Raw genomic sequence first — 144,179 nt, forward strand, 5'->3', positions numbered from 1 at the left:
GTCAACACCAGTTACATAAGCCTTATCATCGCTCTGATTCCAGTGAAGGATTTAACTTTTAATGGTTTTCTAGAGTAGGAGAAAGTATTCATGCAGGTTTTTTTCTTATCCCACAGATGTATTGGCAATATTTACACTTAAAATAAAACATCATTAAAGTCACTGGTTATTCACAGAAATTTTCTTACCTGGATTACTTTAAGCTGTTTTGACTTTTTACAGCTGGAGTGCTTGCATGACCCATGGTAGGCGATTGAGTAAGTGAGAGAGAGAGAGTGTGTGTCTGTGTGTACACACACACATAGATTCAGAAACGGCCTTGAGCAATGTTCTCTCTGAAAGTATGAGTAATGCTTAAAAACGTATTTTGCTCCCATTTGGATAGGTTGTTACTTTGATTTTGTGCTTGTTTGAGAATTTGAAAGGCACTCAAAAAGGCTACAGTATAAAATTTTTAGTAGCTTAACTTTCAGATAGCTTCCTGATGTACCACCAGCAAACTTTTTTGGATGACAGATGTCACTATCCTAATTCAATAAGGAAGCAAACAGAATATTTTTACAGTTATTTAAATTAATGAACTGACTCTGGACATTCCCAGATTTGGAATAGCAAAACCACTACACATCAGATCCACTATATCAGGAGGTTGTCTCAGAGTGCTTCTTTTATTTTCTTCAGCTTTTCAGACATTTGCAAATGCACAGCAATATCTTAGCACATACCAATTTCCCTTAGTAAATGGCTTATCTTGACATTAAGGTGGTATGTTTTATGTCACAAGAGTTTAAAAATACCCTACTTACCCAGAAAATTATTTAAAAATCTGTCTTTATAACTCTTTGTTATGTACTGAATCAAAAAAAAAGGGAATGCAGATAACCATGTAAGTGATAAGCAGTGGGAAACAGAAATCAATAGGATCTAAAAAGGAAGGGAAATGGGAATTTCTAGACAGCCAACAAACTAGTGCTACTATATTTTTTTCTGAAGTAAAGAAAGAAGATTAAATATAAATACAAGGGGAAGAGACTTGATTCTCATCTTACACCTGACTTAAAGGTTTAAGGTAAGCACTTAAGGGTTTAAGGTAAGCACTTAAAGAGAATTTAACTGTGATCAGGTGAAATATTCCATTAATGCATTATTAAATAGACAAGCCATGTGATTAGAATTAGCACATACTTAAATAATGTGTGAATTAAGCTTTAAGTCTTGAATACACAGTAATTTAATTTAATAGTCACATTCAAAAGCAGAAAGCTTTGTTTGAAGACAACATGAAGGAAAACTAGAAGACACATTTCCTAATGGAAACCAGGCAAAATTATATGGATGCCGGAAGCATAGTTCTACTTTCTAATTAAGGCCCTTAATTAGTCAAACTGTTCTGCACAGTCATTTTCCTTCCCTTCCTATAGTTCTGGGAAGTCACAGGGGGATCTGCTTGCATCCATCAGCTTGCTGCGTTCATGTCTAAAATATTGCGTGGCCTACAAAGAAAGACAATTCTTTCTGGTTTCTAATTAGCATCACAATTGGAGACATTAGATTTTTGCTCTTTTCCAACCCTACTTCTGGCCTCAGACCATATTGCTAAAGCCAGCAATTGCAGCCAGAAAGCAATGCCAGAAGGTGTAAAAACAAGTATTCAGTAGCTAATGCAAGAATAGAATAGCTGCTTTTCCCAGGAAGATTAAGGTTGCTGCCATGCAACAGCACTAAATAAAAAAGGACCCCTTTTGATAAAGGGGTTAAGAGAAATTAAAGGAGGAACTGCTCATTCAGCAAGGTGAAGAAGTGACAGAAAGGACCTGGAAGTGGTAGGCCAAAGGCTCCCTGTTGCTCATTACAAGGGCTGCAGCAAAGGGCAAATCTTCAGACCTCTTCTGTACGTGTTTTACTCAGAGCTTGTAGGTAAGTACATGGTTTTGGTTGCTCTTGAAAGTTAGAATTTAGAGCCTCTTTTGCAGGTGACCCCTTGCAGAACAGTGTCAGAAAATAATGCAACTTTCAGCAACGTGCTTAGCTAGCTTTAAGTCACCCCTGCAACCTTAGAACGAGTTTGGAGACGGTGTAGGTGCTCAGTTGACAGCTTGAGTTTGTTGTGACTTTGTGACCCCTATGTGTCTTGGGGATACCTGCAGTTGTGCAACCTGAGTTTACTGACAGTCCTTAACAAGAGAGTATCTCCAGAGACTGATCAGAAGATGATCAGGGCTGCACTTGTGTGAGTACCTGGAGGAATTGTTGACAGGGCTATGTGATGGCAGGTTCCTGCCACTATAGTGGCTGTATGCTCATGTGTTATGGGTTGACTGGCTTTTATGGGGTAGTAACTGTAGAGGTGGGGTGGCGATGAGGGAGAAAGCAGTGGGTTGGGAAGTGCCACAGCAGAGATCTAATGTTTTAAGGAAGAGATTCCAGATGCAGGAGTTCTTAATTTTATGTAGAAGAGAGGCTGTTACATGCCTTGGGAAACTTTCAGAAGAGCAAATTATTCAAGGCGTGCTGTGGCCTTATTTTTTGTCATCACTTACGAACCAGGCATAAGCCCTTTAATAACAACCATATGGAGTTTGTGGTTCTGAGCAACAATATTTTTGCTTTATGTGCCCCAGTCAAGAGAACTATAATTGCATAGGTTTTGAAGTGGAAATAGTACTGATGTGTATATAGCATATAGATGCTGATGGCATAGAGCAAAGGTTGCATGCATAGACAGCATTTTATCTGTCTGGGAAGCAGCTGGTTTGGTGATTCCCACTTATGGGAAGATCTCCAGCAAACAGCGCCTTATTCCTGGAAGGACTGACAATGGTGCACATGGATTTGTACGCAGACAGTATCCAACATTCTTTTTTGGTGAAAATAATAATTAATTCAAGTCATACTCTAACCTGATTTGTGTCCGGTTTAATACAATTATTGCATATCAGAGACAGTGGATCATTTCCAGTATATTCCTGACAGAAATACATTGACTTATATTTCTGTAGCTGACGATTGTTAAACTGGTGTGGATATGAAAATCCTGAGAAAATGTCTGCTTTACTTTTCACTCTTAAATTTCTTCCTCCCTTAGAAATGATGCATAACCTTGTTACTGCTTCCATTTTAATTCAGACTCCCACCAAAACCAACCTTCTCTCTCAGGAAGTTGTGAAGATGGGTTTTTTATTGTTGATGTTGCTGCTGTTTTTTCTGAGATATAATGAATGCTGAACAAAACTGACACATAACAGGATAGGAACAAATTCAAACTTATAGATCAAGTATAATAGATTACATGTTTTTATCTTACTGACTGCTAGTGATGTTTTTAAATTCATGTCAATTACTAGAAGTTTCTGTAAATGAACACTACATTTTATTGTTGCCCTCCTTTTTTAATGACAATTTGTACACTAAAGTGAAAATCTTTTTGAGTATCACCTCTAATTAAAGTGGCAAATCTGCAAAAGATTCAGCTCTAATTATTTTTTTTAAATGGTTCTCCCATTCTGCACAACATCTCATGCACATTCAGTGAAAAAAAGAGTAGGCTGCTTCCATTGCACCTATGGCTGCTGAGATGGCACCTCAGAAGAATTACCACTGGCATGCTACAATAATTGATGCAACAGATTTTACTGGAGTAATGGGTTTTGGTGTTTTTGAAGTCATGAAACAATTACTCTCAGCTATATTTTGTCAGTGTTTCTCTCTGGCAGGTCAATAAAGCAGCAGCAGGAGCAGCAGCAATAGCATGTCCAACTTTCATCAGGTAACTCAGTGAGGTACATGGCAACTGCCTCGCTCCCAGGATGCCAGAAATGGCAAATCACTTTTGTGCTGGAGAGTCAGGATGGGTGATCTGCTCCAGATGGGCGGTTCCTACTTCCTGTGTCAGAAACAGAGACAACCTGGAGGCCTATCTGAAGGGTCTCTTTTTACTAGATATGTTAGTGAGAGTTCAAAGAGTCTTCGCCTATGATTACGATGTGACTAGGAAGTGAATCTTAGGGGCTCCAAAAGGAATAGCAAGAAGAATGAGGGAATAATTCAACCAAAGAGAGAAGGTAGCTGAATGTGTTAACTAACATGTTAAAAAAAATGGAGATCTGGTCAATTTCTTTGTAAGTTTTAATAAAGAGAGGCAGTATCATGTTCACCTCAGAATGAATTATTTTCAGAGTTGACAATTAGTTTTTAACACACCATTGTACACACTTTTGATTTCTTACTCTTAATATACTTTAAATCGGTTTTATAAAGCATTGGCATATAATCTTTCCCTACAGTGCTAGGAAAGCGATCCAAAGTTGACAGTAGCAGAGCAGATGGGGAAATCAAGGAGGCAGACGGCTCATATTAATGAAGACCAAATTCACCCTGGGTGGGTAGATTATGGGAGGAGAACTACAAACTACCATACGTTAACATTATCAGCAAGTGTCTGGTAGTCAAAATTCAGGAACAGGGTTTGTACAATGATACTTTACTGCTTTGGTAGCAGTCATTAGCTGCCAGTAATGGGCAGCTCATTAAAAGAGGATATGATGATGGGTATATAGACAACCAGACCACATCTTATAAACAGTGGCATGCAAATAGACTAAAAGATAGTGTTTGCTTTTGCAGTGTTCTCTCCAGTTGCTTATCTGAATTGTCATTTTTCTGTCCAAGACTATTTTTGCACTTAAATTAAGCTTTTAAAAGTTTGTGCCCTTTAGGTCTAGTGCTTAATGCAGCAACAGGAGGAAAATGACTTACTAGATTTCACTGTTGAAGCACAACTAGTAATATTCCATTTTCAAGACAGTTGTCTTTGAGCTTTAGAAACTAATATATAAGGAAACACAGAAGGTAAATAGAAGTGTCTAAAGGCCCTTTTTGTTTTTTCAAGAGTGATTCCATGTCCAGACTATCAAACTATGTCTCCTGTCCCCTTCAAAAAAAACAAAAAGCAGTTTCATGTGCTAGCAATCTCTGAATTTGCGTGTGACATGCTCATTGGAAAGGATAATGCGCAATTGGCTAGTGAATAATTTTATTTTTTCCTAAAGAAAAAAAAGACATTCAGCTGCCATAGTAAGTGGCTGAAGATTACATAACTGCATGTTAATACCTGCATTGTACTTTCAGCCACTCACTAGTGAATACTTTGTAGGTAAATGTAGTAAAAAAAAATTTAGGAATACTTGAAATAATGTCAGTTTTAACTCAGTTTTGAAGCCCTAACTAATGGGACAAGTTCTTGGAGAATAAACTTGAAGATGTGTAGCATTCTTTGTGAAGGTGGGATAGCCCACAAGCCTTGGTTTCACCTCTGTCTGGGGCTACAGCATCCCAGCTGGCCTCGGCTTGCTTGGAGGTGCCCCCTGCCAGCATAGCCTGGAGTTGAGACACAATCAAGAGTCTGCTCCCTGGGAATATAATTGGACTGAAGTGTGGTTACGTGCTGTGCAGCTTAATCTTTCATGATGGTTGCTGAAGCGCAGGACAAAGTGCTTGCTTCATTGATTTGACACAGGACATACTATTCTCATCACTGTATGACATGTTCTATAAAATAAAGGATGGATGATTGGTCCTGGCAGGAGAGATGTTCACGAAGTGCCTTTCTTCCAGCCCCCTGCCTCAGCCCTGCTTTTGAACTGAGTTTTCTCAGTGGCAACTGCATCACAGCAGCTCCTGCTAAAGTGAGATTAAAGACAGAAGGGCCTCTTTCTGCTGTATAAGTGGGTGCTGTATTCTACCTGTACACAATCATTTGATACATGCAGAATGGCTTCTCAAGTTCAAGTTGAATTTGGGAAACCATATTTTCCACTGCACTCTGAACGATACTTTTGTCAATCTTATTTCTTTAAATCTGGTGCTTCCCAAAAGTCCATTGCAACTACACTTGGGCAGATGTTTCTTTGCACCCTATATAGTAATTTTCAGCAGTGTAAAACTGCTGATTATGACAACATTGGTAAATACTAGGGGAGGGGAAGAAAAATATTCTTGTCAGGGAAGACTTAGCAAAAAAGGAATTTTCTCTTAGTTAACACTAGAAGTCATCAGGAATTTGTACCTTGTAAAAAACTACATCTGTGTTTTTCTTGTATTTGCTCATTTTAAGTTTATTTTTAAAAGTTCTTACCGAAAACATTTAGATTATTTTACCTATAGAGACCTGGGAAACACAAGATCTAAACAAATATAACAAATCGCAAAGTAGTCACAGAGGCTAACTTTAGCTTAATGAACTAATCTTGTGTGTGTTCAATAGAGAAGGAGTCAGAAAGGGAATCTCTGTGTTGAGGGTGATAGGGAAAAAATTATATTTGTGTTGGGGTTTTATTTGGTGGTTTTTTTTTAGCTGCACCTAGACTACAAAAAAAAAAACAACAAAACCAACCCAAACACCCACCAAAAAAAAAAACCCAAACCCAAACAAAAACCCCAACAAAACAAACCCCAAACAACCTTTTGTGTGAACTGTAGGGAAGTCAGAACATCTTTGAGTCCTCGTCGTATCGCTTTTTTCCAAGACCAAGTTAGTATGAAAGTAGTTATGATACTGACTGTAAATTCACTTACACAAGCATGACTGAACTTGAATGTATGTTAGTTTGAAGAGTGTTTCTAGGGAAGCTTGGTCTCTGCAACATTACCCACTTGTTACCCTTGAGTCTTTACTAAAAAAATAAAATAAAATGATTGAATACTTTTGTGTTGAAAGATGTTTAAAATGGGTTTTGTAACTGTCATGTTGAGATTTCTTATTGTACATGACTGATTTGAGATTTAATAATATTTCCAACAGCATAGCCAACAGGGAAGTAAAAATGGCTTTGCGCATAAACTGAAAAATTGTTTTTTGCTTCAAAGTGCTAAGTGTCTCTGTAATTGTATCAAAATGAAATACTGCTGCAGCTACAGTAAGATTGTGTAATGAAGCACAACTGATTATGCTATAGTTTTCCTAGTGTTAACATTATTATTCAAATGTAAATACTTGTGTATCTTGTGGGGTATATAGTAATGAAATTAATTTCTTTTTTCTTCTGAGTGTTGTGCCTTTTAATTCAACATTTGGTATTAGATCATATTTTCAGATACCAGAGAGAGAAGTGCCTGCTTTAGAGTAATAGATTTTAAGGTCAGAGAGGGACCAGGGACTATTAACCAGCAGCTCCTGCATTCAAGCACAGAGGCTCAGAGAGGGGGATTATTTTCAATAGCTAGTCCTTACAGATCCCGTCTAATAGAGAATGGAATAACTTCCTACCAGTTTTCATGCTAATTGCCTATGTGGCCACTTTTTCTAGTTTTCTTGCTTCAGTGTGTTTGAGGCCTTTTACCTAGACAGAGTTGTATAGCTGAATAATTCTCAGTTGTGAGGCTGGTCTCTCATTTTCCTTCCTTTCTTACCGATGAGCTGTACTAATACCTGCATCTGGAAGGGAAGGAAGGCTTCTACAGGGTACATTTGTCAGTACTTGGGAATCTAAGACATGATAGAAACCTAGTTATCTAAACAGTCAAATGAGTAAAAACTACCTTAATACTAAGACCAGAGAAATGTGTTCATTCTGAGAAGACTTTACACGGTGCCTGAAAGACTTGGGTAACTAGTAAATGCCATGTATGCCTTAGTGTCAAATATTCTTTTTGATGGCTGGCTCCCAGAGAAAAGCAATGAAACCTGTGTGAAGCCACTGGTGTCTCTGTTGTGGGGGTGGGCTTTGGGGCAGGCAAGAGTTCAGAGCTTTGGAGCAGGTGGGTCAGCTGGATGCTGACAATGAGTCAGAGTTCATGTGTGGGTGTGAAGTGCCCAGGACAAGCCACTGGGGATACAGCATGGCTGAGCCTGAGCCACCTTGAGGTCAGAGTTTAATACAATCTCTCAAAATGGAGCAGTGAATGAAACCAAATAAGGTCTGCATTTTTCTTAACAACTTTTTCCACTGACATTACTTGAAGGATTGGGATTTTTAATTAGAATTTTTTTTTCTATTCTTTGGTGGAAAAGAAGGAAAATAAATTTCTGTTGTGGTAATATAAATATTTGCTTTTCTTCCTAGTCACTGTTGTGCTTCTTTTCTTGCACTTCTGCTTTCACATTCTGGCTACCTCACATGAAATATCATCAACAGGATGACAACAATTTTCGTGCTGAATTATTGGACTGTAGCACTGAAAAAGTCCCTTTTGCCCATCTTTTCCTTGCTGATGGGATGAAGGGCTGGGGCAATGTGGGCACCGCTTGAAGGGAGAATCAATTATGGACAAAGATTTCTTAATAGAAAAGGCAGCTGTCTGAAGAACCTTCATAGAAGAGTACAGAAGGTAAGTTTTTCTCTCAAATAGCTTTATAAGTCTAGAAATGCATTTTGCAGATAATATTGAGGACCATGTGTCAGGTCTCTGGATTTGGAACTAACATTTTAATAATCATAGAATCATTAAGGTTGGAAAACACCTCTAGGATCATCATGTCCAACCATCAGCCCAACACTACCATGTCTCCTAAACCATGCCCTGAAGTGCAGCGTCAATACGTCTTTTGAATACCTCCAGGGATGGTGACACCACCACCTCCCTGGGCAGCCTTTTCCAATGCATGACCACTCTTTCAGGAAAGACATTTTTCCTAATATCCAATCTCAACCACCCCTGATGCAGCTTGAAGCCATTTCCTCTCATCCTATCACTAGTGACCTTGGAGAAGAGACCAACACCCACCTCACTACAACCTCCTTTCAGGTAGTTGTAAAGAGCAATAAGGTCTTCCCTCAGCCTCCTCTTCTCCAGATTAAACAATCCCAGTTCCCTCAACCTCTCCTCATAAAACCTGCTCTCCAGACCCTTCACCAACTTCATTGACCTTCTTTGGACACGCTCCGGCACGTCAATGTCTTTCTTGTAGTGAGGGGCCCAAAACTGAACACAGTATTTGAGGTGTGGCCTCACCACTACTGAGTACAGGGGCAAGATCGCTTCCTTAGTCCTGCTGGCCACACTATTCCTGATACAAGCCAGGGTGTTGTTGGCCTTCTTGGCCACATGGGCACACTGCTGGCTCACGTTCAGCCTGCTGTCAACCAGCACCCCCAGGTCCTTCTCTGCTGGGCAGCTCTCCAGCCACTCTTCCCCAAGCCTGTAGCGTTGCATGGGGTTGTTGTGACCCAAGTGAAGTACCTGGCACTTGGCCTTGTTAAACCTCATAGAATTGGCCTCAGCCCATTGATCCAGCCTGTCCAGATCCCTCTGCAGAGCTTTCCTACCCTCAAGCAGATTGACCCTCCCACCCAGCTTGGTGTCATCTGCAAACTTGCTGAGGGTGCACTCAACCCCCTCATCCAGATCATTGATAAAGATACTAAACAAGACTGGCCCCAAAACTGAACACTGCTCATGACTGGCCGCCAACTGGATGTACCTCTGTTCACCACAACTCTCTGGGCTTGGCCATCCAGCCAATTTTTTAACCATTGAAAAGTACACCCATCCAAGCCATGAGCCACCAGCTTCTCTAGGAGGATACTGTGGGAGACAGTCTCAAAGGCTTTGCTAATATCCAGGTAGACAATATCCACAGCCTTTCCGTCATCCACTAGGTGGGTCATCCTGTCATTTTCTGTACTTGAACAACGAAGGAAAGAGTGATTTAGCAAACTAGTGTCATTTGACTTTAAATCAGCGGTTCCAGGTACTTAATCCCATGACCCTGCTTGCATAATCTTATGATCTTTCTTCACTGATTAAAGTTACTCATGCTTTCAAATGCAATACCAACCTTGGGCCTTCTTTGATGTTCGTTTTTATAATGTGCTGCTCCAAGATTAATCTCTGTCTGTTTCTGTTGATATCCAGTGTGGTGGAGACTACCCTGTGATTTTCAGGATAAGCCTTTAATAAGCAAAGGAGCACTAGTGCTATCAACAGAGTCATACAATAGTCCTCACTAGAATAGGAGAAGAACTCTTCATACAGCCATTTCTAACAAGGAGTGGGACACATTTGGGAAGCAAAGCGAGTGGAAGATTTTGGCACAGGATTTCTGAGCTCTCACCTGACATTGATATAAGGACATAAGTAATAGCTCTTAACTGAAGAGTAACTTAGCATCTTTCCCTAGAGTGAAAGGGTGTTAACTACATTAACCAGAAAGCCTGAAAAAGGCACTACTTAATAATAAGAAAAAGATTTTGCAGAAATGCAAAATCTCTTTAAACAATTACTTTAAGATACTTATTGACACATCAGGAAGAAGTTGGCTTGATATGCAGAAGACAAGCACAACACCAAGATCACTTACTTGCTAATGAAACACTTGTTCTGAATGAGAATCCAGTTCTTGAAGGCTTTGTTCTGGCTGAGCGAGGTGGATTTCACTTACAGTTTCTGATATGCAGGCCTCATTCACACTTCTGTGCTTCACTATATAAATGTAGCATCAGATCTGGACTAGTGACAGGGAGTCATTTGCTCTACCCAACACAAACCAACTAAACCTGTGTCCTGGCTCTCCCTGTTGGTAGTGGAGATCAGCCTGTCCAGGGCACCTCAGTCAGATTACTTCTACAATGATGAGCGAATGAATCTTAGGAGACTACACAGGTATCTTGGCCAAGTTAGGCACCTCACATAAAATGTTAGTTGGTGTGAATATGCATCTTAATGGTTCATCATTAATATAATAAGCATATGATTTCCTGGCACTGCAGAGATTTTGTGCAGTATGATAAAATACAGCTTGCTGCTGGGTTTGAGCCCAGGGATAATTGATACCTGTGAATCATAACTAAATTTTATAGCTAATTTATTTGGTCAGGACAGTGCTCATTCAGCGTAACATCTAAGACTATGAGGAGATCAGGAAAAAGTATTCTGAAAAATGAGTATGACAAAGAACTAGACACCAATTCATTAAACTGTCTCACAAATTCTACATTTAATTTGCCCTAATATAGAAATAGCATTTAAATTCATTGCTTCTAAATATTTCATATGCTTCTAATAACCTAATCTACAAATACATACTGTGCTGTGCCACCTCCCTCACCAAGATATATTCACAGAAATGTGAGCCTTTGGTCTTTCCTATTTTTACAGCATATGCTGTTATTTTCTTTTCCTAAAGCAAAACCGCCTAGGGCTGTTCTATGGACATTGTTGCAAACTTTTTATTTAAGTTGAAACATTTATTTTTTTAAACTACAGAGTATTCGTCATTTGTACTTACATTTCATCCTCTATGTCCAGTTAGCTTTGTGTGGTGGTGGTCTCCATAGATGCTGCTAGATGAAGGGTTTGGCCTCATTCTGATCTGCTCCAAAGGCCACCAAAACCATAGAGGAAAGCTGCCAGTGACGTGACTTGGCTTTGGATCAGTCACTTTGACTGACGAGTATTTTTTTTGTGTCAGATATTTTTCTGATCAATAAAATATTATTTTCTCCACTGTTTGGGATCTCAGAACCTGAGAATTATTTAAACATTTGAAGACTTTCTTCTTCTGTATTGATAATTTTTATTGCAGAATTCTTTTTGCTCTCATTAAATGAGAGTCTTTTTTTCACATTGTTATCGTAACAGGTAAATTAAACCTCTCTATCTTCTAGACCTTTGGTAATGTTAATTTCAAACTTCTTGGGCTTTTAAGTTGTCCTTAATGGTGAAATTTGAAAGCAAATGTGTATTGATTAGCATCAAATGTGTGCCTCTTAGCATTCTCTCTGTCAAGCTTTACTTGCCAAAACCCATGTGGAGCTCCTAGTTTGGGAATTCAGCAGCCACATTTATTCTACTCTAATGAGGAAAGTTATAGTCATTAGGGTGGCTATTGTTTTTAATATTTAAACAAAATGTTGAAGGGATTATTCTTGCAGTATTATTCTTTCTGACAGAACCCACTGCTTAACTAGTTAATTGCTTCCTGTTTATTCCTCCATGTTTATTGATACAAATTGCTTTAAATATTCAAACAAAAGCTTGGTTGCAAACTTCTATTAACACTGTTTAAATCTACATGTAATGCAGACACAGCATTATTTAAAAGTTTGACTTTCTATTTTCAGACTTGTGTTGTAAAATACTTGGTTTTGTACTAAGTGGTTTACCAAAACAATGGAAACTAATGGGCATTTTCAGAAAATTTAGGAAATTTACAGAAAAAAACATACCTTGGAAGAACTGACCATTTGTGATTTAGTTTCTTTCAGCAAGCATGTATGTACTTTATCTAAAACTGTACCTAGCTGAAACTTTCTGATCTGCTGAATAGTTCCTGAGCTGAAGAACTGTTTCATACAGATATTCAACAATATCTATGCATTATGTCCAATGAAAATATATTAACTTTATCTAAATATTATTGTAACTTAACGTACCATAACCGTAACATAACTTACTGTCATTAAAATACATCTTTGCTAGGTGTAGCTGTACGCTTCTACGGGAGAACTTATCTTGGGCCGCATACCTCCAGGACACAGGGCTCTACCCACCCTGGGGACAGCGATGCACAGACATCAATATGATGGATGCAAAATGTCCGTCTATTTGGCTGCGTCACACGCTTATATAGCTCTTGCGGTTCCTGTTCCTGCCACTCCTATGGGGAGGAGTCTATCTTTCCGTCACATCCCGTAATCTTCCGGTCGCCGATCCCTGTCTATTCTCCTACATCTAGGGTATCACTGGTAGTGCGAATCTAATTTTCTTTAAGACACTATTCCAGTGTAAACATTTGGGGTTTTTTGTGGTTTTTTTTTGTTTGTTTGTTTGTTGTTTTTTTTTAAAATCCCATTTCAAAGTAAGCCAAAGATATAGTTATATTTTGGAAAGCTAAATGGGGAGCAAAGCACACACAGAAAATCCTGAATCCTCTGTTTTTTACTTACTAAGAAATGATAAATTTGTCTGTCTTCACAGTAGTCTTACAGCAATGAAGGAAAACCCTACGTACCTCATCAGTAGGCCTGACCAGATTCATTGTGACATTGTGATTGAGTTGAGATGAAAGTATATTATCTTGAGTAATTCCATGGACCTGGTTTTGCTTTACAAATGTTAATGTTTGTCTGCTTTGGAAATAGACTGGTATTACTCTGCAACTGCAGTTATAGCCTTAAAGCTGTTGCATGGGCAATTTGATCTGGAAGAGTTTGTAGCATCTTGACAAATTAGCTTAATTTAAGATCTGCTGATTTAAGAATAAGAATGTTGATATAGATATGGAGATTTACACTAATATATGGCCTATAAAAGCAACTATATCAATTAAGTACAATAGCATTACACTTTTCTAAGAAAATTATCGGTTTATGCGAGAACCCACATCTGATAAACACATCACACAGATTTTGCTTATAAGTTCCTATTCTAAAAGCCAGTTTTTGCAGTTATTATTAACTCGCAGGTCTCTACATATTCTGAAGACTGACTAGGGATCTGTTATGACCAAACAAGAATCCACTTAATTGTTCTATTCAGTATTTTATTTCAATGTCCTTCAGGTCTAGGGGAGTGAAAGGGGGAATTCTTCTGAGAATCTCATGATAAAACATGATAAAATTTCCAGTTACCCATTAAAAAAAAAATCTTAAATCCTTAAATTGAGTACTTACTATGATCCTGCTAAAAATAAGTGTTTCTGTATGTCTTCTGAAGAACTTATGCAATACCATCTACTTTTTTCTTTATTTGCTGTTCCCTATATTTCTTTTACAGTTTTTCTTTTTCTTCCTATTTTACTCCTGTTGAAAGTTAAGATTTTGGTTTTGATCCTGTATTATACCACTGCTTAAAATATTTGACTAGTTGCTACAACCCCTTAATGATATTTCCATGTGGTTTCTCACCTGTACGTTTGTACCCAATTGTCTCAAAGACTTATAAGCACTTCTACAATTCATATATATCAGTGATAAATGCTGTATATAATTAAGATAGACAAAAATTAGAAATGCTCCAAAAACTTTTTAAAAAATTACACAGTTATGGAACCAACAATGGGTTTGAACACCTAGCAATGAACATAGGTGGATGGGAATGGTCTCTACTTTGGGCATAGAGGAGGATGAAATATCTTTCCAAATCAGTCATGTGTAAGAGGGCATAGATGTCTTATTTAGCCTGAGGTTGGATACTAGTGCATCCCTGAAGAAACCATTGATATCATATAATAATATAATGTTAACCACAAGTAGACTCATTCAGGTATTTTTTAATTTGTGCCTAAAGTCACAGTTCTATTTCCAGGAAACCCATGTTTCTGGACAAATATCAGGCCAAGTCCAGGTATTTTATTTCCAACTGACAAATATTTTGGGTTTTTTTTGGAATTTTTTCATACATTGTATATCTGAAAATGGATGGAAAACTTTTGTATGAGCCTTCACACTTCCTCCTCTTTACATATTAGCAAAGGTGTACATGGCTGACCATGCTCAGTATTTCACAATACTCAGTATTGTGAAATTTGTATTCAGTCTTTGTCTCTTCAAGCTAAGCTGAATTCTAGCCACTAGAATACAGTGGCTTTGGCTTCCAGACAGCAATTTTTTCCAGGCAGGAATTTAGAGCATTGCAATGTAGTTTGTTTACCTTCAGGGTAGAATCAATGTAGGGCAGTTTTAACTCTGTTGTGCTTGTTAGTCATGGAGTATGGGTATACATTTGTTACAGCAGGACTCCTTTAATCCTGAACATTAGCAATCTGTAGTACCTCCCCCTTTGACTACGACTGTATTTAATGGCAAACTTGATAATATTGCAAAGGGCACAGTTATTTATAATTATTCAGACATCTAAAACAGGATAATGCCTTGAGGTCAGTTTTTTTGTTTTAAGTCATATGTTCTTATGTTGTGGAACAACTAAAATTATTCTGTTAAATTGATTAGAGTGTGAAATCAACACCTAGCAGTAAAGCATATATGCCCATATACTCAGTAGCCCCAGGTGTCTGGCATTTCTTAATTAAGGTATAGCAAGGATTTTCAGTGCATCAAAATACTTTATTATGTGGAGCATATTTTTGTTCAGCCAGAAACAGCCTCATTTAACTTTGTTTTAAGCAGAAGTAACTCCAGATTTCAGTAGCACCGACTTGTTTATCCTAGGGTTGAAGGATTCAGAAGGAAACAAAAAATAGTGAGGTGAATGTGACTTGCCTCCTGAGGAGAAATTATAATATCTTTATTTATATTCTTAGCTGTGTGATTTCAGAATTTGTGCTTACAGAATTCCCAAATGGTTTTCAGGATGTTATCCAATAAAAGTTAAGGCTTTTATGTAAAGGAGCTTACAAAAAGGCTTAACTTGGTCATCCTTAGCTGCCTACAAGTAATTCTTTCAAGAGTTTCTGGCAAGACAAAAGCCAGATGTAGGTGGGAAGTTGTAGTGATAACTCTGATGAGGAGTTTGGGGTTTGTTTCCTCACCCCCTTCAAGTTCTTGTTCAGTTCAAAGGGGTAGAAAAAAAAAGATTAGCTATATTAGGCTACCTCAGTAGATTCACTAAGGAGAAAATAATTATTAAAAGCTAGCAAGAGAGTACATGAGAAAGAAGTAGAAGTATGTGCATCAATCCTGACAAAGGACACAGACAATATCAAAGAACATCATTTTGGGACATCATTTAAATTTAAATTTAACCCCATGGTTTGAATTCATCAATAATGTTAGAACATCAAAAGATATGTTTGATAAATACAAACACAAAACTAAAGGCAATTGTTATGCCTCAGCAGTAACAGCAAATGTCTTGCTCAAACCTTGTAATTAATGCAGTTATGGGGAAAAGAAAAAAAAAGCCCACCACCTATCATACTACATACTGTTTAAAGTGGATTGAATTAATGGAGATGTCTATTTATATGGTCTGATTCTACCATCCCACTCCCCTTATTTGAGATGTGTGAAATCTCGCTTGCTTTCTTTGATAGATACATAAAGTAACACAAGTGGCTTATAAAGTAGTTGGAGTTATTTGTCCGTTAACCTGTTCCTGAACCATTATTCTGAACCTGTCAGAAGTTATAACTTAAATATTTATAAAGTGCAATCTATGAAAGATTAAGTTATATTTATTAGTGTCATGCCACAACTGTTCAAAATATTTTGATGCATGTGGTAACTTTTACCTTATTTTACTTGCCAGTATTCATATGCACAACATCTGTTCTAAAGAGTTTGCCCTTCAATTGCAAAAGGAAACCTATTTCCAGGTGTTCCACAGGCCTTCATCCATTTGTGTGTCATGTAAACATTATGACTGTGGTCACATAAGATTTGATTCATAGTCTTTAATAATTATAATGTCAAATAAAATACGTAAGGTATAGAATTTGATAACTTAAGGCTCTTTCATTCTTGTTTAGAGATTAGTATTACTTGTTGGTTATATTAATGCATATTGGACCTGTTTCACAAGGTGTTTTCTGAATCTCATGAAAACAAAGCAAAGTTTTATCTAGATAACAGTTGCAAATTATCAATGTGCGGCCTAGCATACCAGCTACAAATAGCATAACTGCATTTGTTCTTGTTTTCATTGACTGTTACATGAGATTTGCCTTTGGTGTCATTGTGAAAGGGTTCTTGGAAATCTTGTTAGTTTCTAGTTGAAAAGGAATGAAATACAAAGATCTTTATTCAATATACTGTGTTTTCACTGAAACTTCAGATTTTCAGCATGTTACTTAAAAGGGTGTTTATGATATCTCTCATGCTATGGCTCTGCTTAATCACATACTTGCTGCGTTACCTCTTTCTACAATAAACAACCTTCAGAATAGTCTTTTAGTTAGAGTTTAGGGTAAATGACACTGTAGATGGCACAAACTCCATGGGACGTAACCACTTCCTGCGTATGTACGAACTTGATATGGAACAGGTTTTTTTCTTCTGTCTAAGGGCAACTGGAGATTGTTATGCTTATTTATTTATCTGCAAAAGAACACTCACCTAATCCACTTATAATGCCATGTTTATGCTGGAATGACTTGAAAAAAAAGATCCTCAGAAGAGCTCCCCAAAGAATCTCTAGTAACTTAATTGTATTTCAAGGACTGATTTAAAAACTGAAGAATTTCCTTCTGATATGTTCACAACTTCTTTCATTGTAAGCCTTCCAGTCCACTTCCCTTTGAAAGTAATATTTTTCAAAAGATATCTCAGTACTCTTTAATAAAAGAGCATTTAACATTCCCAAAGTAGATCTATTTAATCTAAGCTACACTGTAAAATGATTCAATGGCACTGCTAATCCCCTGTTGATTTAGGTGACAGAACTCTCCATTCTCCGTGTTTCTTCTTGTTTTCCATGTAGATCATCCATGTCACAGATTACTGGGATGGCTACCTTAGCTATGAATATTTCAACAAAACTATATGGCTCATATTTCAAGAAATGTACAAAATCTGAAGGTGAATAGAAACAAAGATAAAGAGTTCATAAATGAATTAGGATAAAAATAAAGAAAAGGCTTCTCTATTAGGAGGAACCAGCCTTCTATTAGGAGACAAAATAAAATATATAGATGATTCATGCGGTACAGTGCCTAAGGAATTATAGTAAATGCTCCTTAAACAATAAGCCATTGAATGGAATATTTGTTTCTTACTAGAGTGTTGACCACAATTACATTTCAGGCTGTCTGGGTGTAAATTACCATGTGGTGATGACTAAGGCTTTTCTTTGGGTTACCACTACATTTCAAGATTTAGCAAAAGAGCTTCTCAGAGATTCATGGGCTCCGAGTTCAGTTTTATCTTTAATAAGATCTGTGGTGTAATATGCTCATGAAAACAACTACAGGGGAAAAAAAATCTGAAACTTCAGCAGGTTTGGTGTTTTTTTTGTTGTTGTTATTGCTGGTTTGGTTTTTTTTTAATCTTTTGCCTTGTACCTGTGCTGATGCTGGCAGCAAGGGAATTCTTAACTAGTGGGTTTATGGCATTGGCCTTAAACCTAGTCAGGTCAAATTGGTATCTAAGTTTCAAGTTGGCAAATCACATAATGGTTTTATATGATGTCATAAATGTGTATTTGCTGTTTAGTGACTATTTATTTCTCCTAAGTTTTCACAAGAGAGTAAATTAAAAGTCAGAAGGATGACAGCAGCATCCATAAGTTAGGGTTGCAAAGATGATATGCATGACATTTCTATTCTGCTTTTGAGTGGTCTTACTGCTTGGGAGAAGAGACAGCAGGGCTAGGGGGTTGTAGAATAGAAAACAGTGTGGCTACAAACTGGATTTTTAGTGTTAAGCTTCGCCTTTGCTTCTGTGGTAGAGCAACAATCTGCATTTGTAGATTTAGATCTCCACTGCTTTTTCTCGAGACTTCAGGTAACCCCCAATGATATGTACTAAAGCATACATATGGCTCCCAGAGACATCTGCAGGAAATATATGTCTAACTCTAGAGGAAATTTCACTCAATTCAGGAGGAGAATTCACTGAATAGATAAATTAATGTTTTGCAAAGTGAGGTATTTTTTAGTTTAAAAGCAAACAAATTAAGAGACCTTAGAAACCCTGGAAATGCAAATGATGAGATCACAGAATCACAGAATGGTAGAAGTTTGAAGGGGCCTCTGGAGATCATCTTGTCCAACCCCCCTGCTTGAGCAGGCACACCTAGAGCAGGGGGCACAGGAACACATCCAGGGTGGTTTTGAATGTCTCCAGGGAAGGAGACTCCACAACCTCCAGGCTGAACAAACCCAAGTCTCTCAGCCTTTCCTCATAAGGGAGATGCTCCAGCCCCCTGATCATCTTGGGAGATCTCTGTTGGACTTGCTCAAGCAGTTCCCTCTCCTTCTTAAACTAGGGATCTCAGAACTGGACACAGTACTCCAAATATGGTCTCACTAGGGCAGAGTAGAGGGGGAGGATAACCTCCCTCAACCTGCTGGCCACACTCTTTTTAATGCAGCCCAGAACACCATTGGCCTTCTTGGCCACAAGGGCACAGTGCTGGCTCAGGGTCAGCTTGCTGTCCACCAGCATTCCAAGGTCCTTCTCAACAGAGCTGCTTTCCAGTAGGTCAGCCCCCAGCCTGTACTGGTGCATGGGTTTTTTCCTCCCCAGGTGCAGGACCTTGCACTTGCTTTTGTTGAATTTCAAGAGGTTCCCCTCGGCCCAGCTCTGCAGCCTGTCCAGGTCTCGCTGGATGGCAGCACAGCCTTCTGGTGTATCAGCCCCTCCTCCCAGCTTGGTATCATCAGCAAACTTGCTGAGGTTACACTCTGTCCCTTCTGGACTTTGATGAATATACTGAATATATGAATCTCAATATATGAATATATTGAGATTAGCATGTAAAGTCTGTATTGCTGTCTATGTCTATTTTGAAACCTTTTATGCAAAATATTCCTGTTTTGTTGTGGTTCATAGGCTCACCTACTTGGGATTCAACCCAGAATGTTGTTTAAAAACCTAAATTTTCCTGAAATGACAAGGATGCAAGAGTGCCCTGTGCAATGTCACTTTGAGCCCATACATTTTTTTTCATACACTGAGCATTGCACTGAAATACTTATTCTTACATTACCATACATAGTGCTCCCTGAGTATCTTCCCAGTCGCTTCTTCCATAAAACATTACAACTAATGAATTATGCTTCTGACTGTTTATTATGGGTGATGTTATGACATGTCCCTTTGGGTTTTGCATAGCTCTTTAACTTTTACATGAATTGGCTTTGCACAGAACATCTGCACTTCTAGGCAATCTATCAGTCTGTGAGGATAACTGCCATGTTGCAAAGAGACTTCATGTTTCAGTTTTTATTCTGAAATACTCCTTGTGTGTGTATATGTGGACATGAGCACATACTCCTTGCTATCTTGGAGAATACTCAACAGAGTAGGAGAGAACAAGAACAATTTGTAGGTAACCTGTTGGAAGAAAATGTGGCCTATAACCTTAAAAGGCATGAGACATTCAGGACAAATCTGTTTTTTGCCTTCCTGTTTCTTCCACTGTCCAGCCAGTTTCTTGTGCCTCTTAGTTCTTCTATTCTGGTTCTTGTTGCTTTTGGCTCTTATACTCTTCAGGAAAAACATGCCTCTTGCAGCAAATTCATCTTGCCAGCCTGACTCCAGGGGAATAGAAGATGAGCACCAAAAGCTGTGAGTTGTTGGGGGTGTCAGCTGGAGTGACGTCTGGCTGGGAAACGGTGTCTTCCAGCTATTCAGTTGGAGCCAAACTGTGCATTCATCTTGGTAGTGACACCAGCATCTTTGGCAGAGCAATGCTTTGTCTCTTCCTTAGAGAAGTCTAGGTGAGCCAGTTATGCAAGGCAGCTGCGGGTAGCTGGGATTTGGAAGACAAGCTTGTCCAGGGAAGTCCCAGTCTCTACAGTCTCCGTCTACACGGAAGATGTGAAAAAAACATACCAGGGGAGCACTTGGTGTGCAAGGACAGTGTTGCATTTCTGCCTTGGTGCAAGAAGCTTGCTAGGTAATGAAGAATAAAAAACTTGGATTGGTTTAGGATGGATGGATGGATGCATGCAGGCAAGGAAGAACTGTATAATGCCTGGGAGGCTTGCAACAGAAAGTATGAACTTTTACACCTGAGAGACCCAGAGGAGCATCTTAAGGTTGATATAAAAAGTCTTTAATGGCAATTCAGGAACTGGGTGTGTATGTACAAATTGGATAAGTAAAAGGGAAAGATATGTTGCTGGAAAAAACTTGTTGGGAAGGGAGTGGGAACAGCAATTTAATATTATTTACCATTCCTGATATTTAACATGACATACATGTAAATGTGTTGTGACTCGTTTGGAGTCTGTGTAGAGGAAGGGATGTGGAGGCATCCCTTTCTTCCTCCACATATCTTTTTATCTAATTCTCTATCCCTAATAACTATATTAATGTCCCACACCCTTTTGGAGGTTGTGCAAGTATGTTTTCAGGTTTGACAACTTGGATGAAAACAACCTATAAATCACTTTTGCTACCAAAAGCAAAGTCGCTTTGATCATTTGGAAATATGAGTAGAGCTGGTGCACCAGATGCTTGCTGAAGGCTATTTCTTTATCAGACCAGCTCTTAAAGCATTTTCATCTGAGCTGGACCAGGTGATTAGATGTGCTAGAGGTGATCTTATCTCATTGGTTTGTTGCATGCTATTTTGTAGATCCAATGAGCCATTTAGGCTTGATTTGGAACTTTATGGTTGGGTACTGTAACAAAGTTAGCTCTGTGCTCCTTCAAATAGAGTTTCATAGGTTAAAAATCTATGCAGATTGTTAGCTTGGTTTCTGGACAAGGGGAAGAATTGAGAATAACAGTGTAGCACATAAAATACTGTAAATAGATTTATTTGTAATAGACTGCTCTGAAACAGTCTTTATTTAGACTGTGTTATTACAGCTAATTTGGGGTAAATATTTAAACGTTTTATTTTCTCTCAGCGGACAAAAAACAAATTGCAAAAAGAATAAAACTTTATTGCTTTATCTTGAGAAACACTTAAAGCACTGAAATAAAAGAGGGGAGGAATACAGGCCTCATATTTTTAGTGTACTTAATGATACTTTATCTGAAATGCAAAAGAATGACCTGTTGGTATCTTTTAAGATTTACACTTGGAGCAAGCAGGTTTTGCGTCTCTAAGTAGGGGAAGTATTGTAGAACAAAAGGAAGGAGAAATACTGTATGTATTTTATTAGTCTTTCATAACTGCAAGTTGATTCTTTTTCCTGTCATGAAGGTCATTGCCTGTGGTTTTCTCTGTCTCTCACTGTCAACAAAGAGTTAAGAAGAACACACAATTATTTAAATGTCCAAGGGGCAGCAAGGGGAGGAGGAAGGATGAAAAGAAGGTACCAGAGGACCTGTTGCCCCAAAAGTGATGGAGTCTGATTTCTGTGGATGCTGAGAGCTTTTAATAACAAGATAGCAAGGCCTTAAGGGGGGGGGGGGGGGGGGGAGGGGGCAGGGGGGGGATACGGAGCCAAGTAATTGAATTGCACAATGTGTATATGGTGCAGCTTTCTGTCTTGAGCAATCCTAATTAAATAGATTTAGCAAGAGCTCTACAAATCTGCATTTCCCCTTGATTTTCTGCTTACTGAAATGGATTTGTCTTGCTTTGAATGACTGACAATAGCTTCTGGCCTAAGCATTACAGTTCTCGGCACCTCCCATATTCCTGAATAAGAAATATTGGTAATATTTGGTAAAGTTTTTGTCTGGTAGAATATGTTTATGGAATATAAAAAATATCAGAGAAGGTGGCCAAGTGTGTGTGGGTTGTTTTGGTGATTTTGTTTTTTTCCCCTCTTATGGTATGTCTGAAAGATGTGACAACTTCAGATGTGAAAAGACCCTTTTGAATTAATGACTTTTGTTACAATTCTCCAAGTATATAGCCTCTTGCCTTATCATGAATGCTCATGTATATTGTAATTGAAAAACTGAGTGTATTTCCAGCAGTCCAAAATATAAAAGAAATTCTCAAGTAATGCTACTGCTGTACATACAAAAGCTGCTAGTTTTTGATGGTAATGAAACTGAGTTTTCAACCTCATTGTTCTCGATACAGATATATTTAACCCAGTTTACATTAGGAAGCATCACAGCTGGATAGGTACAAATAAAAACTAATTTATTATTACACTTTCTATCTTCTTTCTTTAAAATGTTTTACTGTGTTCAAAACAGATCTTCAGAGTTTAAGCATACAGAGTAATAATTATAATCTGATACAACAAGTAATTAGTTAATTATTACCTAATAGGTAATTATGAGATACTGGATAACTATTAATATGCTTGCCACCCTCCAATAGCCACCTGACTAGTCTGGTTAGCCTGGCAGTTTTCCAATTTCCTGCTTTTTTCCTTAGCATTTTGTACCATTAGTGTTATTTTTCCTCTGGAATCCTTGAGCTACTGACCACCTCTGTCTCAGCACTCTTGTATCTGTCTTCAATTTTACCTTTCTTACCTGGTGTGGCTCTACTGTATTTGTTTTCTCACCACTCTTGCTTGCAACTTAGAAGCTTTTCACGGAAGTCTGAACTGAGGTTACACAGCTGCGTTGCACTGAAACTAGGCTTCGGATCACAGAGACTGGAGCTACTGGGAGGAGAGTTGCATTATTTCCTGCAAGCCTGGGGTCAGATGTCCTGTTGTAGTTGCAGCTGAGAGATGGTGGGTTACTGCCCGCTCTCTACCTTGATATGTCAAGATACCTGGATACATAATCCTTTCCTGTCAGTCCAGTGATCACCTTACTAAGTGTGTATGTTCAGCAATGTCAGATCACTTGGTGGAGCAGTAAGGGACAACTGCACCAGTGCTCATGTTACGCTACTGGGGTGAAGTGGTAATCTGAAAGGGAAGTAGTGGCAAGTTGATAAGTGAAAACAGTAATGTCTGAACCCTGTTAAACTACAGACAGAACAACACCGAAACCTTGCCTCAGCCAGTGTTCATTACCTTTCCAATTTCCTAATGTTTTTTTACACTCCAGATATTGCTGAAAGGATTTCTTTTGTAGAACTGTCACGAGACAATTTAATAATATTCTTGTATGCATTGTCTTTTAAATAAGCATGTGGTTTCAGGAGGTTATCCCAGTAAATTTCAAATTTATTTTTATATAGCTAATATCTGCAATGTGCCTAAAATCTTAGGAGATTTGAGGAGAAAATCTTATTTTATCTCATTTTTGCCTACAGTTGCGTAGCCTGCTAGAGGTTTGTGCTTCTGGAGGTGAGAGAAACTCTTTTGGTCTGGAATGTGTCTATGCTTATGTAGAAAGAAATTACCTAAACAGAAATTTTGGCTGGCAAATACCCCCTACTTGTACCTAGCCTCACTCACCTAATGCACAGTAATTGTGCTGTTCTGTGTAGGCCTGCTGATGTCAGTGAGAAATCATGAAATTTTCCCCCTCATTCTGTTTCTTCAGAAGTATTTGCATTTCATTTTCTAATCACAGTTGCTGGCTAGATCTTTGAACAGGAGAAACGGACACACGTGGTTTGATGCTAGGAATAATTTTGCTCTCAAATCCAAACAAAACCTCCTGAGAAAGTGCATGAAAACATGTCTGTGGACTAATCAGCATCAGGTTGACTGGCCTGGCCTTACCCTACTTCCTTGATGAGTTCCTTGATTAAAAGTTACTAACGTAATGAATAATGTAGAATCTTTTAAGACTTCACTCTACAGGCACCTAAATATCCATAATATTTGGGACTTGAAATTAGTTGTTGGGCTAGCCTAGATGCAGGCTTCTGTGGGATGCACAGTATACTTGCTGCACAGTGGGTGGAATGTAAAATAGAGAATTACTTGTTTTTTAGGGAATCACAGTTCTGGTTGTGATTCACTGTGTGTTAGAGTTAAGGTGCCATTTTTTGTCCCCTTTTAAGGGGTTGAAAAAATATTATTTTTCTTTGAGAGTGGAGAAAATAATTCTTCTTTTTATAATTTTCCTAGGAAAGGGAAAACATCAGTAAAACAGTTAATACCAACGAATTTGGGAGACTATGCAAGACTGATCTAGCTGTTATTTGATAGAAGGAGAGCTACAGAACTTGTACATTTTTGCTTTTCTCATTTGCTTCTCCCAGCCTCTCCATTACATAGATGTGATTGTTGTACTCTGTAAATGAATAAGAAGTCTAAAACTTGCGCAGCTGTTGTATGGAGAAGAATGTATCAAACAGAAGACTTCTTTTGTAATACAATTAAAGGGAAAGAAGCCTAATATGAAGGCTGGGATGCATGGCATATAAACTAGTGTCAAATTCTACTTTACTGCTTATTTTACTACTTCAGAATTAGATAAAGAAAGTTCCTACAGTAATATAGCGGATTATAAAAATTTAAATTTTGTTCTATTATTCTCTCTTCTTTAGCCTTCCCATCCCTGAACTGCACCTCTTTTCAGCAGCAAAATATAAAGGGGGAGGGAAAGAAGAGTTAGGGGAGCAAAGTGTTACAAAAGCACAAGACGTCTTTCAGAAAAAGCTTAGTCCAAAAATGTATGAAAATATTTCAAATCCTCCTCAATTTTTTTTATCAGCTGTAATGAATGTCAGAATCACTGGTTTGACTTTAAATTTTCAATTTGTGTGCCTGTGCAGTGTGGTTTTTTAAAAAAAATAATAGTGTGTGTGTACCCTTTTGAGAGCTTGATATAGGTAGGTTTCTATAGCATTCGTGAGATTACTGTTCATGGGCACTTCCAATAGAGGAATGATGAAGACTCCCAGGGGCTGGCGGACCCAATATTGAAAACATTTTTGGCACTGGTAGCTGTATGAGCTCAGCTCTGGTATGTGGGGGCTGTGTTCATATGTATCCAAGCCTTTCTTCACGCTCAGACCGAAATACACAGCTTTGCTTCTCAGATGCCTCTCTGTGGGGAGCAAGTCTGTTGCTCTGATCAGGTAATGCATGGAGCTGGCTATTGATTTTCCATTTAGTGAAAGATTATGTGCAGAAAGGATAGGCTTTTGGACCTCCACTGTTAAAAAAAAAAAAAAAAAAGGTAGATCCATACAAAGTATGAACTGTCTTAATGAAGTTGAAGATTTTGGTACTGAAATTAAGGACTCCTTGCAGTTGTTCAACTTATTTTGAGCTATGCATTATTTTAATTATTTGAAAGACTTCTTTACTTAACAAAGAAGTAAATAGATGAGCTAGCAACCAAAATATCGGAAAACCCCACTTCTTTATAAATCATGTTTTCCACACGTTATAAATTCTGAAAGACTATTCTCACCCCATTAATTAGGTGAAGAAAACAACCAATGAAGTTAATGATTCTTCTTTAAAAATAGCAGCTTTGTCTTAGGTACTTTCTTCATGAAATGTAGGTTTATGAGCTAAGAATGAAATATATAGTATTATTACCTGTTTTTAAAAAAATAACATCAGGAAAATTAAAAACAAACACACAATTTAGATCATATTACAGTTAACGTATAATATACATCGAAGGACATGCTTAGTAAATGGTGTACGCTCAGCTGAAAGAGCTCCCTTGGTAGCGAAAAGTAAATTGAGACTGCAAGACCTGGATCCAGATTTATTAAGAATAATCAGTTGATTTAATGGTTATAAAAGTAATATTAAAGGCAAGATAAAGATAATATTTAGTGGATTTTTTCTCCCAACAGAACTGTAATATAAAGCAAATGACAGTACTTCAGAGGACATAGGAAAAGTCTGTCTTCTGGAAGCAGTAAAGAGTTTTTTTGTTGCTCTTCTTTTTCCTCAGGTGTCATCCTCAATGCATATTTTGCATCACTTTTACAGGTACAATGAAATGTTTATTCTTTGTTAATGAAGGATTTCTACCATGGAGAGCATAGAGCCCCAATTCATCGCCAGCTAGACTTCATGCAGAACTGATGGAGATTTTTGACCTTGTTGAAAAATAAGTGCTGGCTGTGTAAGTGTTCTGTCATGCAAATGACTGTTGCTGGGTTTTCAGATGTCAGTTGCCTAATTTATTATTGAATTCTAATAAAAAAAAATCACTTCTGCCGAAGTCTTTGCTAAATCAGAGAAATAGGAAAGGAACAGAACAATATCCAGGGGCATGTTCTCTTTAATGGTTGTGACAGATTAATCTTACTGCGCATTCATAGAGCAACATTGGTTTGAGTTCAGATATGAAAATAAAGCATACGCAGACCTATTGTGTGTCCATAGAGAATTTCAGTTGCATTGTCACACAAATAGTTGTTGCTTTCAGAGACAAGAAAAGAAAAAATATTTAGTACTGACATTTTGTGATCTGAATGTATGTGATGGTTTAACCCGGCAGGCAGCTAAACACCACGTATTGGGGTGGGAGAGAGAAACAGAAAGAAGGTAAAGTTGAGATAAAGACAATTTAATAGGACCTAAAAGGAGGGGAAAAACATTAGAATGTTAAAAAAATATGCAAAACAAGTTATATACAATTCAATTGCTCACCGCCTACTAACTGATGCCCAGCCAGTTCCTAAGCAGTGTCCCCACATCCCAACAAAACCTCCCCAGTTTTGTTTTTTTTTCAGTATGACATCATAAGATATGGAATATCCCTTTAGCCAGTCTGGGTCAGCTGTCATGGCTGTGCCCCCTCCCAGCTTCTTGTGCACCTCATCTCCTTGCTGGCAGGGCAGTATGAGAAGCTGAAAAGTCCTTGACTTAGTGTAAGAACTGCTCAGCAACAACTAAACATTAGTGTGTTATCAACATTATTTTCATCCTAAATCCAAAACACAGCACCGTACCAGCCAATAGGAAGAAAATTAATTCAGTCCCAACTGAAACCAGGAAAACATATTAGCTAGCTATCTAACATCACCTTGTCAGGGACTTTATGCTCTACTTGCTCTCAGAAATGACATCAGTGGATGTGACCAGGTAAGAGTCTAAAGAAATCAGATGGGCACCCCTTCAAAAATTCTGCACTTCTGCAACAAGAGGAGAATTTCTGTTGGCAAGTGCAAAGAGGGATAGTTTAGTTTAGCTGTGTTTGTAGAGTCTCTGAATTGCAAGTGCTAATTTGGAAAGATCTAAACTTCTTCACCCTGGACTTTCCATGTCTTACCCACCACATAATACGGTATGTTTGTAACTTTTCTTAACAGACACTAAGAACAGGAGTTAAGAAAAGAAACTTACTATTTGTGTGTGTTTTCAAGAGTGTTTTCTGGTTTTGGGGGTTTGATTTTTTTAGAGGGGAGTGTTCTAAAGATTTGTTCTGCAACACTTTCTAAAATGTTGTTTTGTTTTTTGAATTACTGTTCATCTGAAATGCAAAGAATAGAATGAGTTGCTCAGTGCTTACACATGATTAGCAGAACATTTTGGAAGCACAGTGTTGGACAGAGATGGATATTTCTGCTCATTTGCTGTCCTGAATTCAGTTATTAGTAGGAATGCTTTAAAATGTTTATTACTTGATGCTGATGTCTGTGTGTTATTTTATGTCAAAGCATGCAGCTACTTTTCATCATCAGCCAAGTGTAAAGTTGAATTAAAGGTGTTTTTGACCTTGTCAGAAATAAGTAGGTGGAAACAATCCAACAAACAAAAGCTTGCCATCTTCCCAATCACTGTTTGTATAATGCACTGCTCATCTGTCTAGAAGTCATATTACTGGTGTCAGTAAGAAAACACATCCTAAGTGAAGGAAGATAAAAAAAAAGTGAAGTGTATTAAAAGTTCTGCTATGCACTTTCCCTCCTGTGTATTGCTGCTGAAATATGTTTTGCCAGCATTGAATTTTCACGTCTAATCTTACCCCTTTGATGACAAATGATCTCTGCCATCCATATAATCCCATAAATAGTTTAAGGAAATGATAGATTTTAACAATGATGGTAGGCTATCCAACATTTTGAATAAGGCATTTGGAAAACTAATCAAACATAAATAAGAAACTGGCAACACTTATCTCAATGGTTTTAAAAATTGTTTTCTCAGTTTTTTAGTCTTTATCATGACTGCATCCCTCTTCCCTGGGTCTCTGAAAAATAAAAGGTCCATATTTAATTAGAGATGACTGTTAACAGACTTCATCATCTCCAGTAAAACCCATCAATATGCCTCATAAGAGGATTTTCTGCTATTTTATTATTTCTATAATAAATTATATTTACTAGTGGTTATTAAAAAAAAAGTTATTATGCATTTTGGTAGGGATAAGGGAAAATCTGCCTAGTGGTAGATAATAGGCGTAACAATGATGGGAGGCTGTGTGTGTTCTGCTTTGAATTCATTAACCATTTAAGAAGTACTAGATCACCACTATTTCTAATTTACAACTTACTTTAGTCTCTAGAATACCTCTAGATTTATTATGAAAGATTTTGTTTAGATACATGGCATCACATTCAAAATCACAAAGTATAGAAATAAAGCCTCTCATATTTTTGCAATCAGAAATTTAGTTGTATCAAAAATTCAAATACTTACTAAACTTCAGATTTTATTATTTTGTGATGTACACTTTCAGTTTTCTCTCCTTGAATTGAACCTTAGCTTCATTTAAAATAGGTGCATGATTTTTAAGAGTCTAGTAAAAACCTATGGATACTTTTTTGCTTTCTGTGCTGAAATGAAACATTTTGAGGACTCACAGTTTACTTTTAAATTTCACTCTACAGGAAGTGTTTTATAACTATTTTTGCATTTTGGAAAAGAGGAATCAAATTTATGAAGTGTTTAGAGAATTTAAAAAAAAATGTCCTCAAACACTACTTTTGCATACTTTTTTGGGGCTGTGCAAGGACTTGGAGAACTGTAACATCTCCTTTCATTAGACATCTGAGATACTCAGCTGCTGCATGTTAGTAGATTGTCCAGACAGAGAGTTCTCAAGAAGTACTTTGCAACTGAATTTCGTCACAAAGCAGTGTTGTGCTTTGGACTGAGAGTGTACAACTTCTTAACTGTTGAGTATCATATGACTTAAACACTACAGTCGTTGTTTTCCTTCTGTCATATTTTGGGGAAAAAATTAATAAACTCATGCTTTGACCTCACTAGTAGTGTAATGTGGTTCTAAATGCACCTGCAGTTCCTGTTAAACTTTGTCTCCTACTTTACCTCCAATAGAAAAGTAATTTGAAACATAAGAGCAGGAACTGCTTTTGGAGAAAAAGTAGCTGCACACATTGTAGAGGATGTCATGCTTCTCCATCTTCCATTCTACATATTCTTAATCAAAGTCTAATTGTTCTTCACCCATATTTACTGTTTTATTTTCTTCTTTTCCTCCCATTATAGCTGGCAAATTAATTTCTGGAGTAAAAACTGCAGGATTATTTGTGCCCAGGCAACATATTTAGAACCTGTTTATTAGAAGCAGTAGGTAAAGGTGTGTTTGGATTTTTTGTTGTGTTGTGAAGTAAAAAAGATTGTTAAGCTTCAGAAAAATCTTCACAGGATGAAGTAAAATCTTGCACATTTTTGTCTAGACAGTCTTAAGCAGTCATGTCCTAGCTGATAACTTTGTATAAGTGGGTACATAAAGCTGGGCTGAAAGGGAAACCTCTGTTTATCTGTTACTGTGTCAGGGCACAGTGAGGGTAGCACCTCTGTAGGGACAGCTGGGGCTGTGCTGGGACACCAGCCTATGGTGGGGGTCAGGATCCGGCCCAATGAGGGGAACTGGTGTCAGGGACAGCCCCAGGACAGCTGGGCAGGGCCACTGTGCCAGCCCATGGGCCTGGCTCGGTGGGGCCTATGGCAGGCAGAGCTGTGGGGAGCTGGAGACCAGCACTGCTGCAGAGCTGCTGAGGCAGGGACTGACTCAGTGCCACGAGGGTGCATTGCTGGCTCATGTTCAGCTTGTCCGCCAGTACCTCTAGGCACTTTTCTACAAAGCCATTTTCTAGGCAGTTGGCACCTCTCCTCGTCTGGTGCATGGAGGTTGCTCCTTTCCAGTTGCAAGACTTTGCATGATGTTCCTTTCAGCCCATTTCTTCTGCTTCTTGAGGTCCCTCTGGATGGCAGCACACTCGTGTGGGGTATCAGCCACTCTTCCCAGTTTTGTATAATTTGTAAACTTACTGAGGGTGTGTTCTGTCCCATCATCAAGGTCATTAATTAAATCTTCAACAGCAATGGACTCTTTGAACTCTGAGACACACAGCTGGTGAGTGGCCTCCAGCTGAATTTTGTGCAGCTGATCACAATGCTTTGATCCTGACTGTTCAGCTCATTTCAATACATCTCACTGTCCACCTTGGTTCATCAGTTAGTCCATGAGAGTGTTATGGGAAACAGTGTCTAAAACATTACTAAAGCCTTCTTTTTGCTCCAGAAAATGTCAGGAAGTATTTTGTAGGGCATGCACCATTTAAAATTGTCATGACAGTGTAAGTTCATTAGAAATTGATAGGACCTGTTCCTGAGCCAAGCATCTAAATTTTATATATCCTGGTCTACATAATGAATACTACTGCTCAAGGTTTTGCTTGTTGTGAGTGCTGTGCCACTCTGAATAGTGCCTTGGAAATTAAGATACAGCTTTTTAAAACACTATAGATCTGACCTTTGGGAACCAGATATGGCAGTTTCTTCTTAGAAGGATGAACCTTTCTTCCTGGTTTGGTTGTTTGTTTTTTTTTTGCAACTGTTATGTGGCTTTGTACTGGCAGAATCAACTATACTGAACCCATCTATTGCCTCAGGACTCCAGTGATTTAACCTGTTTGTCCACTCACCTCTGCAACACCGCTATGCAACTGAAGGTGCATTTTGATGTTTGCCCTCCTGTGGATTTTCAAACAGTCCCTGAGTGTAACAGCCTCATGATCTTGTGATTCAGCACAGTTACAGCAATCATAGCTTGCTACCAAAAAAATGTCATCTAATCTGGTTTCACACAGAATAAAATCTTTTCGTATTAAGGTTTTTCACTGTACATTTCAGAATGTTCTCATCTTTTAGGGTTGATGGGAAAAGAGAAGTTAAATTAATCAACTTGTTAGCATTTTAACTTCCTAAAGAAACATGCACCACTGAGTGGATTTTCACATTACACTCCCAGTAGGGACTTTATATCTTGTAAATGCTTCAGTTCAACAGATATGAAAAAGAGAACTCTATTCTTCTTTGCAGAACAAAACTGTTGCTCAGGTGTTTTAGAAGTAGGTTTGATCTCTTTATTCTGCACATAAAATGAAAGATTAAGGAGTACTTGCCATTCCCAGATGCAGCTGCTTCTCTGACCTGGCTTTGGGCAAGAGAACATCTTTGCATAGCAGTCTTTTTAAAAATATGGATTCTGGATGGTTTTTTTTTCCCCCTGCAAAGTTAAAATCCACCTCTTCTTTTCTGAAATGCATCCCAATCTCTTTCCTAAAAGAAAAAGAAAAAAACTGTAAATAGGCTCACAGGCATTATCCTGTAGTGTAAATTGGGTTTGTTTTTTTTGTTTGGTTGTTTTTTGTTTTGTTTTGGTTGTTGTTTTTTAGGGTTGGTTTGTTTGTTTGTTTGTTTGTTTTTAATGCTGATACATTTGTACATGGGTGCTCCACTTGACTGCTCTTCAGATAGTGCCACAGAATAGCACAATACTCATAAGATCATGTATAGCAGATCATGGAACAGAGCTGAGACTTGTCACAAAAGTCTTTATTACTTCAACTTCAAATGGCTGTTAGGGATGTATCCTGTGCTGTCCTAACCTAAGCAAAGCCACTGTATGTGAGATGACATATATAAAGTAAAAATAGAAAGGTGGGGCAAATGGAGGAATTATGCTTTAGAAATAGTCTAGAATTTCTTAAGCATTTTTATTCATTGTAAACGAATGAAGAAGTAAGAGGTAAATTATTTAAAATCATTTTCAGGTCACCTTTAACAGTAACAGTAATATTACAATATATGAGCTGAAACATAAGAGAGAAAGATCATTTAAAAAGCTAAAATAGAGCAATTAGCTGGAAAGGATGTGTCATGCTGTACAATAAAAGTTAAATTACAGTAAAATACTTGCTCACAAAAATGGTTACCATGTGCCAAAGCCCACACATCAAACCATTCTTTCTCCAGTCTGCAACACTGTAGTTCCCCCACCTGCCCGACTGTAAGAATGCGAGGGACAGTAAAGGGCCTGACCCTCTACTGTGCTATGACAGCTTGATACCTGTTAGAAATCATTGACTTTGCTGGAGTTGCTTTGTAAAACTGGACTAATGGAGTATGAGGATTTATGACTTTGAATTAATCTCTGGTCACTTAATGATTCAGATAAGCTCTGGATGCTGCTGCCCAGCTTTAGTTGATGGCCATACCAGTAGCTCTACATGACCAGTGAAAATGGTAGCGGGACTTTGTCTTCTCCTAGCTTGGTCACAGTTTTAATTTCAACTTTCCTATATTGTAATCTGTCCTACACATGCCTCCAATAGCCCATCTGATTCTTCACCTGGTGAAATCTCCCAGAAACTCTCTTATTTAACCAAAGACATAGAGATCTATGTATGGTCTACTTTGGTTTATGTTCTTTTTATGTTCCTGCAATTTTATATTTTACTTTAACTCCTATTCAACTCCCTAAAAAGAGCACTGTGTTCCCTATATTATAGATGTCACTGTATCAGGGCAGGAGCCATCACACAGCTTTTGGGTCTGTTCCTAGTTCTTAATCTGCTGCCATCCGAATTGATCTCCATCTTGAAATTCTATCTACAGGGACATGATGGACATGCAAATACTGGCTGGGGAAGGTCAATTGGAGATAGCCAACAACTCTTTACTTATTTATTTTTATTTATTTTCTTAGGTAATGTACTCAAAATATAATCAAAAAGAAAAAGATAAAAGCCCACAGAAATACCCAACACCACTAACTCAAACTTCCCTGAAGTTCACTTTCTTGTTCTATTACTACTAGAATTTGCACTTAGTCAACAAATATGTTAAGTTTGTTTTTAATAGAATTATGTACTGCAATATATAGATATATATTTGAAAATCAAAAGGATGTAGTAGGAAGTTTCCTTTTGTAGTAGCTGTAATGAATTATCTCTCACTTTGTAAAGGATGACTTCTCAGAATGAATTTCATTGAAAAAGCAAATTGCAAGGTGCTTTTTCCCTGTTATGTGTATTAAAGGAAACAATGGTTTGATACAGCCATCAAAACTTGATTTCAGAATGAGATTTTCAGGCATTCAAGAAGCTGCATCACTTCACATGGTGAATATCATGAACCAGTCTGAGCCTGAGGAAGAGATTAATTGGGGGGGATGACTCCAACAGGCATCTGTGTTTCTAGAGGCCAAGAAGTCATGAAAATAAAAGACAAGACAGATTATTCTGCAATTAATTCTTAAATTAATTCTTAAAAGAGAAAAAAAAAAAAAAGCCTCTCAAACATCTAGATGCCAATAGTAGCAATATATGAGAATAAATGGACCTTTTCTCCATGAAATTGACTTTTTATTCTTCATTCACTCATTCATATACTCCTTTAAACTTAATTTTTATTTTTAATCTTTAATTTTAAGATAATCATGTCAGTGTCTATGGAAGGAAAGTGGGATTTCTCCTTCTGTTGAAGCAATTGTGAGGGAAGACAGAGAGGTTTTCACAGGCTGTAGAGGACAACCTCCTCAGAGGGCTCTGGAAACCTATGGACTGAGAAATTTCTCAAATTGAGAAAAAGGGATTGCTGAGAGTTAGGGAGCCAGTTTTCACAAAAAAGGAAAATAACCTTTCTAGGGACAAGAGAGAACTGTGTAGTATTTGCTGCAACTTGAAGTCATTGACTCATCTGACATCAAGCCAGGAAGCAAGGACCTATGGGCAAGGACGCAATGAGCAAAAGCAGGGACAGTTATCCTCCATGTAGTTCTATTCTGTCTGATCAAGTCACTTAACATTTCTTAGTTGAGAAAATTTATTCTTATTTCACATTACTCTTTAAATAAAACTTTTTTCTTTTGGAATTTAAAAGCTTTTTGGCTGTCTTTACAGATGTTATTGTAGAGGTCTTTTAAGTGATGGTGGGAAATTATAGATAGATCTACATCAAAGCTTTAGCTGATTTGGTTCCTGTCATGAAGAAAAATTATTTATTCTCTGTATTCTGTGTGGGCATATCAAGCCTACAGAAATTGTGTGTGGTTACAATGTGTAGTGGGTACACTTCTGTGCTATCTTTCCCAAAATAAAAAAAGTAACTCCTCTGAGCTGTCTGCAAGGGGTCAGGCTTTGATGAGATTTGGGGCAACATAAACAGCTAGACATTTGACTTCTGCTCTAAAATTAATCCGGCTCTAAAGTTAGAGAGCATTCAGGAGGTTTCTCTGTGTCTGAAATACTGAAAAATATTGCTAATTGTAACTATGTAGTTCTACTGTGAGATCTCAGTGGCAGTATTGTTTTAAAAAAAATCAATTTAGGATTTAGACAGTAAGGAAGAATGAGTGAGAGTGGTTGATATGACCACAGCTCTTACATTAACAGAACAGCCAGCAGTTTATATAAGGATGAGGGCGGCAAAGCAAGTACCTGCATATTGCCTGTGGCTGGGAAGGACTTTGAAGATGCACCAATTCTTCTTATTTTGTAAGGTTAGACCACAGATCCCTTTTAGAGAAGGTGTTATCAACAATATTATCTGCATTTCTCTGGGTGTGAGTCCTTCTTGGAGCACGGCAGTACAGGAAGAAGAGGAAATGAAATCTCTGAATCTTCTTTCAGAGTCTTGCAAACAATCCAATTACTGATATTGGAAACTTTATTTCCTATCTGAATGTGTTGTAGGAGAACTGTAATGAAAGAAATGTAATTCATCATCCCTCCATATTCCGTGGGTAGCATTTAAGAGTGATTTCCCTTACTTTGTCTTACAATGTACTTTCTTCCCTTGTCAATTTCTTGATATTGCACAGCTTATTCTACAGCATACCTGGCTCCTGTGACTCCCATGTAACACATTAATCTAGCGTTTTATGATGGAATGGGAAAAACACATTCTTTAACTATTTGCCATTTGTGTGGGGTTTTTTTTTTCTTATGTTGGAAAATTATACAAGGTTAAGTTCATGCAAGTAATTCTGAAGGCAGCCATAGAAGACAACACCTGAGTTTTTATTTCCATTCTTAAAACAGACAAGCTCATGCCTTTCTGCAGACTGCGGTGAAGAGCAGGCACATTCTTTTTGGTGTCTTGGGCAAATTATCAACCTATTTTCTGCTACACATATCTGGAGAGCACCGAGCCATTTCCTCACCAGAACTTTGTCATGTGCCTCAGATACTCTTACGCAGAAGGCATATTGTCTGTACCCACAATACTCTTCCAGATTGTAGTTGTTTCATAGCACAGCTGGCACTGAGGTTCTGGGATTGTGGGATGGAAAACCTTTCTGGAAGAGTTTAAAGAAAAAAATTTATATCAAAAAATACCAAAAATTGGAAGGGAGGGTTTTGTTCAGCTTTAACATCTGTAGGCAGCACTGCCTAAATTCAGCAGCACTGTGATTTACAGCCACAGAAGAGAGAGAGTCCTGTCTGGAAATTCCCCCCCCACCCCTGCATTCAGCTGTTTCTTTTGGAAGTAAATGCAACAAAAGATCTGGTTTTGCTGCTCTTACTTCAGCTGACCACAGAATCACAGAATGGTAGGGGTCAGAAGGTACCTCTGGAGATCCTCTTGTCCAAACCCCTGCTTAAGCGGGCACCCCTAGAGCAGGGGGCACAGGAACACATCCAGAGTGGTTTTGAATGTCTCCAGAGAAGGAGACTCCACAGCCTCCCTGGGCAGCCTGTGCCACTGCTCTGGCACTCTCACAGGAAAGTGTTTTTTTTCTCATGTTTAGGTGGAACTTCCTGTGTTCCAACTTGTGCCCATGGCCCCTTCTCCTGTCATTGGGGACCACTGAAAAGAGTCTGGCCCCATCCTCTTGACATTCACCCTTCATATATTTACAAGTATTGATAAGATCCACCCTTCAGTCTTCTCTTCTCCAGGCTGAACAAACCCAAGTCTCTCAGCCTTTCCTCATAAGGGAGATGCTCCACTTCCCTGATCATCTTGGTAGCTCTCTGTCGGACTTGCTCGAGTGGTTCCGCATCCTTTTGAAACTGGGGACCCCAAAACCAGACACAGTGCTCCAGGTCATTGATGGATATGTTGAACAGGATTGATGAGAACTTAACTGTGTTAGTCCTGCTCATTTGCAAAGAGAAACAAAAGCCAATGTGAGTGGTCAGAGTTAGAGACTATGAAATGAACAGGCAGTCCCTGGCATGTTTGGAATCATGTTGCATTTTTTTTTCAGGGTGCTTATACATGCAGCTAACAGTTTAATGTAAGATGTCCACACTGCAGAGCTGTGAAACAACTTTTTCCATCAAAGGATGTTTTTATTTTCTTTCTTGAGAGCGTGTTAGGAACGTGGGTATTTTGTTTGCTGATTTTCCCTCTGATTTTGAGAGTGTTTCTGTCCTGTAATTACTGCATCTAGCCACAGGATGATTGGAAATAAGCAGATAAATCCTGAACTCTGCAAGCAACAGAGGATTTTTTGAAACCAGTTCAAATTTGCCAGTTCTTCAGCTCCTTTACCAATTTAGCCAATTCAGTAGACTAAGGAAGATTAGTATCTTCTGACTGTTTCAAAAATAATTGAGCCAATTCAATTACTCCTGTAGACTTTGTCATTTCCTTGTGTTTAGTAATAGGAAGTTAAATCTACTACACAACTGTTCTCAGGAGATGCATGTAAAGGTACCCTAGGCAGTTACATTTTCTGGATTTACTTTTTGATTCATAGTTATTTTTACCATGGGTGTTTTTATGTACTTCCTTGTGCAAACATTTGAAAGAAAACATATTTCTGAGCTCTTGAAGAATTAATAGTCATAAGATAAACTCAGAATCACTAGTGAGGGGGTACTGAAGACTGAATTCCTTAGGAATACAGCAGCTACATCAACGGCTGTTTTTGATGCTAGCTGAGAATCTGACCTCATGGGTAACAGGGTGGTGACAGTGAAAATCATAAAAGATGATCTGCAACCCCTTATGAAGGGAGGCATACTGACTGGTGTGCTAATTCCTCATGTAGACAGCTTACTGAATTAAACCTGTGTTCTCTAGTTTCACTAGTGCTGAAATGCAATTTATAGAGCAAAGTCCTGTTGTGCTCGTTAGGGTAGAGAATAAGGAATAAAATACAAGAGCTTTTTTTCTCAGTTTGGCCATTCGTTTACCACCAATGCATTGACCCTGGGCCAAGCTCTTTTACAGTTCCTTGAGGTTAGTTGCTGTATATGGAAACCTCAGTTACAGCTATTCCTGTAAATGCTTTGTCTGGTACTTAAGAAATTCCCAGATAAGTTTGCATGACAGCACCAGTAGTTCATAAACACAAACAAACAAACAAACCTGTCACTTTAATTTTAATTAGTAAAAACACAAACCTTTTTACCTTGGTAATTTCCATGTGGGAAGTTTGGCCAGTGAATGTACCTCAGCAGACACCTGAGCCATCTGTTAGGCAAACATAACCAGATCCATGCTTTGTTCTGGTCCTTGGTCCATTAGCTGCTGCTCCTGCCAGCTGAGGGGTGGCCTGAGTTGGAGCAATTCAAGAAGGTCCAGTGCCAGCTGGGATGCTTTAGGAAGAGAGGCTAGGCTAGGAGTTTGGGGGTGGGAAGCACAGTTCAGTCTAGCTTTGATAACTTGTATCAGAACTAGACTAGAAAGGTCAGGTCTCCAGCTGAGAAAATGCAATCAACTCCTTCATATTATCTGTCTGCAGTGAAGAGACTCTAGAAAAAAAGAGTGGTTTGAGTGTGCTGCTCTGCTACTCGTAGTCATTAGTTGGGTTTGTCTTGTTTTATGTGTTTGTAAATTGGCTTAGGGCAATGAACGTAACTTTTTCTTTGGTAGAGGCACTGTGCAACAAAGCTATCATTATAAATAATGATAGGCATGTATCATCAAAGTCTTGTGATACACTTCAGATTTCCAACCTCAACAATTACTACTTTAATTATTAAAAGGTCATCTTTCTTTTTTGCTTTATTTTGCAACTACCTAGAAAAAAGAGCCTGCATAATCCCAAGTATTTCTCTGTAAGTTCCGTTATTGCATTGACCATTGGCCTCAGCGTGAGTGAATGAGGTACCTCAAAAGAATTTAATTTCTTGCAGCATTGCGGAAACTGCATATAGTTTAAGTACCATTTGCTAGAGACAAACACCTTTTATTGGCTGCGCAGCCAAATAAGTGAGTTAATCTGTATATTATTGCATGTAGTCTTTTAACAAGGTGAGTGCTATCTATCACCTGTTTTCTTCATTGCCTTAAGAACATAAAAACTAAAAAAAAAAAGTTATGAGGCCTAATTCTGGCCAAATAAACGTACCTAATTTTTAATGCATATATTATTTTTGCAGCTAGTGGCTCTAAATAGGAATTAAGACTACTTGCTGCATATTAGCCAATATTCAAACAGCAAAATAGTACCCCAGAAGTCACACAGGAAGCCTTATCTTCCTCTCCCTCCCAAACAGGAGAAATTCAGCAGCTTAATGCATCTCTGTGCAGCACCACATCCTAGCTGTCAAACCCATCAGTTCCCATTCTGTTGCCAATGCCACTCTGAATATTCTTGCATCAAGGTGCAGGACAGGGAGCCTAGTGGTTCCCTCCCTTTCTCACAACTGTTTTTCTCAGTTGAGCAGTCTATAGGCAGTTTCCAGAGTTACCTATTGGTGTCTGTCATCTGATAATGCTGGTGGTTTTGTTGTGATACTGCAGTTTCTGTCCCTAGGTAGTGAAACATTGTAAGCTTTTGAGAAATACTCTTTGGAGTGCTAAAAGGAATACAGCACCACGATAGAGTTAATTCATCATTATCTATCCTCATTTGTTCACCCACTTGACTGAACAGTGCAGTATTAGACACATTCTCTTTTGATTCTGACAATTATGCTGTTCCCATTACCTTCCTCCATTATGAGCTATTGAAGGTGTAAGTACAGCTATGAGAAAAAATTTCTTGAAAGCTTTTTTTTTTAATGGTAAAAAACTCTGACAAACGGGAAGAGAGTTTTATGGGTCGCTATGATCACTGGTCTACTAACATTTGCATTGGTAAGCTGCTATTTTGAACATCTGAATACTCTGTGTACATGCTGAATCTGTTTGCTGAGCTTCCAGGGGTGTTCTTTGAGTGAGCAATGAGAAATATGAGACTGGTCACACACCTCAGGAATCAAGTTGCTTTATAACATATGTCTGAGAAATGCAAATTGAAAAAATAACCTCTTTTAAGGGGAGGGAGGAGAGAGAATTTTGAAGCTTATGTTTCTAAGAATAAGTGATCTTTTTTTTCCCACAGAAGAAATTAATAGTAAGAGGGAGACCTCAAAAGAGTCAGAGATATAATATGCAGACACATACAGTGTCTCAAGTGACTTACCCATATCTGAGAAACCCTATGAATGCTAAGTAGAGACTAGTGGCTAGAATTTTCTGTTAATTCATAAAATAATATTTTGTTTTGAGGATATAAAAAGTCAAAAGGTATATGTAGATGCACTTCAAAGCTACATCTCCTGTCATTTTAACAAAAAGTGAAGATCCAGATATAAACATTCTTATCACAGCGACATTCGTGATAATCAGGAGTACTTGTAGGTGCATTGTGTAGATGGACTCAGCACCTTGTAGATGAGAGACCACACAGAATTAAAATGCAGTAAAAGTGTCCTCTGAATTAAGGCCAAGAACTGGCAATCATTTCTTAAACTGATAGGACCATTTATTTATCAAAAGTACACCTGTTTTTAAATGAAAGTAGGTACTGGAGAATACTGTACAACTCTGTGGGAGACTTTCCGCTAACTGGCTCACAGAAATTTACCCAAAGCATGCAAAATTCTCCCTCATCTCTTGCAGCTCAGTGCTGATTGCCTGTTTTTCATATTTTGGGGTGCTACATAGCTATTCTGTGTATCTCTAAAATTGAGAGTTTCAATATTCAGACATTCAGCTTTGAAACACTTGAGCTAGGAGAGAAGGTGGCTAAAATGTGTAGAAAGTAGAACCCGTATTGCAAAATAAGCAAACAAAGACTAGTGAGACTGTGTTGCTTTACGGAAATAAGAAAGGCCAGAAGTAACTTGTGAACATGTGAAGAATATTTTTCATGTACCTAGAAGCTTGCTGTTATGTAAATCCTGGGCAGGTCTTCAATTAAGCTTCCTTACCTGCTGTTAGAGTCAAACAAAGGACAAAATACAACCTTACTGGTTTTGAAAGCCCAGCAAAATCTTTCTACTTTCTTAGAAATACAGTTCCTTAGCAACAAGGACTACTTGCATACACAAGGCATTCGGACTGTGTTTTAACAAAAGGATTTATTTCAGTTAGGAATTTTTCAAAACCATGCCAGTTTTCAGTTGCATAGGATAAGCTTGAATTCACATATCACATTCTAAATCTTCTATTCAGATTTTAAAATGCCTTGACTTATCCATCTATAATTTCTTCATATGATTCTTTACATACGAATTTCTCATCTCTGTGTTAGTGTCTAATGATAATATAAAATTTTTCCCTTAAATTAATTTGACCTTATCTTTTGAATAAACCATAAGGAGAGAATACTTCTTAAAATACTCATGGAAATATTATGGACTACTGAGCAACATCTGGTCCAGTTTCAAAAGAAGACTTACAGACACATATTCTGTTTTAACCTTACAATTCTTCTGAATTTTGAAGAAAACATTATTAAACGATATATCTTGTTGTTCCCTTGGGCTAACAGGTATCTGTGGTATGTTTCGTAATTTTTTTTTGCCTTTTTTAGATGCAGGGTATTCTTAATATTCTGTATTTATAAGAAACAGTGTATTAGACCCTGTCAAAATAATCAGGGAAGCTTATAAGGAGAGGGCTACGTGCTGGCCACTAGATGGTGTGTTTATTTAATTTCATTAAAAATAGGTAATTTGAGGTGTATCATGTTTAGTAAGAAGGTATGTAGAAAGAATCAGTGAAATAGATAAGTAATTGTTCATGTCATTTTCAAACAACTCTCCAATATCTATAGTTTAAAACATAGAAGGTTTTCATAGCTAGAAAACGCTGTTCTCTAGGGGAGATGCAGGGGTGGTTCCCAAGTGGATTACCACCTTGCTTTATAGTCAGCGTAGTGTTTTGAGCAGCTGATACATTCAGCAAGAGAATCTCAGGAATAAATATCTTTCCTTTTAAGACAATGCAGTTTTTATCAGAACTCTTGCAATAGGAGTTTTGTTGATTTTTAAGGATTTCCTGCCCAACAAATATTAAGGGGGAAGAACATAGCATTCATAGCAGAAAAGATACCATAATGTCTTTTAGCAATAGAGAGAAATTCATTAACAGGGAAAAAATATTTATAAATTTATATTAATAGAAAAATTCCACACACACCCCCTCAAATTCCACTGGTCAAAACCAAAACAAAAATCAGAAATGCAGAGTGCTTGGTGGGGAGAGAAGAAGGCCACATTAAGTCATTTAATATGTTAATGCCAGAATTTAGCATGAATATTTGAGATTAGGTCAGCTGTCTGGGCTTGAAGAGAGGGGTTCAGGTAGATGTCCCCATTAAAAACCAGAACTAGGAGGAGAAACCCAGGCAGAAACATAGGTGAATCAAACTCTGAGTCCATTGTAGCAAGCCATCAACATTTGCTTTGAACAATAAGCTAGACCAGTGACAGTCAAGCCAGAGGAGCAATCATGAAAACCAGGGAAACATTTTAGAAACATCCTTGTTTCTAATATGAAGTGATTCTTCTCATCTAAGTGGTGTTCACAGTGCAACACTTACTTGGAATTATAATTAGAGTCTAATCTTGTAGTGTGTAAATGTTGCTTCTCATGGAGATATAAATTCTATTCTGGATCTTTGGCACTGCGTGTAATACCTGGTCCACTGTTCTATGACTCTTTTTAAAAATGTATTTCTGAACACTTAAAAATCAAACCCTGAGTGAGACTGAAATACTGAAAATACCTACAGTAATTTAGTCTTAAAGCACACACTGAAGCTGGCCACTCAAAATGTCAGGCAGCTTTTTAAAATCTAATCCTGTTACTGAACAAATAAATGAAAAGACTGAGTTTTCAGAGGATGAGAAGAGAAGGAGCTATAATCAGACTACTGTTAATGATTTTATTCATGTTTTACAGGTGTCTCATTTTGTTTTGCTTCTGAAGTCAAACCTAATTTGACAATTTGGTTGTACCTATCTGCAGTAATCAGAATTCTTTTTCTTATCAATATGTATCTCCAAAAGGTTGCTCAGAATTTAAGCATAGATCTCCAGAAACTTAGTATTTGAGACTATTGAAAATTTTCCAGTATGAATTTTGCTTCTTCAAAGGTAATGCATGGCGTATAGAGTTTCTGAGGGGAACCTTGACCTGTTGTAGCCCTGGAGATGGCAAGTTGTACAATCCTGCTCCACAAAGCCCTAGGTCAGGGCTGTGTCTTGATGTCTGTGTTACACTGCAGAATAACAAACCCAAGAAGCAGACCATCAATGTAGCACTGATGTCTATACAATTAATTGGATTAATCATACACATTTTACACTTCTTTGCCCCTCTGCCAAATAATCTCTTCCTAAGAGAGGATAATGGCTTCCTAAAACAATTAATTAAATTTCCTCTTACCTTTTTGTAAAAAAGCAGATTTTGACTTTCACTACTCACCAGCAAATATATATCTTGTGTTGCATAGTAAAACAGACTAACTTTAAGGAAAGTTTTAATGTCCACCATATAATGACCCTAAGTAGGTATACCTTTGGGAAGTATAGAAAATGCAAAAGAAAGGTACCCAGATTTTAATGGGCCATAAAATATTTCTTTGAGTCTTGGGATTCTGGAGGGGTCAAGTACTTCCCAGCAGTGCGTTATGCAGAAGACTCCTCAATGGTTATTGTTAGAGAATGAAATTGAGTGATTTTTAAACTTTTTTTCTTTTTTTTTCCCCTAATTTATCTTTCATAATAATTAAATACACCAGGCTCTACCTATGCAGAAATAGGGAGGAAAAGTAAATGCACACCACAAAAAGTAATGCTTAAAACTAGAGTAATGCCTCTGATGATAAATTCCAAAAGGAACGCTGTTGTATATGAAGATTTTATTGGTATTCACTTAGAATGACCTGAATAATTTAGTGGTGCCTTTCTGCTTGTCTGCAATGCATTTTGATACACCCATAATAAAGCCTTAATGTCCTCACTGGAAATGGTAGTAGGAGTAAAAGTGTCTCTCTCATATTAAATATATTGTATGTCATAAAAAACTGAGAGTTTCATAGAGGTGGTTATAAATTATAAGTTATGAAGTGCAGACAGTTGATGACAAATGAAAATCAATGGTAAATTCTACAGCAAATAAGGATAAGGACAAGAAGCATTTTAGTATCTCTAGGAAAAAGAGCTTAGCTTTGATTTAGATCGATTTCTAAGAAGGGAGAGCAATGATTCAGAAGGTAGATATGTTTGAATAAATCCTAATTTAGTGCTTGCAGAGAGACTCTCGATGGTGTTTTCACATCCTGAAGTTAAGTGTACCTTCTAGTTCCAGAGTATCTACAGTAGGTGTCAAAGAGCAGCGACTCAATAGGTGTATTCAAGGTGTTTAACAAAAAGGACTTAAATGCGAAAGGAAGAATTATATAGAATTATATAGTTTCATCAGTCCCAATATGCAAAACATTGAGGGTGAGGGTGAACTCATGTGCAGCTGCCACCTTGTGTCCATTCTGGCCCTAACCCCTGTTAACAGGCTGGTTTTTTGGCCATGGCCCCTTAAATCATACCATGCCTGGGTATGGCCACATGAAAAATTTTTAGCAAAGAACTCTTTAGAACTTGCATTGTGGCCAAGAGTCTGGCACAAAAGTGGGTGCCCATCCATTGCCTTTCAGCTCTTCAGTGTTTCTTCAGTGCCTTGCCTGATGTCCTTCCTCCCTTTCCGACCTCTATCCATTGTTTAGGGAGCTTGGGACCAGGTTCTGGACCAGACAGTGGGGGCTAAATGTAAAAAAAGATGCTACATGGTTAGTTTGTTTCCCTTCAGATCCCAGGCCTATAATTTCTTATTTAGCTATGAAAATAAAATAATTCTGAAGGAAATTTACAGTCAAGAATCTCAAAAGAATTAGCAGGTAATTCTCTGAGTTAGTGCTGCCAGTGTATAAGATGTTTTACGATATTGATGATGTTCCAGATAATGAGAAAGAAAGCTCCAGCAAGCTGAAGAGCTGATGTCCCAAGACACCTCTGTCACGCTTTCTGCTTGTTGTCAAAGTGTGTTGACACAGCAGAATTGATATAGAAACAGGAGAAGTTGCAATGTACTATTATACAATGTGCCCCTGGCTTTTTTTCTTTTCTGAGGGCCTAGTTTTATCAAACATGATTTTTGTATTTTGTTAAATGTAAATGATCTTTGACACAACTAGATGGCTATAGATAGCTTAGGAACTATGGCAAGCAATATTTCACAACCCATAAAGCAAGCGAAACTGTGAGGTCAAGGAGAGGAGCTATAAGATATTGTGGAAAGACTAAATAAAATTGTAGCCGTTATCCAGTGTGTTCTGGTTACCTAGGTCTCAGAACCTTAAAAACAAACAAAAAGCAGCAACAACTAAATCCACTAAACTTTTAAAACTTGTTAGGAGTTTACTTCAGTTGTGATCACTTTCAGTATTCAATTTAATTCTCTTCTGATGCAGTCTGTAAAGGTGCTGAGATCTGACTTGAACAGGCACCCTTGGGAAAAATGGCATCTAAGAGTATTCAAATATAAAAAAAATTATTGTCTTTATGTCAAAGGTTCCAGGTAGAAGACAGAAAAAGACTTTTGTTATTGCAACATCTTATAGCATGAAGTAAATATTTGACTTTAAATTACCATTCTTAGTTCAACTGCAGAAAAAACCACTTGCTAAATGTACTCAAAATATCTTCTAAATAAAGGATATATGATAAAGGAATTATAGTAGAAATCAGTTCTGCAAAATAAAGTTAATTAAAAAACAAGTAACCCCTGGCTATATTTCAGTTTAGTTAAAAAAACCCACACAACTGAATACATGTAACTTATTAAAGACTTACAAATGTGTAATTTGCACAGTTTTTCTTTTCCTTGTTGCTTCAGCATTCTTGGATATATCGGAAGACATGTAGATATCCATCTGAGAGAAGAACTGATTGAGTTTTAGATCACTGGGATTGTGTAGAGCTAAAATATTTTTGTTGTGAAGTATTGTGCGCATGAAATGAAAAGTACAATCATTTTACAGAGCTGTAGTAGGGTCCACAGATAAAAGAAAATTTTTACTTTTCAGGGCATTTTAACCTAAATTATTAAAATGTTCAAGAACTGAGTGGTTCGAGGTGGGTGACATAAGAAAACAGTGGTTTGCTGTGAAATTTAAGAAAAAAAAGAGTTTTATTCATTCTATCTACCATGAGAAAGGGTAACTGTAATTTCATAGAAATATGAGAAAACACAATTCAAGAACAAGGTTTATCTGAGGACATTGTACTCTGTAACTGAAACCATCCCTGCTATAGAAGGAAGGATAGGCAGTAAAGGGCCTGGCAGATGGTAAAGAAAAAGGATTCTTTCATTATTAAAAGCCTTATATATTTAATCTTTTTCCCCAAAAGCAGCTGTAAAAGGAGACTGAGAAATGCTAGAAGAAGCCATTTTACCTCTCTGGGGAGCAAGATGTGCATTGACAGTTATAGTAAATTCTGTGCCAACAACAAATAAGGAAAGCGTTACACTTTCCTGACTCTTAAAAAGCTTAGATGGGAGAGCCATGGTTAGTGCTGACATACCCATGTAATTTCAACACTTGGCATCACGTCTGTCCTCCTTTCTAGTGCAGAGCAAGAGACGTTCACTATCTAGATTAAATGTGGCTGAAAGTTCATTAAAAACTGTGGTGTTGCTTAGAATTTAAGGATACTATTTTGTACAAGTGTGTGGGGTGGAGGCTTTTGTTCCTTTTGTTCACTTACGGCCCAAACTTCTAAAGGATGTGTTATATAATAACCTTAATATAAATTAAATTGCTGTTTACAGTTATGGAGTGATGAAGCCTTAATGAAAAGCAAAATAAAATCAGATGTTTTCCTTAATTCTCATGCTGCTGGAAGTGTTGTCTTTCTGATTTCTAGAAACATCGTTACAATTCCAGTGGTATCTGCCATTGGTGAAGGTTCTAGGAGCTGTCCTCAATTGTGCTGATGGTGAATAAAACTGGTTTCTGTTGGATCTGACATAACAGGGAATAAATTTAATAAAATTGTTAATCAAAGTTGATTTTTGAAGAAAAAAACTGACAGATTTTTGCCACTAATTTTGAATTTTAAATAACAAATTTTGGAGCATCATTGCCACTTCAGTGCATGAACATAGTGTTGGAAGAGCAAGGGAGGGGTGGATATTAATGTCTTTGTCCAGCAAGGGATGAGGTAGACTTTTTTGAAGGAACTGCTGTCCATCCAACTTGTGTACTGGCTTAAGATTTCTTAAAGTGATTCTTTCATTATCTGGAAGCTAATCTGAAATCTTTCCATTTCCAACTGATTGTTCTGCTGCCTGTTTCAGCTGAAGAATATAACCACCTTCAGTTGCCTTCCTCTGCTCTATGCTATGTTATACGCCTGGACCAGAAGCATCAGAAGAACTGGTATTTTCCCAATAATTTTATCTTAGTGTATTAATATAAACTGAACTTTTTATACAGTTTAAATAAATACCCTGGTCTATGAACTGCAGCAACTAAGTCTTATTGGAATTCTGCTCTGAAGCCATAAATTATTCAAACACTAGTTGTGATGAACGACTTTTAAAATACATGGATGACCAAGTGAGAATGCCAGTGGTTGATTATATACTGTAGACACAATGTTATAGGTATTGTAAACCCCTAAGTGATCAGATATAAAATAGAAATATCAGACATCCTGTGAATCTTATTATTTTACTTTCAATTACCTACAGCATAAAATAGTCTGCTTGGAGAGCTGGCAAATAGATCTTTTTGGAATGGAAATGTTTTCTAGTAATGTTTCCTCAATGCCGTTTACATGCAACCATTAATCATCTCTCTGAATTGCTCTTTTGGGAGATAGCACACCCTGATTTCATCTCTATAGCTTTTGTTTTTCTTTTCTGAATGTTGCTTAAATTTATGCTGAAGAACTATGTGATCATTGTGTTTCTCATATGTATGCAAGCTGTATTCTCAGGAGCATTTTCTGTCTAGTTATAGAAGAAGCTATTGACAAAGCTTCTTACATTAAAACCCCCCCAAAACCAAATCTAGCTGACTGTAAAAGCCTCTCATTCTGTGTGTCATGGCTTCTCTTTTGCTTTAATTGACAAATCATTAGAAAGAAGTCTTATTTCTATGGGAAGAGACCTAATACTGCTTGTCAAGACAATTTTCCAATTAGCGACTTTAAATAATGAGCTACTGCAGTGCTTTAATGGTGCTCTGGCCTCACTGTACGAGGGGAGGGAAATGAAAAAAATCTCTATTTGATGCATAGGGGTCATTCAAAACATAATTTTAAAATAAATGTATAAACACTAACAAACAGGAAAAGTACCCTAGTTTGTCCAATTTTAGATCTCTGTTATTAATGTCAGAGACTAATCATTTAGTAAAATACCAGGCTATGAAGTTTGTCACTTGAATTTATGATATATGAATCTTAAAGATATCAAATTTAAGAATAAATCCTCTCTGCAGTACAAAATATGATCCTCCTTTATATAGAATATATTCACTGACCTTCCTGAAGAGATGAGTTCTCAGTCATTAAAGACTTCCTACTTTTCAAAGACAGAGTGAGAATACATCAGCTTTAAAATGAGAGTTAAGGTTTGCTGGAAAGTATGCTTTTACCCAGTAGTCGAAGTTACTTAGGAATAGAAAATATACCAAAGCAAACTGACTAATTTTACACTACTGTTCTGAGGACAAGGATTATTTTGAATTCCAAAAGTCATGTAGTCAAATTTCCTTCAAACTTCATATAAGAAAAGATGAAAAGAAGCAGTAGTGGCATTCTGAGAACTGCCCACGTGCCCAGGTCCAGTGGAAAAGGACTTTAAACATACAGACAAAGAGGGGATAAAGATAAAATAACCTGTTCAATCATCACATGTATTTTCAAAGTTTATTGTTCATTTTTGGCTGAATAATACTGTAGTACTCTTAACCAGAATTATGGAAACTATGGAAAGTCTTCGTTAGAGAGAAACAAGTCAAACTTTTCAGTCTGAGTACAGATAACAATCCTATCCACATCAACAAGACCCCTGTGGAAGCTCCTATAATACCTTCTTGGTCAGAATTTAATTTTCCTGCAAATTTATTGACATATGAAGATTTGAACCTTTTCTTCTCTGGCTTGTGTTGGTTTTTCACTTAAACAAATTTTAAATATTTATCTGAAATGCAGTTGAATGTGATAGAACCCCAAAGCCAATTTTAACAGTGATCAACCTGAGATAAAGTTTTCAACTGCAAAAATTTATGGACATCTATTACCTATGATTTTCCTATCACAAAGAAATGCATGGGGTACAATTTCTCCTGAAAGAGATCATAAGAAGGTTTTCTGATTTTGTTTGACTTTGTAGGAGACAAACCAGCCATAACTTTTAAGCGTTGCATAAACTAGGTCAGCCTAAGAAACAATAAGCCAGCGAGAAAGTTGCCTGGGATGTCTGCATTTGTTGCAGAGGTCATATTTTCCTATTTGTCATTGATTTACTTCAGTTAATTTATTAAATTATAGGTTTTCAGACTGCTTTAGCAACCATCTTTTCACCGTCTTTTGTGCGCTAGGCACGTGCTGACACAACTCCACTCTTAGCTCTCATCTACGTGTATTTGAAGCATAAGGCCCATTGTGGTCTTTGGAGGTGTGGGTTTTCAGTGAAGTGCTGGCTGCGCAGTCTCTACTTGTATAAATAATTCTCTTCATCACTTTGCTTCTTAAAATTTAACACTTTACATTAAAATTAATTTTACTTTTTGGGATGATGGGGAAGACTAATGTACTGACTGTTTCTTGTTGCCATGCTTTAAGTCGGAGCATATATTTCTGTTCTTCCCAATGACTCTTATTACCTCTAAATGTGTTTAGGATTCAGATTACTTTTCTAGTATAGAATAATTTTTAATAAAGCTTAACAAACTGGTATATGTTCAATATTTATAATGTTTATATCAACAGCAGACTTCATTGTTGAACTAAAGAATTAACAATCAAGTAGGCATTTTCCTCCTCCAGCACAAAGAATTCTTGCAAACTCCTGTGTTTAGTGCACTCCAAATAGAGAGGGAAACAGCAGATAAATGACTTGCAATTTCTTTTTCTTCCACTTTTTTCTTTTCTTTTTTTTCATTGTTTCCAGTTGATTTGAATAACAAGTGGAAAAAAATATGAACCTATATTTGCTTAGATTTTAATTGCTTCTTACTTTTGACTATTGCAGATGTTATCAGGAATAAAAAAAAGAATATATAAATAGATTTCATCCAAGTTGCAAGAAGCTATAGGGTTGGTAATGCTCACTTTAGATCAGAGGAGAAACTGAACTATGTTTTAACTAAGGTAAAAGGAATTACACTGATGCTACTGAGAACAGAGACAGCCTTAGTTTTCACAGACTCCTAAATTCCCAGATTAACTGTGCTGTTTTGTCACTAGATACCATCTCTCAAAAATGTGGGTTGGACCACAATGTTCCTGGAAAAAGCTATACCAAGCTTGATTCATTCATTACAGGTGAACTGTATCTTTAGGGTGCAGGCAGCTGTGACCACTGAGTGCTCAGAAGGAATAAAAATGTGTCTGACTCACATCCCCCTCTATCTTCCCAAGAGTGTACAGGTGCATTAAGAGATTTTTCTGATTCAGTGCAGTGCTCCAGCACTTTTGCTCTCTCTCAGCCAGGTCTGATCGAAGTCGTACTACCTGTACTACCTCTGGAACAGTAGTCTGCACACTCTTTTACAGCATGCCTCCAACAGTTCTTTTCAGCAGAAGCCAGACTATCCAAAGCACGTACCAAGCCTGAAATCTTTCTGTGTGCATAATTTCCTTTATACCAATGTTTTTTTCTCTTTGTGTGATACTAATCTATTTAGACTAGGTTTGCAGTAAGACCTCTGTCTAACTCCGTGTTAGACAACAGTTGTCAGATGGGTTGTGCTTTTTTGTGTGTAATCAAGTAGGGTACGTTCTGCTGGAAACAATCTGATAGTGCATGCACACATGAGAAGCATATCATCTTACATGTAGACTGAAAACTCAGCTTTTTTTATAGGTTGTCATGAATTCACATTTGGGCTGACAAATATTTCATGTCGTTTGGTTAGTTAGATCAGATTCCTCTGTGAGGCAGTTGTTTTCAATAATATGGTTTTGTTTTGCATCATACTTTTATAATAATGATGGAGTATTTCTTTCTAGATATACTATGCCTTATTTACTGAAAGTTGTTTTTATGTAATGTTTCTAGAAAAATGGAAAAGATGACATGGATTTACAGTTTAAACTGTAGTGGTATCCATCCCAGTGCAAGTTCAAATATATTAAAATTAAATCATCTTTACTAATTCTTGGTCACAAACAGTGACTCCTCCCTGTCCTGACAGCTTTTCTTGAAAATGTAAAGGGAAAACAGTTCATGAGGTTGGCATTGACCCTAGAAACTTGGCCACACATAGTCTGCTCATTTATGTGCATCTTGCAATGAAACACCCTGAACTAATATGTAGGTGTCAATGCAGACACTCAGAATGACCACAGTGGGTCTTCAGCTCAAGATGTTTATAATTTATGTGACCAGTCAAGGAGACGTAAGTGTTCATTACTAAAGAGGAGGGAAATACTCAGCCCCTCTTGGAAAAGCTTATCATAATGAGCTCTTTGGCCTCTAGATGACACTGTATACCTAATACTGTACTCAGAGTCTAAGCCAGATATTCCAGTCCATCTCCTTTTTCCATTATCATTGTAATTAAAAGCAGTCGCTGTCTGTTTTGAATAAGCATTCAGAACCCTGAAAGAAGTAAATGGAAGAATGTTGTTATTCAAAACAACTAATAAAATACAAATTGTTAAGACCTACAGGTAAAAGCCAGGAGTGCTACAATCATGGCTATGCAAATGCTTATTTATAGCTTTATCACCAAATTTGGGTTTGCAGTAATTTAAGATTTGGTTGACATTTTCCCACAGTGTCTGGGATGAGGTGAGGCTGCAGAGAAGGTTCTCCAGGATTTCTCTGTCTGAATGCATGTTTACAGCCTGGCTTTAAAAAAATCACTTTTAGCCAAGACCTGGCATTCAGGAGCAAAGCATATGTGTAAATATTCAAAACTTTTACCGAAAACAGATGGGTTTGGGGGAGATTTTGCTTTTGGGTTTAGTTAATTTGTTTTTCCTAAGCAACTGGTTGAGTAAAAAGAAAAAAACAAAAACCAACCCCACCCCCCCAAAAAAAAACAACAAACAACCCAAAACCAAACCTCTCAACATGATCTTTTTTGTGGAATTTGTCCATGTAGTTCACAATAACTGCTATTTTTCCCTACTGCATTAAAGAGGCAGTCCCATGCAGTATTAGGACTGTTGTTTTGTACTTAACTTATCAGTTATATCTTACAGAGATGGATTGCAGAAGACAGCAATTAGGATGATCATTAAAGTGTGGTATACATGGGATAAATCCTTACACCAGCACATTTCAGTGATATCACAAGCAGAGATGGAAGTGGTAATCCTCACTGACACCTTCTGTGAAGAGCAAAACAACAATAAATGAAAGAGTGATAACTCCAAACCTGAAAAAAACTGGTGACTAGTATGTAATATAGATCTGGCTCATGTAAATTTACAACATCACTTTTGGGATAGTGACTATAAGTTTTCCAAGAAAATGAAACATAAGTGCTCAGTTACTCTAAGTTACACCAGCTGTAGTTTTATCAGGGCAACTAACAAGTCCTACTTCTTTCCCGCTCTTTAAAGCTAGCTGCTATAGTAGACATTCTCCTGGATATATGATACTGGAAAAATCATACAGTTGCAGGTCATTTTAGAGTTTGCCCATACCCTGAAGTTGTGTGATTAGTAACTTCATTTCAACTGATTTCAACTCGTGTGTGTGTGTGAAAGAGAGAATATACTCTGGCAGGTAGTTCAGTCACTAGTTTGTGGGTGCTGGGAAATGCGAAGCTAAAAGTCTTGTCAGATGCTTTAAGCTTCTGCAGGTCTGCATGAGTACCTGGCTTGGATCTAAGTTCAAATGTAATATCTAGCATTTTTGCTGTAGTGGAAAGTAACAGTTTCTTTGTGAGTGAGAGGAAATAAGGGAAGAGTTGAGGTTTTATACTAAGCTAATTAATATTGTATGTATATATGTGGCTGGGATATAATTTTAGTTAGTTTGTATTAAATCCCTCCTCCCAATTTTCTTCCTCATGGTGATGAGGGGCAAAAAGAATGGCTTCGTACTGTAAGATAAATAAAGGAAAATAATGGACTTTAAGGTTATTAATATATATTAAATCTTTTAAATTAAAAATAGAATCATAGAATCGTAAAGGTTGGAAAAGACCCTTAACATCATTAAGTCCAACAGCTAACCTATCACTGCCAAAAATACATATCAGATAAGACTCAGTTTTCATAGTGGGCACCCATTCAGAAATGATTTGGTGACTGATGAGTCAGTAACTCTGACCCTAAAATGACTGAGTTCTGATTTTTAATAGTTTTTTTAAAATCTATCTTTACTGTTGAGTAAGGGGAAGGAGTTAAAAGGGTCTTAGATGGCTGAGATGAATTATGAAGACCTATTATGAAATATTGGTTAACAACAGATAAGAAAGACCTGGAAAATATTGAAAATTTTGAACATATGCAAATCAGCAGGTGTGGATGACAGAATTTATGATACTGAGGGAAGCAGATAATGAGTGTGCAGAATTACTGTGAAGCATATTCAACAAGTAACAGAGAATCAGAATGATAAGGTAGATGTTCACGGGTGAAATACAAATTAAAAAATACAAATGCTGGGATATTCAAATAAAAAAGATACCGAGATGTACATTCAATATTTTTCCCTTCCTTCCTTAAGAAGATAGTGGAACAACTATGAAAACAGAAATAGGTAACCATGTCTGGAGTAAAAAGGCACTAGAGCAAGAGGTTGATATAGTTTCATAAAACCTAAGTTTTCCTTAATAAGCTTATGGTGCAGGCTTACTGCATATTTAGCTTTTTGAATAAGAGAAGGAGTTTTTTAATTAAAGAGGAAATACCTTGATTTTTTCCCTTGGAATACTTTGCAAAATTTTATTTTTATTTTTTTCACAGACATTAGTATTTATAGGCTATTTCAATTTCAAATGACCTTGGCATAACAATGAAGAATGTTCTCATATTTGCATACTATTCACAAAAGGAAGAGGCAACAGAATGGTGGTTGGAAAAGGTGTCTAACTTCTGCAAAATCTCATATTAATAAGTGTTATTTAATATCTTTTGAACAATCAGGAAAAGACAGCAGATTTTGAATGGAATGCCTGTATGATACTAAATCAAGAGCCATTGAAAATATCGCTGAGGACAAAACACAATAAAAAGGATTTGGGGAGATTAGGAAAACAATAAAATGAGATTCATCTCTTGAAAATGCAGACTGTGGGAAAGTTGCACAATCTCAGTGGAAGACAAGAACCGCGGGAGCTTTGGGGACAAATGAGGTTCGTGGCTGATAAGGGGCAGTAAATTAAATACAACTTCACAACGATATAGGTAGGCCTCCCTAGGAGGTGCTGGCATATTTTGCAATGTCATCGTGCAGGCCAGTAATCTTTGCTGCATTTCAATTGAGGCTGGTAATTTGAATGCATTTAAATTGAGCCCCGAATGGGAAGGGGCACAAGACTACCAGTTTTTCTTATAGTGAATGATATATCCCTGTAAAAATATCTTATAACTCTTCTGAACCACTTTTTTTCCTCCTCTTCCTGAAATTTTTGAGTGATGAAAGTAGGGAAAGGGAGAGAAACCTCATTGCATATCATCTTTTTCCCCTCCCATATCATCTTAAATTTGCCACTCTTCCTTCAGTTATATTTTTGGTTTTACTACAGAGTCACTGGCTATCAGCACTTCTAGTGCTAGCCCTGTCAGACCTGTATAGTTCATATTTATGCCTCCTTCTTAGGACATAATGTTTTACCTGATTGCACTGGTCAATCTGTGCAAATCTGCAGAGCCAAACCTGTGGCTCTGCAGCACCTGGAGTTTTCATGTCGATGCCAGTTCATTGGTGCCCCCTAAGCTTGCACTGAGAAAGGCCCCAGCCCCTCAAAAGACAACCTCAACACATCCCTTGGTACAGTGCCACACAGAACAGAGAGGCTGCAACTCTGAGGATGGGTCAGGATACGCATCCGTGATGGAGAAGAGCTATTGCATGTGGGAAAACAGAGTCCTGGCTTTTCTTTTCACTAGAAGTCATTGTGCTTTAGAGGATTTAGAGGATATTTCTTGCTGCCTTTTTTGTTATTATTTTTTGCAGCTTACTATTTTTTCAGAATTAGTCAGAAGTTTATAAAAGAATGTATTTTTATGTTGAGCTTGCCCGACTCCTTTTATTGGCTTTTAACAGGAAAACTTTACAGTTTTGAGGTAAATCAGTTGACTTTTCAAGTTCCCATTCATACATATTGTATGTTGTGTCCTACTTAAAGTTATATAGAAGTGGTGTCATTTTATACAGAGATAAGGGGAAACTGATAGGTTTTTGCTTATACTGTATAGCGTGAAGCCAAATGTGTTTTAAAACTGTCCAGGCATTAAAAATTGAATAATACTTAGAGTGTGCATAACTTTAAAAGTTTCATTTCCTATTTCTTGATTCTTTTTTAAAATGAAAGCTGTTATACTGTTTTAGTTTGTCCCATGGAAAACCTTTGACCTCTCCATGCATACAGATAAAAAAATAAGGGGGGTGGGCAGCAAAAAGGTAACCATCAAGATAGTTCTTGACAGCTTTTGTATGGGATGGATTTCTTCTAAGCTTGTGTAAGGCATAAAACTAAATAGCTTTCTGACTAAATTTTCTATTTAAAAAAGGAGCATGGTGAGTGACAAAAAGGCCTCTGATATATCCTAGGGTTTGGGGAAGATTTTAACACAGGAGACTTGCTCTAAATTTTGCGAATTAACACTGACACTTTCTTACAAAATGTTATTTTGAAATTTTTTTTTTTAAAGAGAAATAAACCTTGTCTTTAACAAATATAAAATGCTGCAGCTTTTCAAAGGTGTGGTTTTTTAGTAAATATATTTTTAAACAAACTTGAGTTTTATCCCAAGTGCTTGGCAAAACAAGTTTCTGGGCCCAGGTAAGATCTCTGAATACTCTTATAATTCAAATATGAGTAATTTATACAAATATTTTTAAAGCTACCTGAATTATCAATATACCATGTGTCACAGTTATTATTGTTTTCAGTTCTGATTTTGAGCTTCCTTTTAATTAATTTTGGGATTTTGTTAGTAAACCCAAATCTAAACTTAATTTCATTTAAACTGCATTGTTTCATGAGGACTTTCTTTACAGACTGTAATACTTCCTTTCTTTCACTTTGGTTCCTGATTCAAATACAGGAAAAATAAAAGTATTTATGCTAATATTTTTCTGACAAAATACTAAATTTGTATTTGCCTTTAAAAAAGAGATTCTGCCTTTGTAAGAAATTTGTGACATATGACTATATCATTTTACGTTTTCTAAACTGTATTTTTGACATATGCTGAATTCATTAACATGTTTGTTTCCTTTTGAACAATCTTGTAAAATGTTATGGAACTGGAGATAAAGCTATTCATAGGCCACATTTTGTCTGACCTTCCCTTCCCTTTCTGAACATTTGGTTAGGCAACAGTAGCATACCTTTAATATATGATTTTACATCTATCTTGTTCTTTAATTTCCAATTTTTTGAATGAAAACAAAGAGTACAGTTAGAATATAAGTTTCAAACAAGTGAAATTCTGCAAATGATCCACATAATACTCAATGTCAGTCTTTGAATTCGTTGCACAGCTGGGTATCTGCCAATCAGGCTAATGGAGTAAATATGGCAGATAGCTGTAAGAAGTCATCATCCTCTGTAAAGGTAAGCTATTCACCCAGTCAGATGAAGCATACATTTTGCAAGGCAATTTTTTGCAAGGCAGTTTGAAGTAGGAATGTTGTGAGTTAAGTCTCGAGTTGTACTCCCTCTTCTTTGGGAAATGCTTTTTAACAACAAAATCTTTCTCCATCCCCACCTCTTATTTATTTCTCACTGGGGGGAACAGTGTCCCCAGTTCTCATGTTAAATATGCATCTGCTCTGCATAACGCTTCCTTACATAGTATTTTCATCATCTTGTCTGACAATCTCAACTCTTTTCCAGTCTGTCTCCTCACAATCTCCACTCTTGTCATTGTCTCTCAGTATCTTAATCTGGTTATCTTCCCATTGCTGGGGTACATAGCACCTCTTTTCCTAGTTCTGAGCCTATGCTATATTCACCCCTCGTTGCCAGAGATTAATTATGGGGGAAATTATCTCTTTGCCCAAGCCTTAGGAAGCACCATGCCCAATGCGTAAGTGTTGCTACCTTTGCAGAGAGCCTGTGATGGGTAGTATTTGTTTTTCTCTATATGATCGCTACCTAATTTCAAGAGAAGAGCGACCACGTTGTCCTGAAATGCCTGGTGGGAAGATTACACATTATCCTCTGACTCCTAGGAAGCTTCCTGTCCCTCATCACCTGGTGTCTGGCCCTCTGCTCCTACCTCTGTGCACTGATTCCCCTCCATATCTTTTCTTTCTTGGGAGCTTTTCTGCCTACGCGGTTCTTGGCTGCTACCTAGAAAATGAGCAAAGTTGTTTGCTCTTCAGGAAATCACAGATTTTACTGAGTCAAAGCTTAGAAACAAGCATTCAGCTGCAAGGACATACTGGCTTCAGAGAGAACTAATTCTAAACCTGCCTCACTTCCCCATATTCTCTTTCACCGTGTTGGTTGAAGTCTCTCTATGTAAAACCTAAGTGTGCCAGTATTACGGTTTATGTTTGGATAAAATCTGGATTTTTTGGTTATCTGTGAGGAAATAACTGTAAAAAGATGATGTAGGCCAGCTTATTTTACATCTCTGACTGACTAAGGGTCCCATTAGAGAGTCAAAATGTTGCACTGTGCATGTGGAAATAAAACGTTTCCGTGATTGGTAGCTAGGGCAGATATTTGTAGGCTCATGTACCTCTTTGAGAGGAGGATGAGTGCCCATGTTAAATTTAAGTGTCCCTTGCAGAGTGTGAAGTCCTTGCACTTAGCAAACTATGTCACTCTGAGATCTACACACAACAAGATAAATGTTTGCATCTGGACCATCTTCTCCAATGTGTCATGGTGTGCCCCAGGAAAACGGGAGACTGAGGGACTCTGAAAGTGATGGCTCTTCTGTTCTGTTCCCTTTTATGTACCTCTTTTAATTTGCATGGAAATCAAGGCATTGAGATAGCAGGAGAAAAGAGCACTTTGCTGGATTTAATCTCGAATTATAGTCATTATGTGGGTACACTGTCATAGGAGAGGGAATTGAGGCAGACATCTGGGCATGGAAAATTTTGTCTCACATGGCTTAATTTACCAAGGTTTTTATATGCATCTAAAAGTAGGATCTTATCAAGAAGAGAGCATGACAGCTCCACTGTTGACATTTTTACCCACCTTCTCGATGCCTATTTACTACCTCTAGGTGAGCATAAACTATATGGCTGACCCAGGCAGAAGCCTAAACACGTGCCTTTTAGGTGTGCGAGTAAACCACTATTGATTTTGGTAAGACTCAGAATACCTGAATGCTTTTCTGGACTGGAGCCTGAGGTTAAAATCACAGTCTCTCTGAAGTGTCTGTGAGTGCATGCACAATTATGTATCCATATCAGATCGAAATAGAAAAGAGCATAAAAAGGCACTTGGAGAACAGAGAGGAAGGTTTTATTTTCTCATTTCAGCCATTTTCAACTACTTTGTAAATGTTTCTTTGGTATTACTGTCTGGTTGCTCTTTCCTTATTTATTAAATCTTGTTCTCATTAATAATTTAACAGTCATTTTTGACATTTGAATCAAAAGACTGGAATTGAATAAGTAGGAACCTTTGCCTTCAAATCTAAGTAATTCTTAGATTCTGAAAGAATGTTAAGAAAATGGTACTTTTTGCAGTGAAAGAAGGTATTCTTATTTCTTTGCTAATGATCCAACTTACTAGTATTCTTGTGTTCCTTTGACTACACACTGAGAAAAAAAGGAAAAAAAACCTGGTTTTGTGGAGAAAAAAAAACCCAAACAACCCCAAACACCAGGAAAAAACCCTACTAACCAACCAAAAATCTGCACTGTCAAATAACAAAAGGAGATTTCATAGCCAGTTAGAACTTCACTGGCAGAATAAACCTGTAAGGTAGTTTTAGCATCACTACTTATGCTTACACGCTGGAAAGTAAAAAAAAAAACAACTAACTTTTAAAAGATCTTTCATAAATTAGCAAGATACAGTATAAATTATAATCAGGTATCTTGTCAATCAGGAAATAATTATGATGCATTGGCTTAATTGAAAGCAGCATTTTTCTGTCCTAGTTTTCCATGATGAACATGAATAAAATGCCACTAACTCTAAAACACATAGGCAACAATTTAAACTTCTAGCACAAGTTGATATGTTTAAAACTAGTTATCTTGCTTCAAAACATAGCAAATGTTGTAGATCAGTAATCAGTTAATTATTAATGTTACGTGTACATACATATTTCTTTTAGAGGGATAATTAGGTCGTAAGACATTGGTATCAATTTGCATTTTTTTTCTTTATATTGCTTCTGTAAATCCAAAACTACCGAGAAATCATCACCCTTAACTGAAGGTCATGTTCTAGACTATCAAAGTCAGTTGAAGAAACTTCCACTGACTCTAGCAAGACCAAGATTTCTTTCAATAAGTTTAATTTATCTTAGAACAAATTACTTGACAATTTAGTCACAGCAATATGTATATATTAATAATTTAAACACTCATCCCTAAGCAGAATGACTTCTTGCTAATGCAAGTTTCTCTAATATAGAGCTACTCTGAATGCTGCATAGACATGGTCTTAATAGGCTTTTACCACTTTATATGTAGTGCCTATTCACTTTAAATAAAAGAATTGTGTATTATGGAACAAATTCACCTATTATAAATTATCTAAATTTATATTAGGCGATTTATATACAGAGATGTATATGTTTATGTTAACTGAGTATCTGAGAATAGGTTTATTTTTCCTCTTCCTATACCCATGCCGTTTTAATAGAAAAATCTTTACAGAAGTAAAAATTATGAATGTTTTTTACATTGTAACCAATAGGTACTGGGGTAAAGAAATGTGTAAACTCTGTAACAAAACAAATAGAAAATGCAAACCCATCTGTCCATGAGCGATTTATCTAGTAAAAGAGAAACAAAAAAATTGAACACATAAAATCCTAGGTATAGCTGTGATATGTAACTTCTACAGTCTACAGTTTACAGTGTGTGGTTACGTTATTTTTATTCCCTTTTTGTAGTCTGCAAGTTCAGTTAATAAACTCTGAAAAACTTCAATTAGAGAAACCTCCAAAATAATTACATAGCTACAGTGTATAGATTCATTGTGATTGCTTTGAGTGTCTTGGCTTTTACCTATAGAATGAAAGGAAAAGAAATGATCATTACATGCCTGTTATTGATACTCTCTTTCCTGGGGGTTCTGGTGACTTAGAGTTATCAAAAATACGTATTGATAAGCTGCAGGCACCATATAAGCTACTAAGCTTATTAGACTTCAGCTGACGCTACTACATAGTAGTTACTACGTGCAGTCAGGAGGGAATTAAAGCAGTCTCCTGTTCTGTATGTACCCCTGGACTGGCTCTGGGGATCTGAGTGCTATTCTGACCCAAATGTCTCTGTGAAAGGTGCACCTGAGTATCTCCCAAGGGCATGTGGGTTGATTTTGATTCTTTATGTTTTCCTTTGATCTCACTGAGGGGAATGGCAACCTCTGTAGGGCAAGAAAAACACTTTTATATAAATTTGTATAGCCCTTAGCACATAAAGTGCCTACACCCCAATGCTATTTATAGATACACATACTTGCTGTTATTATAACAAGCAAAGGAAGTAGTATGAGCACCAAAACTAATGAAGGCTGCTACTGCTTATCTCTGAGTCTTGTATGGTTGGGTTTTCTGATATCTCTTAAGGGACGGGCACTGACAGAGATGTTACTGCTCTTGAGACATTCGTGTAACATCTTTCCATGGTGCCCCAAAAAGCTGACCTTCAGCTTTTCCTTCAGTGGTAGAACTGTTAGAGGTTTTCTTGCCTTCTTTTGTCAAACTTGAGGGAACTTCATATCTTTGGGACCTCAGCTGCTTATCTGATTTGATTGAAACTCACTAACAGGCTCCAAAGTGGTAAGAGGGGCAGTGACATGCAAGTGTGTGCATGCACGTACATGTGTTGAGAGAGTTAGAGATTAGAAATTCATTGTCTCCAAAGCCTATGTAGCAAATAAGGTTTAGAAATAAGCTAAAATCAGTGTACCCCTGGTACCTGAGACAGCATATTTATGAATTTGTTGTATCTCAGAGGTTGTTTTCACATTCATCGGCACATCTGTAAATGCCTGACAGAGAATTTCTGGCTGAAATACCTGTGGTAGCTTTGAATTACTGTGTTTCATGGTTTCTATGTACTGACACTATATTATCTCCTACCACTTCTGCAATGAGTTTTTTGGTTAGCAACTCTGCAGTTATTTCAGATTGTAGGATATTGACCCAGTTGTTGCTCATCTTCCTTTAAGAGAGAAACTGTCACTTTGAAGTGTTAAGCGTTTTCCACATTGAAAAGGCTTCAAAGCAAAATGTTTTAACTAGTTCATGATTGCTGTCTTACAGCCCTTGTTAGATGTAGAAGCAGACCACAGACTTCACTAGCAGACCATTTTAACTTTACCTCATGGGGCATGGAGAAAACTGCTGCTCATCTGACTTGTTTGAGTCTAGATATAAAATACTAGTTCTTACCCCCTAACAAAAACCTGCTTCATCACTGGCATCTTCCCAGGACCAGACTGTGGTTGAAGACACAGAGCAGAAAGAAAGGAGGGATGGGCAAGTGGAGAAAAGGGGGAGGAAAGAAAAGCAAAAAACCAATCCTCTCCTGCTACCTTCTCTCCAGTCTCCCTTCAGCTGAAGACCAGGAGAAAAATATTATACAAATATAGCTTCTAAGGGCACAAACAAGACTTTCAGTTTTCTGCAGCATTTAGGTAAAAAAGTGAGAGTGTCTAAAAAGTTTTTTGGAGAAAAAGGTCAATAAGGTTACGAGAGCATGGGAGAAAGGGTTAAAAAGGTAGAATTCTCAGTGAATTTTAACTTCAAGTACTTGAAAATCCTTTGTAGGATGCTGTAGCCTTCATATTAAGAGGATGGGCACATGAAAGGAAATTGAGGCAAGAGCACTATTGGAAGAATCCAGACAAGAAAAGGACTGGAGACCCCATTTAGCAGGCAAAAAGTTACATTTTTGGAAAAGCTGCCATCGTACCAGCAGGACCTTGTTCTGACTCAAAGCTTCCGGAGATATATCTGTTGCCATCAGTAGCTCTGGATGCGATACAAATAATAATATAAACCCTAAAGTCAGGTTCTGGTTCCACCATCCCAAGAAGCTCAAACAGGTTGCAGGGGGAGAGGGGGGAAGGGGGACGTGGGAAGAGAAAAATTACTCCCCAAAAGCGATCTGATTACAAGACTATTTAGTTTTTCTCAGAGGAAGCATAGTAAGGCTGAGATAAGCATGCCACATCAAAATTCACACTGCTTTTTTGAATTGCAGTGTGTTCTGTAATGTGTTGAAAGAATGACAACTTGCTGAAATTTGAAAGGCATACACTTTCCTTTTGACTGTAAATAGCTTGTGTTCACACACAAATACACATAGAAGGAGAGAATGGGGAAATGGTCTATGGAGTGGAGGGACAAAAAAAACCTGCATCAAAATCCCCATTTGCATTTTACTCCAGACACTATTTACCACACAAATGATGCTTTTTATTGTACGAAAGTCTTTCATAAAATCAAGTATTATTCAGGAAATCTAACACATATAGATAATTTTAGTTTGCAGACAGAAGATCAGACATTTTGCTTGATATTGCCTGTGTTGCAGGAGGAACACCCCTGAGATTTCAGGTTAGATTAGAGAAGATAGTACAAGAGGCAGCCTGAAGTTTAGTGATGACATATCATGCTTGCAACACTGTCTTGAAGATTACCTGCAAACTAACAGGTAGGTTTAAAATAGGAAGAGGATTCTACATCATATGCAAGTGATCGAAAGCTGTAAGTAAAAATACAGTGTATCATTGCTTTTGTATAAACTTGTAGGCATTGAGGAAATTTGAATATATTTTTCTGTTTCTGAAAAGATGGGCTGAGAATGACTAGAATCTCTCATTTTAGAGAGCATGTTCTAATTACAGTAGTATGAAGTTGTTTTTTCACTTCATTGGCAGCACAAAAACATCAAAAGTCAAAATTACTTCAGATGAACAGAAACATTTTATATGATGTTCTTTGCTGTTTTGCATGTTTAAGAATAATTGAATGTAAATTTAATCTGAAATAATTCTGAAACAATAGGTTAAATATTCTTTTTAAGAAATGTTACAATGGAGTATGTCTTCCTTCCAACCCTCCCCCACCCACTCAAAGCCTAAAAAAAAAACCCCAAATCAAAAAAAAAATCCATGAAAAACTTGAAGTCTGGGAGGCTGGGCGATCACAAATACTGACTACATTTGTAACATACTAGACCAGACTCATTTCTGACAAACCATATCTTTTAGTGCAGAAATGTTTTTCTCAGAATTTTTTTCCCCATGGCTAGTTAGTACTCTTGCAACCACTGAAGGAGGAATCACTTATTGGACTAAAACCACAATGAAAGGAGGACTTGAAAGCTTACACAAAAGTAAAGATGTCCTTAGGAGTATAAAGGAAAATCTAAGTTGCATTGTGATGATGTATATGCACACATGTCTTAGGCCAGGAAACACAAATGAGACAAATTCACTACCACTGTTCTCTGTACTTTAAAGGAGTATTTAAGAATGGATCAGAAAGTCTTCATGTCTGGAGGTCCTGGGAAGAACCAGACATTGAAGGCTATTCTCAGAGTACTAATTAGGAGATATCAGGCACTAAAATCTACAGGGTGCATGCAAATACTTAAACCGAAGTGCGTGGGACAAGCTCTGTGTCTGAACAGAATGTGGTGTACATAGCTCTTCTGCTGCCCTCCTGCGTGCTGGACTTGCTCCAGTTTTGTGGGATAACATAATGCCAGACAGCAAGTGGTCTTAGGAAATGTGTGTCTGAAGGAGAAGTGGCCAGTGTGATGAATTGCTAAGGAGTGATGGGTGAAGAGAAGGTAATGTGATGAACGTTACCAGGCTTGATTATAGTGCAGCTGTTCTGCTGCCCTGTTACCTACTAAACTGGAGGGAAAGAATGGTCAACTGTGGTTGTTAATGGGATCAGGGCCACAGGTGTTCAGAGGCTATGCGGAATTTAAAAGAAATTATTGGGTGGTATTTGGCAAGAATTAACACTGAGAAGAGTTCTTAATGTAATGCGCTGACAGTATCTTCTACAGCCAAAAGATGTGTTTGGATAAATTAAAGAGCTAAACACTAATTCATCTCACTGTGCTAGCATGCTTCTAGCAGTGAAAGAACGGAGCCTTCTGCAAGGCAAATTTAAGGAGACAAATTCTTGGACTTGGGTCTTGAACAATTAAAACTTCAAGGGAAGCTAAGGCTCTCGCAGTAGGTTCTGGTTTGAGCACAGTATGCAACATTAACATGGTCATGGTGTGCTTTAGGGGACCTTATCACAGCAATGTACTTGACATCCTAGTGTCATAACACTGCCAAGAAAATAATTTCATTAAATAGCTCAGATGAGAGTGACCTGCTGATAAAGGTGAAGTGAGAGGCACAGGAGAGGCTGTAACAGAGCTGCATGGTGAGAAGGAATATGGCAGCTATCTTTTTAATCAAGAAGTCATATCATGGATGATTAATACCCAATGATGCTGATAGAATGAATTTCTATAGTCTGGTGCTTACATGGAGTTTCTATAAGATTAACGTGAGATGTGCTGTGATTTGAACTGGATTTCTCTGGTTTATTTCATTCTTTTTACTTACAGGTCTGTTTTTAACTGTCAGAAAGAGGATAGTGTTAGTCTTTGTCCTATTTGGTAGTGTAGAAGATTAAAATGGAAGAGACGTGCAGTGGTGTAAGGAGAGTTGGATTTCACTTCTAGATGATGTGCCCCTGCTAGATGGTGTGCTCCTCGTGCTCATTGAGGCTTATTCCCCTGGTCACATGCTCTCCACAAAAAAAGTCCATATGGGTGATGTTCCATACAGAAATAAATAGTGGAGCTGGGATGCTTAAACAGTTAATTAATCCTGCATCAGTGCAGTACTAATGAAGCTTGTCTTACCTGTAATAATAAAACTAGCTACCATGTCTTGTTTGTAACTACCCCTCCTATCCAGCCCATCCTTCCTGACTGGCAAGCCTACCTATGGAGAGTGGAGCACCAGTGGTGTATTCCCTTTCTGTCTGTTCTCAGTCAGTGGCTTTCCCTTTCTCAAACTATATAGCTTTCCACCTTCCCCCATCCCCAACCTTTTCCATGCAGGCCTCTGTGTGTCTCATTAATCCTTTCCTTTGCAATCCTGCTCTTTACTCTTCTCCAGTTACTCAACCTCATCAGCTAAGCTAGGCCTTTCGGATGTATCCAGATAGACCTTGATGCAGCTTGTAAGTGACCTTGGTTCCAGAGTCCCACCGCTAAGACCCTTCTTGGTATGCTCAGAAAGAAGCAGTATCTCTGACATCACGTGCCAGGGGATTTTGCATGCCTGTTCAAGGCTTTTCACAATTTCACTATAGATACTTTGTTGAAATTCCTCCAGAGTCCTGTTTTGAGGTTGGCTAGCTTTGTTCCTCCCTTTTCTGTCTGTGAAATGAAGTGTTATCTGTTACATCTTTTTTACCACAAAGGAGTTACAAAACTAAGGAAAAAAATAATTTTGTTGTCGTTCACAGTTAGCGCTTTCCTTGATGTTGGGAAGGTACAGCTTGTTTGAACTATATGTTTTGTTTGTTATGAATTAGGAATTGCTCAGTTGCTTAAAGCTAGTCTATTTTGTAATACGTGCCTTCTGTTGCACATGTTGAAAAAACAAAACTCAGTCTACTGTTCTTTTCTGATTGGGGCTGATACAGGTACCTTCTATACCTACAGTTAATGCTTGTCTACATGGCAAAGCTAGCCTCTTTGAAATGTTAGAGGAATACTGTTTGACCTCAAAATGTTCTTGGCTTACTTTACTGTTTCTTCAAAGATGTCTTCTCATGAGACTTTAGTTCAAGTATGTTTTCCTTGTTTACCATAGGAAAAAAGAATTCTGTCCTCCCGTCATGTTTCCCCCATTATCCTGGAGCAAAGTAAAGATAACATGAGTTTTACTGGCAAGATATATTTCCTGTTTCATCTTTGAGCACACTTTTTCTTTCTCTTGTTTACCTCCACAGATCTCACCTTCAACTATTTTCTCATTTACACAGACACTGCACTCTCTTTTTGAGAAATATCCCGGAGTGGAATTCCTTTTCTCTCTTGTCATCTTTATTTCTCTGTGTATTTTCCTTAGAAAAATATAATTATGAAGAGGCTTAGGTAGAAATGGAATCCAGCCAATATTTTAAAGCCGCAGAGGGGTTACCAAGAGGTAACTATGGAATTACACTCCCCAAAATTCAGCATTATTCAGCATGAGAATTTTGTTCAGGACCATCTATCTACTCAAGAGCTTGTTTCTCCCTTTATAGAGTGGTAAGTCACTAGAATTACACCACTGTGAAATTACCTAAAATGAAAACGAAGCCTAGAAAAAAGTAGCCTGTTTTCCATTTACATTGTATACTTTATTTTCTCTTGAAGACTTTGTTATTGTTGTTTTTCTTCTTTTAAACAAATGGAATTGTGAATTTTCATTTTTACTTCTGAAAATGTTTCTTTTTTCTAGGGCAGGTATCCTAGGATATCTACGCAGCACAGTCATCTCATGTCACGCTATAAGTCCTTGTGCTGTTGCTGGACCATTAAGTAGATCTCTGTAGAGCATCGCCACACTGAGAAGAAATGCTTGTTCAGTCACAGATTTCTATACATCTGAACAGCCCCATTATTTTGAGGGCTTCACTTATGAGGTGTAGGGCTAATTACTATCAGGTGTAGACTTGCTGTGATTCAGGCATGCAATTCTCCACACTTAGCTCCAGAGGGGCTAGCTGGAAGTTCTTCAAGTAGCACTCCATTCTGCACTACACAGTGACTGAACTTGCTGGTTAACTCAGGAGATATTTGCATATTTAAAAAGCTAATAAATGTCATTTCTGTTGATTTGGTTTTGCTATGATATTGCACCAAAAACCTGCCTAACTTATCCCCCACTTTCAAACCTGGATCTCTTTCATTAGGGGTATCACCACAGAATGAGCACTGTAGAACTTAAAGCCTCTGAGATTTGGCATAAGACAAATGATTCCTGCTGCTGTTATGAAGTTATGAAGTGGGATAGTCCTGGTTACAAATCCCACTCTTTGGGATGTCAGTTTTATTGCATTCTTTCAGTCCTTATTAGTAATGCAGACAATTATTCCTGTCAGTTTAGGGGATATTAGGAGAAAATAATAAATTTGTTGGTAGCCATGATTTGACCTTGAGCTGCACTTAGGTCTTACTTGACTATTTTAAAATGGAATCATACAACTTTGCTGTTTTGTACAGCTTTCTACATGCATTTTATTTCAAATGAAAGAGTTAGTAACTAGCATATTTTATGAGCTGTGAGTACCGTGTAGCATGGCTGAAGTTTTCCAAAGCATTTCATAGAATCATAGAATCATGGAATAGAATCATAGGATTGTCTTATTTCAGATGTCTTATTTCTTTCAATTGTCTTATTTCAGATTTCTCATCTGAAATATCTTAAAACATATTTACACTGATATCTAGGCTTGGTCCATGGTCTCAGCTTGGAGAGTTTACTGTGGTTGTTATGCTAGTGCATATATATTAGACCTAGAAACTGACTATATTTATGACAGCCAAACAGTCTTCAAGTAGCATTTATGTAGCTATGCATAGTGCCAGACATGGCAGTAGAGTTAGTATTATGGTATATTGTGGGATATATCAGGCTACTGCAGTTACATAAGATGAATGATTTTTCCTTACCTAATTAGCAGTGACCCCCTATTGTGTCTTTGTAAGCACTTTTAGACTGTTTTTTCTGTGAAGTTGATGAGATTAACCTTAATCAAGAGTTTCAAACCACTTTCAATGGTGAGTTTAGGTAGCCTTTTTAGCCTAAACTAGATTTAAATGACAGGGAGTGCTCATGCAGGCAGATGTGGCATCTCAGCTGGATGGTGGCAATTAAGAGCCAAGAAAAGGACATCTTAAATAATTGTGCAGACATAACTGACCTGTGAACCTAATCCATTTCACTGCAGTTGACAGAATGCATAGGCTCTTGTTCAACACATATTTGTTTTATAAAAATAAACCAATATTTGTGGCTTATTACTGTAAATAATAAACATTTTTTTTTGTTGTTTGACATGCTACATATATATGACTAAAATAGAACTAAAAGAAAACAGCAACATTTGTAGAAATTATTTGAGGTATATCATTTCACCAATGCAAGGATAGTACTTCAAAGATTTTCTTTAAGCAGTAGGCCAAATTCAGCTTCTCTATTTTTCCTGGACAAAAATGAGTTAATATAAAAATTGTGGACAGTAATCACACAACTACTTCTCAGAGAATGACTATCAGAAAAATTGTATAATATATAGAAATCTAGTTTGTAGTGCATGTTAGAAGGATTAGGAGAAGGTGGGGAGGGAGGGGATAACCTGGGGGTAGAAACTGTGGGGAAGGTTTTCTGTACTAATGTGATCTTTCAATGTTTATTCAAGGCAGACAAGCTCTTGATTTCCAGGATTTTGCCTATTAAATATGTTGTTACTTATTTTACTGACATCATGATTAATTTTACTCTGATGCCAAGTCTGAGCTGTCACTTACTTGGAATAAAGTTATTTAGCTAGGTTTCAGGTTTTTAGAAGATGACGGGTTAGAGAAAAATTCCTCAAAGCCTGTAGCAACAGCATGAAATTACATTAGTCAAAAGAAATGATACTAGCATAAGCAGATTTTCTTGTATTGCTAAACTATGAGTCTTACATTTGTTATTTCTCCCCCTTTTTTCTCAGTCTTTGAGAGGACTGGGAGGTGGGGTACTGGTAGGTTAAGAATTGTCTAAATTAGGAGAGGAAAAATATAAGCTATGCTTGTATACTGATAACCTGATAGGATTAATGAGTGATCATACCCATGAAAATAACTGTAAGAGAGAATTACTTTCTTCATTTCAAGTGATGGGACTTAAAGGTGGATGTTCCAGGGCATGAGAGTGGTTGTTTTGCTGAGTAAGGTAACTTTAGGATGAAAGGCTAAAAAATTACTTGGAAGTTATATATTGGCTTACATGCAGCTGTCAGCTGTTCTACTCATCCATACAGACACTGAGTAATAGGGAAAAAATCTCTTTATATATTGTGGGGTTGTCAGATTGGAAACGACAGCTGAACCTGCTAATGCTAGGCTATTACCACAATGTAGAAAACCAGTAATTTAAAAGATTTTATATTTTGTAAGGTAGATTGAATTTCTACTATTTTTCTCATTGCTTACCTACTTCGGGCATAAGACCTTTTTTTTTTAATCAAGAAGCTTCCAGTCTCTCTCCATGTCTGTCTCTCTCTCCCCCCGCCCCCACCCCCCCACCCCGCTCTGTCTCACACATACAGAGACACACAGAGAATATTTGAAAATTACTAGCACCCCCATCAAGCCAAGGAAGTTGTAACGCTTTAATTTGGCTACCTTTTTCATACCAAAGACAGCATTTAAGGTAAAAGAGCTGTCCATTGATTTTCCTGTTTCAGCTTGCTTCTGAAATGAACTGCCAGCCTCTGGGATGGGTGCCCTATTTGCAGGTCTGTCTTGTGAAGGAAACAGCAATGTGTCAAAACACAGTAAGAAGCACAATAGTCTTGCTTTCAGTGATGGTGGAATCTTCTCTAACACAGGGGGCTTCACACCTGACTTGAGAAAATTTAGATAAGATTGTGTTAGGATTTAGGAAACGGTTCATGTAACCTCCCCTCCAAAAGAAAAAGTTTCTTTTTAAAAAAAAAAAAAGAAATCCAACCTCTTTCCACCCTCACGATTCCTCTAAGAAAAGCAAAGTCTGAGAAGATTTTAATTATGTAATGCATACTAATGAAATCAGTTTCCTCATATGCTATGCTTTTAAAGGAAATTTAACTATTCTGCTGTTTGGTGTTTTCTAAAATATTAGAACATAAATTTGTTTATTTATAAACAAAAAATCTCACAGAAAGAACCCTTTAATCCTAAATTTATAGAAGACAACATTTAGACTGGGGGAAAAAAATCAGATACAAACACCTGTGGTTTATTCTGTTGTAAAGGAAGAAGCTGAAACTCTGCTGCTATATTGGTAACAGAATATAAGTAAGTAATGGATTTATTCCAGATTTTTGGCTGTAACTAAATGCTAACTTTAGCTGTTAAAGAAATGGGAGTACTGTGAGACTATATGGAACAAAGGAAGTTGGATACACACCCTAGTCAGTGAAACCACTCTGCATTGTGTACCTGTAATACAGCAGTTTTGGTAGAGTCACACTATTTCTGCTCTCATCTTTACAGCTGCAAATTCTAAACCCAAACCGCAGTCCACTAAGCACTAATTAAATGAAAATGGTTCCTCTATACGCCTACTTAAACTGCAGTCACCAAAAAAATGAAGTTTGAGAGTTCTGACTGCTCTTTTATCTTAGAAAAAGTTGGCAAATATTACATTTGTTAATTTCTTACAAAGACTGTATATTGATGTGATGGGAATTGTTTTATGCACTCGCTATTGCAATACATGCAAATTGTTTAGAAAAACTGAGATCTACATAGGCTAGTTAAATGATAATTAACCTGTACTTACTACCTCCATCGTAAACTTACTCAAACTTGCCAATAAGAAGACTGTCAATTTTCTGTGAATCAGATATCATGTACCAGTTGAACTACATCTCCTCTTCCTCAGATTGAAAAGTCTCATCATGGCTCTTAACTCAGCCCAGTTCTAACTGTAATTGAATGAATTCTGGTCCCTGGTCCCCCATCTTTCCCCAGACTGTATACACACAACTTTTGAGAGAGAATATCTTGGCCCAGTTGCAAAGGACATGTCATTACTCTCCTTGTTAACACTGTAGGGAAAGGATTTACAAGCGAGTGAGTCAATGAAGGAGATCCCTTAGAGTCAAGCATTAGGAATTGGCATGACTTAGGTACGTGGATCAAAATTTTAATCTTTGCAACTTTTTAAGTAGGGTATTTGTGAATGTACAATTTAGCTAAACACTAATATACAGACATTATATTTGGAATTAATTAGTGCTATGCTAATGTGAAATACACTGCATATTAATAAAATGCTAAGGGAAGGATAAGGAATTATGCAGAGTAGGTGGATAGAGCTAAATAATATATTAGAAGTAGCTAAGAGCTACCTGAGGGGCGGGGAAATTAAAATATATGATTTTAAGACAATGTTTGAATAACTGGTAGAAATAGATGGCTACTTTTAGCAGAGTTAGCAGAGACAGCAGGGAGAGGCTGAACTACACTGACGTTTTCAGGAGGTGTGTGTGTAGATGTTATAGGGGCACTTTGAGAGACCTGGGGAGGTCATAAACATTTGAGGATGGCAATTTTGTTCAAGATGAGTAATGTGTGGTGCAAAATAGGAATGGCTAGAGAAAAGGCACTGTGTCAGCAAAAGAAGATAAAATGCCCTTGGCAGGCTCGAGGAGACAAATACATGTAACCTGGGCAAGAGTCAGGGCTGGCTGAAGAACGGTGGCAAACATATTTTGTTGTCTGGAGAATACAGGCAGGTAAAAGTGACCACTGGAAAAAGCTGAGCAGTTTACTGTGCAGAGATATCTGGGCCAATATTAAGCATTTCTGAACTTTTGCCCCAGCTATGCCTGTGTACACCTCCTCCTCCTAGGTGCTTTTTGTCTGTCAAAATCCAAAGAGAGGTAGCAAGATCTGAGCTCTCTGGCATTTTGGGGATGTTAGCAGCAAAAATGTAGGCCAACATCATGCCTCTTATTCCATTCTAGATGTCATAAAGGCAGATCAGCCTACACGTGTGAATATCCTGTGATGTGTCTGAGATCTGGAAACTTAGTTGTTGTTTTCTCTACTTTGTAAGTGGGTTTGTAACTGTTACATTGTCAGTCTGAAGTGATTTTCGAAAAGTCACTGTTGTAATTAGTAGGCAAAAGGACATCTATTCAGCTTTGGTATCTGCTTATTGTTCATGCAAAACAGGTAGCAAAAATCCATAACTCTTCAATTTCAGATTCTTTTGATCTTCTGTGTATGCATGCATGCAAGGAAATGATGGAGATGCACACGTTTTGCAATCTTTCTTGTAATTTAGGAAAAAAAATACTATTTAAGAATAAAATACTAGAATAATAAAACCAGTTTGAAACTGATCTACATTATCAAACAACGGAAACTTGTAAACAATGGAAACTATGGTAACTTCCAAAATATTGAAGGCTGCAAGAGAAACTTTGCATTATACTGTTTCTAACTGAGAAACTGAAAAGACAGGCATAATGCTTTATAAAACATTGGGTTTCGGTTTTTTGAGGCAGGGTTTTGCCCCCCAGGGATTTCTTTGCATTTTCAAAGAGAGCCCATAGATATGTAGCAAGAGTTCAAATGCTGTACCTCTATAATATTTTAGTGTGATGAGAAAGTACCAAGCTCTCAAGTCACTAGGGCCAGCTACTCCTAGTGAGTGGAAGAAGGGGCAGGCAACTCAAGAAGAGTACAGAGACCTTGTTAGGTCTTCCAGAGAGAAATTTAGAGAAGCAAAAGCCCAGCTAGAACTCAACCTGGACACTGCTGTAAGGGATAGCAAGAAAATGTTTTTACAAATACATTAACAAAAAGAGAATGAAAGAGAATCTCCAGCCCCTATTGGATGTGGAGGGGAACATTGCCACCGAGGATGAGGAAAAGGCTGAGGTATTAAATGCCTTCTTTGCCTCAGTCTTTATCAGTCAGACCAGTTATGCCCAGGGTATTCAGCCACCTGAGCTGGAAGGCAGGGATGGGCAGCAGAATAAACCCCCCATAATCGAGGAGGAAGGGGTTTATGACCTGCTGCTCCACCTGGGCAAGTTGATGGGGCCGCATGGGATCCATCTGAGAGTACTGAGGGAGCTGGCGGAGGAGCTTGCCAAGTCACTCTCCATCATTTACCAGCAGTCCTGGTTAACAGGGGAGGTCCCAGATGACTGGAGGCTTCCCGATGTGACACCCGTCTAGAAGAAGGGCCAGAAGGAGGATCCAGGGAACTACAGGCCTGTCAGCCAGACCTAGGTACCAGGGAAGATTATGGAGCGGTTCATCTTGAGTGAGCTCATTAGGCATGTGCAGGACAACCAGGGGATCAGGCCCAGCCAGCATGGCTTCCTGAAAGACAAGTCCTGCCTGACCAAACTGGCCTCCTTCTATGACCAGGTGACCTGCCTAGTGGATGAGAGAAAGGCTGTGCATGTTGTCTACCTGGACTTTAGCAAAGCCTTTGACACTGTCTCCCACAGCATTCTCCTGGAGAAACTGGCAGCTCATGGCTTAGACAGGTGTACTCTTCACTGCGTGAAAAACTGGCTGGATGGCCAAGCTGAGAGAGTTGTGGTGAAAGGAGCTAAATCCAGGTAGCGAGTGGTCACAAGCGGGGTTCCCCAGAGGTCAATGTTGGGGGCAGTCTTGTTTAATATCTTTATCAATGATCTGGATGAGGGCATCAAGTGCACCCTCGGTAAGTTTGGAGATAGAACCAAGTTGGGCAGGAGTGTTGATCTGCTCGAGGGTAGGAAGGCTCTGCAGAGGGACCTGGACAGGCTGGATCAATGGACTGAAGGCAACTGTATGAGATTCAACAAGGCTAACTGCTGGATCCTTCACTTGGGTCACAACAACCCCATGCAATGCTGCAGGCTTTGGAAAGTGTGGCTGGAGAACTACCCAGCAGAGAAGCCCCTCGGGGTGCTGGTTGACAGCAGGCTGAATGTGAGCCAGCAGTGTGCCCAGGTGGCCAAGAATGCCAACAGCATCCTGGCTTGCATCAGGAATAGTGTGGCCAGCAGGACTAAGGAAGTGATCTTGCCCCTGTACTCGGCACTGGTGAGGCCGCACCTTGAATGCTGCATTCAGTTTTGGGCCCCTCAGTACAAGAGGGACATTGAGGAGCTAAGGCATGTTGAAAGAAGGTCAATGAAGCTGGTGAAGGGTCTGGAGAGCAGGTCTTATGAGGAGCGGCTGAGGGAACTGGGGTTGTTTAGTCTGGAGAAGAGGAGGCTGAGGGAAGACCTTATTGCTCTCTACAACTACCTGAAAGGAGGTTGCAGTGAGGTGGGTTTTGGTCTCTTCTCCCAAGTTGCTAGTGATAGAAGGAGAGGAAATGGCCTCAAGCTAAATTAGGGGAGGTTTAGATTGGATGTTAGGAAAAATGTCTTTCCTGAAAGAGTGGTCATGCATTGGAACAGGCTGCCCAGGGAGGTGGTGGTGTCACCATCCCTGGAGGTGTTCAAAAAATGTGTAGACAGGGCATGGTTTAGGAAGCATGGTGGTGTTGTGTTTATGGTTGGACTTGATAATCCTAAACGTCTTTTTCAACCTTAATGATTCTATGATACTATGATTCTATAATCATGCTCTAGAAAGATTTTTCAATTACTCTTGCAAATTGGTGATTTATCTCTCCTTAGCTTAATCAAATAATTCATAAACTATCCTGAGCAAAAAGTGCTATACAAAGCTGTGAAAAGTATGTTATCAAAGACTTTATATGGACTTTTCAGGTAAATTAACCTCATGTGTTGCAAAGGTCTTGAAAGTACAAAGTTGTCAGGCCCAAATTATGCAATGTTTCTATCCAGCTGCACTTTCCTGCTCTGCTGGTTAAATTATTAATTAATAAGTTAGCAGGCATATAGTCCTGAAGCTGATATAATGCAATATTTTTTGAAATCTTTATTTGCTATCATGTGAGAACAATAAACCATTATTTTTATAAGATGGCAAGGATGTATCAGCAGGAATCTCTATACTTTTGCTCTGAAAAATAATTTGTCATATATTTCAAGAGACATAAATCACTAAAGCTTTAAAACATTTTTTTTTAATCTTCCCGTGAATGCTAGCTGAAAATCTGGCCCACTTTTAACTAGAGGAAAATAAAATGTATGGAAAAGGCTGCAGTCTACAGACTATAATCCCTCTTTGAATTGCTGGAGAAATAAAAACAATGAAACATAAATTTCTCGGTTGTTGAGAAGCCACAGATACTATATATAGGGTAGTATAGCTTCAGTTTTTTATAATACTGGGCTGAATTTTTCAGCAGATACATACTGATGTTATTAACCTAAAATTAATTTGTGGTTGATTTTTTAAGCCTTTCACTCTTTATAAGTTTTTGTGTTTAAACCAGATAAGTACTTTTAGTACTTGCCTGTATATCTTCTGTTTCTCCTTTTCTTTCATATCTCTCAATCAGTCTAGCTTTTTCACCAGTATAAAAATAACATTATTTTGTTGTAGAATCATTGGTAACATGTAGACCCTGAATAACTTTGGATAAATTAGTAAAGGTCTGTGGAAAGACCAAATAATAGATTAAGTCTCTTGTCTGTATTTGATCATTGAGTTGGATCTGTGCTGAAATCTTTACTGTCATTGTTCATTTTTAGCATAAAACCAACAGAACTACTGGATTGAAAAAAATAATGCAGCTGACTCATGCGGTACCAAATAATAAGCATATTAATTTTCAAGATTACATGTTTTAAAGCAATCTGGGACTGACTGGTGGTTATTACAGCTGAGATGATTTATAAATATGAATCAGTTACAATCTTTCCTACCTTTAGGTATATAAGCGTGAGAGGTGGGATTCCTGTGACTAGATGTTCCTGCCTCTATTGGACCTATTCACCCTAAACCCTTTCCATAGCCAATGTCCATCTAGTCAACAGAATCCAAGCTATGATTTGCCTTACCTTGAAGCAGACTTCTAAAACAGGCCAGATGAGACATGCCTCAAACAAGGCTGGTTCTCTTTTTTGTCTGTAAGGAAGACACAGCTTGTCTAGATTAGTTGTAGACATTTACCTCAAGTATTTAAATTAAGCTTAGGTGAGTAGAATACTGTTCTGTCAGTAGGCATACATGTCAAATGTCCTCGTGTAGATACATACCTCTGCCCTCCCTACACTTTTGATGATCAATCTTGTAAACCAGGCTAGGTACTGAAATTCTCTATGTCTGAAGCCATATAGGATCCTTCCTCCATGCACTGACTTTCTGGGAAAGATAGGCACTATATTAAAAATGCAATCACCTTGTACCAAGATGAATTTCATGCCATTGTTACAGGCTATTTTTTTCCCGGAGTTCATGAAAAGTGTAACCACAGAGCTACTTTTGTCCCACTTTGGCAATCATGAGACCACAGTAAGTGAAAGAATTCCTTGAAAAGATGTTTTTAGATCTCTCTTATTACTGCCTTTATTTCACATTGTACTAATATCACTTGCAGTATGGAAAAAGATTTGTGGGGATGCAATTGAAGTAGACAGGATTATTCCCATTGATTTCAATGATGTTTGGAGCAGATATATTTTAAATTTGTATAAAAATAAATGCAGATTTCCAAATGTTGTTTGCCTATATCTTAAAGAAGGTGTTCCAACATCACTTTAGAGGCATTATCAAAAATTAAATTGTACTTTTAGTGGAGGTCCTTGAAGGGATGTTGATTACACAACACTCACCCTATGCATATCAAAGAAGTTCACTGAAGGTCCATCTGAAACATCCTAGTCTTCTGTAAAATTATCATGTCAGTGAATATCCTGCAAGTACAATTAAATTGTGTTGTGTCTTAGAATAGAAACTTAGAAATATTAATACAGTGGCACAGCTTCAGGTTCTGACTTCACTGATATTGTTGTAAATCTTGAATGACAGTATAGCTGTCAGTAGAAACTTTCATTAGTATAAGTGGGATTTGAGATAATCTATAAAAAGGGATACATAGTGGAACTATTCATGCTTATTGCATGGAAACCACTTATCAGGCTTAATTTAAATATTAGCTGGCAAGTCTGCATCTCTAAGGCTGCAGAATTTCGTTTAAGTCTTCAGAAAAATAGTGGCAGGAACCTCACTGAGGACAACTATGTTTCTGGCCAGTGCACATGGAATATATCAGCCAGAAAAAGGAACATCTGAAGGACTGAATTGCTGAGCAGCATACATGTTATTTGTGCTTCTGCTTTCCAGATTGTACAGTGAGCAGGAATACTACTGCGTTCATCAAAGATTTTCTAAGAAAAAAAAAAAGATTGCTAATGAGAAAAGCACCGTTGGGGAAAAAAAAAGCAGCAAACAAACAAACAAAAAGGATCACCTTTCCTGAACTTCCTAGGCTGTAGGGGAATAGACAGGGATCGATGACCAGAAGATCACGGGATATGACGGAAAGATAGACTCCTCCCCATAGGAGTGGCAGGAACAGGAAGCGCAAGAGCTATATAAGCGTGTGACGCAGCTAAATAAACGGACATTTTGTATCCATCATATTGATGTCTGTGCATCGCTGTCCCCAGGGTGGGTAGAGCCCTGTGTCCCGGAGATATGCGGCCCAAGATAAGTTCTCCCATAGAAGCGTACAGCTACACTAGGCATCTTCCAAAAATGGGGTAGCTATTGACTTGATTTCGAATAGAAAGCTGCCTTTGATGGATTACATGTATCGTCTCTGCCTTTTTTAAACTCCCCAACCAGCATTATTTGAACTTTTTTTTTTTTTGTGGAGTCACCCAGAATTCCGAGTTGAACAGATTGCTTATATTACAGCACAGATTTGTTTGAAGTTTTTTTTTGTGGCTTTTTTTGTTGATGTTGTTACCAAGCAAAACCTTCTTTTGTTCAATTTTTAATGAAATGAGAAGAACTCCCAAGCCAACTTAAGCATTGTCTTTTTCTTTTCTACTCACCTCCGGGGTTTTCTTTCTCAGCCTTGGCTCAGGGTAACACCTGCAGGCATCTTGCTTATGTCAGAGGCGTAATTTGTCTGTACTTTACAGTTTTGCACAAGCATCCATATACACACAGTAACAACAAATCTGGACTCTGAATTCAAAATTTTGGTCAATTTCTATGACCACCACCTAACTGTAGTTCTTCTATGATATTGCATGTGCCTTGTATTTTTTAGGATGCCTCTTTTTATCTGTCTATAAATTAAGACGTTCTTTCAATTTCTCCCTGCATGAAAAAAGCAACACTTATGAACATTTAGCTCCATCAGGGTTTCTCTTAACTCACATATCATCCATGGTTTTGAAAATTTGGACACAACTTCATTTTGCTCTTAGTCTAGCAATGTTTCAACTAAGTATAGCTTTTGTTTTATCTCGCAAGAAACTGTGGTGCATAAAGGAAGATTGTTTTGCCATTGTTATGACCTAGAATTGTATTTTTTAGCCTTGTTAGAGAACCATTTTTTATACAGATGCCCTGAGATACTATCTCTTTTCATGACTATTGAAATAGAAATTTAAAATGTTAGACAGTTGGAAATGAGAGACCCTTGAAAATCCCCAACTGCATGACCTGCAGCAGCTTTTCACGGTGTTACCAGTAATATTGCTAAGGATTACAAAATATCTTTCCCAAAATGAAATGCTGAGCACTCTGTGTCCCCTAAGATGTACCTGCACAACTCTGGCAGTTGTTCACCAGCTATAGGACATGATTTATACATGTATATTTTGAAAGAAATAAGAATGTAAAGTTTTTTCCTGTTGTGATATTAATGAACATGGAGAGCTGAAACAGTTTGCAGAGAAACATTAAAAATCTGCATCTTATAATTTCTTTTAATTGTCCATTTTTCTCATATTCAAGGTCATTAAAAGTGATCATTCAGACACTAATATTTTCCAGTGCAATAATATATGCAATTAAAATACAATCCTTTATTTGTTCAGAGAATTTAGCAGAGCTACGAATAGTTGTTTGATTCTGTGCAGTGTTTAAGGAAATTAAATACTATTTTTTTTTTTTTTAAATAATAGGAATAAAACCATTAAGCCTTAGTGTCTTGTGGCAAATATCTTCAGTCAAGTAGGTGAAAGAGCAGCACAGAACTCTTTGGACACAGAAAAAGTACATATGAAATAAAAACTGATTTGGAGTCTGAAGTCATTTGACCCGAAGTCATAGGTGCATTAGTAACAATTTCCCTTTGATTACTAGTGGAGATAGGCTTTTCAGCATCCTTTCTGCTTTTGTAATGTGTCTCTTGGCTCTAAGGTCCTTTACAGCAGGCCAGTTCTGTACAACTCTGTGATGAAAGTTGCTATGTCAAATGGAAGTACCTACCCTCCGAGGAGAAACTCAAATTCTTGAAAAGCAGTTTCTTCCTGCAAAACTGGTGATACTTCAGAAACAATTCAGCTGTTTGCTTTGTTCAGCTGGTTGCTTGAATTGAACAATGTAATCTTTCTCACAGTTTGGCCAAGACTAATAGAGACATCATTCTCTCTCTCTTAATGTTGTGTATGTATGAGTGTTATTCCGTGTGGTTTATGGGCATGGTATATTTTGTATGCAGCATTAATTTTCTATAATACAAAATCAGTATAATAATTTGAGAAGCCTGGAGCCAAGTTCTGGTGCCCTTTGAGCCTTGGTATATCATAGAACATGTTTTAATTCAGCATTTAAATGGGAGACTATTCTTAAGATGCCATAGCTTACAATATATACTCTAGAATAGCAGTAAGATAATGTGTATCTCTAAACTTGCATGGTGGGCTGCTTTAAATTAAACCTCTACTATTGAAGTTTAAGATAGTCTGTTTTTTCTTTGCAAATGTAGGCACAAATATATCTAAGGTGCCTTAAATTTTAAATAACTTACTATGCTGTTGTAGCTTGACTGCATTTCATCATATGCTAATAACCGTTTTCATACTAAAAGGCACAAGTGTCAATGTTATTTATTATTGAAATGGAAGTGCTTGCCACAAACCCTAATATGAAGGGGACAAGCAAGGGGTGTTCTCCCCTGAGTTTAGGAGAAAATTCAATTTCCTCAAGCTGTGTCATTTTATAGCTTGGGGGAGGGGCACCTTTTTGCATGAATGGATTCAGGGAATTTTATCTTTATCAACTGGTGACTTCAATGAAAGTTAGATACTAAAATTTATAGCTGGACATGTCTAGTAGATTTGTGCTAAAGAACAGCTGAAAGGGGCTATTGTTACTGTATTACCAGTGGAAAGATATCCAACGTGATTACATTTAGTGCACAGTATTTTATTCTTATTTATTATATTATCACCTTACAAAATCCATCCTGTGTTTCATAAATTAAGTGTAAATATAATGCATTGTAATGACTGAAGAAGGCAAATGATATTTCCTTTGTATTCTTTACATATCATTGCATCTGCCTTCTGATTGTTCAGCAAGCTTAGTGAATGACTCTGAGGAAAAGATAAAAGTGCTCTGTGAATGCTGAGAGATGATGGCTGTACTAACTCCCTGTCATTTCAATACCACCCCTTCTACCTCAGTTGGATAGCTCCCTGGGATTCCAAATAAACCAGCAGGAATTTAGTCCAGACTATGGTTTTATCTTTCAAAAGTGCCTGCATTCAAAATGTAGTTTGCCCAAATGATGTTTGGAAGAGTTAATCACTCTAATCCCTAGAAATCACTTTTCTGTCAAGACTGGTTATTAAATGCAATGTTTTCATTTTTCCTTATTTGCTATGCTAAAAACGTAACACATAAATTCTGGAATGAATTCTGAAATGTAAATCTGATTTATATTTCACTATTCAGAGAATCATGATATAAGTTCTGTCCTGGGTTGGAGCAAAGATTCATCTGAGCCAATATGCTGTCTCTGGCAGTGTCTGCTGGCAGAGGTATCCCTGGTGCATGTGCACCTCTTGGTACATTTTTCAAGGTCCTGGCAGGCAGACATTCCCTGGGTCACTGTACTTAACACTCCCAGTGGATCAGTCCTCGGGCATTTGATTAATGTCTTCTGAATCTATTTCCTTCAGCAATGGGTTCCTCTCTTCAAAGGTATTGCGTGCTGCATCAGTGCGCTAATGATTTATTCAAAGGTATGCAGCTATTTTCTGTTTAAACACCACCCCTTTGTTCAGGTAGTAATACCTGACTTTTCTGGGGACATGAAGTGGTGCTGCCAATTAAATTGATGTTTCAAGGATTCTGTGATGGTCACCCTGTGATTTCTTTCCTTAGTGGTAGTAATTTACATCTCTTGACTGTGTATGTATGGTTAGCGCTTTTTTTTCCTTTGCCATTTGTTTCCCCATACAAAAGAAAAAAAAGAAGAGTGTAATTTTTAAGACCTAGTCTTTCGGTACTGTGAGATGTTTTGCAGTACCTCTGGGCAAAATTTGCTGTTGAATGTCTTAAACTATTTTGTGACAGTTGCAAATTTTGTCAACTTTTCTAGATAGTTTATGAAATTTTTTGAACACTACAGGTGTCAGCATGAATAATTGTGAACAATTATGGTAACCACCATCCATTGCGGAAGCTGATTGTTTATTCCAACCATTTGTTTTCTGTCTTTTGACCAGTTTTTAACCTGTGAAGCATACCTTTGCTTTCTGTCACAAATAACTTCCTTTAAGAGTTTCTGGTGAGGGACTTAATCAAAAGCATTATGGAACTCTACTATATGTTTAATTTTGTTATTTACCATCATGTTTTACAATTTATTTAAAGGAACTTTTCATTTCATCATACTTTCAACATTTGTCTTTCTCAGAGGCCAATTCAGAGCCACGGTGTTTTGTATTTTACGCAACTTAATTCCAGTCCTTAATGAATTAACACTGTGGAAAACAGAATTGTATGGACTCCTGCAATTCACTTTAATGTACAGTCTCATTATGAGCTCAAGCACACAGTAAGTGTTTTTTTGATAGCTTTGAATTTTAGAAAGCAAGGTAGGAAATGTGCCTTAATACCTTTCAACATAATCCTTATTTAATTTATACTTCTAGTGAGTGACTGTGGTTTGTCTTAGCTGGCATCAGTTAAAAGGGGCCAAAACCAGGTAAAACAATGAGAATATTTCCACTTTAATTTCCTGGTATTAAACCTATAGAATCATAGAATCATTAAGGTTGGAAAAGACCCTTAATATCATCAAGTCCAACTGCTAACCTATCACTGCCAAGTCCACCACTAAACCATACCCTCATGCACCACATCTACCCTTCTTTTAAATACCTCCAGGGATGGAGACTCAACCACCTCCCTGGGCAGCCTGTTCCACTGTTTGACAACCCTTTCAGTGAAGAAGTTTTTCCTAATATCCACCTAAACTTCCCCTGGTGCAGCTTGAGGCCATTTCCTCTTGTCCTATCACTTGTTACTAGGGAGAAGAGACCAAAACCCACCTCACTGCACTCTCCCTTCAGGTAGTTGTAGAGAGCGATAAGGTCTCCGCTCATCCTCCTCTTCTCCAGACTAAACAACCCCAGCTCCCTCAGCCACTCCTCATAAGACTTGTTCTCCTGACCCTTCACCAACTTCGTTGCCCTTCTTTGGACACACTCTAGCTCCTCAATGTCCTTCTTGTACTGAGGGGCCCAAAACTGAACACAACACTCAAGGTGCAGCCTCACCAGTGCCGAGTACAGGGGCACGATCACCTCCCTGCTCCTGCTGGCCACACTGTTCCTGATAGAAGCCAGGATGTCACTGGCCTTCTTGGCCGCCTGAGCACACTGCTGGCTCATGTTCAGCCGGCTGTCAACCAACACCCCCAATACTTATCCAATCACTGTGTTTTCATTCTTATGCCCAAATTCAGAAATCTGATAATGAATTCAGTTAATGTAAAACAAAAAAATGAGAACAATTCTACCATCATAAATCAGAAATTTTAGTTTCTGCTACATTTTGAAGGTGCCATATTTCTAAGATGAAGAGATTATCATAAATATGTACAAGCTCTCTTTCTCTAAATTATTCTAAGCACTTAAAATTCTGTAGTGCTAAAGTAGATGCAGGGGAAAGGTCCTGAAGGATCAGTGATTCATTGGCAGTGAAAACCATATGGGGGTTACAGAATGTATATATCCTTATGTTAACTAAGATAAGCTTTAAAGTATTTTATTGAATTTGCATTTAATTCACTCTGTTGTGGAAAACCCTTCATTTCCAGAGAAATATTCTTTATAGAGCAGGAGTGAGTGACCTGTGGGAGAGGGGAAGCAAAGACTGAATGGAAGAGACAGGCTGACCTGCTCTCAGTTTTATTAGCCAGTCCTTTATAAGTGACTAATGATTTGAAGGGACCTAGGTAATTTTAGGAGAATTGTTGCCTTGTATTACTAGAAACCATACACAGGCTTTTTCATGCTCATGACCAAAATCACAAGCCACTTTAAGCAAAGCACATCCTTTAAGTATTTCCTACAGATTAGGTGTAGACTAGGCTAGAGAAACTGGAAAGACCTTCAGTTTAGATGTTGCCCAAACTGTCCATCCTGTGATAGTGCAGCAGATCTGTGGACTCCTGCGGAGCTGGGTGGCCAGAGTTTCAGACAAGTTAAGAGCCTGGAAGCAGGTTACTTCATAACACTTCCTAGGTGCGGAGAGTGGCTCTTCCCTCCTATCTCCACTAGGATTTCCCTGAAGGAACAGTCATAAGTGCATAGCTGTACACTGTAAGGATAACGACATGCCTTCCTGAATGTCATGCCTTGCTTTAGATTTGTGCCAGTTAAACTGACATCTAAGCTTAAATGTTTTATAAATGAAGACATAATATGCAAAGAAGTTCTAGTGACCTCCCAGCTAGGCCTTGCTGACAGGATAAATATGAATACCATCCAGTGTGGTATGTAGTTTGCACTTATGCAATGCAATATTGTCCACAACACCCCTCTTGTTAAGACAGTGACTATATTTGGCCCTGTTCACCAACAGCAGACCCACAGTTTCCGCAGATGAGGCAAAAAATAAAATAAGATAAAAGTTCACTTTTACGTACCAACTAGTTTCTCTAATAAGACAATTTCAAACTGGAGAGCCTGATTTTTCCCTCATTACTCCAGTCTCACTCTGGGGTAGACATTTTTAGTTCTGAAGAGCTATTATTGATTCACATACCAGCATATATGAAGAAAAGCTAGGCCCAGAGATTGTTCTTTGCCAATGTCAGATAACATTTGAACACTGCCACCAACTAATAATAGGTGCTCACATAAAGGCTCAGGCTGCTGGGATAATAGATAATTATAGTCACAATTGTCCAAGCAGAGAAATATCCAAATCTCCTGTGGGAAACTGTGAATACGTTGGGACCCATGAGTACAAAATTAACTGCCTGGCTTCAATAAATATGGAAAGAAAACTTCTTAAAAGTTTAGTATGTCATTAGCGTGGGATCTATTGAAGGATTTTTTCCTTCTACTTTCTCCAAAGCACACCTATTTAAGACTCAGAACAATCCAGGGGACTGCTGTCGCAGTGTGTGGGTAGAGTTCAGAATGCAAAAGCTCTCTTAATTTCACAATGGAAGTGGAAAATAGAATTTCTGATGATTTTTCAACTATGACACTTTCTTTAGGACAATGTGTAAAGGTGAAAATATTACTTCAGCAGCTTTCCTTTTTTTTATTTTTTTTAATAGCCATGAAAAAGAATAATAATGGCTTCTACTTTCAAGGTGAATTGCATATAATCTTTTTGTTTTGTATTGTAGCTCAGATAGATTTTTCATTATTTTAGTCTTCCTCAGGGTTCCTGAATTGATGTTTAATGTCATCAAAAGGACAGCAAAAGGAGGGACAAGAATGCAAAAAGGAGGTATAGAATCATAGAATAGAATCATAAAATATCTTGACTCCGAAGGGACCTACAAGGATCATCAAGTCCAACTCTTGACTCCCCACAGGGCAACCTAAAAGTTAAACAATATTTCTTAGAGCATTGTCCAAATGCTTCATGAACATCAGCAGGCTTGGGGCCATGACTACTTCCTTGGGGAACTTGTTCTAAACTGTGTCACGGGCCTTGCTAAAGTCAGTATAAATGGGAGTCACTGCTCTCCCCTTGTCCCACTAGGACAGTCACCTCCTCAAAGCGAGGCTCATGTTGGTCCCAGCACAACTTGTCCTTGATGAAGCTGTGCTGGGTATTCCCAGATGTCATCTTGTGCTTTGTGTGCCTCCAAGTGATCTGGCAGATGTCTGAGGAGGGCAAGAGCTTCTTCCTGGAAACCTGCTGGAAGTCTCCAGTTCAGAAGCTGCTTGCAATTCTTCCAATAAAATGGGAAAGCTCTTTCTCAGACGGATAAGCAAGAAACCACAAAAGCAGTAAGAAGCTTTGTTCTTCATAGTATCAGGGATGCACCTCAGACTGAGCCCATCTCCAGGCCTCAAGGATCTCCCTTGGTGGCCTCCGACAGGCTCCTCGTGTTGTGCTGGCATGGCAGCCCAATGGATGCCAGGTCCTCTCCTCCCTTCTCCCTCAGAGCTCTGTGTAGAAGGGATGGTACCACTCCACACTCCCCATGCAGGGGATGGGGAAGAATATCCCACACAACACTTGGCAATTCTTTTGTGGAGAGCAGGGAGACCTTGCACAGGCCAGAATGACCTCCCTTTCCTGTTGGCTTGATGTCTGGGTGATTTGCCCCCTCACAACCATCAGCCCAGCCCCCTTGACCTTCCTCTTTCTCCCACATTAAGGCACTTTTGAGGCCACAGAACCCCCAGTTCCCAAACCAGCCACAGTTGGTCACATGCATTGGCCACATTCACAGTCACCAATGACAGAGTCCTCCTGCTGTCACAAGTCTTTTGACTGTCTTTTGCTCCAGGTAAGCCCTATAAAAACAAGGTTCCTGGCAGCTGGCTGACAATTCACTGAACTTTGAGGCCCTCTGATGTCAGACGTGCTTGGAAGGAAGAGCAGCTGGAGCAGCAAGGCAGGTGGCTGCCCACTTTTGCATGGGACAGCAGAGCGGCCATTACTGGGAGAGGAATGGAGGAGAAAGCCACTTCCCAAGAGGAGGAAGTGGAATCAGCAGAGAAGGAACAACACTCAAAATGGCACAAGAGGGATTACTCATGCTCATGTGACCAATGGTGTGCAGTACATGGATGTGGCTCTACCACTGAACATCAGGGGCCCAGGCATGTCAATCCACCAGAGAATCAGTGGAGGAGGAACACCACCTATGACATCTTAGTGATTGCCCATGCTCATGTGACTGATGGTGTGGAGTCCATGGACATGGATTCGTCAGGGAACAACATGGGGCCCAGTTGTGTCAATCTGCCGAGGAACGGCATGAGGCCCAGGTGCGTCAACCCACCAAAGCATGGCAAGGAGCCCATGGGTGTCAATCTGATGTGGAGCCTATGGGGACAGATCTACCTCAAAATGAAGAAGAACCGATGGAAGTAGATCCACCTGAGACAGGCCTGATTTGTCATGACTCTGCCGTACCTGGGCTGCCTACCATGAGATCATACTAATGACCATCAGAGAAATGCCCAGCCAGCTCCACACCAGCAGCCCAGCCTCCACATCCAACATTAGCTGGAAGAGCACAAACTCTGTGGATATCCCTCAGGCTCACCTGCAAGATCTCCCTGCAGTAAGAGTTCTTTTGATGATTGTCAAGGATTGCATCAGGTCTTCTTTCCCATCCCCCTGACCCTGCATGAAGATTGGTTAGCTATACTGCACTTAATGCACCCCAGGATATGGTTAGCCATTTTGAATGTCAGGGCACGTTGTTGATTCATACTGAGCTAACCATCAACCTACAGATCCCTTTCTGCAGGGCTGCATTCCAGTCTTTTTTCCCCCATCTGTAGGTACCTCCAGGATTACACTGTCTGAGGTGCAGAATGTGACATTTTTTTCTTGTTAAATTTCACATAGTTGGTGATTGTCCACTTTATTAGTTCTTCCCCCCATCCTTACCTAGATGCTCTCAACCATGTCATCCCCAACTGCAAGTGCTGTACAGTCCAAACCCTCCTTTTTTTACAACACTACCTCTCCACCTTGCCTGCCTCCCCTGTCTCTCCTGAAGAGCCTATAACTGTCCATCATAGCGCTCCAGTCACAGGACTCTTCCCACCAAATCTCAGTTATGACAATGATGTCATAGCTCTGGGACTGAGCCAAAGTTTCTAGTTCCTCTTGTTCATTCCTCATACTGCATGCATTAGTGTAAAAAATTTTCTAATGCATTCCAGTGTACTCAGTACATTGTGAAGCAGATGAAGGCCCACACTACACACTGTCCCTCAAACACTGTCATGTTGTCCCATAAGCTTATCACTAGTAAGCCTGAATTTATCCCTTTCCCTCCTTCAAACCTAATTTAAAGCTCTTTCTAACAACCCCTCTAACTCATGAGCAAAAATATTTTTCCCCCATAGAGGAAGGAGAATCCCATCAGGCCTTGTGTCACGTAGACCATCCCATGATTGAAAACCCTAAAATTCTGCTGATGACACCAGCCTTAGAGCCAAGTATTGATAAGCTGTGTCTGCCTGTTTCTTCTGACATCACTACCTACAGCTGGCAGGATAGAGGAGACTAATAGTAGTACCCTAGAGCTGATAGGGTAGCTTGGTTTCAGTTAGTTTGAGTAGTCAAAAGGGAAATGTCATATGTAACAAGTGGCAAGGAAAATGAGATAGCAAAACATAGCTGTAAATCTTCAAAATCTGGCTGTTCTGTTAAATGGTCTGGCTTTCTATGTTTCAGCTAGATGAAAAATTGGAGACTAGAGAGGAAAACCTAGTCCAAACTAATTGCTTATTTCAAACATTTCTTATTTCATTGGAAGTATTTTGGTTACTGATACATGATTGGTGTTAAGTATTACTCCTAAGAATGCAAAGAAAAGCTTTGGGAATGAAACCAAAATGTTGCAGAGGTTTCCATGCTACAAACAGTAATAGAAAAAGAGTCAAAGGCAGAAGACTTAAGACTTTCTATGTCACTCAACTAAGAGCAAAAAGTTCTTCAGGTGGATAAACGATCCTCTTTTTCTTAAAATATTTATATTTCTGTCTGGTACATGGGAAACTGAATATGTTTACACCTCTATTGCCTTTGGTAACTGGGCTTGACTCTGGGTTCAGATTTTCAGAGCTAAGAAATTCAGACAGTGACATCTTCAGATTTTGTCTGTGGTAAAAGAAATGGGTGGGGATGCAGTCTTGAGACTTAAGCTACTTTGCCTGTCCAGGGGTGATCTAGACACCTGAGATAAATGCTTAGTTTGGGAGGGATGAAGCTGAACCAGAAAGCTTCTGACTTGGTAACACTATTTGAGATCAATATGTCCGCTTCTAACTTGCTTGTAAATCTCTTTTGAAAAAGAAAATCAAAGTGGCAAAGTCTCATCTGAACTTCCTTCCATTTTGAAATAAGTTTTGAAGGAATATATAAAACTTTAATAGAAAAAAGTTATTTCATTTCAAAACAATAATCATGTTTGACGTTACTCTACAGTAGTTACCAATCATTTTTATTAAAGATAAAGGAGATATTTTTGACACAGTAACATATTTTCTAGAGGGAACAGATATCAAAAGCAACTGATATAAAGTAACTGACCTTAATAAAGAGATGGAGATGGTTTTTCTGAAAAAATATATTGCAGATTTGTATGGTGAAAAACAGTCAGCATAAAGTTAATTTCAAGTACATGGGATTTCTACAGTGGTTACTTTTTGTCATATTGTTAAAATTTTTTACCATGTAGGTAATAGGGTTACAGGATTATTTTAGAGATAGGCATCCTGCAATGACTGCCTGGGTGAAATATCTGTGAAACAGATTTCTGTGCTGAATGCATGGTGGTGAGGAAGCAGTGTGCAACTCTGGGAGCTGGTTGTGCAGAGACTGTCAGGATTTTTTCAGTCTGAAGCTGTTAGCTGTATGTCTGAGCAGCTGCAAATTCTATCCTCTATGACTTCCTATAATTAGTTTATGTAAGAAAACAGTACTTTTGTACTGTCTTACCAGAGTTGTTTTGTGATGTGATAAATACAAGCACATATCAGGCTTAAAATTACTTTTCATGATTGCAACAGGGAAAAACTGAAACAACAGTGGGAAAAATCCTGTGATTGAAGGTGGCTGGGAGATGGTTAGATAGTGTGATTTATTAATTTCCTTTGTGTATCTTTCATGTAACAGCACATGGCACCATTAGAATCAGATAAATGGCTTGTGGCTTTTGAGGACACCTTTGTTATTTTTTTAGATACCTTTGGCTGTTTAGCTTCTGTTCTGCAGGTTGATATTTCTAGGAGAAGTGAAAAGAGTTATGAAGAGGTAGGCTGATGCTCATACTTACAGGTTATGTAGATCCATTTTCAGATGTCCATTTTTGTCTATCACCCACAGAGAGAATAGACATTAAGTCTTCTTCTTGTCCCCGCTGCATTTTTGTCTTCTTACACAGCTGCCCATTAATCAAGTAGTGCATGCAGCTCAATTTCAGTAAATGAGATTTTCCATATTTTGACCTATTGTTACACTGCCATCCTTCTAGTTATACTTGGTGGCTTCAGGAAAATCTAACCGGACAAGAGGTGGAGGAACGGATTGTATCATTTGTTGTAAAAATCACTACTTTTTAACAGTATCCTGTCAAAGTTGTTTTGAAATTGTCGGAAAAAAAAAGATTTTTCTTGAGGATGTTCTCTCCGACCTTGTTGCAATAAAATAGAAAGCACCATCAGGATGGCTAATACAAATTTAAAACGTGGTTCCTCCAACATTGACAGGAATACTGTTGAACAAACCGCTGAGAAAACAGAAGGATGTGCACATAAGTGTATGCAGTAAACAGTACCAGCTTCATTGCCCCTCCTGCACCTCAGTGCAGGTTCCTCTCTAAAGAGAACACCACAGGACATCCTGATAAGGATGCATTCCCAGGTGTAAAATCTGTTTGTGTGGAAGTACTCTAATTTCTGCAAAGCAGATGTAACATTTTGATTGTCATTGTGATATATTTTGTTATTATGATTGAAATTATGATTTTGTAGAAGTTTGCACTCAGTTGTGCAGTACTGAATAAGAGGTAAATTAATTTTTATTTGATGTGGACAGTGCGGTGTTTTAAGTAATCTGAGCATAGAGATAATCTTTCTCTCTCTGTATGTGTACATATATATACAAATAGAGTAATTGTTGCTGTGTGTGCATATTGCTGTCATTGTAACATTTTTGTCTTCTCCTGTCTAAAAAATACAAAGTGAAGAAGAAGATCTATTGCTTCTGTTGAGAATGCCTCTCTCATTCTCCTGAAAGAGATAAAAGAATTACTGGGAGAAGTATTTTCTAGTTCATACAACAAATGATTTAATAAAAAATAAACAAGCACCCAGCTCCAAGAGGATCCCCATGGTAGCAGGTGACAGAGAAAGGAAAGGTTTGACTTATTTCCTTCTGCCCCACCAAGTATGTAGTAAGTTTACCTTTCCCAGCCTTGTCAGGACTGGAGCAGGAGGGGTCTGCTGTATAGACTCTTACATGACATATGTGTCAAAACCCTGAAGTTGCTGGGGGGAAAAAGCACCCTAAAAGGGCAACAAAGAGGCTGACATCTGGAGCTCTGTTCAGGAATTCCTGTGCCAGTTCTGACATGAATGGTTTTGTAAGTTTAGGGTGGAAGAAAAAACGGATTCTGTAAGACAAGGTGGTAAAGTTCAGCAACTTCCCCTAGAGTATGCTTAGGTTGATTCCTCCTTTGCCTCTTCTTTCCTGTCATTCATTCAAGAGTCATTGAAAGACCCTTTCTTACCATGCTATCATTTCTCTTTATAAAGAAAAAAAATGCTTTGAAAGAACAGGTTTCTTCTGATATGAAGTGGGGGAGGGAAAAGGAAGATGTCTACCTACTTTCCTTTCAAACCACGAAATCTTGGGTCAGCTAACGTCAGGATCTACAAGAAGTGGACACTCTGCAGGCTGTTGAGCAAGAAGGAAGTTCCAAAAGAATACATTTCTTATCACAAGCTGGGAGAGGACTTTCCTGATTGGGAATAAGCTCAGCATTTTTGCAGTTACTCTATGAAACTTTGTAATTGCTTCAGTGTGGGATACCAATGAGTTAAAGAACTTCAAAAGGATGCTGTAAGAATGGCTGGCTGAGTCAGACCAAAACCTTTCACTGTATCTCTAACACTCGCCAAAACAAGCACTTAATATAAGAATGGGGCAAGTAGACTGTAATATGTCCCTGGAATTTTGTCCAAAGTAATTCCAATCCAAGGATCAGTGCGAAAGTACTTTTAGAGACAGAATTATGTTTCTGTATTTTATAGCCTTCAAAATATTTTTTTAACACTGTGTTCATTCCTTTCCTGACTAAATGAATAATGTCTGGCACTAAAGTAGTGACAAGTCTTTTTAATATGGAGAAAAATAGATCTAGCAAATATTTGTCTACTGATTTTTTTATGATTATAAGGAAGAAGAAAGGGGATTACTTGTGTATTATAAATGTAGTCTGATTTCAGAATAGCTGGACTCATTTCTAGTTATTTCACTTTGGGGGAGTTGATCTCAGAAGACATCCTGTGCTTCTGAGCTGGAATCTGACTTCTCATTACAAGTTAACGATGCTAGTGGTAAACTCTATTTTGGAATTGTCATTCTCTGAAAGTGTCAACTTAAAAGGTATGGTAAAGTTTGTTGTTAGCTAGAAGGGAGCATCACAGTCTGCAAGTTTATTAAAGCTGATAACCAAAAGGAATAATGAAAGGTTCCCATCTGGAAAGAAATGTACAGCTATCTTTCATGCATTATAATAGCTTGAGTTCAACATATCTAGAAATGAAAATCTTTCATTTACAGTTTTCTTGGACTTGTAGCAGTCAGAACCAGAAAGGGAGGTATCATGAGATAAGTTTTCTGGTTTCCTTTCATTGCTAATTACACGGCTATATTCTCAAATCTGAGTAGGTCTATTTTATAATGAATGCATTAGGAACGAATGTACTTTTTCATTGTAGCTGGTCAGGTTTTAGGCCTTATTTTGTAAGGGAATAAATCCTTTTCTGTAACATAATTTTTTATGCCCCGAAATCTGAGCTGGAATTTTATTTGTAGATTCAGCATATCCTGTAGTTGAATTTTATAAAATATTTATTTTCATTCCTTCAAAGGAGATCTGACATAGGTTTGATGATGCATGTGTTTGTTCAGCAGTTTGGACTGTTACTTACATTTTCAGAAGTTGCTTCTTGAAGGCTCTCAGTTTTACAGATTTACAATCCATTTTGTTATAGATTAATCCAGAATTCCCTTAATTTAGTGTCACATTCAGATAGTATATCTAGTTAGAAAAATGTAGTTCATATCATTAACTGTGCTCCACAAACAGTTCGTGCGACTGCAAGTGATGTGTGGGAGCTGCATATTCTTACAATGGGCATCTGCACAATAAATCTTTGATGTAAGACTCAGCAAGTGCTGTGCATCTATGCTACATCTGGAGACAGAGGTCTGAGGCTTCATTTTTATCTTCCCAGCATTCCCAAATGCTGGTGCTTGTTCACAATCAATGCAGGTACCACAGTATGGAGCATGAATCTTGGGCTCAAAAATGGAACAGTTATTTCATATTTTCATCTACATTTATTACTCATAAAACAGTTCAACATCTTTCACTAACAAGAGTTAAATGAATGGATTGTCAGCATCAGACGAGTTGATAGGTAATAACGAAGGACCCAAACTGCAGAAACACATCAAAACACTGAAAATCTTAATTCAGACTGGTTAAAAATATAAAATTTGGTATAATTATAAATTATATTCCAACATCAAAGAATAAAAAGGACTAGTCACTTGAAAGTAAGCCCTTACTAAAGAAAAAACCCAACACAACTAATCTGGTCCCATATTGATTTCAATGAAAAAGAAAAATTTTAAAAAGGGCAATCCAAACCCAAGATGTAGTTTAAGCTTCTTTCAAAAATTATTTTTCCTGTATATGCTATAGTGATGTTACATATATCATAAATCACAGTGTCACCAGTTCCACCAGGCTATTAAACTGAGCATGACAAAGATTGTAATCTATGTGGTTTACTGTATTTGTTGCTTTTCATAAAACAAAACCAAAGAATTCTGTCTGCACGATATTGGGTGATCCCATGAAGTGATGCTGAAAGATTATAGCATTTAGACATTTAGAAGAGTGCTGCAAGGCCTCACACAAAAAAAGAAAATCTCCAGGCAGAAAGAAGAGACTAGTGTGATCTGTTTACTAGCTGGTTAAAAATAAGAGATGTGATTAGGAATGGAAGAAGTCCTATGGTATCCTTGCCATCAGCAGAATTTTCTATCCCAACTTTTCAGTATATTTGGTATGCATGAGAGGAAATGAGGAAGAGGGGAAGCATGTCTGGAATGTGCTTTTAGCATTTAATGATTTGAGCATTTAAGAAGAAATTAAAACAGCAACATAAAAAGAGTAAGGCTGGTGAACTTTCAGGAGGAAGCACTGGCCATTTTAAGATTTAATGGCATGTTTCATGGAATAGACAAGGAATCTGGACAGCTACATCATGTAGAAATCTCTTAATGGCTAGAATCACAACACAGAACAAAGTGAGCGAGCTGGACATAACTCTTGATGGGTCAGAGGCGGAGTGTAACACTTGTCCTTGGAGATATAGTGGATCAGCATGAATTACAGCTGTTCTCTGGTTTCCTTAACTTGCACCACGTTAACACCAAGACTGAAAGAACAGAGAGTCTAGGCTCTACCTTTCTTCTATTTTTCTGCTTTCTTCTCTCCCTTACTGCAGTGATACTAAGGATTTCAAGTCAGGTCTATGCAAAGCCTCCAAAAACTTGCAAGAAACAGTTTTATTTTGGGGTAATCAAGCAGAACTACGATGAGGTAGATTCAAACAAAACAGAGGAGTGGTTCTTCACACAGGAGGCAGTAAATCTGTGCAACTCATTGACAGAGGGTGTTGCAGATGATGAAAGATTACCTGGACCCAGAGGTAATATACGTCCTACTGAGTAAGTGTACCAAATAGAAAGTACTTGGCAGAACACATAAGTAAATGGGAAATGTCCTTCACTGGTTCTGTTTTTACTCTCTTTTAATCATCTACTTCTGACCAGTGTTTGAGACAGAATACCAAGCCAGCTAGACCTTTGTCTCATCTAGTACAATTTATGTTCTTTTGATTTTAATACACCAAATTAGGCTATTTGTCTCCTTGGCATACAAAGATCTGTGGATGAGCATATAAAGATCTGTGGCTGCCTGCAATATTCTCAGCTGTACAGAGATATAAGGCTTTTGTAGGCTCAGGTGAAATGAGGAGGTCCCAAAGCCCTTATATTTACAGCTTAACTCTCTCTCAAGATTATCAAGGTCTTTTTTTTTTTTTTTTTTTTTTTTTTTTTGAGGAGTGTTGGTGGTGAAAACTGAAAGATAGGATGACAGCATGATCTTGTTGGTATCTTGGGTGTTTCTATGTTTCTATAAAATTTGTAAAATATGTAGAAATGAAAGAAGACACTCATCAAGCATTCACAGACTACAGTACTGCCAGGTGGAAGAGTTAAATTTCTGCTGAGGTATGTGAATTTACATTTGTATGTTCACTCTTGGAAAGCAATATTCACATCACTTCAGAGATGTGTATGCTATTTCAATAAAATGACTGACAGAAAGTTCTTCAGTATTGTTAGTTGTCTGCAAAACAAGTGTGAGCATCTCATGTACATCTAAGTAAGAAGTGTCGACAGAGGATATTGATTTAGAGTACTTGGCTGGGTTGAGTAAACCCTGACAGCATGTGTGCCTGCTGTCCTGATCCATGAAAATTGCTCAAGACTCAGAGCAGAGAAAAAATGTAGAGCATCTTATCAGTATGAAAGGCCACGAATCTGATACAGCAAAAAATATATTTTCAGAAAGCAGAGAGCAACCAGATGCAGGGGAAAACTCACAGGATTACACAGCCACCTAGAAAGACTCTTTGCAGACGTACTTATGTGTGTAAGATTGCCAGTAAAAGTAGGACAGTGTGCTTTCAGAAAATCAGAGAGAGGACATAAGGCAGTTATGTAAGTGATTTTGAATCCCTATCAGTGTGAACACAGCTGTGAAAGGCAGCCTCCCATTGATACCACGCAACATAGCAGTACTACAGTCTTTGCTAGTGAACCTCCTAGATGCAAAATGTTCCACTTCATAAAGAAACACATATATTGTCTGCTCTTCAAAATCCTGGCTTCATGCAGAAGTGAAGAATATAAATCCAGTGTTTCTAGTGGTACACTAATTTTATTGACAGCAGTAGTGGATTTTCCGACAAGCAAAAAGCAAGCGTATTCCAAAGAGCATATATTTAAGGAAATGGGAAAAACCATCCAAAGCCCTATAATAACACTGGCACTCAGAAAGCTGCTGAATTCACCTGTGTGGGTACTGTGAGCTGCCAAGGAGCAGAAGCAGAGAGAGAACTGCAGATGCTTCACCGTATGCTCCTGGGGAATGCCTTATGGAGGGCTGACGAGAGAGAGAGTAAACCAGTTGTACGTACCATCTCAACCCTAACGGGAACAGATCATCATGTTCATGTATGGGTCCAAAGACAGAGGAAAAGGACACATTGAGAGTGTGCAAAGTTCATTCTCAATGGGATGGGGGAGGGGAAAAAAGGTAGAGGGGACACAAATTGTCCAAAGGGATATTCTAAACCATGTAACAACATAGTCAGCAATAAATCAGGGTAAGGAGAAGAACAGGGTGGTATTTTTGTCTTCCAAGGTGTCCATTGCTCATAGTCTGGCTGGTCATCAGCCTGCTTGTGTGAAGGGGTTTGCGTTTGCCTCTCTCCTCCCCCCTCCCCCACCTTTCCTTCCTTTATTAAACTCCCTTTATTTTGGCCCATAAGTTTTCTTGGTTTTTCTCTTCTTGTTCTCTCCCCTGTCCTGCTGGAGGGAGCAGGGTAGTGAGCAAGTGGTTGTGTGGGTCCCTAGTTGCTGACTGGGTTCAACCCATCACAATATATTGAAGTTATTTAATATTATATGAATGTGCACTGTAGCTGACTGTATCTAAATATATATCTATGGCTGTATATATTAAGGTAAAGACAGCATTCATGCCAAAGATATATGCCAAAACTTCCAGCTGTTAGATATTAACTTATTCTGTAATAGGTCCTTGCTGTTTTATGCTTAACTCTCATCAGGTTCATTTAAGTATCTTTAATAATTAAAATTAATTTCTAGAATGGAGTTAACACACCTTAAGACACAGCAAAAAAACCCAGAATTTATAGTAATTCTTAGGCTGACTGGAATAAAGCAAATTTTGTCCCATCTGGGAAATACTACTTTTTTCCCCCCTCTTTTTCAGTCTAAGCATTTTTCTGCTTTGTTCTTTCAATAAGGCTAAAATCTGTGGATTTCTATAGGAAAAGCTCCCACTGACTTAATTTTTTTAAGTGCAGTCACAACTAATGAAGTACAGCCTTAGCAGTGATAGAGAGGTGTTGTTTTAAAGAAGGTCTATTAGGACAGATTTTCCAAAGTACAGTCTTGTACTAGAATTATTAGAATTACTAGAATTATCTAGTTATATTATGAATAATTTACCTTAACATTTGAATTTATGACTTAATATGTTTACATATCTCTGTCCAAAGAAGAGCTTGCATCTTAGCAATTGGTAATACATTGAACAGTTATTCCTTTAGTTCCTGTCTCCCCTGCCTTAAAATAAACACATCAGTGAACTCTGTCAATGTCTTCTTCAAAATGTCACTGAAGAATGTAGCTGGGGCTTTGAATTTGAATCAATGTAAGAAATAACAGAAAATATCTAATTGCTTCTTTATGTGTTAAAGCAACATTATTTTTTCCTTGGTATTTTTAGGGTGTAAATTCATTTCCTCCTCTCTGTGACTGTATTTTTGCAAGTCCAAAGTACTTACCTAAAAAAATGAAGTTTTAACAGAGCATGGTGTATCACATAACCTCCATGCAGCTTTTTTGAGTCTAGTGCACTTGTATTAATGCAGTGAACTCATAGAACAGATACCAGATACTCAACTATCTTTCAGTGATTTCTGAGTGATTTTTTGAACCCAAGAGTATTGTGTTATCTGGCATACATACAGTTCAAAGATGAAACATGTTCTTGTTTTCTTTAAAGATATATAACTAAGTGATAATTATTTTCTTTTCATCCACAGTTCTAAGCAGCCTTTGTAAACATTAAACAGATTGGGAAAGTAATTAAACATTCTCTCTCCAATCCCTAATCCTAATCAAGTTGTGTGGTAAGAGATGTGGGAGGCTCATTAACAAAGGAGGAAATAATCAATTATTTTAGTACATATTTTAAACAGCCAAAATGTTTACAAAAACAAAGCTCTAAAGTCACCTGTAAGTTTATAGAGTGCTCAATGTTGGCTTACAGAAACAGTACATTCACCTGAGCTGAAACTCTTCTAAATTAATTCTTGTTAGCTTTATGTTGTCCATTTCTAGTCAGCAGCAAAGGGACTTTTAAAAGTTTTTCTTCTTTTTTCACAGTGTATGTTAACAAGTTCTAACAAAAAGTTTCTGTGCATGACAGAGGGTCTTTTTTTTTTCATTTTGCAACTATAGGAAAAATGTTAACTCTCCTTTCATATTTTGCCTTGCTTATGTCCTTGAATCAGGATAGTTACATTAATGTTACAGAGGGGGGAAAAAAGAAAAAAAAGACAACAAACCACAGTTAACTTTGTGTTGCTGTGGGCACATTTGGTATCTTAGCTCTCTATTTTTACATATTTTAAAGACTTCTTAAACAAGAGTTTTCAAGATGAGCTCTGGTAATTTGATCAGCCACAAGGAGTACACACCCTGGCCAGCAAAACAGGCATACCATCACTTAAAAACATTTGGCAAAGCTGTTAAGAAAAACACCTGCTGTAATATGTTTGTCTTCTAAGTGCCTTTAAGGAATAAAGCTATATGAAGAATGAACAACAGAGCCTAAGTATATGTTACAGTGCCACGTCTCAATTGTATTCACCAGTGTATTTGGTTTGCCAGGGCATATTCTGCAAGCAGTAAGTAGCTAGTTAAGAAATCTTCAAAACCAGAAATATCATAAAACTAAACTCCAAGCATAATTACATAACATGGTCTACTTGACTCTTAAGTTATTTCAGTTTTACATTGGTTTTAAGTGTGAACTAATGCAAACTTCTGAGTCGTCTCTGTCCTTAGTGCTTATCCAACAAATTTCTCAAGTGACGGGCTGGACTTGCTGGTTTTAGGCATCAGAAGTGCTGAAGTTAAAGACCTTCTGCACTGGTAATCAGAGCAGAAGTTTAGCCCCACCTGCAGAGATCTGATCATCTTGCCTTTGCCTCTGGAGAGGACAGAGGCAGAGGAAGCCCAGCATCTTGGCTGGTGACAGGACTCCTCTGGTGGCTGCATAAGTTCACTAGCAATGAAGAGAAATCAACAAGCATCCCTAGAAGTTCATACCAGTGAAAACAGGGGAAATGTGGGGCCTACCTCCCTTAATGGACTGTAGCAGGAATAGGCAACCAGGTTAGGTCTGGTGCCTGGCTTGGTGCCTACCTACAGGTAGCTAGAGTATGCATGAAAAACTGCAGGCCCCTACTGCTAATCCTCTGCTACAACAGTGTCATAGTGCAGCGCCTGTGCATTGTTTCCTTGGTCTCTATTTAAAGAACTGTAATTTACTGGAAAATATATTCCTGAACATTACTGTAATAACCCTCTCGAGTCTCTTATATCATTGGCTGCAATCGAAAGGGCAGATCTTGAGCTACTGTAAATCACACTAGCTCCATTGATTTCAGTAGAGCTATATTGATTTACTGATGCAGAGAATCTGGTCTGAAATATTTCTGTGGTATTGTGTGCATTTAGAGTTAGAAGATTTACAGATTGTATAATAAAACTAAGAAGCCTCAGCATAACCATTCCAAATGGCCAATGTATTTCTCTGTCTTAGAGTGTATATAAACAGCTAACTTTACCAGCCCTAGTGGTGTAAAGTAGGAAAATTAATTTCTGGGATAGTGCATTGATACTAGCTGCTATGAAACTTCTTAATCAATGCTAATAGGAAAATATTTCTTCATTTATGTGTATTATACCAACATACTCAGGATATAGGGTCATACTGCAACTCTCTGGGTCTCAGAATTGGAAGGAAAAAGACACACTTCAGTGACATGCTGTCTAATCATCTGTATTGCGTAAAGCTTTTTACACTTCAGAATAAATGCTTTTAATGATAATTAGCAAAGTTGTTCATGAAAAATATGCTGGATGCAGTGAGAGGAATGAAACTTTAAGTGTTGACAACTGGTTCACTAACAATTTTGAAAGGTCATTTCAAGTGCCATAATGAATTCTGCTTAAAAGCTTGCTTGAGTGTATCCTCTTCTCTTTCTCTGCAGATGGAAAGAATGATAATCATTGTTGCAGGGAACAGCACTGCACCAGACTATTTTAACTGTACTTTAAAACAATGAGTGCAGATGAGAAGGTTTAGTCACAGCTGCCTGAAACCACAGGTAGGTATCTTGTGAAAGTGATGTGATTTTAGATACATTAAATAATTGCAATTTCCATTGGCTTTGCTTGGATAAGATCTGGATAAGTTTTTTGTGTGTGTATGTAGGGTAGTGAGACAAGAAAAGCTTAGTCAGTGTAAAACCTTACCTGGAGAACAAGTGGTGCCAACCTAGACCCTGTCCTTCCCTTCCTGATCCCGACCAAATATCTTCTTGCCTTTCCCCTTTTTTATGGCTCCTTTATGCTTCTGATTACTTAATAAGCATGCTAGTTCAGCTCACTAAGCTGACAGAAAAGTCAGTGGGTGGGAGGAGGAGAGCAAATAGTTTTCTTTTGGCTTAGTTGAGGTGTCAGAAGAATGGCTGAAGTAGTTAAAATGTGTGGGAGAAGATGACAAAGCTGGGAAGAGAGACAAGGCCCACCTTCTTTAGCAGAAATTAACTGCCAAATTAGCTTAGTTGTTTTATCTAAATCTGGCATCTTCATACAGTATACCCTAAACATCCTAGACTGAACATTGAAAAAACACTATTGGTTTGTGTCTCTGAATGAGTATGCACATATTTAAATATTTAACAATGTTCCCGTTGGCTTAGAATGTATTAGTAGTTGCAGAAATGTATTTAAAATAATTAGCACTAGATAAAAATTTGTCAGAACTGGAATTCATGTTGTTCCACATGCTGTGTTTCATAGAGGTGTGGGAAACATCTGTATGTAAGCACATGGGCAATGATGCTCCTTGCCAGCTGTTGTATTACAGGTGTCCAAACAACACAAATTCACTTCTTTTCTTATGTTCATGAAAATCTGGAACTCAAATAGTTCATTTTAACTTCAACATTGTTAGCTTGCAAGTGAACAAGTCTTATGTTTTATCACCCAAAATGATCTCTGCTGATCTCACTTGCTCATTAGAATTCAGCTACCTTTCTTCTGAAATTTAACTACCCTAGATTGTCCTACTGTACAAAGCATGTCATCAAAGACCTGTTGGAGGGAGGATACAGAAGAAAATGAAAAAATTAATCTGAATAGAGGGAGGAAAAGCAGAAATTTTTTAGGAGATCATAAGCTAATCCTTGACAAAATATAAAAGAAAATTACAATAAGAGTTCTCAGAGCATTATGCCTCTGAACAGATGAACTATCTAAATGGCTGAGAAAAGTCAGATAATCTTGCTCTCATGCTAGAAAAAAGTAACTGTAACTTATGAAACACTCAGACTATTGCTTGTATTGTCGTGTAGTGTATTGTCATTTTGACTATAGGATGGATGAAAATTCAAATGCAGTAGTTTGTTGGATTTTTATTTATTAGAACAGTAGATATCTAGTTGCTAATAAGTTGAATAATAATGTTCTTATGAAATGTGAAGAACAATGAGTGCAATACTCTGCAATTTCATATATAGTTTATACTTCTAAAATGGAACAAAAGAATAAAACAGGAAAAAAGCTTGAATTGCTTTGGGTTAATAGGAACAAATCTGGTATAAAACATTTCATTCTTATGTGGGCCTTTATTTTCTCTTTATATTTAGATGCATACAAATATATATTTATGTGTGTGTATATATGTATTTCTTTTAATGCATATTTTCTTAAAATGTCTTCCAGCTTCAAAAATTGAAATGCTTCTTTCTGGAAGGTGAGTAACTCACATGAATTGAATACGTCAATTGAATTGAAAAACAATTTGGAAAATCGGTTAATTATTCAATTTTGTTCTAAAATATGTTAGGAAAAAATAGATCTCTCACTGTTTTGAATAATGGTAAATTGAAGAAATGTGCTCATCATGGGAGCAGGCTTTCCTGTATTTTTCCTTCTTGCTGGCCTCCTAGATGCCTTCACACGTCTGGTGACACAAGCTGGTATAACGATAACATGCAGAAATTTGCAGGATAGCACATTAAACTGAAAACCTGTATTGTTCTCATTGCCTGAGTTACAGATGCCATCAGTTTTGGTTTTCAGTGGTTCATTCATACTGTACTTTTCAGCCAATATCGCTCCATGGAAGAGGCCACCCATACAGCTCCATGGATCCACAAAGTATGCAAAACCTGTTGGCAAGTGTGCAGGACCCAGCCTTTTTACTGCAGCCTGGTGTGGATGAGGTCCCATCACTTCCTTGCTTGCTACTGCAGGAACATTGAAGTGAAGGAATCTATACACATCCCCCTCTGCCCTAAACCATTTTTCTTTGAGAGCTCAGTTTGCCTATGGCACTGCAATTTTGCTGTGAGAGAGTGCTGGGCTAGTGGTTTGGTGTCTAAATCATTCCTTGTGAAGAGTGTGCATCAAATTTAGAATCACAGAATCACAGAATCATAGAATGTCCTGAGTTGGAAGGAACCCACAAGGATCATCAAGTCCAACTTTTACCAAGAATTTATGATCCAGATGGTTTAGGAATCTTCTGGACCTGTTTGTAGCACCTGCGTGGTATTCCCAGTTGGCATCTGGCAAGTTGAAGTCCCCCATAAGGAGAAGGGCAGATGACTTAAAGACATCCCTTAGTTTATTATAGAATAACTCATCGGTGTCATCATACTGGCTGGGTAGTCTATAGTAGACTACCATGACATCATCTGCTTTATTTTTCTGTCCCTTAATCCTTACCTGGAGGCTTTCAATGGTGCCATCGCCAACTGCAAGCTCTGTGCATTCCAGCTCCTCCACTACATATAATGCCATCCCCCAGCCTTGCCTGCCCTGCATACCCCTCCTGAAAAGCCTGTAACCATCCATCATGGCACACCAATCACAGGACTCATCAGACCAGGTTTCACTTATGCCAGTGTTGTCATATCTCTGGGACTGGGCCAAGGCTTTTAGCTCCTCTTGCTTGTTCCTCATGCTGCGCACATTTGTGTAGAAACACTTCAAGTGTTGTGACCATCACCACGTGGAGCAGTCTGAAAAATCTCACTAGTATGCAGCTCCTCAAACTTTGCCGTGCCATCCCATTGCTCATCACTGACTAGCCTGGTATTGTCTCCTTCCCCCTTCCAATCTGGTTTAAAACTCTATCAATCAGCCCTGGTAGCTCCTGAGCAAAAACCCTTTTACCCTTCTGAGAAAGGTGCATCCCATCTGATGTCAGTAGACCTGGTGAGGTATAGATCATCCCATGGTTAAAAAACCCAAAGTTCCACAAAAGACACCAGCCTCGGAGCCATGTGTTGATCAGCTGGGTCTGCCTGTTCCATGCAATATTATTCCCTGCTACTGAAAGGATCAAAGAAAATACTACCTGAGCACCTGAACCTTCAACCAACTGCTCCAAGGCTCTGAAATCCCTTTTAATTGCCTTTGGGCTTCTCTTTGCTACCTCTTCTCTGCTGACATGGAGAATCAATAACAGGTAATAGTCTGAGGACATTATCAGACTAAGGAGTTTTCTAGTGACATCTCTTACCTTGGCCCCAGGGATGCAGCAGACTTCTCTGTGGGTCAGGTCTGGTTGGTGCATCGAACCACCTGTTCCCCTCAGAAGGGAGTCGTCTATGACAAGTACTCCTCTTTTCTTTTTTTTTTTTTTTTACATGAGTGGTTGATGTGAGGGGTAGGCTGCCTAGATGACCCCTCCATCCCAGGACCTTCATCCATGTCATCTGTTGTCTGCCTGTCCAATTCCAAGGCCTCATGCCTGTTGTGTACAGGCAAACGGAAGGTGAGGCAGGCTGAAAGTGGATTCACCTGCCACCCCAAGCAGTAAACTGCTTCCATTCTCCTTCATCTCCTGGTTCTCCTCTTTCTGTCTGGTGGTGAAGGGGTAGGGGGACCTATGCCTCTTGTGCCATGGTTGGCTGGTGCATCTGTCTCAGGGATGGTAGAGTACCATTCCACCAGTCAATCTCTTTCTCTGACTCCCTGATACTCCTCAGCCTGGAGACCTCCTCTCAAAGATCTGTCACCAAGTTTAGCAAAGTGTTGGGGACTTTCTCCCCAAGGAAAAAATGAAAATATATATGACTTTGCATAAATATCATGCTGTGTTGTTTTTGTCCTATCTTTAAACAAATAAATAACTTCCAGAACTATGAAGTTCATTTGCATTTTTCTAGGCAATGCTGAAGCAGGACAAAACCCCAGATTTTCACATTAAACATGAAAGTAATCCATTGTGTAAATATTGGCTACCTGTTATGTAGTTAGATCTTTCACCAGCACCTTGCATGGTAAGTCAAGAGTGTTAATGTGTGCTGGTCCTAAACCTACACTGCTGAAGACGACAGACCTTAACTGAGGCCTAAAGGACTTTGAAGAAACATTTGGAAAATTTCACTGTGAAGGTACCACTGATATTTTGCTCCTCCTTGTTTTTTCCATTGTATTAGCCTGGAATCACACTGGGTTTTTCTCTTTACTTCTAAATTCTGTTTTCCAACACAGTGGTTCCCAAACTTTGGTCTTTGTGATTCATACTGCCATGGAAAGTTGTCTAGCTGGCTCATGAAGTTTGAAAGACAAATCTGCAAACTGTCAGTTTCAGTGCCTGTGCTGATATTGTAAGAAAAATGGGTGTTTGAAAATAATTCTGTGATTGGAAAATCTGGGAGCCACTACATTAAAAGGCAGGAATAAAAAAATTCATAGAGCAACAGGTTAAAAATTTCAATACATCAAGCAAAGCTTTCATTCCTTACTCAGAAAGAACAACTGTGCAGGAACCTCTCAGGTGCCTGTAATGACGTTCCTGATGGCACTGCTGAATATCTTAAGAATAAAAATCATTGATGTCTTTCTTGGGGGGAGGGAAGTAGTGAGGAGAGGGGACAACTGCTGTATATCCTAACAGCATTTTTTCTATCTCAGAATAGTTTTTTCCTTCTCCAATTTTCCAGCTGCGAGCTGGCATTTTATCATTCCAGCATGTCATATTGTTACATTAGTCAATGATGTGATGCACTGAAATGTCAGTTTCACCTAAAAATTGAAAGTTACGCCACACACTCATTTTCAGCTAATAAGATGACTGTTAGTTCATATAGCAGATTTCCAAGGCAATATGAAGAGATGAGCTTGTCCAAGTACTGATATATATTATTCACATATCTCAAAATACACCTAGTTTTCCTTCATAAGTTTTGAATTTAACACTTCCTAGATTAAAAATTTTAAAGGTGTTTTTTCTTTCATGAAAAAAAAAGTAATATATATTTGTTTATTTATGCTACTAAAAATATTTTGTCTTTGTTCCAAATAAATGCGGGTGCCTTCTCCATGGTTGAATTGTTCTATACTCCATAACCAAGTAAACAGGAATATGCACTGCTCCTTAATATTTATTTCCTGGAGTTGCTTAATAAATGTAGAAGGTGACATTGCATGATTATGTCTCATCCAATTCTGTGTATGCTGGAAATGAGAGTTGAACTAGGAAAATCCTTTCCCTGGTAGCCTCCTTCATCCTTTTCCTAGGGCTAAGTTGTGTGAGGGCACATCAAGAAATGGGGCAGCCCCAATCAAATGAAATAAATCTATGGTAGCTTTGCTAAGAGGGATTATGTAAAGCATGAAGATTTCAGCTGTACTTCTTCATGTCCTTAACGGTTTCTAAACTCATCCAAGGAAGAGGATAACTAATAGAGCTGCACCATTCCTCATAGTTTTTATTGGATTCAGTGCTAAGAATGTGTAAATTTTATGGATTCAGTTTCACCTGGGCTTTTGTATAAACTGTAAGATTATTTAATGCCTATGAAAATTACTGTGTAAATTTCATGTAAAAATTCTTTGGTGGTGTGGGTTATGAGTACTGGAATAACTAAACCAGTCCCAGAATCTCCAAAAATTGATCTTTCAGTCCTGCAATACAAAGGAAAAAGAGACAGAATGGAGACTGTAACACAGTTCAAACTATGGTTAAAAAGCTATAGATCCTCCCCTCTGCAAGCTAATTGAAGCCTTGCATTTTTCTCCTGCCCTTCGTGAATAACTTTGCTTTCACTGTCTTACTTTTGCCTAAGCAATGTCATCTTTTGTTGCACTGAGGGAATTAATTTCCTTGAGATATTAGTAGTGAACTAGAAATAGGATGGTTTGGAGTATCTAAGTACTCTTAGCAATAGAAGATCTCTTGGTTTTTGCTTTTTTTCAGTGAAAATTGTTTTGGTTTCTTCCACAAACTTTCACCACTCCTTTTTGTGGGTGGCAGCAGTGGGAGTGGGGGTGGCAGGTTCAGTGAGAAACGGCATAAGACCTACTGATTGCAGGGGGTGTTTCTTAGATAGTGTTTTAGAATGCTGTGTTGCGGAAACACAAACCTTATTGTATCATGTTCTGTTCTGTTCTATTCTATTCTACTGGTTTTTTTTTTCCCTGGAAGGAGTCATGCATGATGCAACGTTAAATATACACACTACCAATATGCTTGGATCTCTTCACTATTGTAGAGCACAACCTAGGCATATTAGTCAGTGGAACTGGCACATTTCAGGGAGGTCCTTTTCAAAAGCATATACATTATACATAATACATATATACATTTTGACTGAGGCAATTGAAAACTGTGTATAACTTTGATATGCAGGTAAGATTCTGAAGATCAGATTTGGAAAATGGCTTTCTACACAAATGTCAGAACCCCTTTTATATTGCATTGTCTGTCCATGCAGGTTTAGTCTGAAATTTTTTGACGGAAAATTGCTTTAATTTTGTATATATTTTTTTTCATTGAAGCAGGACAGTGTTCTCACAAGTTATTTAGTATTGTTTATCAGTTGTTTTGCACATTGCATCCCTGTACAGAGATGTAGGATATGGACCGTCATAAATTATTTTCTTACACCTGCGTTTCAACCTAGTGTTAACTTATTCCGGAGAAGGCCTTACTGAACTTTGAATGGACTAGGATACTACTGAAAATGAACAGTGACCCAGTCTGTTTCTGTGCTGCTTAGTCTTCAGTCAGAAGTGATGGGGGTAAAAAAGGAATTGCTGTTTTACAGGCTATCCTGGGTTGTGGAGGCTTTGGTTTGTTTTGCATTGGAATAAAATATTAGCAGTCTGGAATCTCTGGCAAAGACGAATGGTCCATTTTGGCCCATCTGTCTGCTGGAGATCTCGAACACCAGATGGGCGCCTAGGCGTCTGGGGAGCTGGAGAGCAAGCTTAAGCCGCTCTACCAGCTGACCAGGCAGCTAGAGCATAGACCAGAGGCAAATCAAGCAGCCAGCAAAAGGATGAGGCATCCGGCCAGGGGGAGAATGGTAGAGGCTGGCAGGAGGCTGGGAGCTGGGCAGCAGGCAAGCTGGGCAGGAGCCAGCCATGCTTTTGGCCAGCTGGCCAGAATTGCTGCTTGCCAGCTTGATATCTCACCAGATGTTCACTTGTCATCCCACTAAAAGTCATAAGGCCGTCTTTGCAGTTTAGGAAATCTTGGAGTAAAAGGTCTTATTTTGGGTTGTTTTATTGATCTTGATGGGTTAAACAGGGCATTTTCCAGCTTTTCCTCACTACTAGGAAATTTACAGATTTGCTAACTTTTTAAAAATGACAATTAAGAGTGTGATGTAGCCCTAGAGCCACAACTTTGAGGAATCATCTGCCTTTTAAGTCATGTAGAACTGTAAATAAATTTCAGTTATCTAACTGCAAAAAAGCTTGCGAAATACAACCACAGGTAATGGCTTAAAATCACCTATCTTTTCAAGTACTTTTTGCTTGTAAATTCTGAATGTAAATTTGAAAACTCTGTCCTGAAAATAGAAACTTGCTTGAAAATTGGTGTAATATTTTCATATTTCTGTTCTTTCTTTGGACACTTCTACTTTCTTGAAATATTTACTGTTTGGGCAGTATTTGTTAAGTGGTAGCTTTTTAAATTAGATCTAATGGATAGTGAGGGAAAAAAGTCTTATAAGCCCTTCTTGAGGTCTAATATAGAATCAGTAACCTTCAAAGGTAAATACAATTTTAAATCCATTATGCAGCATGATTCAGGATAAGCACTAATTGACTAGTCAGCAGTCCATATTCAGCTGCTTGAACATTTGTGGAGAACACACTTGAAAAGCTGCAAACTCAGCTGAAGTGAAGTCACATGCACTTCCTATCTGCAAAATGGTTTTGGTAGTACTTGGCAAATTCCATTTAAGAATTTTCTTATAATATTAGATTTAAACTCAGCCTCATGCCTGGAGACTGCAGCTACAACTCTACCTATATCATTCTGTATGCATGGGGAATGTTAGAGTGAGGCAGATGGAGATTTCTTTTGAGTGTAGAACCCAAATCTTAGAGAGCTGTGGCAAGTTTGATTAATCACTCTGCACCCTGCTTCATAACTAATACCTATGGTTTAAGAATAACTGCTTTCCTTTGTCCCTGCTGCAGACTGGAATATAAAGATATGTGGTGGTGTACGCTGTGCACGCAAGGACAGTTTCTGCTTTAACCCTCCACATGTATTTGCAGGTTCACTTTAACATATGAAAACCTGAAGGACACGCAGACGCCAGACACTGCAGATTGTACCTTTGCTGCAGCGATAGTATGAGCTTACAGGGTTAATATTATTGTTGTATTTATAATTTACTTGTGTTCAATTTTATTATTACAGTAATGTGTAAATTTAATAATGGGTTTATTTGCAGCCTATTTGCACTAGTCAGTTTGTATATTCCTCATATGAAACAGGAAAAAAAGAAATCTAGTCCTCTTAAAATCTGGAGTCTAGCTACTCAGGTCAGTCATTTGCAGCTGACAATTCAAAACAAGTCCACTGCTCCAACATGGATGATGATAATCTTTGTGTCCGGTTTGGTTGATATGCTAATCTGACCAGAGCCATCTGCCAGAACCATTGACGTGAGCAGTTTCTTAGGGCAGCAAAACAGCCCTGCTTGCTTTGTTTCTGTCAGCACCTTGGAAAGTCAACTTTCTTTCTGCTAACAGAGGCAGAGAGCAGTGCAAGCAGTAGATATTTTTTGACCAACAAGGGGAAGCATATCCCAGTCATAGTTCTGCATGCAGGACCAGCAGGCAGGAACAGGGCTGGCTTTCCAGGACTCACATTTTGACTCTTCCTCCCCTTCCTTTTCCCACTGACCTCTTATCTTTAGGATGGCTATGTTCTTCTTTGCCTCTTCCGAAGCTGTGATACAGCTTTGAGTTCAGTCATGACAAAACCAGCTGACTGACCTATGAATAACTGTTACACAGTTGAGATATACTGTTGAGAGTACGGATGAGTTAGGCTCTGTCCATATAACTCCTTTAAGACAGAAATGACCGTCACATATTTTGACCTCTCAGGTTGCTAATGGCAGTGTGCTAATAGTTGAGAAATTACAAAGTGTGATTTTTTCATCTTAAGTATATTTTAGACTAATGTAGTAAGAAATGGCTTACACTATTGCAGGTAGATGGGTAACCTGGATAAATGTTCTTTTAAGTCTTTGCAAGCATTTGACATATCTTTCTAATCAAAAGGAAAATATGTTAACTGGACTGGAAGCAGTTTATGGCTTATTTGACTAAAGAATGCAGTCATTAACATGCAATTGAAATATATTAGCCTTCCTTTTGCTATTAGCATAAATGGTATACTGGTTTTAGTTACAAAGAAGTGGCACAGCAATGCTGAAAATATTGTAGGATGTTTTAAATAGCATGTTTAAGGCAAAATGCAGCATATATAAATATGAGTAGGGATTAGCAGGGTGAAATGAGATAAAGCAAAGTTGAGATGACAGACAGATATTTGACATCCCAAGGTAGAGGTTTATGGCTGACTCATTTCTATTCTAATCTATGCCTGTGAAATCCTTCCTGGTACTGCAATAAAAGGCATGAAAAAGACTTAACGCAAAATTAGTCCAGTACTTTGTGTGTTCTTCCTAACAATGTTCTCTGGCACTGTTTTGGGTTTTTGTTTTTTAACTGCTTAGGGTATATGCTGGTTAACTAAAAAATGATACAATCTAAGATAATAAAAGTAAAGTCCAGAACAATCCAGGTACGTTTTTCAAAGCTGGGTACAAATCTGTGGAGAGGCTAGTTCAGTCAGTGCAGAAACTTCTGACTGGAGCCTCTTACTAGTTCAGTACCAGGTGCGTTATGTATAAGAATTCAATATTTGGTATCTATTTGAAGTTCTACAATTAAAAATCAAGAGCAATTAAATAGGCATTAATCTAGGGTAGCACCCAAAAAAGAACACTATTGCTCATCTAGGAACCCAAATTTAAAAGATAACTTCCTGTTGCTTATGTGGACTTTTGAATCAAAATCCTAAAATCTGTAAGTCTCTAATTCAAAAGCAAAACAAAAATCAGGCTGATTTCAGCTCTGATCATGATCTTTTAATGCTTGTATGTTTTCATTCAACACCTGATTTCTTTAACACCTATTTCTGGTTATTTTGCACTGAGCAGGTGTTAGTTCTTTTGGAATCTCACTAAGAAAGGCACTATCACTCCAAGCTGGTTAACTAATTTATCAAGCAAATGATGGAAAATACAGAAAAGTTGATAGCAATCTTATGTCCCTTCTGATGCTGGGAACCCCTGCTGCATCACTGGATGAACTGTTCCATGTGGATCATGGCACACTGCTCAGGGCTCCATTCCCAATTCAAAGCCCTCCTGTACTCTTATAGGGTCTTGCTCACCACACAGGTTCATTTGTTACTGGTAACAGTCAAATCTGGAATGTGAACTTTGAGAGGCATTGGACAATATGGTCCTGCACTCTTATCTCAGTAAAGGCATAGTTCCCAAACAAGTGATTGTAATATTTCAAGTGGACAAGACAATGCATTATTACATATAGTTATGATTGAGTGTGTATTGATTACATAATCTTTGCTTAATTATGCACTGATTGCTTCTACATGGATAAATCATTGCATAAAGCAGTTGCACAGTATCCATGGTAGAGAGGAATGCATTTGAGTAATCATGAATACTCTGTTATAGCTGGTTGGTAAGTGCTCATAGATGATTCAGTGTGAAATCTATATCTGTGCAAATTTTGCTTGTGAATTGCAAACTCTTCATTCAGTAGTGTTCCGGCTGTGCCACTACCCTGGTGACTCAGGAATTTATTATATTATGGTTGAACTAGTACTTTTCTTTAATCTATTATTTAAATGCGGATAATACTCTTCATTCTGAAACATACTTTAAAATGCAGAAAAAAAACACAGCCAGCATGTAAAGCTAAAGTCACCAAACTCTGCAAAGTCTGTGATCTTTGTATCATTAACTGTGAAAGCTTTCTAATCTTGAGATTATTTATGACATAATCCTTGTGTGGGGCTGTTGAATTGTTTTCACATGATTAGTTTTAAGTACATATTTTCTAGATACGTTCTTCGTGCTGTTTGTAGAGTCAGGTATTTTCTTGTTGCTTGTGGTGACACAAGGTGCAGTTTGACTTAAATATTTTTATTGTCCTTGGTCCGTTCATCTGTGAATTCATTTCAGTAGTGTACATGCCTTATTTGATAATCAGGGAGCACAGTGCTCTGATTAATTCATCAAGGACAGTATGCTGTAATGGAGACCTAATAGAGGGCTGAGAACCCAGTTCTGTGCAGCATATGAGCAACTTGCATTTGACTTGCGCAAAAACCATGAACATTCATCACTTTTCAATATCTGATCATTAGGGAACATCTCATGATTTCAGGGGTGTCACCTCTTCTCCCCACTGCATTTTTTGATGTTACCTCATTCAAACAGAATAAATTATACGGACAAATGTAAATTACAGACCCCTCCTCTTCCCCAATATAATCCCCATGATGGGAACATGACAGTATGGTGGATTATGTGATGGGTTGGTACCCGCACCCAGAGGTTCCCTTAGAAGAAGGCTCATGCTTCCCTGCGCTGGCGTGGTACAACAGCTTGTCATGGGCTTCCTGAACCTGCAAAGTGGGAACGCCAGCCTAACACAAGAAGCAGTGCCGCAGTGTGCCATGGCACAAGACTCAATGAAGGGAAAGTTATGGAGCATGGAGGACACCTCACTTAGTTCTTCATGGTAAGGAAACAAAAGTTTGAAGCTGGTATAAGGTATAAAGTCAAGTGTTTGTATATGCATGTGGAATTTTTGCTGTACAGATTATTTTAATTTACCAAATAACTGTCTTAAGGTAAAAAAGGGGAAAACCCCACCATTGCAGATGCAATTTATGCCTGCTAAGAGAGGCAGTACAAGACATGTGCATCACCAACAAATCTGAGTGACACAGATGCCTTTAACTTTTTTGTATACTGAAAGACCTAAAAAGAGCATGAATTCGAAACACGCCAATCATACTTATGAAATATGATGCATTTTTGCTGTCATTTGGTTTTAATGCAGATGTAGTATTACCTGCAGGATTTCTAAACTTTCAGATTAAGCTTTTGCAGCTTATTCTATTTGTACAGTATTTCTAAAAGCAGCTACTAGATTTAATTATGTTCGTTAAAGTAAGATTCAGAACTATAAATCTAAGAGTTATTATGAAAATTCCTCAACTTTTTTACATATTTGGTTTTATGATGCAATTAAACATTGGCTGTGAAGTTTATTGTCATCCCATGTAATGTTTTTGTCATTTTAAAACAAGCTTATAATTAATTGGGAAGAAAAGACAACATGTGAAGTAGCTGAGCAAAAATGTAACATAGTACCTATAAATCTGAAGGTGTTCACCATCTGCAAGCATATCTCTACTATTTCTCTATTTAGATGTATATTACATATGTTGTTTTTAGGATATATTGAACACAAATGGTCATCCATATAATGTGCAAAATAGCACAGTATCTGGAGTTGTAAAAAAGGCGGGTTTCCAAAGATTTCATATCTACTAATTTTTTAAGGGATGGTGGTGTAGAGGTGTCTGCATTTTTTTACATATTAAGTGGAAAATATTTCTTTTTCACATTAACTTAACATGTAAATAGTTTATGACTGGAAGAACTTACAAAGGCAGGTTTAGTGTTTTTGTCTTGTGTGGATATTCTCTACTGCCAAATAATCTTGTTGGGCTCAGGCTATAACCTGTTCTTTCTCTTGGGGCATCTACTTGACTACCTGGTTTTTTTGTTGTTTGTGTTTTTTGTTGTTTTTCTTTTTTTTTCTGATGTTAGCAAGGACTTTCAAAGCTCTATCCTGATATCAAACTTAGCTAAAACTGGCAACAAAGTCAAAACTTAAAGGAGAAATGGATGGCAAAACTATGATCAGTATGACTACTTATGCTTTTATTCTGTTTGCCTCAGCCCATAGGAGAGACATTAATGGTAGCTTTCACATTTCTTGAGCTGCTTCTCTGTTGAATTCTCAGCTATCGCTTTGCAATTCCGTTCAGAAGGTCACACTGTATGTCTGAAGTCCTACAGCATGTGGCATGAATAATTTCCCTCTTGGACACAGTGGGGTTTCTAGATACAACTACCTTCTCTTAGGCTTTCCTAAAGGGAAAAGCCCAGAGCATCACAAAGGTTAAGTGAGCTGGCCTTTGGGGCACAGCAGGAAGGTTTCCAGTCTGCGTTCGTCTGTTAACTTCTGTTGAAAATAGTCCTGCTCATTGTTCTTGTTAGCTTCTCATTCGCTGAAGCTCAAAAGAACTGTTTGTACTTCAGGCGCAGATACTGTGTGTGTTAACATGACAGACAAGCATTTACAGTGGCTGTCTGATTGGCTGAGGTGGAATTGATTATATGCTCTGCCAATATCAGAAAGCACAAATTTAAGAACCTTACTCTAAGTTGCTAGCCATTTTGGCTATTAGCCATATCTAGCCTGATTTGTACAAAGCACCATCTGGTGATCATTTCAGCAGTCCTTCAAGTTGAGGCATTTGCTTTTCATAAAAAGAACTGTAAACATCTAGCTGTTTCACAAATTATGTCTGGGTTTCTGTGGAGATAGCACAATTCAGTTATGGCAAGTAATTATGGTGGCAAAATTATGTGTATGTAGTGACTGCTGTATCAGGAAACTAAAATATTTCCTTCTTTTAAACATTTATTTTTTACCGCCTTTAGCATTTCAGTGGAAGGGATACCTGAAAAATCATGTTCTGAACTGGACTGTGAAAGTGGCAGTAGCTTCCATGGCAATGAGAATCTTACACTAAAATTCACCTGACCACCCTTTGGTAGTAAGATTTATTGATCTGCTTTGCTAGGGAGCAAGTTCAAGGTGTAGTATGTGGGAATCTGTAGGCCATGTTCAATATTGTCAGTTTCATTAAATTTGCAGAACTAGATTCCACAGGTGTCTTGGAAAGTATTGAGAGGTCTGTAAGCTGAAAAAGGTTGAAAATCATTGCTTCACAAATGTAACTCCATGATATGAGGAGACACCCTTTGTTATTTTATTAGACAGCACTCTCACTGATCTCCTCTACTACTGACAGAAGTCATAGAATCATAGAATCATTTAGGTTGGAAAAGACCTTTAAGATCATCAAGCCCATCTGTTAACCTAACATGGCCAAGTCCACCACTAAACCATGTCCCTAAGCACCACATCTACACATCTCCAATGCTGGTGACTCAACCACTTCCTGGGCAGCCTGTTCCAATGCTTGTCAACCCTTTCAGTGAAGAAAATTTTCCTAATATCCAATCTAAACCTCCCCTGACACAAGTAGAGGCTGTTTTCTCTCATCCTATCACTTGTTATGTGGGGAAAGAGATGGACACCCTCCTCGCTACAACCTGCTTTCCAGTAGTTGTAGAGAGTGATAAGGTCTCCCCTGAGTCTCCTTTTCCCCAGGCTAAATGACCCCAGTTCCTCAGCTGTTACTCATAAGATTTGTTCTGAACAAAGGTTACTTTATTCTATATGCCACAGCATATCTCAACATATTTTATATATCCTAGGTGTTATCTATAAACAAAAATGTAATCAATATGTTAATTCTAGTATTATGATCATGAATAGTTGATGAAGAGGAGAAATGCCATAAAGTGCAGTTTTCTTTTCATCTTGACCTTTACCTGTTCAGTTGATTGACATCTATAAATACAGATGGAAAACTGACAATAATAAAATTTGAGATCGGTCCGTCAGAATAAAAATGGCACTGGTAGTATAGTATAAGCTGCAAGTAATCAAGGCCAGCATCTGTAAAGCTTATGTGGTACTATCCATGACAATGGAAAAGAAGAAAGATTACTAAAAATTAAGGATGGATTTTTTTTCTTCTGCTTTACTTAGTGTTGCCAATAAGTGGTAATAGCAGCAAAGGTTAGCTGAGTACTTTTTTATTCCTTAGTTATGTCTGGCAGTTATTCTTTGCAGTGTCTGATCAGGTAGTGAGACAGATCATGAAACACTGAGCTTGAAGTTTAAGCAAATGATGGTAAACCCTACAGAAGTGAAGGGAGAATTAATTGCTGGATATTCAGAACTATTTTTAGGACAATATGTATCAAAATCCCAGTTATATCACAATCTATATATTGTAGCAAAGTCAGAAAAAATATTGGAAGGTGGGAAAATATGGAGGGTGGGAAAAGAAGTGATAGATATACGAGGAGTGGCCTCAGGTTTACTTTACTGGAATAAGTACAAATTTAGATCCAAGGCTTTGTATGACATTCCTGATGTTTGCTGATGTTCTCTTCTTCTCATAATCTACACTGCCCTTCCTATTGCCTGTCTTATTCAGTGTTCAGACTTCTTCAGACTTCTCCTTGGTTCTTCTGTATTCGTGCCTGTAAGATCCTTTCTTTGCTTCAGAAAATTCATTAGGTTCATTAGACATGCATGCACCATTTGCTTGTATCCTCAGTAAGTGCCTTGGAAGCCAAAATAAGATGGATGAGAACTGAAAAGGGTACTGAAGAGGATTTAGAGTTGAATTTAAGCTTTCTTATACTACATTGAATAAGCCTCAGGTTGTTCATGGTCCAAAAACCTCTGCTGTTTTCTCAAATATGTCCTTTTTATGGCAGCTAAAACTCTGTGGAAATGAATACAGTAAACATCAACTCTTCTCTTATTTTCCAGGTCTTTTCCTGCCTTTCAGTGTGCCCCTCTCCTCATTCCCACTGCCCAACTTAAAATGTGGGGACCAAGGCCAACTCCCTGGTGCTCTCACAGGTGTGGAAGGGTCACTGGGAGGCAGCTGCTAACTCCAGGGTTTAAACGCACTGAGACTGGGAGGAAAACTGCAGAATGGAGTATTTCCTGTCCTTCTTTGTCCTATTTCTCAGATTCTTTGCAGAAGAATGGTTTCTATCCTAGCAATTACTGCCTCTGGGTTTTTTGTTTTCCAGTCTTAGCTCAGGAACTGCTGATGAGCCAAAATCTTCCTATCCGCTCCCAGTAATGCAATCTGTTGTTTATATTTAAAATGATTTTAATTGTCTAATTAGCATTTAATCACCTAAACTTTGGTCTTGTGTTCTGGGTTTTGATGAGTTATGTATATTCGGTTTTGCTCTCACTTTCCTTCTGATCTTTCTTTTGCCTACATGTAGGCTGAGAAAGTATTTAAAATGTGCTGAAAACTTCTGTTTCTTTTTAAAACCATTTAAGTATCTTCAGCTGCTAACTGAATTTAAAACTTTGGTAATAGTATTCTTTTTGAACACATCAAAATCAGATCTGGACTGGAGAAAGTCAGCTTATATAATACAGTAATAATGTAATATTGGTAGTTTGTTCATGGTTAAGTAATTAATAGTTTGGTTATAGCTGAAGATAAAAGAAAGGGAAAGGCTGGTAGGAAGTATCTTTCCAAAGCCAACTGACAAGAACTAACGAGCTTTGGCCCTAGGAGGTTGCCTGAGGAAAGGTAGCTTGCCATAGAGCATGTCTATATTTTCCAATTATATAATTCAGTCTAATAGTTCTGGTAACTTATTAAGTATGCATCCCATTGGGATAAAAATGATTTGCATGCTGTTACTTGATTGTGGACAAATAAGTACCAGAGAAAGACAGAGATCATAAACCCAAGCAAATGTTGTTTACTGAAATAATGTATTTTAGCTTTCTGAGATTTTTTTACTGCTCTTGTTGTAGATTATACATCAGAGCAGTGATCAGACTGGTGGTGCACAACAGTTTCCTCACCAATCAGTTGCACAGTGATGACTGTAGGGAAAGGTCAGACTGTGGCTGGATCCCATGCTAGTGCTGGGAACCACTGTCCATTTGCCCAGGTAAACATGCTTAGAGGCCCAGGTGTCTCATAGGGCTTCTGGCAACACAGAAAGAAGGGGTTGCAAAAGCCATCTCCTGACTGAGCTGAGGGGTGGTGCTGCTTATAGTCTTGTACCAACTAATGCTGATGCTGCCTGTGGATGGGTGTTGCTCCTTTGCTGTTTCAGTCTGAAGCTACGTAAGTTAATCTGCCTTTGATTTAGAGTGATGTACTTGGTTCTAGGTCAAAAGTGAACAGAGAAAGGAAGCTCACCCAGTTACTGTTACTCTTGGCTAGGAGGCAGTAATACCAACTGAGAGCTGAGTCCGTGTCCTCCCCCTCCCTCCCTCCCTCTCTTTTCCCTCCCTCCCTCTCTTTTCCCTCCCTCCCTCTCTTTTCCCTCCTTCCCTCTCTTTTCCCTCCCTCCCATTCAGTGCCTGCCCATCCGCTGTCTGGTCTAGCACTGCAGAGGGAGAGCATTACAGCCTCAAGATCAAACTGGTCATTCATTGCACATGGAATTTGGATATTACCATATGTATGTCGCCATTATCATTCTTGACACAAGGGGTATTTGCTATTACTTAAAAAAAATGATAATAACTGTAAGGGTCTAACGGCATGGATTTTTAGTTGAGTGAGCTAGTGGAAGGTGAAGAACAATGGTGTATCTAGTGAAATATACTGAAAGCTGTCATGCAATGATTAAGGCCACTGTTACTTCACTACCCGTAATAGCAATTGCAGTCTGTAATCATTATCTCAGCAGAATAACTTGCGTGTTACTTACTGTAGTTTGTTATTGGTCATAAACTTTACCATAAACTAGCACTCTAAAAGCATACAGAAGATACTGTTGACAGTTTCTGGGCAACTTACTATTAAATTCAAATAACCAATGAAAGCAAGAAAGGAATGGTAAATCATGTTTACTAAATGAAAATAAGAAGGGTGCTGATTAAAGGCTATGACTATCAAACCCAATAAGATTTTCTTAGGGACAGACTCTGTCTTAGTCATACTGGAGTGAATCAACTGAAGTAAAAAGAGTAACTTTAAATTAAATCAGCACAAGGCTTTAATTACTTGATATTTAGCTGTTAATACTATCACCACTGAGCCTGTTTGTATGTTGTCTAGAATTCCCTTTTCCCATTTTGTTAGGTGTAATTTTGGAAATGTTGTCTGTAAATTTTTGGAAAATAAAAGAGTAAAATGTATCTTATATTCCAGATTCAACTGCTTATAATGAATTTAAAGATATGGTATATTAGAATGTATTAGTCCAGTTTTAAAAGCAGTAGGTGAAAATAAGAAGAGCAGAATGCATTGCAGCATCCATCATAGACATTTGTATGCAAACCTAGAGTTGCTACATAGAATAATATATTTGTATGAAAATGGTGGTAGGAAGAAATGGTATTATTATCTTTTTAGAGCTGACGGTAGACAGAGAAGGTTCCTTTACTACAGACAAAGGTATTAAAATTAATCTTTTAGTAGATTTAGTCTCAACGCAGAAACTTGATCTTAACACAACATTTGAAGCTTAATCATCTCTCATGGTGGTTTGGAGCTCAGTAGCAAGATACGTTTTGTACAGATTTCATATTTCATTATACATCATTAAAGATAACTAGATTTTCTTTTTTCTTTAATGCTAGCAAAGTGTTCCCCTGCAGGACCCTTCAAAAGCTTCTGGGTTTTTTTTGTGTTTGGTGTGGGGTTTTTTAAACTGCTACGCAAATGCCTAAGCTATATCTTTGTGAGACTTCAAGTACTGTCTCTAGCTTTGTATCTGTTGGCACCCTCTTAATCTGTAGGTCCACTGTGTCACACCCTTCCCAGTACTAGAAATGTTGTGATGAAAACACTTATATCCTGTGACTAATATTAGTTCCAAAAGTCTCAGTATCTGGTGGGCAGTCTGGGTGTGCTTGATGCCAAAATTTATAGCATGGTTTATATCTGGGTTTGGGATATAAATTCAAATGAAGACTTTGCAAAGGTTTGAAATTCAATTACTATTTTGGGGCTGGGAGGGGAGAAGGGGAGGGACTCCAAAAATACAAGAACAGAATATCTATGTATGTATTTCTACTGAGAAAGCATATAATGCTTGAACACTCTGTAGGCTATGAAGTCTCTCGGGCTCTTGCAGTTCTATCTACTTCACATTTTTTCCTCCAAGTATTTCAGTCTCTTCTGAAAACAGCTTTTCTTTTTTTTTTTTTTTTTTTTTTTTCTGTAGGCAGCTAATCCTGTGGTTAAATACTGACAAGTAGTACCTTTTCTTTTGAGTCCAAGTATGTTTTGCTTCTTTGAGTCCCTTGAGCAGTTATATTCTGACACTACTATTTGATGTCTTTGCCCTGTTCTTGGAAAAAGTCAATTTAATAAAATCTCTGTGAGGCTGTAAGAGGAAACTTGTTTTACTCCTTATGTTGCCTTTTTACTTCTCCTTCTATGTGCTGGCCAGGTATGCTCAACTATTGGCAGATTTTAACTGACTTCCTGATAGTCTATTCACATGGTTATAGACATATTTGCACCATTTCCCTCTTACTTTAGTAAAAAGAGACTTAAGAGGCAACAGAGTAGTAACACTAGAAGTTAAATCAAACCAGAATATCTAAACTGTACATATTTTAAAAACATTTAGTATGCAATGAAGATTTAAATATCATATATCATATTTAAGTGTAATAGAGCTCTCTTTCCTCATTTTCCTTCCCCCATCAAGTTGAGGAACAGCTTATTAGAAGGGAACCAACGTGTGTGAAACTCAGTAATACAGTCAAATGTCAATGCATGAGCTGGATAAAGAGAACAACCCCAGGAGTATACTTACAAGTAAATTAAAATAAGAACATTGTGTGATTTTAACCAAAATGGTCATTTTAGATGCCTGAGATCTGTGAAAATTGCAATGGGAGGTAATACCACTCCAAATTATGTCATCATTCATTCAGAATGTGCTGTTAATTATAGCAACACCTGTTAGACTGTACTTATTGTTATGTCAGCATTTCAAATGAGCATGCTCTTTTTAAATGAATTCTTTCATGGCTGAAAACCATGGCCTGATGTATTTTTAGTGTGGTTTCTACACAAATATTGTGGCTACTACTGTTTGTTGAAGCAAAATACACACTTTCTACAAACTCATTACATTCAGGGCCAGAAGGAGCCTTTGGATCATACAGTCCAGTATTGTGGTTTCTCACCCAAATATACTTATGTCTAACCTGTATCTTCTAGTTATGTCTTCTAGAAAATATTTTAAAAGGCACAAGTAATTCACCCAGAGGGTAAACTAAAAGATTACTCAAAAATAATAAAAAAAAAAACACCAAAAAATTAAAATGTTAGTCTTGCTTCTGGTCTGAACAAGCCTGGGATCAGCCACTTGCAGTTTATTTGCATATGTGTTCGTAGGCTTTTCACTTACCAATGATTTTTTTTTCCACTTGTTTGCACATCCACATTAAAACACCATATGTTTCACAAGGCAGATTTCTAGATATGAATCATAATTTCAATTCGTATAGCCCCCCCCATCACATGTCCCCTTGTAAGTTTGCTTATGTTATTCTTAAAAGTTGTAGGTCAGACCTTGAGACAGCATCACAGTAATGATCCTGCTTAGTGATTTTCAAAGAGCTACAAAAGTCTTTGTGAGCAATAACCAGGGGAAATTGTATCTGTGGGTACATGTTTTCGTCTATCCTTCCAGTTGCAGGGAATGATGAGGGAAGAAACAGGAAGAGCCAGCAGATCAATACCTGGCTCCAAGCCTCGTGTCACTGGCAGAATTTAGGTTTTTTTGATAATGAGTAGGTCTACACAACACCAGGCCTGCTGGTGACTGATGGAGTACACCTGTCTCAAAGCACGAAAAGCATTTTTGCACAGAAGTTAGCAGGAATCATTGAAAGAGCTTTAAACTAGATTTGAAGGGGGACAGGAATAAAACCAGGCTCACTACAGATAAGCCTGGGGCAGCATGCTAAAGTTTGAAGGACGGTGTGCTAGTGAGGTCCTTCAGCCTGCTGTCTCAATGGAGGTAGGGGATGGAGATCCATGCGGCAGCAAAGATGCAAGGGTTATTGATTCGTCTTAGAAACCATGGAAGCACCAAGAATTGTCACATAGGAATTAGGGCTTCTCTCCCCAAAAAGGTAGCAGGATCATTAGCTCAACAGAAGTGCATCTACACCAATGCACACAACATGGGCACCAAACAGGAGGAGGTGGAAGCCATCGTGCAAGAGGAAAACTATGATATAGTTGCTAACACGGGAACAGGGTGTGATGACTCACACAACTGGAGTGCTGTGATGGGTGGCTTTAAACTCTTCAGAAGGCATAGCCAAGGAAGGAGAGGTGGTGGGGTAACCCTGTATGTTAGGGAGAGTTTTGACTGTCTAGAGCTTGATGATGGTGATGAAACTGTCGAGTGTTTATGGGTAAGAATCAGGGAGAAGGCCAACAAGGCAGATATCATGGTGGGAGTCTGTTACAGACCTCCGACCTCCCAACCAGGATGAAGAGGCAGAGACTTATATTCCAAAAGCAGCTGGAAGAAGTCTCATGATCACTAGCCCTTGCTCTCATGGGGAACTTCAACATAGCAGATGTCTGCTGGAAATACAATACAGTGCAGAGGAAGCAATCTAGGAGGTTCCTGGAGTGTGTAGAAGATAGATAACTTCCTGACACAGCTGGTGACTGAGCCAACTAGGGAAGGCACTTCACTGGACCTGTTGTTTGCGAACACAGAAGGACTTGTGGGTGATGTAATAGTTGGAGGCTGTCTTGGCCATAGCAACCATGAAATTATAAAGTTTTCTGTTCCTGGAGAAGTAAGGAGGGGGGTCAGCACCATGGATATCTTGGACTTACAGAGGCCAGGCTTTGGCTGTTTAGGATACTGATCAACAGAGTCCCCTGTGAGGCAGGCCTGAAGGGCAAAGGAGTCCAGGAAGGCCAGATATTTTTCAAGGAGGAAATCTTAAATGTGCAGGAGCAGGCTGTCCCCATGTTTCAAAAGATGAGCTGGCAGGGGAGAAGACTGGCCTTGCTGAAAAGGAACTTAAAAAAAAAAAGGAGAGTTTATGACCTCCTTAGTATCAACAGACAAGGAAAAGTCTGAGGTGCTCAACGACTTTTTTGCCTCAGTCTTCAATCGTCACCCTCCCAAGTCAATGTACCACAGGATGGAGACCAGGGGGATAAAGACCCTCCCACTGTAAGGGAAGATCAGATTCATGACCACCTGAAGAACCTGGACATACACAAGTATATGGGACCTGATGAGATGCATCCCAGAGTCCTGAGGGAATTGGCTGATGTAGATGCCAAGCGGGCCTGTGAGGAAGTCATGAGGTTCAACAAGGCCAAGTGCAAGGTCCTGCACCTGGGTCAGAGCAACCCCTAGGATCAACACAGGTTGGGGGATGAAGGGATTGAGAGAAGCATCCCTGTGGAGGACTTGGGTGTACTGATGGATGAAAAGATGGACATGAACTGGCAATGTACAATCGCAGCCCAGAAAGCCAACTGTATACTGAGCTGCATCAAAAGAAGCATAGCCAGCAGATAGAGGGAGGTGATTCTGTCCCTCTACTCTGCTCTGGAGAGACCTTACCTGGCGTACTGCATCCAGTCTGGAGCCCTCAACACAGAAAGGACATGGACCTGTTGGAGCACATCCAGAGGAAGGCCACAAAATGATCCGAGGGCTGGAGCACCAATCCTATGAAGAAAGGCTGCGGTAGTTGGGGTTTTTCAGCCTGGAGTAAAGCAGGCCACAGGGAGACCTTTTTGTAGACTTTCAGAACTTAAAGGGGGACTATAGGAAGGATGGGGGCAACATCTTTAGCAATACCTGTTGTGACAGGACAAGGGATGTTTCTAAACTAAAGGAGGGTAGATTTTGACTGGATATAAGGAAAACATTTTTTACAATGAGGGTGGTGAAACACTGAACGGGTTGCCCAGAGAGTTACAGAGGCTCCATCTCTAGAAACATTCAAGGTGAGGTTGGATGGGGCTCTGAGTAACATGATCTAGTTAAAGATGTCCCTACTCACTGCAGAGGGGTTGGACTAGATGACCTCTAAAGGCCTCTTCCAACACACACCATTCTATGATTCTATAATTCTAAGGTTCTATGACCTTTGGAAGAAGGGGCAGGCAAGTCAGGAGGACTACAAAGATATAGTGAGGCTATGCAAGAAGAAAATTAGAGGGGCCAAAGCCCAGCTACAGCTTAATCTGGCTACTGCTGTAACATACAATAAAAAATGTTTCTATAAATATATTAGAAGCAAAAGGAGGGCTAAGAAGAATCTCCACCCTTTACTGGATACAGGTTGAAACATAGTGACAAAGGATGAGGAAAAGGTTGAGGTACTTAATACCTTCTTTGCCTCAGTCATTAATAGTAAGACGAGTTGTTCTCAGGGTACCCAGCCCCCTGAGCTGGAAGGCAGGGACAGGGAGTAGAGGGAAGCCCCATAAACCAAGGGAAAATGGTTAGTGACCTGCTGCACCACAAGTGCACACGCACAAGTCTATAGGGCTGGATGGGATCCACCCAAGGGCACTAAAAGAGCTGGCAGAAGGACTCACCAAACCACTTTCAATCCTTTATCAGCAGTCGTGGCTAACTGGGGAGGTCCCAGATGACTGGAGATCAGCAAATGTAATGCCCATCTACAAGAAGGACCAGAAGGAGGATCCAGGGAACTACAGGCCTGCCAGCCGGACCTCGGTGCCGGGGAAAGTTATGGAGCAGATCATCCTGAGTGCCATCATGTAGCACATACAGAATAATCAAGTGATCAGGCCCAGTCAGCATGGGTTTAGAAAAGGCAGGTCCTGTTTAGCTAACCTGGTCTTCTTCTATGACAAGATGACCCACTTAGTGGATGAGGGGAAGCCTTTGGATGTTGTCTACCTAGACATTAGTAAAGCCTTCAACATTGTTTCCCACAACATTCTCCTGGAAAAACTGGATGGTCACACCTTGGACAGGTGTACTCTCCACTGGGTGAAAAACTGGCTGGATGACTGGGCGCAAAGAGCGGATGACACCAAGTTGGGCAGGAGTGTCGATCTGCTCGAGGGTAGGAAGGCTCTGCAGAGGGACCTGGACAGGCTGGATCAATGGACTGAAGGCAATTGTATGAGATTCAACAAGGTTGTGTTGGATCCTTCACTTTGGTCTCAACAACCCCATGTAATGCTACGGGCTTGAGGAGGAGTAGCTAAAGAGTTGCCTGGAGGAAAAGGACCTGGAGATGTTGGTTGACAGCCAGCTGAACATGAGCCATCAGTGGGCCCAGGTGGCCAAGAAGGCCAACAGCATCCTGGCTTGTATGAGGAATAGTGTGGCCAGCAGGGGCAGAGAACCGATTGTCCCCCTGTAATGGCACTGGTGAGGCCACACCTTGAATACTGTATTCAGTTTTAGACCTCACACTACAGGAAAGATATTGAGGTTTTGCAGTGCATCCACAGAATAGTTAACAAAGCTGGTGAATTGTCTAGAGCACAAGTCTTTTGAGGAGCAGCTGAGGGACCTGGTGCTGTTTAGTCTGGAGCAAATTAGGCTGAGGGAAGACCTTATTGCTGTCTAGACCTACCTGAGAGGAAGTTGTAGTGAGGTGGGTGTTGGTCTCATCTCCCAAGTAACAAGCTACAGTGTAAAAGGAAATGGCCTCAAGGCGTGCCAGGGGATGTTTAGATTGGATATTAGGAAAAATTTCTTCACCAAATGGGTTGCCAAGCATTGGAACAGGATGCCCAGGGAAGTGGTTGAGTCACCATCCCTGGAGGTAATTAAAAGACATTTGGATGTGATATTTAGGGACATGATTTAGTGGTGGACTTGGCAGTTTTAGGTTTATGGTTGGACTTGATGGTCTTAAAGACCTTTCCAACCTAAATGATTCCATGATTTGTTGTAGTTTCATGTGTTAGCCACTGCAACTGTTCCTAAAAGAACCCCTCCTTTTTGAATGCCTATGTAAAGCACCTCTTACATCTGTTCCACATTCACTTTGCATATATATAGAAGATTGTAATTTTGAAAATGATACACTCTTGTGGTAGCTGTTTAGTCTTTAGTTATTGGAAAATAAAAGAATTCATTGCTGCTTTTAAGGTATTAATACATCATCTGATCTCTTGTAACAGACATGTTTATTGAATACTACACCATTAATCCCTAACAATTTTACTTTTCTCTGGTGAGCCTACAACATTAATAAAGCAAAGGTGACACAGTATAAGAATGTATTTTCAGAATTTTACTTTTAAAAGCATCTCTTTATTCCACAGTGCTGAAGAATCTGGAGATGTTGCAAAACAAGATGTGAAATGTTGTGAGTAATTGAATTTCTCATGCAACTTTTATCTTGAAATATCTTAAAGCAATATAAGGTGCGATGCTATAATAAAAAGTATTATTCAAATGTTATAACATTACTGTGAAGTAACATATTTTTTGAGAAAAGGCTAGTTCTTCTAATGTCTCAGAAAAAGATGTAGGTCTTATGAAGCCGAAATTTTTAAGAAGCCTTCTAGCACAAGGCTGGATTACAATTGCAGTTTTGAAACTCTCGTGTAACTTTTTTTGAAGACACCAGATGATTGTCCAGTACTAGATCTGTTTAGCTTGGTACCAAAATTAAAGGTTGTGTCCCATCTATGTGATTTGCTGATGGGAAAATCATTGATCCTCAAATAAAGAACCCTTTTTCTTTTCTTGCTTCATTCTGCTTCTGAATGGATTTTTATGGTTATACATATTTTTTTCACTTTTTTTGTTTAATATGAATTTGCAAGAAAACAGGTTAATTTGTGACCCATACAAACACGACAAAACAAAACGCCTGCATGAAAAAATTAGGGTGTTTTGTTTTGTTTTTTTTTAATTTATTGCTGTCTTTTTAGATTTGTCAGCCCTCAGCTCCAGGACTTCTGTTGTAGGAGTTCAGGCTCCAACAGCATTGCACAGGCTCTGGCCTTTTGTTTAGCATTTACGGAGGATGATGCAGCAGATTTTGTCTCCCAATGGCTGACCAGAGTGGGTTTTCTGGAATATCACTGACATGATTCTGCTTTACCTGCATGTTATTCACAATAAATTTGTCTGTCATATTATGGAATCTATGCTCCGGCTTTGTCATCTGTGGAACTGGACAAGAGCTACCCCCAGGCATCTGTATGTACTTGTTACTCCTTTCAGCTACTTGTCTCTCAAGAGGCCATCAAGTCTCACATTGGGACTGAATAAACACAAGGGAGGTCAGAAATTCTTAATCATTAGCACTTAATTTATATGACAGTATGCTTGAAGTTAGAATAAAATTTTAGGGAAAAACATTGTCTGGTTCTGGCTAGCTGGCTGAATATAAGACAACAAGAGGCCATTTACTTGTGTAGTTCAAGGATTTAGGAGTGTCATTTTGTGATCAAGCAATTAATTCAGCTCAAGGGCTTCTCCTGAGCACCAAAGGGATCTTTTGAATATCTCTTGAGCAGGGTCAGTCCAAAGGCTTGGGAGGCAGCAGCCTGCTCCTGACTGCCATTGCAGGGCTGCCTGTGGTTTCTGGTGTGCTGTCGAGCAGCTGAAGAAACTGAGTGGGGCATCTCACAGATGCACAGACCCTCCCTCTCATGCAGGTGCAGTAATTCTCAGAGTTTTAGCAAGTACTCTCCTTACTGTGCCTGCTTGGTGCAGTCAGTCTGGCACTCAGCCAGACAAGTAACCCTGACCCTGACCCCTGGGTTCTGTGAACCTGATCGTACGAAGGTGGTCACAATGCATCCCTTCGTGCCACTAACCAAATTATGCTTCTGACCTTGCTGGAAAACTTGGATACCATTAATCTAGTATGACATTCCACATAATTAAGAAATAGTCTATATTTACTTGATATTCACCTATTGAATCCAGTATATTGTGCCTGAAAGGAAGTTAACTTCTACTTAGGCTAGAACATATCCATCATGGACTCACATCTCCACTTTCATCTTCCCTTGGTATTTAGTTCTAATAGTTAATCATGTGTAGTTTTATAAAGTGTATATAATTTTTTGGTTTGTTTTAATTCTTCTGTTTGAGACTGCCAGTTGCTTCTCTGACACAGTTAGGAGCCCTTCAGTACCCAAGATTCTTCTGTGAAATGTAATTTTCTAGTCATCTATAAGGTTAGAGTTTTTTTCCTGCCATATAAAGTGAGGTCCTTAAGTAACTCAATTTTCTACCTTTTCTCTTTTGCAATGTTCTCTTTGTAGCATGGAACCTATTCACAGCATTTGAATGCTGGTCCCACCTATGGTCTCTACTCTTACCCACTGTTTCCCACAGTACCACTCTTGGCTTTGTGTTCTGTGGTTTGTCTGCTATAATCTCCAGGTTTCTTCAGAATTACCGATTTCCAGGAAATGATCAATTCTCCTGTTCATAAGTGTAGCCTGACTTCTTTGTTTGCAGATGAATGATTTATGGCTTATGTTGCATCAGTAATTAAATAGATAAAAATGTCACCAGTCTTGTAAGAAGGCAGTTAAAAACTCATATATTTAGTTACTTTTACTTATTTCTGATTCCATTTTGAAAAACCTGTTGGTTTAATAATCCTATATATCACAGCATTTCCTAAAGGGGCAAAGACAGAATGAGTTCCCCTTTTTTGTTGGTAGACTGTAAACAAAACCAGACAGTTTTCCCCAAAGAGCTTATTGCAGAAATAGACTGCTACAGGAAGGGATGGAAAAAATATTAGTGAGTATGAGTGAAGATATTATAATTGTTACAGAGAGGGATTAGGAAAGCTGACCTTTTATGGAAAAAAGTTTGAGGGAGTCCAGGTAGAGGAGAGAAAGGTAATGTGACAGGGATTTAAATTTCTTAAAGTTTTTTAAATTTCACTGAATTTTATTATTGTAATTAAAGTTACCCTCAATGGATTATCTATTTTAAGGAATTTGTGTGGATTTCTTGGCCATTAATAATAACTATATTAATCTGATCTGCTAACATTACTAATATTCTAACTCATTAAATTTCCACACATCTAGACTTTATCACTTACTATCAAACTAACAAAGCATCTCCTAAACAAAGTGTATCAGTCTCTGACACATTAAGTAGATCCCCCAAATCCTCTACTTTTCTCACGTTCCTGAAAAAAAGACCTATTTGCATAAATACACAGTATATATATTATCTATATGCTATCTTTCTGTCCTCTCTTAGTGTAAGTTCAAAAGCACAAGGCTGACATTTGTAGATTATTCAGCATTCCTTGTCACTTGGTAGGAAGCTGAGAGAAGTGCTAATGGTAGCATTTCCATCTTAGACAATATGCAGACCTGTACCATAATTTTTATAATTTTTATACTTAGATTGCTATAAAATACCTAAATGATTATTGTCTGTGCTAATAGGCATGCAAAAAATGTAATGAAAAAATGTTTATTTAAATCATTATGGATTCTTGAATTGAACTAATAAACTGAAAGTGATTTCAAGCTGAGGATGACTTTGAGGTGTGCCCAGTACGTTTACAATGCCTGAGACTTAACTTGATATTTCTGCAGTTTACAAAGCTGTTCTCAGCTGATGTTTACTATTCTGAAGACTAGAAAGTTTGGGGAAAAAAATAATATAATCTGTCCACATACTTATCTTTTCATTTAAACTTGTCTGAGTATGCAAATAGATGGGAGCAGATGGTTCCTGTGCTATGGAGGAAAGGAACTTAAAGCAAGTCAAAACATTTCTCACCTTTTGAGGCACTAATGCAGGCATTTATTTGAACAGAACCTATATCTCAGTATTTAAGAAACTGTTTAAAATATTGAACTGTGTTATACAGTAATGGAATGAAGCACAACACTCTGCATATTTTCTTTGTAATACTGCAGTATTTTTCTCACAAGTTAAATGGTAATTCAGATCTACTTAGATGGAAAGTAATCACTATTGGATAGTGGGTATTTCTAATTCTTTTAAGTCTGAATTGAATTATTTACCTGTTATGGTGCTGGGAAATGGGTTAAGGAAATGTGCTATAGAAGATCCACATGGAATACCTGCATTTTATGTCAGATACTCTATTGCTTGTAATTCTTCAAACCATATGGACATTTAGGACAGTATTTACAGTGTTTATTTTCAGTCAAATAATTTAGTTGCTGTTGTGGTTTAAGCCCAGTTGGCAACTAAGCACCACACAGCCTCTTGCTCACATCCCCTGCCCCGGTGGGATGGAAGAGAGAATCAAAAGGCCAAAAGTAAGAAAACTTGTGGTTTGAAATAAGAACATTTTAATAATTGAAAAGGAAAACAACCAAAAACAAAGAGAGAGAGGAACAAAACTCAGGAAAAAACAAGTGATGCAACTACTCCCCACCCACTGACTGATGCTCAGCCAGTCCCCAAATAGCTGTTACTGCCCCCTGGCCAACTCCCCACAGTTTATATCCTGGGCATGACGTCATATAGTATGGAATATCCCTTTGGCCTGTTTGGGTCAGCTGTCGTGACTGTGCCCCCTCCCAGCTTCTTGTCTACCTGGCAGAGCACGGGAAGCTGAAAAGTCCTTGATTTAGTGTAAGCACTACTTAGCAACAACTAAAACATCAGTGTGTTATCAATATTATTCTCATACTAAATCCAAAACAGAGCACTTTACCAGCTCCTAGAAAGAAAATTAACACTATCCCAGGCACAACCAGGAGAGTTGCTAAAATAAGGAGGTATATATTTTTCTACAGTCAATGAAAAGAAGTAGGCCTTTCCAGTCTGTGAATCAGTGGTAGTCTGGAAGCTATTGGAGGTGGTTTGTGAAGCATGTGTGTGCGCGTAAAACGTTTTATAGAGTTTGTAGTTGATAAACACTGATGGTTGTATTTGCATAGGTACAGCCTTAAGCATAAAAAAGAATCAAGATTAGCTGGTAATATGAGTGCAAAGCCTTTAACTTGGTTAAAAAGCATATACCAGAATCACAAGTAATTAACAATTTTCTTGATTGGGGGGATTTATATTACCTCAATTTCCTGTGTTGCCATTAAAACACTTAAATATTGCACAGGTAATTGTAAATCACAGCAGAATATATGTGGACGATTTTCTTTAATTTCTGTTAATTATTTCAATGAGAAATTTCAAATGGTAATGGCTGCTGAGGCTGATGGATATAAAACTGTTTCTCATCTCAGACAGAATAATGGCAAAGTATCCAAAGGCCAAGAACTGTGCTGGCTATATTAATATAAAAAGGTCGACATAACCTAAGCCATTACCTAAGCATTGTCCGAGTGATGAGAGAATATTCCACTTTGAGTGAGGCACAATCTGTAAATCTTCAAAGGGCTGATATAGTCATAAAAATTTAGGTCTGGAAAGGACCCCAGGAGGTCATGTAGCTCTTTACTCTACTCTGAAGAAAAGCTACCTGCTTGGGAACCCTCTGCAGATATGTCAATCTTATCCATTCTTAGAATAGATATAAAGAAGAGCATAATAATATTCTATTATTACTAGCTACTGTGTATAGAGAGTAGTAATTGGAATATCCTATTGTTGCTTAGCCTGTTACTTCTCTCTGTATCTCACAGGAAAAAACAAGAAGTACCTACAAGGACAGTATGTTACAGACAGTAATAACCTGCAAAATAAGTCTGTCCCAATCTAACCAAGTTTCTACTTTTATAAGTAAGAGAAGGCTGGGGAGTAGGGCCAGGGACTCTGTGTTGAATTATTATTTCATCATACTCTGATATTTAATTAATTCCTTAATCCTTTGCTCTGTTTCTTATAGAAAAACAATTTTCTTTCCTAATCATATTCTCTGCCATAGACTTTCTTGGTGATCATCCAATTCCAGGCTTACTTCTAAAGACTTCTAGTTAAATATTTCAGGGCAGTTTCTTCTTTATAAAGCTGATGAGATATGAACAAGTTTGTGGAGGCAGTTTTCTTTGTAATCCAGAATTTGGGCTGTTATCTGAATAGTCATGTGTAGATCATAGTGAAATCTGTTATTCATGTTGCTATTTTAATAATTGGTGCATCAAAAAAAAAAAAAGTTTTTCTTTCAAAACAGCTAAAGTGAAAGCCTGGAAATCCATCACAACCCAACTTTATAATCTGTATATTGCATCTTTAAGTTGTGTCATAATGTAACAACACTTCCCATATTGCAAAACCAAGACCAACTCAGAATGTTTCCCTCTGATCCACAAAAGGTATGATATAGACCCATTGCCTATCCAGGTGAAGAAAGAGGTCAAGATTCTTAAAGTTGATAAGCACTTACTGATTTTGTTATTAATTAGTTCAGTAAGATGAACAAACCCCACAGGGCTATTTTCTTGTGTGGTTATTGTGCATGGTAAGCAAGAGAACAATGGGACTGGAACACAACAGACTGGATATCATGTACTGGAAATTAACTTCACTGGGAAATATTTAACCTGGGTAAGAGCTCTATCTGAGATTTATATTCAGTCTCATTCAGATAGTTAAAGTTATAATCCTGCACTGCATTGTTTATGAATCCTCAGCATAGCTAGTATTCAGTGTTCACCTCTCTTGCCCAGTATAAGTGGGAGATATGAGTAGGTGGTGAGGACCAGGATGCAGCTGGTAGAGAGACTTCCAGAGTGTTGTTCACCTGTCTTTTACTTACCTGATCCTAGGTTGAGAGGAGGAAGATGAAGGAACTTCTCTTACCCCAGTCCAAGATTACATCTTTGACTACTCTGGATCAACAGAGCCTCTTGCTAACTTCAATTATATATATCCTCACCAGCTAAAACTCGATTACTGTTTAGAATGTGGATCATGCCTTCAATAAGTTATTTACCCACTCGAGTCCTTTTTCTTTTTTTCTCCCTTGTTTTCTTTGTTCCTGCCTTCTTTATATAAGAACGTGGGTTAACTGGCCAAAATTTTTTCATGTTATTGTGAGCTGATGACCAAAAAAGCAACTGGCAAGCAAAACTTCCACAGACTGCCATTAGTAAAAATTGGCAAAGTTCAAATTAACTCCTGTGTCTGTGTGCTGTGCCTGTATTTCTTCCAGACATTACAATGAGAGAAAGTGTCAGGATCAAGAAAACATCAAGGACAGGTTTTCCTGTTTGACTCTTCCATTCAACCTCTTCCCTCCTTTGTATGAAAAGCAGAATAAGACTTAGAGAGCAGTAGGAGCTACAATAGCACCCTTCACCATGTTTTTCCTAAAAAAGGGGCATGCTGTATCACTTCTAAAAATCTTAATACTTTTCAAACGGCAATCATTACACGGGAATAAAGATGCAAACCTTCTGAGCCTTGTTTAACAGTTCACTATTGTATAGCGATAGGATCATGTTACTAACTTCATGGTGCTGTAATGAAGGTTATTGAAGTTGTAGTATACATTGTAAGAGAAAATTTTGAAGTGAGTTTGCATCCTTACAAAATCATTGCTTTTCCACGTGGTTCTTGAGCTTTACATTGCTAAATAGTATTACAGGAGAAATATTCAGTGTGTTTGTTCCAGTCTTATATTCTTCACTAGCCATTTGCTATAGGCCAATAGCAGAGATAGATATAGCTAGATGGATCTTTGCCAATGCAGTATGGCTTTTCTTATTTATCTTTGAAAGTTTTGGGTTTTTTTGTCTTAACTATTAAACTTTCTATAGTTCATAACTCCTGTCCACTTTCCCCAAACTTGTAAAGAATGGTATTCTTGTTCATTAAAAAACTTAATCCTGAGAAACAAGTAAATGAACTTACATTAAATTATGTGATACTTCAGGTAATCTGCTGCTGTATACAGTTTCCTTTTGTTTAGAGTTAACTGCCTCTGTCCCTCTTTGTAGTACTTACTATGCTTCAAAAGTTGTATCATAAACGTAATCTACATGTACTCAGAAATATTTAGTACTACTTCAACTTAAAAAGGATTATAAATTTCTAGATAACTTCTAAACTTGAAAGATATGTCTAATATTAATTTTTTTCATCAACAAATGTTTCTTTTCATAATATATGATTCCTCCTTCCACAAGAAATGTTACTGCTTTACAGGAAGTGTTACCTGCATTTTCTACTAAATTTCATTTTTTAAATATTTGGATTTATTTTTTCTTGAGTTAGAATTCCCTTTGCAAAATGATCTGCAGGAATAAAGGATTTTTGTTTTGTCACCCTACTTCTAGGCTGTGAAATCTAAAGTAAATAAACAAAATCATAACATTTCTCCCAAAGGAAATTTTTCCCTAGTGGCACATTTAAAAATCACTTCTACCACTGGTTAACTGGAAGTAATTTATAAACTGCAATGTAATTGTGTTTCAAATAGTAGTCCAAAAAGATTTATAATATAGTCCATGAAATTTTCTTTTTAAACAGTTTCTCCTTTACAACTTTCCCTTACCTAAAGGTGAAAACCAAAGTTTTTGTTACTACATTAACAAAAAATCAGTAAAAGAACAAAGTTATACCTGCTAACACTTATAGACGTATTAACCTCAAATATAAAAATAAAAAAAAGTCTCATTTTGGAGCAGAATAACAGAACAGAAACTAGTCCATTCACTGTAGCAGATCATGATGAGGGGCGCCTAGAGGTTTGTGTTAGAAGGGAATAAGTAGGTGCCACTTTTATTATGAAAAGTAGGAGTTCATGACATGCCAATTTCCCAGACAATTGAAACTCCTCCCACCTTGAATTTACTATGTAAGTTGAAAGCCATGCTTTTGTTAATCTTCCTGAGATAACACTAGTCCTATCTACTTATCAGCTTTATTTTAAAATTTAATATTTGTATTATTCTACCATTTACTAGATCTGATTTTGAATTATAACAGTATGAATGTCAATAGATTCAGAAGGACTTTTCCTAGGGCTTTTAGCATACTCAGTCCTCCTCATCTTCTCTTCAGAAGGGGAATAGATGTCTTCAGAAATTCCCCTGGACCAGAGTCAACATGTCATGATCTCACTAAGACTTACTCCCGTGCTTAAAGGAACTGAGCATAATGTGGCAACTGATGTGTTTCAAAGTAAGCATGTGAACAAGCCTTCGAATCAGTAAACTCTTAAACCAGGATAGAATGCTGAAACCAAAGTAGAATGGAGGATGAGATTTGTATTCTTGTTTTATTTCAGGAAAGATAAAACCCAATATTTTCTTCTCCAGATTAATAACTGTACAAAGAAAAATTCTATTATTGGTCTCCTTGTGTTTCTTTGCATGGTGCACCTTCATCATTACCATGTTACATACTAATAAATCATGGAAATTGCTGTTTTGGAATAACAGTTTACAACAACAAAAAAAAAAATCCTAATGCTGTTTGTTTGGAATTAGCTGTTGAATGCTTGGAAGCCTTTAAGAACCATAAAAATTACAATGATACTCACTAGGGAGGGTTTATGAAAGGTGATCATGTAAGATAATTTTTACACAGGGAAATACTTTATAAAAAAGAGCAGCAGACTGCAATATGTAATTCTCTTAAGCAATAATAAATTGCCCATATAGAATTAATGATCTCCAGACATTTCTTTTAAAAGACTTGAAAAGAACTAATTAATGTAACACATTTCAAGCTAACCAAATTGCAATGATAAATGGGATTACTGGAAGCTATAAATGCAATTCGTAACTGAAGGAAAAGAGCAAAATATCACTCAGAACATTAAGGAATGCAATTAAGCAAAACATTTGGAAGTACTTAATTACATCTGCAGAGGATAGTTAAGTGAGATCTGGTGCCTTGCATTAGTAGCAATATCAAACCTTCAGAAGATTGCTTAAGCATAAAGTAAGCAGACCATTTGCTGTCAGGATAACATCTGATTTGACATGTAAGAAAAATATTCCTTTATTGATAAATTGTGCAAAAGTCTGAAAAATAAACAGATTCTTAGTAACAACTAAGTTTGAATTACAGGAAGAAAAGACAGGTAGGTAATAAGTACACACTTTCTTGTTGGTGTTTTGCTGTAATGAATATATGCCAAAATACTAACTATGCAAGAAAATGGGGTGGAGTGTGAATCAACTGGATCTTAATTCTGGAAATTGCAAAACTATATGGTCCTAACTAACCAAAACCCTTACAAACTTGTATGCTTCCATCAATTTCACTTCCCTTGTTAAAACATCGTTCATTGGAGTTTGAACCCAGGACATAGATATAACACGTGAAACTCCTAAAGGCAGGTGATAAATCATGCACTCTATCTTTCATAGAAAAGTAAAAGCTATCTTTGCAAAAGTGCCAGGGAGCGAACAGGTCTTGGGGATCACCGGTATGGACTGGCTCATGTTTGTGGTGTTCAGGATAAGCATCCCCCAGAGTAGAAAGGCTAAGTTGAGTGCGTTTATCAACTGGGAGAGCTCTGGTGTTTTTTGCGTTTCTGTTGCTTGCTCTCCAAGCCAGCCTTGGAGAGATCCATCAGTTCAACCACACCTATGTTTCCTACTGTAAGAAGGAATTTTGATCTCTCTGTACAGGAGCTCAGGAGTGAGTAGCAAGTGTCTGAAGGACAAAGCAAGCTCACCATGTAGCTAGATTCTCCTTGCCTGCCTTAAGATTATTCCCAATGAATAGGCCTGTCCCCTGCTCCACTTTTCCTCTTCTTCTTGGTAGTTGTTATGATTTCAGCAATGAGATGCTTCTAGCTGAGTGTTCATGTTTGGAGATGTCATGACTGAGGTACTACCAGAAATCTATGGAATCACAAGTCTAGATTCACTGCTTAGAAAATGGATTGTCAAATACAAGGGCCAAAATCATTGAGTTGTGTCCCTTCAACTTTCTAAAATAATAAAGCTTCACTAAAAAATGATGCCTATTCAAAACTTTGCTGACACATTTTGAATATCAAATATATATGTGCATATGTATACTAAATATATATGTCTAATTATAGCTGTCTTCTGGTTATTAATGATATGGGTGGAATATTATTGAATTATTAACAAAAACAGAAATAAGGCTGTTTGTTGCCCCTTTCTCTGTAACCCAAAAATTCATCTACAATTGTTTTTATTGCACTACAAAGCTAGTTGGGCAGTTACCAGTGAGTATTTTAATATTTGATGTTAGGTCTCCATAGCTTTCAGTGCACAATTGTTTTGATGTCTTTTGGTGAATATCTAATATAACTGCTTTTATGGGTCTGTTCCATTGATTACATGGATAACTACCATATTTAGTGTTGGTGTTAGGACAAAGCACTGCTTAATAAGTCATGAATCCTTTGTTTATTGTAATATATGAATGTGTTTCTATTTAATTTTAGTTCTTCATGGAAATTGTTGTGACCTGAGCTTATATTGCATTTTATACTCTGCTGCAAATGCTAAAATGAAATAAGTAAAATAAAAGGGAAACTAATTGAAAAATAGGGATATCTCAGAAGTACAGCTGGTGAAATAGCATTGTAAAACTAAAGAGTATTTAAAAGAGTAATAAATACTACAAAAAAAAAGATCACATGAACAGAGGAAGTTCTTATTCTTAAATTGAGAATATTAATATTTGATTGAAACAGTTCAGGGGAAAATGTTTCTGTATTGCTTATCTGTGTATGTGTAGGGTTTTGCTGCTGTCACCTCAAAGACAACTTCCACAGGAGGATTTTATTAGGAATGACTGAAGTTATGTAAAAAGTGACTTTTTATTATTGTAATAAAATAATTTAGTAACGACTTTGAAAGACAGTTTGTAATCCAAAAATGAAAGAAGAAAGCAGCTTGGCTTTCTTAGGTTTTTCCGAGAAACCTGTTTTCTGACCAAGTGTTTAGTCCCTCTTTGTGATTGCTATGTGACTAACCCTTGGATGCCATGTAAATATATGTCAGTGCTCTGATCTGCCTTTCTAAGACACTTTTATGGCTCTTGAGTACTTTGATCTTAGATTTCTCAAATCACTTCCCACTGCAACAGACTCTTAGAGATGAGGGATTAAGATATTGCCACGCCTTGTAACATTGCCTTTTCTTCATCCAGTGTTTCAGTATTTCAGCTGCACTGTACTGGATAACTGATCTGGAGCACACAGAACTAAAAGACCACACTTTTTCTTTCTGAGTCATTTTTAAGCCTGTCCAATCCCCCACTCTAGTTTGAAGCAAGGCAGTCTAGCTTCTGGTTTGTAGGGATGGGAGGGAAACAGCAGTTCTTTACAGCACCCCCCTTGACTGATCTTGGATACTGGGCTGTCAGCCACTTTGCTGCTCTGCCGCCCTTGGTTCTCATCAGGATCTCCTTTACAGGAAAACTTGTGATAAGGTCACCAAGAAGCTTGCCTATCAGTACTGGTGATTAGAGAAACTTCTCTAGACAGCTACAGAGCTAGATACAGGTCTCTGCATCAGTAGCAGTACAACAATGTTGTTTACCCTCACTCCACACACACACGAAAAAAAGGAGAAGGTATTGATTTCAGTAGCTCTTTTTGGCTAGATTGGAAAGCAATGTAATTTTGTAGATAAATTTCCTCTGCCTAAAATACATTAAGTTACAATACTCTTCCTGCTACAAATGCAGTGACTGGGCTAACAGCAAAGGTACATTCCTCACTTCTGTTGGAAGGTGACAGATTTAGAAAGGAGTAAAAATAAAGGCTGTCAAAACTGTAAGCTATTCACTCTCCAGACTTCTAGATGTTAAAGGCTCTATCCTAGGATCAATCTTAGCAACAAATGAGATTACTCATGTATAGAATTTGCAAATAGGTTTTCTAAAAAGAAGGGGGGGGGGTAATGCAGATTAATCTCTCATGTTTGCTAACATACTTCTTCAGGCACGACTGGAAGTTTACACAGAAAGCTGAGCGTGCAAAGGTTTGACTACTTCCAGGAATGGTTAGCTGAAGAAAAGAAGACAAGTTCTCAGAAATAGTGTTGAAGGTGACAAGCTGCTTCAACTGATTTGAGATGACCAAAGGAAGACAACCAGTTGGCTGCAGCTTTAGAAGCTCGGAGAGTTTTTGTAAGCACTGAAAGTCCTCGGTGCTGTTTACACATTAAAGACCATGTATTTTAATTTTCAGGGGGATTCTGGATGTAGTGTGTAGGATCAAACTGGTACAGGATTACAGGGTGTAATGTTGTAATGTAGCATTAGTTAAGTGTTCCTGACCTAATTAAGAACAGGTGGGATCTTTGTAGATGTATGCAACTCAGGTCCTGAGTGTGGCAAAACTTCCATGTTAAATAGTCCTGCCTCAAAAATTTAGGTTACAATATTTATCTTATGACTTTGGTTTTACTCTACAGTAATGACTTAGCTTTTCTCTACCCTTCATACTCTGGGGTATTGACACATTTGCACATTTTTTTTCACTTTTTAAAAAGAGTAATGGAAAAATGTTGTGTAAACCTTCAAGGACTTTTGACATAAACCGCAAAGCCCAGATAATCAGGGCTTTTCCTGAGGCTATATCTGTAAGTTAAGTTCAAAATGCTGTGTGACTACTGCTACAGCAGATATTACAGTAATTAAAACACTTGAATGAGTATTGCTGTGAATGCATTTCATAGGGCCCACAAAGAGCTAAATGCACACCAGCAACTGTTTATAAAAACTATGCTTTTTTTTTTTTTTTGTCTGACTCAGTTTAGGGCTCTCTGGACTTATTTGGAACCAGAGAAAAATGTATGGCAAAGTTGTGCTTTTTATTTCAATCTATGTAACGCAAGCAGATGGGAGTCAAGTTGATGATTCGTTTTAATGGTTTGGTTGGCTAATTTGTCCCAGATTTGCTCATTCCCTTAATTTTTGTTCATGGTTTGAAGAACCTGCAAGTATTTTCCCTTTATGCAATAAAGAGTACGGTAAGTGGTAGTTGGGTCAGCCTGGTATTTCTCTTTTTGTCTTTAATACCAGCCGTCACTAGCAGAAAATCCATTCTCTCCTGCAGTCACATTTATAGAACTGGAGTTTAGTTGTCTGCTTTGTTTAATTGCCATTATAATTCACAGCCAGTCAGCATATTACTGTTTCAGTTTCCCATTTAAAATCACGGCAAAACACACATAACTATAATGGGCTGAAAGTTTTATGTTTCAACAATTATATTTTTAATGCCTAACTAACAATGATTATTCTCTCAAAAGAGATCATTTACATGGGAGGAAATTGTCAATATTAATTTGGATATTTTCCCGTAAGGGGAAATATCCTTTGAAATTCATCCTTTCATCCAAAGCCTCAAACTGGTATTCTGACTTGCTGTCCTTTGTGGCCACGCTTTCTTACTTAATATGCTCTGTTTTCTTCTTCTCTATTCATTCAGTTAAGGACTAGCTGCTAGTCTTTCTTTTCTTCTGCTTTCAATCCTGTTGCTCCTTTCTGCTGTCCCCATCCTTCACTGTCTAGTCCAAGCTCCTGCTTCTCGATCAGTCATACTATATATAACTCTGAATCAGTCTCTATCTCTACTTTAATAGATACTTTACTATCCTTGCTCTCTAATTATACCTGTTCTTCTTTTTCTTCACTGAGTATCAGAACTAGTTTTTCTTGATCAGGTAGTATTATATATCTTGGAGTACTTGAGTCCAGCCTGATTTTGAAAAAAGTGATGAAGTCTTCCCTATACCATGAGACATTTCTGTCAAAAAAAAGCCAGTATTCAGTCAATGTACTGACTTTTTTTACTCTTCTTTGTTCTTTCTTCATCTCATCAGACTTTAAAGACATTTCAAAAAGGAACCTTTCTCTTGAGACAGCTTTCTTAGCATTGTGTACATCTGCAGTGTTCTAGAAATGAATGTGTATATAACTAAATATGAAGCTTATCTTTCCAGGATTAAGTCAGTATTGTCAAAGGTTGTACACAGGAGGTAAATTATAAAGATACACGTTCAAGCTGCAGTGTGCCTTATCATTAAAGGGAGAACATGTTCTGAGTAATGTTAACTGAGTTAACCAGTGCAGATAAACCCTTATGAATTAGAGTAAACACTTGTATTTCCATTGAAAACCAAACATAAGGAAACTTATCAAGCTGAAGTATGTGACCTGGAAAACAAAGGCAAACATCAATAACCATTTTTCATTTTAAGCATGATTTAGTCCACGTGAAAGGTATTAGGCTTACAGCTGGAAAGTAAGAATTCCTATCTACTACTTTGGTCTGGTAGAAGCAAGTTGTTAATTCTTCTTTGGCAAGAAAAAGTTATGATGCCTATTAGACGTCCATTCCCTGTGCTAAGGCAGCTGATGTTTTAACAGTGCTGTTTCTGCCCACTCAGTAGGAAATCTGAGGCAACAACATCATTACCAGTTAAATCAGTAAACAGTTTTGGTTTTAACTGGGAAGGTGTGATATAGAACCACTTCCACATGTTCAATGGACAAGCCATGACAAACTGGTAATAAATATATGTTCTCCCTATAACACATCTTCTAGCAATTTGTCTTCATACTCAATGACATATTCAGGGTGTCAACAGCTCTGCCTGGTGCTGTTGTGAAGAGGATGACGGTTATTTCTGCATGCTGTGAGAGAATGCTTTTATTTTTTTCAAATCAGTGTCTTTTTAAAAATGAATCAGAATGAAATGGAAAAAAAAGACTGAGTAAAGAGCAAGAGCCAGATATTAATTACATTTTGCACCACTTTTAAAAGATGATCTTTTGTCTCTTTTGAATAAGAAAGAAGCATTTTTGCAATTACTTTTTCATTTGGAATTCCCTTTCAGGAGCTCTGCTTGAAACAACAGCATTGATTGAAAGTTAAAGCATTTCACAGCAGATTATCATAAGCTTTTTTTTCTTTAAGTGATATGAGTCAGATCTTTCCCATTGTTACCCTATTGTCAGCCTGGAATAATGAATGAAGGATATTTTCTCTAACGTTATAGTAACTCTGTGTGTATGTTTCTGTAGAATATGCTTCAAATCTGATTTATTTTGGCTGATAATACTTTTTACATTTTTACTAATTAAGAGGATTTCTTTGATATCATTTATACATTATTTCTTTCCCTTTTCATACCTTCCTTTATTCTTTCCTTTTACCATTTTATTGGAGGAAAGAAAAACTCCTGTGTTGAGTCACTTCGTTATTTTTGTATTTCTAGTGGTCTGGTTTTGTCCTCATTAAAGTAATTGGAAAAGCAGCAATTAATTTCAGATGCACAGAATGTGAAGTTGATGCCAAACTTGTCCTGAAGGTTGTCTGACTCCTTGTCTGCTACTCCCAGGGCCGAGTCTAACTAAACACTCAAGTACCTCATTTTGTTGTTAATTCTCTGTCTATAACGTTGGTGTCTTACAACTTCTATGCCATTCATGGGTTAAAGGAGATGGAGTGATTAATTGCTGGGGTGCCTTGGTGTCTTGTGGGTCATGCCACCATTCTCATCATGGCAAATATCAACAGGAAAAGTGTAACCCAGAGAAAAGGTGGCTAACAGAGCAATACTAGACTAACAAAGGGGAGCTGGTATACCTGGTTGGTCGTTCAATGGCTGCTGAGAAGTGTATTCTGAAATAATGAGCTTTGGGTTTGAAGAATGTTTCTGTGGTGTGTGCAGTGACCGTTCCGTGGCTTGCTCAGGACAACAGAGATGATGCCTGGTTTCTCACTATTCTGAGATTTACTTTTTTCACATGTGTGGTCCTAAGTCAGAAAATGTATTGTTAATTTTCATAACTTGTGAAATCCTGTTTTGTTTTCTGTTTCGTATAGATGCCTTTTCTTGTGCAGGAAATATCAGACCACCAGTACCTCTAAGTTCGCAACAAAGATGGCCCATTTCTGTTGGCATTTTAGACTTGAGTTAATTAACATTTTTATAGGAGCAATAATTAACATTTTATGAGCTGGATTCCCTCATCCCTTGAACCTACTTTGGCTTCACTTCATACTGGAACATAGAAGTGGGTAAGGTTACAAAATGCTAATGTTCAATTTGGGTTTAAGGGCAAAATGAACTTCATAAACACTCCTGAATTACAGTAATAGCACACAGCTCCATTTGAAGGAAAAGAAATGGCAGGAAGCCCTTAGCACCAGTCCAAGATGTTAAGCTAACACTGAATAATAATTATTCTGTAAATGTTATTCTGTTTGCTGTTATGCTGGCTAATATTGTCTTAGCAATATGACAGCCCCTTAACTCTCTGTGTCTGTGTTGCTTTATATTTAGATTGTAAGCAAATAGGGGCAGGCCTTTGTGGTCTAGTGGCACTCCTAGCAAAATGGGGTTTGGACTAAGGTGCTGAAGTGCTATCCCAGGTCAAAATTTTAATTGCAATAAATGATCCACCAGATCATTTGAGGAGATGCCTAGGGAAGCGGCATGTTTTAATGCCATGCTTAGATTAGTTGCTCTCAGTAGCCCTCCAAAGCTTAATTTCTTTCTGCCTGCAACAGCACTTTTGACAACTGCAGACACAGGGAGTCAGATTTCCAGCAATAATAGCAACATGCATATTAGTGCCTTATAGACACAGTATCTTGCATTATATGGAAAATGCAATGAAGTAGAAATCATTATACTTGATTCAGTTTCTGCAGCGTCTATTCTTTGCATTAGTGTTTTTCTGTGTAAGATGTCCCATTAATTCAAAAAGAACAATTACTGTCATTAGTCCTATTATTAAAGAATGATGCTGATGATGTTACCCAAATGAAATACTCAGCTTCCTGTATCAAAATACAGGATAAATAAGACAGAAATATATATAAAAGTGCAATCGTTAATTTTTAAATGCTTTTATGACTCAGATAACATAGATTTTTAAGATTTCAGTTCAAGGAGATGTGTACTTATAGCTATTTTATCTTAAATGGTGTTCTTTATCAATACAGTGCCCCAGTGCCAGTTCTTTTGGCTCCCTGGATCTTGGTTTACTTGTGATGAGTGGTCTGATGTATGTGTTGCTGTACTTGAGAGAAGTATTTCATTAAGGAAAAATCTTGTTTTTTCCACTATGAGATTTTAAAAATAATTTAAGTTAAACTATTGCAGAATTAAACTAAAAATACCTGTTCAAAGTTTGTCAACTCAAGATTTAAGTCCTTCCTCTTACATTTTGTAAGAAACTTGGAGAAATACTGGAGGTTTTCTCAGCTACTTTAAGTTTTGCAGGAAACGTCTTTTGCGATCTGTTTTACCTGTCTCCTGATAATGTTTGAAGTAGCAAGAAGACCTATGTGCATAGAAAAATGCACAGACAGTGGCATAGTGGAAAACAGTGTTATCTGTATTATCTGCTGGAGAGATCACATAGAATGGAGCATTATGTCACTTAATGTGCATGGGTTTAAGGCACTTTCTTGGCTCCAGCTGGCTAGAACAAATGTTCTCTTTCAAAGTCCCCTTACTTAGGAAACCCCAAGGGGGTCAGATGGGACAGCAAAGAAAGGCAAATGCAATATATGACCTCGTTTCTAGTCAAAGTGTTGTGGACTGTAAATCAGTGTAGTATCTGCAGCATTACTTCATGTGCAAACTTCAGATAATTTGTTAGTTGAAAAAAAAAAGAAAGTAACAAGTGTGATTGCTGATGGTTCTGGGGCAAACTGCTGATTCAGAAGCATTGACAAGCAACTGAAAATTTAAAAAGCCAAGCTCTTTAAACTTCTTCACCTGAGTTGTAATGTCATCTTAAAATGTAACTTTTTAATGCTACACCTTTGACAGAAGATATAGAGTCAGAAGTAAATACATCAATGCCAATAATGAGGAACAGCATGCATTTTGAAAAGAAAGTTACACTTTTTGCACAGTAAATAGAAAATACTGAGTCACAAATAATGAAAAAAAAAGTTCGAGGAGGAAGAAGACACCCATTTCTGACGGTCTAATGAGGTCTAATTAATTCCCAAGATGGTTATTGCAGCTTAAGATAATAATCTTTACTACTTAGCAGCACATAATAATATAAATGGAAATCTAGTAGTTTTTCTACCTATTCTCAGGACAGAAAAGAGATACAAAACTAAGTTTATGTAGGTTGAGGTTACCAAAACACACCTATTTCAAGGCCTAGAACTGTAAAATCCAGGAGAAATGAAAAGATACACTATATATAGTTTCATGTTTTGTTTTAAACTTTTAACACTATTTAACGCCTAGCACTAGCTTACTGTACAAGAATAAACAAAATCAATTTACTTATCATTAACATATTTACTGACCTCCTCTGAGAAGGTAGCTATTCTCTCAGGAGAGTAAACACTAATACCAGAGCTGGCCTAAATGGCTGTTGCTGTTATAGCTGTTCACAGTCTGTCAGTTATAATATTTCTCAAAATTTTTTTCTCT

The 144,179-nt window shown here is 38.0% G+C and overlaps 1 long non-coding RNA gene across 1 annotated transcript in view; it reads right to left on the reverse strand.

The window, feature by feature from the left end:
* The window catches only part of LOC135311967 (uncharacterized), a 10,122-nt gene extending 9,841 nt beyond the window's left edge, over nucleotides 1–281 (reverse strand). The window contains exon 1 of the long non-coding RNA XR_010371551.1: nucleotides 189–281. This is a non-coding gene — a long non-coding RNA (uncharacterized LOC135311967). The remainder of the gene's footprint in view (nucleotides 1–188) is intronic.
* Nucleotides 282–144,179: the final 143,898 nt, after the last annotated feature.

The sequence above is a fragment of the Phalacrocorax carbo genome, chromosome 2 (assembly GCF_963921805.1).
Source record: "Phalacrocorax carbo chromosome 2, bPhaCar2.1, whole genome shotgun sequence".
Lineage (NCBI taxonomy): Eukaryota > Metazoa > Chordata > Aves > Suliformes > Phalacrocoracidae > Phalacrocorax > Phalacrocorax carbo.